Source organism: Oncorhynchus gorbuscha, linkage group LG02 (genome assembly GCF_021184085.1).
Source record: "Oncorhynchus gorbuscha isolate QuinsamMale2020 ecotype Even-year linkage group LG02, OgorEven_v1.0, whole genome shotgun sequence".
NCBI classification, from domain to species: domain Eukaryota; kingdom Metazoa; phylum Chordata; class Actinopteri; order Salmoniformes; family Salmonidae; genus Oncorhynchus; species Oncorhynchus gorbuscha.
In genome coordinates, this window is record NC_060174.1 from 14,915,243 (window position 1) to 15,055,242 (window position 140,000).

Sequence of the window (140,000 nt, forward strand, 5' to 3'; positions counted from 1 at the left end):
TAAGTCTAAGAGTGATGACAGCTGTGAGTGTTTCTGGGTAAGTCTAAGAGTGATGACAGCTGTGAGTGTTTCTGGGTAAGTCTAAGGGTGATTACAGCTGTGAGTGTTTCTGGGTAAGTCTCTAAGAGTGATTACAGCTGTGAGTGTTTCTGGGTAAGTCTCTAAGAGTGATTATAGCTGTGAGAGTTTCTGGGTAAGTCTAAGAGTGATTACAGCCTTGAGTGTTTCTGGGTAAGTCTCTAAGTGTGATTACAGCTGTGAGTGTTTCTGGGTAAGTCTAAGAGTGATTACAGCTGTGAGTGTTTCTGGGTAAGTCTCTAAGAGTGATTACAGCTGTGAGTGTTTCTGGGTAAGTCTAAGAGTGATTACAGCTGTGAGTGTTTCTGGGTAGGTCTCTAAGAGTGATTACAGCTGTGAGTGTTTCTGGGTAAGTCTCTAAGAGTGATTACAGCTGTGAGTGTTTCTGGGTAAGTCTCTAAGAGTGATTACAGCTGTGAGTGTTTCTGGGTAAGTCTCTAAGAGTGATTACAGCTGTGAGTGTTTCTGGGTAAGTCTAAGAGTGATTACAGCTGTGAGTGTTTCTGGGTAAGTCTCTAAGAGCGATTACAGCTGTGAGTGTTTCTGGGTAAGTCTAAGAGTGATTACAGCTGTGAGTGTTTCTGGGTAAGTCTCTAAGAGTGATTACAGCTGTGAGTGTTTCTGGGTAAGTCTCCAAGAGTGATTACAGCTGTGAGTGTTTCTGGGTAAGTCTAAGAGTGATTACAGCTGTGAGTGTTTCTGGGTAAGTCTCTAAGAGTGATTACAGCTGTGAGTGTTTCTGGGTAAGTCTAAGAGTGATTACAGCTGTGAGTGTTTCTGGGTAGGTCTCTAAGAGTGATTACAGCGTGAGTGTTTCTGGGTAAGTCTCTAAGAGTGATTACAGCTGTGAGTGTTTCTGGGTAAGTCTCTAAGAGTGATTACAGCTGTGAGTGTTTCTGGGTAAGTCTCTAAGAGTGATTACAGCTGTGAGTGTTTCTGGGTAAGTCTCTAAGAGTGATTACAGCTGTGAGTGTTTCTGGGTAAGTCTCTAAGAGTGATTACAGCTGTGAGTGTTTCTGGGTAAGTCTAAGAGTGATTACAGCTGTGAGTGTTTCTGGGTAAGTCTAAGAGTGATTACAGCTGTGAGTGTTTCTGGGTAAGTCTCTTAGAGTGATTACAGCTGTGAGTGTTTCTGGGTAAGTCTCTAAGAGTGATTACAGCTGTGAGTGTTTCTGGGTAAGTCTCCAAGTGTGATTACAGCTGTGAGTGTTTCTGGGTAAGTCTAAGAGTGATTACAGCTGTGAGTGTTTCTGGGTAAGTCTCTAAGAGTGATTAACAGCTGTGAGTGTTTCTGGGTAAGTCTAAGAGTGATTACAGCTGTGAGTGTTTCTGGGTAGGTCTCTAAGAGTGATTACAGCTGTGAGTGTTACTGGGTAAGAGTAAGAGTGATTACAGCTGTGAGTGTTTCTGGTTAGGTCTCTAAGAGTGATTACAGCTGTGAGTGTTTCTGGGTAAGTCTCTAAGAGTGATTACAGCTGTGAGTGTTTCTGAGTAAGTCTCTAAGAGTGATTACAGCTGTGAGTGTTTCTGGGTAAGTCTCTACGAGTGATTACAGCTGTGAGTGTTTCTGGGTAAGTCTCTAAGAGTGATTACAGCTGTGAGTGTTTCTGGGTAAGTCTCTAAGAGTGATTACAGCTGTGAGTGTTTCTGGGTAAGTCTAAGAGTGATTACAGCTGTGAGTGTTTCTGGGTAAGTCTAAGAGTGATTACAGCTGTGAGTGTTTCTGGGTAAGTCTCTTAGAGTGATTACAGCTGTGAGTGTTTCTGGGTAAGTCTCTAAGAGTGATTACAGCTGTGAGTGTTTCTGGGTAAGTCTCCAAGTGTGATTACAGCTGTGAGTGTTTCTGGGTGAGTCTAAGAGTGATTACAGCTGTGAGTGTTTCTGGGTAAGTCTAAGAGTGATTACAGCTGTGAGTGTTTCTGGATAAGTCTAAGAGTGATTACAGCTGTAAGTGTTTCTGGGTAAGTCTAAGAGAGATTACAGCTGTGAGTGTTTCTGGGTAAGTCTCCAAGAGTGATTACAGCTGTGAGTGTTTCTGGGTAAGTCTCTAAGAGTGATTACAGCTGTGAGTGTTTCTGGGTAAGTCTCTAAGAGTGTTTACAGCTTTGAGTGTTTCTGGGTAAGTCTCTAAGAGTGATTACAACTGTGAGTGTTTCTGGATAAGTCTCTAAGAGTGATTACAGCTGTGAGTGTTTCTGGGTAAGTCTCTAACAGTGATTACAGCTGTGATTGTTTCTGGGTAAGTCTCTAAGAGTGATTACAGCTGTGAGTGTTTATGGGTAAGTCTCTAAGAGTGATTACAACTGTGAGTGTTTCTGGGTAGGTCTCTAAGAGTGATTACAGCTGTGAGTGTTTCTGGGTAGGTCTCTAAGAGTGATTACAGCTGTGAGTGTTTCTGGGTAAGTCTAAGAGTGATTACAGCTGTGAGTGTTTCTGGGTAAGTCTAAGAGTGATTACAGCTGTGAGTGTTTCTGGGTAGGTCTCTAAGAGTGATTACAGCTGTGAGTGTTTCTGGGTAAGTCTCTAAGAGTGATTACAGCTGTGAGTGTTTCTGGGTAAGTCTCTAAGAGTGATTACAGCTGTGAGTGTTTCTGGGTAAGTCTCTAAGAGTGATTACAGCTGTGAGTGTTTCTGGGTAAGTCTCTAAGAGTGATTACAGCTGTGAGTGTTTCTGGGTAAGTCTAAGAGTGATTACAGCTGTGAGTGTTTCTGGGTAAGTCTAAGAGTGATTACAGCTGTGAGTGTTTCTGGGTAAGTCTCTTAGAGTGATTACAGCTGTGAGTGTTTCTGGGTAAGTCTCTAAGAGTGATTACAGCTGTGAGTGTTTCTGGGTAAGTCTCCAAGTGTGATTACAGCTGTGAGTGTTTCTGGGTAAGTCTAAGAGTGATTACAGCTGTGAGTGTTTCTGGGTAAGTCTCTAAGAGTGATTACAGCTGTGAGTGTTTCTGGGTAAGTCTCTAAGAGTGATTACAGCTGTGAGTGTTTCTGGGTAAGTCTCTAAGAGTGATTACAGCTGTGAGTGTTTCTGGGTAAGTCTCTAAGAGTGATTACAGCTGTGAGTGTTTCTGGGTAAGTCTCTAAGAGTGATTACAGCTGTGAGTGTTTCTGGGTAAGTCTAAGAGTGATTACAGCTGTGAGTGTTTCTGGGTAAGTCTAAGAGTGATTACAGCTGTGAGTGTTTCTGGGTAAGTCTCTTAGAGTGATTACAGCTGTGAGTGTTTCTGGGTAAGTCTCTAAGAGTGATTACAGCTGTGAGTGTTTCTGGGTAAGTCTCCAAGTGTGATTACAGCTGTGAGTGTTTCTGGGTAAGTCTAAGAGTGATTACAGCTGTGAGTGTTTCTGCGTAAGTCTAAGAGTGATTACAGCTGTGAGTGTTTCTGGGTAAGTCTAAGAGTGATTACAGCTGTGAGTGTTTCTGGGTAAGTCTAAGAGTGATTACAGCTGTGAGTGTTTCTGGGTAAGTCTCTAAGAGTGATTACAGCTGTGAGTGTTTCTGGGTAAGTCTAAGAGTGATTACAGCTGTGAGTGTTTCTGGGTAAGTCTAAGAGTGATTACAGCTGTGAGTGTTTCTGGTTAGGTCTCTAAGAGTGATTACAGCTGTGAGTGTTTCTGGGTAAGTCTCTAAGAGTGATTACAGCTGTGAGTGTTTCTGGGTAAGTCTCTAAGAGTGATTACAGCTGTGAGTGTTTCTGAGTAAGTCTCTAAGAGTGATTACAGCTGTGAGTGTTTCTGGGTAAGTCTAAGAGTGATTACAGCTGTGAGTGTTTCTGGTTAGGTCTCTAAGAGTGATTACAGCTGTGAGTGTTTCTGGGTAAGTCTCTAAGAGTGATTACAGCTGTGAGTGTTTCTGAGTAAGTCTCTAAGAGTGATTACAGCTGTGAGTGTTTCTGGGTAAGTCTCTAAGAGTGATTACAGCTGTGAGTGTTTCTGGGTAAGTCTCTAAGAGTGATTACCGCTGTGAGTGTTTCTGGGTAAGTCTCTAAGAGTGATTACAGCTGTGAGTGTTTCTGGGTAAGTCTAAGAGTGATTACAGCTGTGAGTGTTTCTGGGTAAGTCTCTAAGAGTGATTACAGCTGTGAGTGTTTCTGGGTAAGTCTCTAAGAGTGTTTACAGCTTTGAGTGTTTCTGGGTAAGTCTCTAAGAGTGATTACAACTGTGAGTGTTTCTGGATAAGTCTCTAAGAGTGATTACAGCTGTGAGTGTTTCTGGGTAAGTCTCTAACAGTGATTACAGCTGTGATTGTTTCTGGGTAAGTCTCTAAGAGTGATTACAGCTGTGAGTGTTTATGGGTAAGTCTCTAAGGGTGATTACAACTGTGAGTGTTTCTGGGTAGGTCTCTAAGAGTGATTACAGCTGTGAGTGTTTCTGGGTAGGTCTCTAAGAGTGATTACAGCTGTGAGTGTTTCTGGGTAAGTCTAAGAGTGATTACAGCTGTGAGTGTTTCTGGGTAAGTCTCTAAGAGTGATTACAGCTGTGAGTGTTTCTGGGTAAGTCTAAGAGTGATTACAGCTGTGAGTGTTTCTGGGTAGGTCTCTAAGAGTGATTACAGCTGTGAGTGTTTCTGGGTAAGTCTCTAAGAGTGATTACAGCTGTGAGTGTTTCTGGGTAAGTCTCTAAGAGTGATTACAGCTGTGAGTGTTTCTGGGTAAGTCTCTAAGAGTGATTACAGCTGTGAGTGTTTCTGGGTAAGTCTCTAAGAGTGATTACCGCTGTGAGTGTTTCTGGGTAAGTCTCTAAGAGTGATTACAGCTGTGAGTGTTTCTGGGTAAGTCTAAGAGTGATTACAGCTGTGAGTGTTTCTGGGTAAGTCTAAGAGTGATTACAGCTGTGAGTGTTTCTGGGTAAGTCTCTTAGAGTGATTACAGCTGTGAGTGTTTCTGGGTAAGTCTCTAAGAGTGATTACAGCTGTGAGTGTTTCTGGGTAAGTCTCCAAGTGTGATTACAGCTGTGAGTGTTTCTGGGTGAGTCTAAGAGTGATTACAGCTGTGAGTGTTTCTGGGTAAGTCTAAGAGTGATTACAGCTGTGAGTGTTTCTGGATAAGTCTAAGAGTGATTACAGCTGTAAGTGTTTCTGGGTAAGTCTAAGAGTGATTACAGCTGTGAGTGTTTCTGGGTAAGTCTCTAAGAGTGATTACAGCTGTGAGTGTTTCTGGGTAAGTCTCTAAGAGTGTTTACAGCTTTGAGTGTTTCTGGGTAAGTCTCTAAGAGTGATTACAACTGTGAGTGTTTCTGGATAAGTCTCTAAGAGTGATTACAGCTGTGAGTGTTTCTGGGTAAGTCTCTAACAGTGATTACAGCTGTGATTGTTTCTGGGTAAGTCTCTAAGAGTGATTACAGCTGTGAGTGTTTATGGGTAAGTCTCTAAGGGTGATTACAACTGTGAGTGTTTCTGGGTAGGTCTCTAAGAGTGATTACAGCTGTGAGTGTTTCTGGGTAGGTCTCTAAGAGTGATTACAGCTGTGAGTGTTTCTGGGTAAGTCTAAGAGTGATTACAGCTGTGAGTGTTTCTGGGTAAGTCTCTAAGAGTGATTACAGCTGTGAGTGTTTCTGGGTAAGTCTAAGAGTGATTACAGCTGTGAGTGTTTCTGGGTAGGTCTCTAAGAGTGATTACAGCTGTGAGTGTTTCTGGGTAAGTCTCTAAGAGTGATTACAGCTGTGAGTGTTTCTGGGTAAGTCTCTAAGAGTGATTACAGCTGTGAGTGTTTCTGGGTAAGTCTCTAAGAGTGATTACAGCTGTGAGTGTTTCTGGGTAAGTCTCTAAGAGTGATTACAGCTGTGAGTGTTTCTGGGTAAGTCTAAGAGTGATTACAGCTGTGAGTGTTTCTGGGTAAGTCTCTTAGAGTGATTACAGCTGTGAGTGTTTCTGGGTAAGTCTCTAAGAGTGATTACAGCTGTGAGTGTTTCTGGGTAAGTCTCCAAGTGTGATTACAGCTGTGAGTGTTTCTGGGTAAGTCTAAGAGTGATTACAGCTGTGAGTGTTTCTGGGTAAGTCTCTAAGAGTGATTACAGCTGTGAGTGTTTCTGGGTAAGTCTAAGAGTGATTACAGCTGTGAGTGTTTCTGGGTAGGTCTCTAAGAGTGATTACAGCTGTGAGTGTTTCTGGGTAAGTCTCTAAGAGTGATTACAGCTGTGAGTGTTTCTGGGTAAGTCTCTAAGAGTGATTACAGCTGTGAGTGTTTCTGGGTAAGTCTCTAAGAGTGATTACAGCTGTGAGTGTTTCTGGGTAAGTCTAAGAGTGATTACAGCTGTGAGTGTTTCTGGGTAAGTCTAAGAGTGATTACAGCTGTGAGTGTTTCTGGGTAAGTCTCTTAGAGTGATTACAGCTGTGAGTGTTTCTGGGTAAGTCTCTAAGAGTGATTACAGCTGTGAGTGTTTCTGGGTAAGTCTCTAAGAGTGTTTACAGCTGTGAGTGTTTCTGGGTAAGTCTCTAAGAGTGATTACAACTGTGAGTGTTTCTGGATAAGTCTCTAAGAGTGATTACAGCTGTGAGTGTTTCTGGGTAAGTCTCTAACAGTGATTACAGCTGTGATTGTTTCTGGGTAAGTCTCTAAGAGTGATTACATCTGTGAGTGTTTCTAGGTAAGTCTCTAAGAGTGATTACAGCTGTGAGTGTTTATGGGTAAGTCTCTAAGAGTGATTACAACTGTGAGTGTTTCTGGGTAGGTCTCTAAGAGTGATTACAGCTGTGAGTGTTTCTGGGTAGGTCTCTAAGAGTGATTACAGCTGTGAGTGTTTCTGGGTAAGTCTCTAAGAGTGATTACAGCTGTGAGTGTTTCTGGGTAAGTCTCTAAGAGTGATTACAGCTGTGAGTGTTTCTGCGTAAGTCTAAGACAGATTACAGCTGTGAGTGTTTCTGGGTAAGTCTCTAAGAGTGATTACAGCTGTGAGTGTTTCTGGGTAAGTCTCTAAGAGTGATTACAGCTGTGAGTGTTTCTGGGTAAGTCTCTAAGAGTGATTACAGCTGTGAGTGTTTCTGGGTAAGTCTCTAAGAGTGATTACAGCTGTGAGTGTTTCTGGGTAAGTCTCTAAGAGTGATTACAGCTGTGAGTGTTTCTGGGTAAGTCTCTAAGAGTGATTACAGCTGTGAGTGTTTCTGGGTAAGTCTAAGAGTGATTACAGCTGTGAGTGTTTCTGGGTAAGTCTAAGAGTGATTACAGCTGTGAGTGTTTCTGGGTAAGTCTCTTAGAGTGATTACAGCTGTGAGTGTTTCTGGGTAAGTCTCTAAGAGTGATTACAGCTGTGAGTGTTTCTGGGTAAGTCTCCAAGTGTGATTACAGCTGTGAGTGTTTCTGGGTAAGTCTAAGAGTGATTACAGCTGTGAGTGTTTCTGGGTAAGTCTAAGAGTGATTACAGCTGTGAGTGTTTCTGGGTAAGTCTAAGAGTGATTACAGCTGTAAGTGTTTCTGGGTAAGTCTAAGAGAGATTACAGCTGTGAGTGTTTCTGGGTAAGTCTCTAAGAGTGATTACAGCTGTGAGTGTTTCTGGGTAAGTCTCTAAGAGTGATTACAGCTGTGAGTGTTTCTGGGTAAGTCTCTAAGAGTGATTACAGCTGTGAGTGTTTCTGGGTAAGTCTCTAAGAGTGATTACAGTTGTGAGTGTTTCTGGGTAAGTCTCTAAGAGTGATTACAGCTGTGAGTGTTTCTGGGTAAGTCTCTAAGAGTGATTACAGCTGTGAGTGTTTCTGGGTAAGTCTAAGAGTGATTACAGCTGTAAGTGTTTCTGGGTAAGTCTAAGAGAGATTACAGCTGTGAGTGTTTCTGGGTAAGTCTCTAAGAGTGATTACAGCTGTGAGTGTTTCTGGGTAAGTCTCTAAGAGTGATTACAGCTGTGAGTGTTTCTGGGTAAGTCTCTAAGAGTGTTTACAGCTGTGAGTGTTTCTGGGTAAGTCTCTAAGAGTGATTACAACTGTGAGTGTTTCTGGATAAGTCTCTAAGAGTGATTACAGCTGTGAGTGTTTCTGGGTAAGTCTCTAAGAGTGATTACAGCTGTGAGTGTTTCTGGGTAAGTCTCTAAGAGTGATTACAGCTGTGAGTGTTTCTGGGTAAGTCTCTAAGAGTGATTACAGCTGTGAGTGTTTCTGGGTAAGTCTAAGAGTGATTACAGCTGTGAGTGTTTCTGGGTAAGTCTAAGAGTGATTACAGCTGTGAGTGTTTCTGGGTAAGTCTCTTAGAGTGATTACAGCTGTGAGTGTTTCTGGGTAAGTCTCTAAGAGTGATTACAGCTGTGAGTGTTTCTGGGTAAGTCTCCAAGTGTGATTACAGCTGTGAGTGTTTCTGGGTAAGTCTAAGAGTGATTACAGCTGTGAGTGTTTCTGGGTAAGTCTAAGAGTGATTACAGCTGTGAGTGTTTCTGGGTAAGTCTAAGAGTGATTACAGCTGTAAGTGTTTCTGGGTAAGTCTAAGAGAGATTACAGCTGTGAGTGTTTCTGGGTAAGTCTCTAAGAGTGATTACAGCTGTGAGTGTTTCTGGGTAAGTCTCTAAGAGTGATTACAGCTGTGAGTGTTTCTGGGTAAGTCTCTAAGAGTGATTACAGCTGTGAGTGTTTCTGGGTAAGTCTCTAAGAGTGATTACAGCTGTGAGTGTTTCTGGGTAAGTCTCTAAGAGTGATTACAGCTGTGAGTGTTTCTGGGTAAGTCTCTAAGAGTGATTACAGTTGTGAGTGTTTCTGGGTAAGTCTCTAAGAGTGATTACAGCTGTGAGTGTTTCTGGGTAAGTCTCTAAGAGTGATTACAGCTGTGAGTGTTTCTGGGTAAGTCTAAGAGTGATTACAGCTGTAAGTGTTTCTGGGTAAGTCTAAGAGAGATTACAGCTGTGAGTGTTTCTGGGTAAGTCTCTAAGAGTGATTACAGCTGTGAGTGTTTCTGGGTAAGTCTCTAAGAGTGATTACAGCTGTGAGTGTTTCTGGGTAAGTCTCTAAGAGTGTTTACAGCTGTGAGTGTTTCTGGGTAAGTCTCTAAGAGTGATTACAACTGTGAGTGTTTCTGGATAAGTCTCTAAGAGTGATTACAGCTGTGAGTGTTTCTGGGTAAGTCTCTAAGAGTGATTACAGCTGTGAGTGTTTCTGGGTAAGTCTCTAAGAGTGATTACAGCTGTGAGTGTTTCTGGGTAAGTCTCTAAGAGTGATTACAGCTGTGAGTGTTTCTGGGTAAGTCTAAGAGTGATTACAGCTGTGAGTGTTTCTGGGTAAGTCTAAGAGTGATTACAGCTGTGAGTGTTTCTGGGTAAGTCTCTTAGAGTGATTACAGCTGTGAGTGTTTCTGGGTAAGTCTCTAAGAGTGATTACAGCTGTGAGTGTTTCTGGGTAAGTCTCCAAGTGTGATTACAGCTGTGAGTGTTTCTGGGTAAGTCTAAGAGTGATTACAGCTGTGAGTGTTTCTGGGTAAGTCTAAGAGTGATTACAGCTGTGAGTGTTTCTGGGTAAGTCTAAGAGTGATTACAGCTGTAAGTGTTTCTGGGTAAGTCTAAGAGAGATTACAGCTGTGAGTGTTTCTGGGTAAGTCTCTAAGAGTGATTACAGCTGTGAGTGTTTCTGGGTAAGTCTCTAAGAGTGATTACAGCTGTGAGTGTTTCTGGGTAAGTCTCTAAGAGTGTTTACAGCTGTGAGTGTTTCTGGGTAAGTCTCTAAGAGTGATTACAACTGTGAGTGTTTCTGGATAAGTCTCTAAGAGTGATTACAGCTGTGAGTGTTTCTGGGTAAGTCTCTAACAGTGATTACAGCTGTGATTGTTTCTGGGTAAGTCTCTAAGAGTGATTACATCTGTGAGTGTTTCTAGGTAAGTCTCTAAGAGTGATTACAGCTGTGAGTGTTTATGGGTAAGTCTCTAAGAGTGATTACAACTGTGAGTGTTTCTGGGTAGGTCTCTAAGAGTGATTACAGCTGTGAGTGTTTCTGGGTAGGTCTCTAAGAGTGATTACAGCTGTGAGTGTTTCTGGGTAAGTCTCTAAGAGTGATTACAGCTGTGAGTGTTTCTGGGTAAGTCTCTAAGAGTGATTACAGCTGTGAGTGTTTCTGGGTAAGTCTCTAAGAGTGATTACAGCTGTGAGTGTTTCTGCGTAAGTCTAAGACAGATTACAGCTGTGAGTGTTTCTGGGTAAGTCTCTAAGAGTGATTACAGCTGTGAGTGTTTCTGGGTAAGTCTCTAAGAGTGATTACAGCTGTGAGTGTTTCTGGGTAAGTCTCTAAGAGTGATTACAGCTGTGAGTGTTTCTGGGTAAGTCTCTAAGAGTGATTACAGCTGTGAGTGTTTCTGGGTAAGTCTCTAAGAGTGATTACAGCTGTGATTGTTTCTGGGTAAGTCTCTAAGAGTGATTACAGCTGTGAGTGTTTCTGGGTAAGTCTCTAAGGGTGATTACAGCTGTGAGTGTTTCTGGGTAAGTCTCTAAGAGTGATTACAACTGTGAGTGTTTCTGGGTAGGTCTCTAAGAGTGATTACAGCTGTGAGTGTTTCTGGGTAGGTCTCTAAGAGTGATTACAGCTGTGAGTGTTTCTGGGTAAGTCTCTAAGAGTGATTACAGCTGTGAGTGTTTCTGGGTAAGTCTCTAAGAGTGATTACAGCTGTGAGTGTTTCTGGGTAAGTCTAAGAGTGATTACAGCCGTGAGTGTTTCTGGGTAATTCTCTAAGAGTGATTACAGCTGTGAGTGTTTCTGGGTAAGTCTCTAAGAGTGATTACAGCTGTGAGTGTTTCTGGGTAAGTATCTAAGAGTGATTACAGCTGTGGGTGTTTATGGGTAAGTCTCTAAGAGTGATTACAGCTGTGAGTGTTTCTGGGTAAGTCTAAGAGTGATTACAGCTGTGAGTGTTTCTGGGTAAGTCTAAGAGCTTTGCCCATTATTAGTTGTTTAATTCTTCCAGCTCTGTCAATTTGATTGTTGGTCATTGCTAGACAGCCATTTTAAAATCTTGCCATACATTTTCAAGTCAATTTAAGTCAAAACTGGAACTAGGACACTAGTCAGACATTGACTGTTCTGGAGTGTCATCTTGGTAAGCAACTCCAGTGTAGATTTGGCTTGTATTTTAGGTTATTGTCCTGCTGAAAGGTAAATTAGTCTCGCAGTGTCTGTTGGAAAGCAGACTGAACCAGGTTTTCCCTCTAGGATTTTATTCGTGCTTATAAACAAAACCCTAGGCCTAGGGTTTCCAACTGTTTCTAGCATGAGAGCTACTTTAAAATTAAACATGTTGCGAGTTACACATTTTTCTAGCTTTCAAATAGGCACATTATTTTATTTCCCCTGCAACTCTTCCCCGGGTCCTTAGTGTACAAGAGAAAGTAGTGCATTGTTCTCTGTCAATATACCTGGTCAAATAATGGTTCATAAACAACTAAGGAGGTCCCTATAAAATCTGTGATTTTCCCCTCAAAATTATTTCCCAAATTTGTTCTCAGTTATATTTTTTCCTGGTTTTAGATTCTAGTTTTTTTACTCTCAAAATTAGAATTGTTCATAGAGAAACAACAAAATGTGATATTCTGAGTCGATGTCAATGCTTCAATCACATCAGAAGACAATGTTTGTTTAGGTCTGACAGAAAATGAAACATTTGAGTGTAATTCCCCTTTAATTGCACATCTAGTGTGCCTTCTACTGTGCCGTCTTGCAATGGTTCAGTACTGTTGGTGCTCATTTCATGGCAAAGTTTGCAAATAACACATTTATACAAATAATATACTTACTCCTGACATACTTCTGCCAGGTAAGCCTAATTTGCATTTAACATTTAAATGAGAATGGTTTGGAGAAAGTATTTCTGTCAACCCACATCAACTGGCTGCACACAGAGTGATAGACACATGCCCGCACCACAGACAGAAAGAGGTAATATTGCTGGAAATGAATTGGCAGATACTGTGTTAGGTTTGGCTTGAGGTCAATAGTGGCTAACCAGGGGTGGGATAATGTCAATGTTGCATTGGTTAGATAAAGGCTGGGATCTTGTGGTGTTTCATACTTGCGATATTTGTTGGCCAGTTTGCGGTGGAACATGTGAAACTTGTTTGGTGAGCTACTCATAGGTGGGCAGCGAGATACTGGTAGCTCATGATCGACATGTTGGAGATGCCTGCCCTTGCTGATGACAAACATACCCATTACATGATGCAGCCACCACCATGCTTGAAAATATGGTACTCAGTGATGTGTTGTGTTGGATTTGCCCCAAACATAATGCTTGAATTCTGAACAAAAAGTGTTTCTTTGCCACACTTTTTGCAGTATTACCAGAGACTTTCTAAACCCAGAGGCACAACATCGCAAGACTTCCTGGAACGCTTGTGAAACAGACCAAACAGACCAGGCCGGGGTTTGAGAAGTAAATGAGAGAAGTGAACAATTCTTCCTTAGTTGTTAAATTTTCTTGAAATATAAAAGGCACAGCCTGTATTCAAGCCAATGTCTTTAGTATTTCAACATGTTATTACTCCAACCTTGTGAAAGGACAAACTTACACGTTTTCATTTTTGTCAAAAATAACTTTATATCAAAGGAGAGCAGTTCGACGCTAGACGACCGTTAGACCCGATGACTGTTTCAACACATGAGTTTAACTAGCTAATGTCGCCATGACATCGCCTACAAGTGTGTTCAGGGATTTCTTTTGGAGAAGCAGGTTTAGCAAATCTTCATACGGTACTGTCTTTGGTTTACTTAGGTGCCTTTTTGCAAACAGGATGCATGTTTTGGAATATGTGTATTCTGTAGAGGCATCCTTGTTTTCACTTTGTCATTTAGGTAGTTATTGTGGAGTAACTACAATGTTGTTGATACATCCTCAGTTTTCTATCACATCCATTAAACTCTGTAACTGTTTTACAGTTACCATGGGCCTCATGGTGAAATTACTGAGCAGTTTCTTTCCTCTCCGGCAACTGAGTTCAGAAGGAAGCCTGTCTCTTTGTAGTGACTGGGTGTTTTGCTACACCATCCAAAGCCTAATTAATCACCTAGTCCTCCTAGTACGGCAAACTGCTCCTCAAGGTGTACCCACTAACGGTACCCTGTTTCACCTAGACTGATAACAACCTGGAACTGGCTTACCAGCACTGCCAGGGCAGCCCGGACCAGATTTACAGGGTCAGCCGGCTGCCATCAGATGGTACTAATAGAGAATACATAGAGTACATCCTCATTAAGAAGCATTAAGGAACATTTGAATTTCAGTTTACATCCTGAATTGACTGAATTTAAATGGAATTAACCCCAACCCTGAAGCCTTTTTTCTGTAGCGTCAAGATCCAAATAGACTGAGGGAACATTAGGGTATATCCTTCATTTTCATGTGACACAAAAAAGTATCTAATGTACAAAACTATGGCTGCCACTTTCACCCCTCTAATCTCAGCTCTCTAACCCACTCTTCACAAACAGAAAACATTTTTTTCTAACAATTATTTCTAAAAATAATAACCTACAATTCATAAGTAATAATTTCAACATGAGGCATCTTTGTAATTGTAGTCACACAGAGAGAGAGAGAGAGACAGACACAGAGAGAGACAGAGACAGACACAGAGAGAGAGAGAGAGAGACAGACAGACAGACAGACAGACAGACAGACAGACAGACAGACAGACAGACAGACAGACAGACAGACAGACAGACAGACAGACAGACAGACAGACAGACAGACAGACAGACAGACAGACAGACAGACAGACAGACAGACAGACAGACAGACAGACAGACAGACAGACAGACAGACAGACAGACAGACAGACAGACAGACAGACAGACAGACAGACAGACAGACAGACAGACAGACAGACAGAGTCACAGACACAGAGAGAGACAAAGAGAGACAGAGAGCGTTATAACCCAGGCCTCCCTACAGTATTGCATGTTAACCTGTCAGGCTGTTGTGGCCAGGTGGATGGGCTGCTGCTGTGACACTGTGTACCTCGTCCCTCACCTCTCCTGTGGTGAGCCATGCACTCACATATTCTAGAGAGGTCAGCCAGGCGGAAAACCTGCTGGCCGGCACACCCTGGGCCTCTGAGAGTGTGTGTGGGTGGGGGGAGGTGGGGGGGGGGTGTATAAGTGTTTGTGCTTGTGTGTGTTCGTGCATGCAGGTGAAGCAGCCCAGCCAGAGTTCCCCGGCCTCGGCCTAGTGGAACTCCCCTCTCTGACACTTGGCTAGAGTTATGCTCTGCTACCGTGAGCCAAACAACGCAGCTCCTCTCAATGCTCAACCCCTTAAGACTGTATTCTGCATAAGGTACTGTCGCACCATGAATAATATCTATTACAGACCTCAGAAGGTATAGTACAGGTACACTCAGTGAATGACAAGAAACAGTACAAATCACTTTAATCCTTTAAATATGGTTAAGCTCTTGTTGGTCGCTCTATTGCGTTGTGTGAAATCAGAGATGACTATATTTGGGCCAAACATAATTTATTGAGTCTGATATTTTCCTAAAAGAATGTACCAGAATGTAATACAACATAATAAATATATTTTAAAATATGCATCTTTGATAATTCTACTCTAGAAGTTAACATACAAACGACCAACGGTTCTCCTCTCATGAGACATAATCAGAGTGCCCTCTTGTGGTGTTTTGATAGAAGTGCACATGCCTCTATATTTACTGTGGTCACTAACACTGATTCTGGAGAACCACAGGCCATGCAGGCTTTTGTTCTAGCACATCACTAACATACTTGGTTAATCTAATCACCGAGACATTCATTGTTTGAATTATGTGTGTTAGTGCTGGGCAGGAACAAAAAGCCTGCACACCATGTGGGTGTCCAGGACCAATGTTAATAAACCACAATACATAATTGTAGCCGACTGTCACTGTTCATTGAACATAGTGCACTTACACCATCTCACCAGAAGAGGCCACTTTCACTACCTGACTACAGAACACAACCGACATACACTGACTGTACAAAACATTAAAAACGATTTAATCTGTTAAATATGCGTATGTGACCAATAACAATTGATACTGAAGTAATGTATTTCCCTCAACAGAATGTTGTTTCTTACCAACCTGACTTGCCTAGTTAAATACATTTAAAAATGTTAAATCAAATTAAATACAAATCTTAACGTTCGATGAACTATGAGAACATTTCCAATGTCAAAACCAGTTGTTGAAAATTCCTACAACATAAATTAAATGTAGCCATCTTGACATTTTACAAAATACCAAGAAACTATTCATTTTTTTGTGAAGTTCCTTAAATGTGCTGAGAATGTTCACAAGCCAAGCAACGATTCTGCACCATTCCCAGAAAGTTGTGGGAAGGTTGTATGCAAAATCACCATAGGACAACCACGCTCTCACCAAGCTCGAAGAAACATATGGTTCTCAGAACGTTATGTACTAGCTGGGATACCTCTCAGAAAAAATGATCGGCAATGTGCAGTAAATGTGCCATTTTGTGGTGGGTGGGGATTGGGAAATTAAAAACTACAAATTAGATTTCAGTGCTTGAAAAGGTTGAGCTTGTTTTGTTTTGTTCATATTTACAGTTATTACCTTGAAGTTTTATTTTATTTATTTATTTAACCTTTATTTAACTTGGCAAGTCAGTTACGAACAAATTCTTATTTACAATGACGGACTACCAAAAGGCAAAAGGCCTCCTGCGTGGATTCTGGCTGGGATTTGAAAAAGTAATACAAATAAAATATAAATATAGGACAAAACTTTGCTCTGTATATTTGTCTCATGTATTACTTTTACTTGGGTTACACGCACGGATGAATTGGAGAATTCTCATATACGCTGTCCGTGCCATTGCTGTTGCATTCCAAGCTTGTTTTGATGCATTCCAAACTAATTTGGAAATGAATGCACATTTTATAGAAGACTGTTCCTTCTGTAGTGATTTTGGGACATTTGTGGATTGAATTAAAATTATTATATAGGCCTTTCTCATAATTGTAACTGACACATTACAGGTCCTCGGAACGAATTTTATGCTGACATTGTTTCTTTACGGCATGTTATTTATGTGCGACGACGGCGAAGGGGGAAAGATGGCGGCCGCCATGGTGCAAATGTCTTGTTTGTACCGTGGGATGCTAGCGGTCAGGGCAACTGGAATCCGACCGCTCATCCCTGGCCTGGTGCCGTCGCAGTTTAGAGCATTTTCTGTGAAGAAGGAGAAAGAGCCGGAACTGGAGGACAATCCATATTATAATAAATATCAGGAAAAGATCAGAAAGCTAAGGAGGTAACGTTATAAGCGAAAAAAAGTCACACGCTAGCAAATATTAATTTAACGTTAGCTTGCTAACTTACCTACATTACATGGCAATAACACTGGGTGCCAGCTAATCTTGGTGCGCAACTTTCACTGTTTGTCAAATTAATTTCCCATGTGTAGTCAGCTAGCCAAGTCTTGCCAACCGTTAACTAGCAGGGGTGAAATCATTAGTCAATAACTTTTTCCTACGAAAACGAGTTATTGGACAAATTCAGGTTAGTCCCGTTTCGTTTGGTTGCTAGTGAATACCCCCCTGGTCTCAAGGTTGTATTCATTACGTCTTCGAAAAAAAGTTTACCGTTTGACAACCAAACGTAACGGGGAGGAACCTACCTGATTTAGTTAAATAACTACTTTTCCAAAACTTTGTCCGTTTGGAGTAAACGATTTGTTGACGTTTTGCAACCGAGAACGTTTTGGAACAGAATCGGCATAATGAATACACCCCAGCTAGATAACGATATATTGGCTTTTGACATGAATGGTACAGCGTGAGATGAAGGGTTATAATGAACGTTGATTGCTGCAGATTTCTCATCCTTGCTAATGCTTGGTCAACTGAGTGTGGCGTGTATTGGCTTTTTGTTCCAGTGTAGTACTAGCTTGCTATCTGAACTAGAGGCCTTCACGGGTCCACCCCAACCCGATGACACAGGGTTCCATAAATCTGAAGTTGACACTTGGAGTCCTGTTTGGTGGCCACACACCTCAGGTCTGTGTGAAATACTGACCAGACCAAAATGAGTGTTTAGAGTTTTATTTCTAAATGACAAACACAAATTTATCATATTCGAGGCATCCCAATTCAGCTGACGCCTGCCTCAACATTCCAATGCTATCACAAAATGTATCAGGTGGTTGTTTATGAAGGTTTTTAGGTGACATTAGAATACGATAAAAAAAATATTTATTTCAAAGAATACAAAAGCACTTATTAATCTAAAAAATAACCATTAACACAATTCAAGTGTTTATTTATAAATAGGCTACATTTGTAACATACGCCATCACAAGGAAATCCATTATTTTTAATTTAGGGAACAATATGAAAATGTTTTGTTTTTTTGTAAACAAACATAATAGCATATGTTTTATTTAATTATGTTCGTGCTTTTGAGTGTCGTGAGTGCCCATGTGTGGAACGCATGGTATCACGGCAATTCTGACAAAAAAGGTATCATTTCAAGCATAGCTCGTCCACTCATTTTTATTTGCAAGTTGTTTGGCAACAATAGGTTATTTGGAAACATCAGAATCTGTTCTTTTTGATGAGTATTTAAATATCAAAACGTCTTACATGCATGTGACTGTAGTAGGATTTGGAAGAGTTGCCTTTTGGTGCTCGTCCTCCCTGGGCGCTGTGGCTTGGATGACTTTTCTTTCAAACCAAACGTAAGACTATATAGGTTAATTCTATAAAACGGATATATCCAGCTCTGGAAAAAAACAGTTTCTCTGGTTTTACTATTTATAGGTATGTGTTTGGGTTAAATTAACATTTTTGTTTTATTCTATAAACTACTGACATTTGGGAGAAATGTTGTCAGTAGTTTTTAGAATAAAACAAAAAGATGTCATTTTACCCAAACACATACCTATAAATAGTAAAGCCAGAGAAAGCGTTCATTTTACCCAAACACATACCTATAAATAGTAAAGCCAGAGAAAGCGTTCATTTTACCCAAACACATACCTATAAATAGTAAAGCCAGAGGAAGCGTTCATTTTACCCAAACACATACCTATAAATAGTAAAGCCAGAGAAAGCGTTCATTTTACCCAAACACATACCTATAAATAGTAAAGCCAGAGAAAGCGTTCATTTTACCCAAACACATACCTATAAATAGTAAAGCCAGAGAAAGCGTTCATTTTACCCAAACACATACCTATAAATAGTAAAGCCAGAGAAAGCCCCAAACACATACCTATAAATAGTAAAGCCAGAGAAAGCGTTCATTTTACCCAAACACATACCTATAAATAGTAAAGCCAGAGAAAGCGTTCCCAAACACATACCTTAAATAGTAAAGCCAGAGAAAGCGTTCCAAAACACATACCTATAAATAGTAAAGCCAGAGAAAGCGTTCGTTTTACCCAAACACATTCCTATAAATAGTAAAGCCAGAGAAAGCGTTCATTTTACCCAAACACATACCTATAAATAGTCAATAGATCATTTTGCAGTGGTCTCTTATTTTTATCCAGCGCTGTAGAAATACACGACCGTTCATAAATTTGGGGTCACTTAGAAATGTCCTTGTTTTCCATGAAAACGTACATGAAATGAGTTGCAAAATGAATTGGAAATATAGTCAAGATGTTGAAAAGGTTATAATTAATGATTTTAATTGAAATATTAATTCTGTCCTTCAAACTTAAATTTGTCAAATAATCCTCCATTTGCAGCAATTACAGTCTTGCAGATATTTGGCATTCTAGCTGTCAATTTGTTGAGGTAATCTGAAGAGTTTACACCCCATGCTTCCTGATGCACCTCCCACAAGTTGGATTGGCTTGATGGGCGTCAACCACTCCTCCAGCATCTCTTCTTTTTTTCTGCGTCTCACGTATGTTCTTCTTTGTGATCCGAACACCTCAAACTTATATTTGTCTGTCCATAACACTTTTTTCCAATCTTCCTTTGTGTTCTTTTGCCCATCTTTTGCAGATTTTTACCTTGTCAGCTTAGGGATTCGATCTTGCAACCTTCTGGTTACTGGTCCAACTCTCTAACCACTAGGTTACCTGCCTCCCCATTTGGATCCAATACAGACCCGACCCGGTCTCTCTAATCTATGACATGTTTGGGTCGGATCTGGTCGTATATTTATATATATTATATATATATATTTTTAAAATTATTTATAGGTTGGGTGGGGATTCTGCGGGTGTCATTTCTGAGACCCAAGAAGACTTCTAATCTGAAATTTCTACTACTCGGTACTTACCCTCCTGATTCAACTAACTTAATCAAGAGAATTCACTGCTTTTTTAAGTACTGGGCAGGAACAAAAGCCTGCACATACCAGGACAAGGATTGAGTGACTACTAATAACTACTAGCCAGAGCTAACTTTGATATTGTAGAGCTTCTAAGTCTTTTGTCCTGGTCTGGATAATTAAAGGCCTAACTGAAGTCATGACAGTCACTCTCCTCTGAGATGTTTCCTGCTACAAAATACACTGTTCTTTTTACCATTTTGTCTTTCATATCTAGGCTGAACTGTAGCTTAGTTTTGAACTTAGGGATTTCCTAACCAGCCTTTATTTTTTTCAGTGCCAAACCACAGGAGTTCAATGCTCGCCTCGAGAAGCGAAATGAAATGAAACGGGAGCCACTCGGACACTCTAAACAATCAGAGTTCGTCAAACTCATGGAGCAGGAGGTAGGTTACTAAGGTCGGAGGTTATATTGACCTTAGTCCCTTGGACCAGACGGGTGATGGCAAGCAAGTCTTCAATCTAATAGAACCCAGTGTTTTGATTTTGGAAATTGACCTCAAATGCCCTCTATAAGCTGGTTGTCTGGGTGGTTTGTCCTTATGATGCTAGGAAACTTTTTTTTATATTCTGGGTTCATGATTTCACCTGACTCATGCGCACAACCATGTAAGCACGAGCTGGGCTGGTATGTGTTAATGGCGTGTATTTAGATTGTGTGGTTATGCTTCAGGTTATAGTAATCTGAACCCAATACCAGCATTTTGAGAAGTTTAATAATCATTCCTAGCGTCATTTGGACCAACCACCCAGATAAACAGTAGAGAAAGTTCCAATGTAATTGGAGGGGTTGTGAGAGGACCGGACACAGCAATGTATCAGAGGGTACCTAGCTAGGGTTAGCATTAGCTAGCTATCACCGGCCAACGTATTAAGCTACAGTGTCTAAAGCAAGTGTTCACACCCCTTGACTTTTTCCACACTTCAGCCTGAATTTAAAATGGATATTAATTGAGGTTTTGTGCCACTGATCAACACACAATACTGTACAATGTGAAATTTTGTTTTTAGAAATTTGCTGAATCAATAAGTTGCATGGACTCACTCTGAGTGTAATAATAGTGGTTAACATGGTTTTTGAACGATTACCCCATCTCTGTACCCGACACATACAATTGTCTGTAAGGTCCCTCGGTCGAGTAGTGAATTTCAACCACAAAGACCAAGGAGGTTTACCAATGCCTCACAGAGAAGGGAACCTATTGGTAGAAGGGTAAAAGACATTGAATATCCCTTTGAGCATGGTGATGTTATTAATTACGCTTTGGATGGTGTAGCAATACACCCAATCACTACAAATATACAGGCTTCCTTCTGAACTCAGTTGCCGAAGAGGACAAAAACTGCTCAGTAATTTCACCATGAGGCCCATGGTGACTGTAAAACAGTTACAGAGTTTAATGGATGTGATAGAAAACTGAGGATGTATCAACAACATTGTAGTTACTCCACAATAATAACCTGATGGACAGAGTGAAAAGTAGGAAGCCTGTACAGAATACACATATTCCTAAACATGCATCCTGTTTGCAATAAGGCACCAAAGTAATGTACTTTTTGCCCAGAATACAAAACATTGTTTGTGGAAAATCCAACACATCACTGAGTACCAATCTTAATATTTCCAAGCATGGTGATGGCAGCATCATGTTACGGGAATGCTTGTCATCAGCAAGGACTAGGGAGTTATTCAGGATAAAAAGAAATGGAATAGAGCTAAGCACAGACAAAATCCTAGAGGTAAATCTGCTTTCCAACAGACACTGGGAGACAAATTCACCTTTCAGCAAGACAATAACCTAAAACACAAGGCCAAATATACACTGGAGTTGCTTACTATGATAACATTGAATGTTTCTGAGTGGCCTAATTAGTTTTGGCTTAAATTGGCTTGAACATTTATGGCAAGACTTGAAAATGGATGTCTGGCATACGCTCTGGATACGAGTGTCTGCTAAATTACTAAAATGTAAATGAGTTTTAAAATTATAATGGGCAAATATTGTACAATGCAGGTGTGCAAAGCTCATAGAGGCTTACTCAAAAAGACTCGCAGCTGTAATCGCTGCCAACGTTGATTCTAACATGTATTGACTCAGGGGGTTGAATACTTATCTATTCAAGATGTATTAGTAGATATCATTTTTCTTCCACTTTGATATTCAAGTATTTTGTGTAGATTGTAAAAAAGTTTTTAAAAAGTTTTAAAAAATAATAGAATTAAATAAATTTTAATCCCAATTGATAACATAACAAAATGTGGAAAAGTCAAGGGGTGTGGATACTTTCTGAAGGCTCTGTATATTGACCCTAGTGGTCTAAGGCACTGCATCACAGTGCAAGAGGCGTCACTACAGTCCCTGGTTCGATTCCAGGCTGTATCACATCCGGCCGTGATTGTGAATCCCATAGGGCGACGCACAATTGTCCCAGCGTGGTCCGGGTTTGGCTGGGGTAGGCCGTCATTGTAAATAAGAACTTGTTCTTAACTGACTTGCCTATGTACCACTTTTTGTTGGGTGTAATGGATTACCCTCTGCTGCTTAGGAGTGTGTCCCACGGTTGTACAATTCTTTACACTGAAACAATGTTTTTGCCAACCCCTAGATGCTCTGACAGCCTTTGTGCCAATATGTTTGATTGACATCCATTTATATGCAACTTATCTTATTTGCAGTTAGAGAAGCGTGACAACCAGGCTGATGGTTCAGGCAGATTCACCAAAGACAAGGTGAGAAGTCAAATCAATGTATTAATACAATTTGAATAATTCGGTTGAATTTTGTGTACTGATTTACACTAGGTTTTAAAGCCCATGGATTTGTATGAGGGTAAATCACCCTGTCCACCTGGATAATACCATTTAAAGTTTCTTGCACAGACCCTAGGATCTATCCTGAACTTGGACTTGATCCAGGATAAGTCAGGAGAAGAAATAGCAGAGGTACGTGTTTAAATGTTTAGAGTAATTCAAACATTGCATATCTATGTAAAGAACATTATTTTTCATGTTTTCATACGAGGAATAAAACCCATTTATGTAACTCTCATTTTGTTTTCAGCTTTGGAGGCAATATTATGCCACAAAAGACACCATAAGCGCCGTCATACCAGTAAGTTTGCCATTTTGTCAGATAACACTTTTGACAGTAGTTTAACAATTAGATAATTACAATTACATCATTACAATTACATAATTACAATTACATCATTCTTGCTCTATTTTAGGCCCACGTTTTTGAAGTGATTTTCAACAGAGCTAAGTGCAATCCTGTGGTAAGCATTTATAAGCTTTGTGCCTAGTAGAACTGTACTGTACTTTGTTCAAAGGTTGATGATAAAGCAGTGTGTTTACAATGACATTGCACACATTGTGTGGCATGGTGACAGAGCAAATGTGGTTGTTTGAGGAGTATCATGCATCAAAGGACACTTGATGGCAGTATTGTACAAGCAAAGAAAGAGAAGCTTTAATATTCAGTGCTTCCATAACATGTTGACCACAACCTGAATAATGTATGGACAACAGTGAATTGAGATGATTTAATACCCAGCATTTCATAATTTATTTTAAAGAAATGTTATACTCATGAGTCCACTATTGGAACTCATGTTGAATGGTTTTAATCTATCTGATAGTTGAATACAAAAACATTTACAGGTATCACTCACCGATATAACAATGTGTTACTCCCCGACATCCAGTTCCTGTATGCGTTACCCCAAAAGGAGGGCTATGAATTTTTCCTGGGGCAGTGGTCGGACCACGAACTGCATTTCACGTCCCTGATCAATGTCCAGGTAACTCCTATATCATTTATCTTATAGCTCCTCTTTTAATATTTTATTTAATTGAACCTTTATTTAACTAGGCAAGTCAGTTAAGAACAAATTCTTATTTACAACGACGGCCTACACCGGCCAAACCCGGACGATGCTGGGCCAAATGTGCGCCGCCCTATGGGACTCCCGATCACGGCCGGACATGCAGTGCCTTAGACCGCTGCACCACTCGGAGCCCCTCTTCCTAGCTCACCCAAACAACACCATAGGTTTCAGCACTGAACAAAAATACAAACAAGAAATGCTCACTAACAGGGATGTAAACAAATTTGTGTACCACATTTGAGAGAAAAAAAGATTTTTGTGCGTGTGGAAAATTTCTGTGATCTTTTTATTTTCGCTCATGAAACATGAGACCAACACTTTACATGTTGCGTTTTATATTTTTGTTCAGTATATGATGTATAGAAATACGATTATAGTCCTAGATAACTTGTATTATCTGTGGTGTAGATTCTATACTATATTGACTCTGGTGTTTCCCTGACCCCCTCCACAGACCATGGGAGAGCACGCCCCCAGTCAGTTGATCCTCTACCACTATTCTGACCTGCAGAAAGACAAGGGTGTAGTGCTCATGACTGCTGAGATGGACCCTAAGTTCATGGTAAGATGTTTCTAATAAGCCATTGTACATGATGCAATACCACTTTAAAAATCCATAAAAAATAATGATGTTGAGGTCAATGTTAGAAGGCAGCAGCCCAGTTATACTCCACATTCAACATAAGCTTTACTCATACAGGCTAATCACTACTGTATACACACGCCACATTTAATCAATTATATCAACAACTGTGCAATGTGAAATGGTAATTAGTCAAGTAGGTGTTCTGTAGATTACAGCAATGTCATTCACCTCTGGTATTTTTTGCACTGTAATTACCAGAGAACTTTTTCTAATTTATAGCTTGTTTTATTTTGTTTGGTCCAAGTGGGGGAAGGCTTTTAACCTAATACTCCTGTTTTGCAGACAGTACATCTGGCTCAGTGCTTGGCCAATCAGGTGCAGCTGTTCTACGGAACCCAGCGGGAGGAGATGTTTAGATTGGTGGAGACCTTCAACCACAAACCAGCTGACTTTAAACACATGGCAGTGATTGCTGAGTTGGAACAGAGTGGCGTCAATCCTGCTCTCACCTCTGGAAACTAGATCAAGAGTTGTCAGACAGTGAAATTTTGCTCCAATTTACAAAGGGATTGGCACATGGTCATTCATTTGGCGCCAATCTTGCGTTTGCGAGAATGACGTCTTTTGCTTGGCACTAATGACCTGGTTGACCAGATGCATCAGTCAAAATGTATGCTAAATTCCTGGGCATAGATGATGTAATGAATCAATGTTATTTAATCTTATCAAAGCCTTAAATGTTCTTTTTCATCTCTCCCCTGTCCATCTTACTGTTGTACTTGACAGTAGTCTCATATTCCTGTCAGAACCCAGCCTACAACCCATAAGGCACTCTATACTGTACATAGGCCTCTGGTCAAATGTAATGCACTGTGACCCCTTGTGGAAGGTAGTGCTCTATACACAGAATAGAGTGCCATTTCGTGTATGGTGTTCCCCTTCCAAATATTCTTGTTATTTTTAGATAGAATAACTGTAGGAATTTGGTTTTCAAAACAATGGAGTGTACAATGAGGTTTCGTACATAAGTATATTTGTACATATAAGTAAACTCAGCAAAAAAAGAAAAGTCCTCTCATTGTCAACTGTGTTTATTTTCAGCAAACTTAACATGTGTAAATATTTGTATTAACAGAAGATTCAACAACTGAGACAAACTGAACAAGTTCCACAGACATGTGACTAACAGAAATGGAATAATGTGTCCCTGAACATAAGGGGGGGGGGGTGTCAAAATCAAAAGTAACAGTCAGTATCTGGTGTGGCCACCAGCTGCATTAAGTACTGCAGTGCATCTCCTCCTCATGGACTGTACCAGATTTGCCAGTTCTTGCTATGAGATGTTACCCCACTATTCCACCAAGGCACCTGCAAGTTCCTGGACATTTCTGGTGGGAATGGCCCTAGCCCTCACCCTCCGATCCAACAGGTCCCAGACGTGCTCAATGGGATTGAGATCCGGGCTCTTCGCTGGCCATGGCAGAACACTCACATTCCTGTCTTGCAGGAAATCGCGCACAGAACGAGCAGTATGTCTGGTGGCATTGTCATGCTGGAGGGTCATGTCAGGATGAGCCTGCAGGAAGAGTACCACATGAGGGAGGAGGATGTCTTCCCTGTAATGCACAGTGTTGAGATTGCCTGCAATGACCACAAGCTCAGTCCGATGATGCTGTGACACACCGCCCCAGACCATGACAGACCCTCCAAATCGATCCCGCTCCAGAGTAAAGGTCTTGGTGTAACGCTCATTCCTTCAACGATAAATGCGAATCCGACCATCGCCCCTGGTGAGAGAAAACACCAACTCGTCAGTGAAGAGCACTTTTTTTGTTGCCAGTCCTGTCTGGTCCAGTGACTGTGGGTTTGTGCCCATAGGCAATGTTTTTGCCAGTGATGTCTGGTGAGGACCTGCCGTACAATAGGCTGAGAAAGTCCAGCCTCTCTCAGCCTATTGCGGACAGTCTGCGCACTGATGGAGGGATTGTGCGTTCCTAGTGTAACTTGGGCAGTTGTTGCCATCCTGTACCTGTCCCGCAGGTGTGATGTTCGGCTGTACCGATCCTGTGCAGGTGTTGTTACACGACCATGGCGAGGGCAGGCAGCTGTCCATCCTGTCTCCCTGTTGCGCTGTTTTAGGCGTCTCACAGTATGGACATTGCAATTTATTTCCCTGGCCACATCTGCAGTTCTCATGCCTCCTTGCAGCATGCCTAAGGCATGTTCAAGCAGATGAGCTATGATCCCGGGCATCTTTCTTTTGGTGTTTTTCAGAGTCAGTAGAAAGGCCTCTTTGGTGTCCTAGGTTTTCATGACTGTGACCTTAATTGCCTACCGTCTGTAAGTTGTTAGTGTCTTAACGACTGTTCCACAGCTGCATGTTCATTAATTGTTTATGGTTCATTGGACTAGCATGGGAAACAGTGTTTAAACCCTTTACAATGATCTGTGAAGTTATTTGGATTTTAACTAATTGTCTTTGAAAGACAGTGTCCTGAAAAGGGGACGCTTCTTTTTTTTCCTGAGTTTATATTGTAGAGTAACTGTAATACTGAAAGAATGGTTAGACAATTTCTGTGTTCACTTATTTTACATAGTTGCAACTTGAGCGGTATGACTGGCCACATACAGTATCGTTCACCTGTTGCACCCATTTATTTAGTGTCCTGATATATTGTTACAATAAATTCAAAAGGAACGTTCATAACCTGCAAAATAGCTATCCTGGTTTGTACGGTTATGAACAATGCATAGATGCTTTTCCGGTTGCATGTGTACTTTGCTCAATCAATGTAAACATGGCGCGGTGCTTTCGAGCTGCCTCTGGTACCACTGGCTATAAATAAATGTATAACTACATTTTTATTGGTATTTCATGAATGAGTCATGTCTCACCCGTGCAAATTCCTCTAATGCCGTCAGGTGATCTGATAGGCTACTGTTCCTACAGAGGTGTGTCTGTCTGGAAATTTGGTACATTCATTCACAGCGGAGTTAATGTTTTTAAGACTTTTGCTTTTCAGCACCTTTGTAAATTGCAGGATGTCTGTCGACAATGTTTATGGCCGCGTAGAGCAGTATAGGAACGCATGATAAACATTCATTATTTCGCTTCTGACATTTTTTTTCACCCAACACTCGCAATTCGACTCCCATTACCTTATAGGTTATCCAATCTCTTTTACAGATTAAGTCAGAAACCGATTCATATCGATAATCAAGAGGTCGCTTCGCCAACGAGTTGACTTCGTCAGGTGCATAGCCTACAGCTCAGTTCAGTGGGCGAGCCAACGAAGAACTGCGAGAAAACAGAACCACCCACAGAAGATTTATAGAGGTAATAAAACATTATGTATTGGCATTTTACCTGTTATCCGTATACATTTATAATTACAGAAGTAACTGTATCGGTCGTTGTCTCTGACAGCAGTACCATAATGTGGCCTAAGACCATTTCCCTTGTGTCAAATGATATATTTGCACAGTAGCTACACCTGTGCCTCAAGCATAACGATGGCATCAATTCGTCCATTGATGGTTTCACAAGCCTGCTGTATACAGACATGGATGTGTCTGGCTTATCTGAATGAAGATGTTATCTTATAAACGTTGCTCTTTGAGTTAGAGCTTTATTCTGCTGTTTTGAATAATGGAGCACACCTAGGCTTAAACCTGTTTTAATGCAGAATATTTGCACTGACAAACCATTTAGCCTACATACATAGCCGACAAAACACATTCAAAATAAACTAGCACATGACTGAAATAAATTCAACTAGGCTAATATATCCAGTTAACACCATTGTGTATTAAAAATCCCTTTTTGTTAATTATATATTATAGGCTAATAGGCAACATGCGTTTCTCCAAGTGTCATGACATTGCTGAGATCCCATCTAGAAGATGTTCAACGTATAACTCAAATGTGTTGATAATGGATTCGACATTCCACAACATCACATTATAGCCCTACTATACTTGTCCAGTAACCATGGTTTCCTGCAAATGACTGAAACATTTGATAGCGTCCTCCACTTCCTCCTTCTACCTTTTCTTGACTCATCCACCCGTCTGCCTGCTGCCCACATGATGAATGCTCCACAGATGGCGAAGGCAGACCAGCGCTTTGGGCAGAGAGATGGCTCCGACCAGAACTTTGACTACATGTTCAAGCTCCTCATCATTGGAAACAGCAGTGTGGGAAAAACCAGCTTTCTGTTCCGCTACGCAGACGACTCGTTCAGCAACTCTTTCGTCAGCACAGTGGGCATCGACTTCAAAGTCAAGACTGTCTACAGGAATGACAAGAGGGTTAAGCTCCAGATATGGGTGAGTTGTAGACCGTTTTCTCTAGTCAATTCAAACTGAATCTATTATCACCTTGTGGATTTTGAAGCTATTATGTTTCTATTGTGTTCTATTCTATATCTATGTCACCATAAATGTGCCATGTGATGCAGCTGAAGTTTTTGTCACCTGTTTTCAGTCAGTCTGAGCTTGATCAGACCAAACATAAGATGAGGATCATATTTCATTCAATTAGGCCTATATGGTCATTCTGCAGTTAGTTATACATGCTAAAAGTCCACTGAGCAAGATACAGGGCTTGAGTGCACTGTGCATAAGGATTATAATAATTACGCACAAGTAGGCTAAATACAGGATAGATAATCATGTTATTATGTGCATAATGATTATTATGTTCAGTCTCTTCTGGGTTTTGCTTTGTTGATCCATTTAGTATTTGTTTCTGGTTTGAGCTCCACATTCACAATTGCACCCAATCCTTGTAACTACAGCCAGGACGATGTCATGACTGTATTGTAGATAAATTACACACACACACACACACACACACACACACACACACACACACACACACACACACACACACACACACACACACACACACACACACACACACACACACACACACAGTATTTCCCCTGCAGGCCTAGGGAGACAGAAGCTTCTGGTGAGCTTGCATCATTGAGTAATGATTGTTGTCATGGCAGCAGCTCTTCACATTACTCCTCAACAGCGAGATTCTGTGAGGTAATAATTGAGTAAGGGGTAAGAACCCACAGAGGGTATACAGGGGGTGGTGGGGGTGTGGGGAGGAGCTATGCAGACTCGACTGCGAGAGTAAATTGCAATTTGTGATAAACCGAGAGTGGTAATCAGTGCAGATTGAGCCCGTCTTCAATGCCAGCCTGGGAGGTTTAAAAATAGAATGCGGTGTGGTCCCTCTCAAAACAGCTGCGGCGCGATTGATGTTGGCAGCAGCAGCGACAATCTTGAAAAAACATACAGTAATGCCATTACTGGCTCTGTGAGAGCAGACAGCAAGCTCCACTACAGCAAACTCTAAGCACAGTTAGGGTTTCTGCCTAGCCTATTTACCCAGTGCTTCTCTAGAACCAGTGGTGTAGAAAGCAGATCTGTGTTCAAATCATTTCAAATAGTTCATCTGTGCGGGATTGAGCATGCCTGGTTGGACCAATAGAATAGTAAAAAAAAATGCAAGCCCCGCCCATCTGGCACTCCAGGCAGGCTAAAGCAAATGATCAAAGTTGGTTGAGAGAAGCCAAGAGTGTACAAAGCTTTGTTTAACACTTTTTTGGTAACTACATGATTCTATGTGTTATTTAATAGTTTGTTGATGTCTTCACTATTATTCTACAATGTAGAAAATAGTACAAATAAAGAAAAACCCTTGAATGAGTAGGTGTGTCCAAACTTTTGACTGGTACTGTACATATACACACAGCAACAGCACAGCCTCCATTGTAAAACAATTCTTAAAGGCTCAGAGCAGTCAAAAACGTGTTTTTTAAATATATTTCCAAACTGAGGTTAAAACAACACTGTGAAAATGATGATGATGCCCTTTTAGTGTAGGAAAAGACCACCTAATATTTCTTTCTAGCTAGCCATTTCACACCGGGTACACTAGCAAAATTCTTGCTTGAGAAATTGCTTTTGCTAAGAAGCTATTTTTGTTTATTGTTTTCAATTAAATGGTCAAAAATCACAGTAAGGTACTTCATTCTTATCCAAAAATGATTTGATAATGAGATAAAAACGGCTGCATTGGGCCTTTAAAGTTTAAACTGCTTTTAAAAAAAAATGTTTAAAGGTGAAATATGCAGAAATCACTCCACGATTTCAGGGTAGCTAAAATTCTAATAGGTCACATAATTTATGTGACAAAACAAGTACTCAAGAGTGTATAGAATCAATGTACCATATAAACCGCTGTGAAATATATTTTCAATAACCAAAAATATTTGAAGCTGATGTACAAAACTGAAAGTAAAAGATGCTAATACGAAAGAACGGGAACCATAGAAATTGCGCACATAGAACAGGTCTACTGTTTCTTAGACTTGAGAATGACAGATCTATAACTCACATCTATGTGAATTTGATCAAGTTGCCCAAAAAGTTACATATTGTAGCTTTAAACACGAAGAAAAAATCTTAATTTCATGCGAATTTCCAATGTAGATATGGTCCTGCGTATGACCGCTAGGGGGCGATGCAGTTCAATCTACCGCAGTCATGGTAACCAGATGGCGCTCACCTTACTGCTGTCTCCCACTCACTCAGCAACGATGGTAATTAATGCAGTGTTCAGGTTCTCTGCTGTGTGCCTCTCCTGCATGTTCTCAGTGGTCAGTACATGGGACTTCATATCCCACTTCCCATCAATGGGAAGTTGTTGCAGTGATGTATGATTGCGTGTTCATACACACCCAACAATCTGTGGCATATGGGGTGTTTGAGAGCTTTCGCTTTGCACATATAGAGCAATCATTGTACAATATGTCCATCCGGGCCATCACGGTTTTCCGACATGGCATCGTGTAGATATGCCATCAGGGCATTGAAGCCGACATCCACTACCATTGACAATGGCTGCATATCAACTGCAATCATTTCTGTAATGAGCGCTCTGATTTTCTCACTCCGTCCCTTTATCGCACTGCTTTCGTCTGTTCGGGGCATACGCTGCTGCTAGCAATGGTTTGACTCATGGTGCCTCCCTTTCAGATGGTTAAACATGGCACCTGTACTGCCACTGTAGCTCACTTCCACCTCGCAAAGTGTGCATTTCACCACCTTTTCATTATACTTCTCAAAGTGTGCATTTCACCACCTTTTCATTATACTTCTCAAAGTGTGCATTTCACCACCTTTTCATTATACTTCTCAAAGTGTGCATTTCACCACCTTTTCATTATACTTTTCATTATACTTCTCAAAGTGTGCATTTCACCACCTTTTCATTATACTTCTCAAAGTGTGCATTTCACCACCTTTTCATTATACTTCTCAAAGTGTGCATTTCACCACCTTTTCATTATACTTCTCAAAGTGTGCATTTCACCACCTTTTCATTTAACTTCTCAAAGTGTTGCCAAACAGGACTTCGCTGCTGTCTCACTCTGCCATTTGTCCAACTGCGACAATGACGTGCGGAGCGTTTTATATCCATGGCAAATAACGTTACAGCATTGTTGCGTTAGGTATTTGTTTAATTAAAATGTTTACATTCATGATGATGACCGGGACCTGTTAGGGATAGCTTTGTGATAACGGCACTGTTATTTGTTTTAAATAAATGAAGAAACGTTTTTCAGTTTGTTAACGTTTAGAAAAAGAAACTATCACAATTTATTTTAAATGTTCACACCCCTTGCCTCCATATAACTCATTTAATAATAATAATAATGTAGTGTTCTTTACACACAGTACCCGCAAAAAATATGGACATACCTATTCATTCCAGGGTTTTTCTTAATTTTTACTATTTTCTACATTGTACAATAATAGTGAAAACATCAAAACTATGAAATAACACATATGGAATCATGTAGTAACCAATGAAGTGTTAAATAAATCAAAATATATTTAAGACTCTTCAAAGTTGCCATCCTTTACCTTGATGATGGCTTCGGGACATGTCTCTGAATGTCCTTGAGTGGCCCAGCCAGAACCCAAACCCATCTAACATCTCTGGAGAGACCTGAAAATAGCTGTGCAACGACGCTTCCCAAATAACCTGACAGAGCTTGAGAGGATCTGCAGAGAAGAATGGGAGAAACTCGCAAAATACAGGTGTGCCACGCTTGTAGTCATACCCAAGAAGACTTGAGGATGTAAAGTACTGAGTAAAGGGTCTGAATGCCTATTTAAATGGGATATTTCATTTTTTTTTTTTTATGAATTTGCAAAAATTTCTAAAACAGTTTTTGCATTGTCATTATGGGGTATTGCGTGTAGATTTAATTAGATTTTTTTCCCCATCCATTTTAGAGTAAGGCTGTAATGTAACAAAATGTGGAAAAAGTCAAGGGGTCTGAATACTTTCCGAATGCACTGTATAACTAACTAAAATACACTCCCATGCATTCAACCCAGGCATCCGACAATGGTACTTGAAACGAGCATCGGAAAATCCTGTCATTTACACTCAAATACGCAAACAAAAGCACCTGTTCTGTTTGAAATTAGTCAAATACACAGAAAAGCATTTCAAATACCAGATACTGAAATACATATGTATTTGAACCCTGTTCTGCACATAATTTAACTTGGTCGTCCCGCCCCGACCCCAGGGGTCCACTGACCCGCAAAGCTCCGACATGACACACCCCACTCAGCTGCAGAATCGTAGTGAAACATTTATTATTGGCTTTGTGTGGACTATGCCAGGGCCAGAGTGACATTCCACAGGAATAGCCCAAAACCTCTTTGGGCTAGGGGGCAGTATTTTGACTTCCCGATGAAAAGCAGCCCAAAGTAAACTGCCTGTTACTCAGGCCCAGAAGCTAGGATATGCATATAATTGGTAGATATGGATAGAAAACACTCTAATTAGTTTCTAAAACTGTTAAAAGTATGTCTGTGAGTATAACAGAACTGATATGGCAGGCGAAACCCCGAGGACAAACCACCCCCCCCCCAAAAAAAATATTCACCCTACCACTGTTTCCTATGGCTGTCATTTTTATTATGAGGCAAAATCCTCCCCGATTGCAGTTCCTAGGGCTTCCACTAGATGTCAACAGTCTTCAGAAAGAGTTTCAGGCTTGTTTTTGGACAAATGAGCTAGAATTTGTAGTTTTTCAAGGTGGCTCCCATTTTGGCTGTAGTGTTTTCATGTGCGTGGATGAGAGCACGTTTTTTGTTGTTTTTCTCCAGTAAAGACAATAACGATTCTCCATCTTTATCGATTATTTACGTATTAGGGTACCTGCGGTTTGATTATAAACGTTGTTTGATTTGTTTGGAGAAGTTTATTAGTAACGTTTGGGATTCATTTTGTATGCATTTTGATGGAGGGAAACTGGGTGGATTATTGACTGAAGCGCGCCAGCTAAACTGAGTTTTTGGGGATATAGAGAAGGACATTATCTAACGAAAGGACCATTTGTGATGATTCTGGGACCTTTTGGAGTGCCAACAACATTTATTATATCGCTATTTCTGACTTTCGTGGCGCACCTGCCTGGTTGAAATATGTTTTTCATGCTTTTGTATGCAGGGCGCTGTCCTCAGATAATCGCATGGTGTGCTTTCGCTGTAAAGCCTTTTTGAAATCTGACACAGCGGGTGGATTAACAAGACGTTAAGCTTTATTTTGACGAATAACACTTGTATTTTCATGAGTGTTAAATATTTATATTTCTGTCATTTTAATTTCACACTGCAATTTCAACGGATGTTGTTGAGGTGTGCCGCTAGCGGGACGTCTAGCCATAACAGGTTTTAATAAGATTACATATCCAGGTGGGGCTGATCCAGATGCTAAGATGCTTGATACATACGATGGCCCCAGAAACACTGCCTGCCTTGGGTTTACAGCCCATCACTACAGATCGCCGTTAGCAGCGAGACCGAGTATACTGTGATCTTAAATGATAAGTGGCAAGCCGAGAGCTTGGCCATGCAACTGCTATTGTTCTGATTGCCAATGTGACATTGCAACTTCCACACGTATCACGTGCCATGAGTTGAGGTGAGAAAAGCGTGAGTTTGACAATCCCGGTGGTTATTCTGGCATTTCACAGATGTAGCGTCTGTGTCTTGGGATTTTCCTTGGCAACAGCTCCTGTGTGGTTATAAGCCTAGATTTGGAAGATTCCAGATAAGGGTTTTGGCGTCACTTTCCATCCAAGCCTCCTTTAACCCCCCCAACTCCCAACTCCCAAAATCAGACGTGATTACTTTGTGGCTGTGCTATCTAGTGACCACTTTGCAGAGCTGCCTCCAGTACATGAGTCTTCTCAATAAATGCCAACTTGTATAATATTGTCCTGTACCATTGCAGTTTTATAACATGTTTTTTTACTCTTATACAGTGGTTCTTTCACACAGCACTGAAAGCTTCTTTATTATCATAAGATGCTATATGAACATTGAACAATATTAATATGCCTTTGTCTCTCCTAGGATACAGCAGGGCAGGAGAGGTACAGGACTATCACCACCGCTTACTACAGAGGAGCTATGGGCTTCATCCTCATGTACGACATCTGCAATGAAGAGTCCTTCAACGCTGTGCAGGACTGGTGGGTCTTCTGACTGAGACACCAGAGCTGTCTCTCAATACTCTCAAATGGCTTCCTTTGCTGCTTTCATTACTCACCACTGGAGAAGGCACTGAGTGTGTGTGTGTGTGTGTGTGTGTGTGTGTGTGTGTGTGTGTGTGTGTGTGTGTGTGTGTGTGTGTGTGTGTGTGTGTGTGTGTGTGTGTGTGTGTGTGTGTGTGTGTGTGTGTGTGTGTGTGTGTGTGTGTGTGTGTGTGTGTGTGTTTCAGGGCTACCCAGATAAAAACCTATTCGTGGGATAACGCTCAGGTCATCATGGTGGGCAACAAGTGTGATGTGGGCGAGGAGAGGGTGGTGCCCACAGAGAAGGGGAAGCACTTGGCTGACCAATTAGGTGAGTTAATTGCCTGGATTACCATATTGTCAAGACTGTCCTTCTGCTGAAATTCATGTTATTTCGCCTTATAGCAGTGCTGACCTGCATGGTATTTCTGGACAGGACAAGATTCAATGTTTGTGAGATTTGAATTGAAACCACACTGAGGAATTGTGGTGGTGAACAAAATGGTGTCTACTCTACTCTATTCTAGTATGAATGAAGAATAAATTGGTAAAACACAAAGATTTTATCCCCTGGGGCTATACAGTGCCCTTATTGGGACAGTGAAGTCATTTGTCTTTTGGCTTTATACTTGACAGGTTTGGATTTGAAATCAAACAATGACTATGAGGTTAAAGTGCAGACTGTCCGTTTTCATTTGAGGGCATTTTCATTCATATCGCGTGAAACATTTAGAAATTAAAACACTTTTTTTTTACATAGACCCCCCCCCATTTTAGGGGACCAAAAGTATTGGAACAAAATCACTTATGTGTATTAAAGTAGTAAAAACGTTTAGTATTTGGTCCCATATTCCTAGCACACAATGACCTCATTGTGTGCATTTGCTGTTTGTTTTGGTTGTGTTTCAGATTATTTTGTGCCCAATAATGTATTGTCATCTTGGAGTCACTTTTATTGTAAATAAGAATATAATATGTTTCTAAACACATCTACATTAATGTGGATGCTTCCAGGATAATGGATAGTCCTGAATGAATTGTGAAATATGATGAGTGAGAAAGTTACAGATGCACCGTTATTTACATTTAATTTCTACTAGGCGCAAAATAATCTGAGAAACAACCAACACATATAGCAAATGCATCCAACATTATTCACTGTCCCAGTAGTTACGGAGGGCACTGTATAAGCAAATCCACATCAGTTCTTCTCTATACGTGTTATTAGCATTACTCTAGTCTTGTCAAGAGTCTACACACGTCATCTCTATAGCTGTACGTCATTTCTATAGCTGTGCGGCATAACGTGCCATGTCTGTGCTTTGCGCCCCATGTTGTGGAGGCAAGCTAATCAGTGCTAGTTGTTTCATGTGGTCTGCTCTGATGTCACCTTTCTGAGACGACCTGTCACTCCTGGAGCTTTGTGTTAGCCTCTTGCTCTCAAATGTTGAACGGTTGGCTGAAGTGTGACCACTGTTGAGGGTATCTTATCGAATCCTGGAGCGTGTTCGTACTTGGTACACAGCATGGTATAACCTGTGTAATATTTAGTATCCCGTGTCCTCACCTAGCTCTGGTCCTAGGTGTTAGTGTGCATTCCACTACTAACTTATTAGAGGAACGCACACTAACGCCCTGGACCAGAGCTATGTACTCACCATACTGTATGTACTCCTTCTGTCTGTGTGCAGGGTTCGAGTACTACGAGGCCAGCGCCAAGGAGAACATTAATGTCCGCCAGGTGTTTGAGCGGCTGGTCGACATCATCTGCGTCAAGATGTCTGAGCGAGTGGACGTGGAGCCGCCCATGGTCCCCGGCGTCAAGACTACCAGACTCACCGACAAGCCCCCCCAGTTACCTCAGAAGTGCACCTGTGCCTGACTCACACTTATAGGGCTGAGCCAAGCCATGCCGAGCCAAGCCATGCCGAGCCGTATTTGGCTGGCCTGGTTACGCTTCTACTATAGTTGCTGGAAACATGCTGGAAAAGACCATTTGAATAGAAACTATCCGAGCCAGCACCGTGCGGTTGGGGTTGGCCCTATAGTATGAGTGAGCTACTACTGATTTGGCCCTTCAGTTCTCCACTACGATACTTGCCATTCAAATCAAAATCAAACCAAATTTATTTATATAGCCCGTTGTACATCAGCTGATATCTCAAAGTGCTGTACAGAAACCCAGCCTAAAACCCCCAGCAGCAAGCAATGCAGGTGTTTAAGCACGTTGGCTAGGAAAAACTCCCTAGAAAGGCCAAAACCTAGGAAGAAACCTAGAGAGGAACCAGGCTATGAGGGGTGGCCAGTCCTCTTCTGGCTGTGCAGGGTGGAGATTATAACAGCACATGGCCAAGATGTTCAAATGTTCATAAATTACCAGCATGGTCAAATAATAATAATCACAGTAGTTGTCGAGGGTGCAACAAGTCAGCACCTCAGGAGTAAATGTCAGTTGGCCTTTCATAGCCGATCATTACGAGTATCTCTACCACTCCTGCTGTCTCTAGAGAGTTGAAAACAGCAGGTCTGGGACAGGTAGCATTCCACTACTGTTCTTTCCCAACTCCCTGTAAAGCTATTACAAGTTCCACAAACTTCTTTCCAAAAACGTAGCCAACTATACAATGTAATTTATCAAGCTACCAATAACCACTACCACCAAAAACTACTACCATCAATAACTACTACTACCATTACCACCACTACTACTACTATTTACATATGTTTCCCCCCTGTAGCCTTGACCTCCAGCTGGTTCAGAGGTCAGGGAACACTAAGCAGGGTATACAGGTAAGCGCAGCATTGCCTCTATCCTCCAAAAAGTGGCTTCACCACAGCACAAAGAATCACAAGACCACATCAGTTCGCATTACAAGTTTACACGGGTTAGGAGACGAGCCTCGATAGCTGCATAGTCTTCAAGTTCAGAATAATTTGGTTTAGTGCTCTTGTTGACCGTCCTTTACAAGCACTAAAGTGAAGACAAACTAACCACTGGATACAGACCTCAGTTCAATCTAGTTTTGATTTACATTTGGTTGAGTTGTCAACTAACGTGAAATCAACAAATTCACCATGACATTGGATTTAGGTTCAAAGTTGGATAAAAAATAGATATAAATGCCCTTATGTTGATGACTTTTTGCATCAAATCAGTTTTCCACATTGATTCAACATCATCACATATATTTTTGGGGTTGAAATGATGTAGAAACAACATTGATTCAACCAGTTTTTGCCCAGTGGGTAACAATCTTCCCTGTAGATTTTTGAGTACCTTAACAATATGCAGTGCAACTGTCTCTTGAAGAGGTAATAACAATGGTACACTGTTAAAATGGCAAGATGTCCAATACGTCTTTCACCACCAACACTAAGCCAATGCCATGTACAGGCAGTTCTGACATTCTGAGGGACTATATAGAATATAGATGTTCATTGGAGAGCACACTCTTTATCCTTCAGCTAATATCATCTCCTAGCCGTTATGTAAGCCATGTTTATATACAGTGTTTATTTCATGAAAATGTGTGTGTTTTAGAGAGCAAAGCAGTCTATTGTTGTGTGTGACACATAACTGAGTTTTCAGTTGTAACGGTTTCATTTGTGTATCATGTAACTTGGGCAGAGGTCCTGTGTAGCTCAGTTGGTAGAGCATGGCGCTTGTAACGCCAGGGTAGTGGGTTCGATCCCCGGGACCACCCATATGTAGAATGTATGCACACATGACTGTAAGTCGCTTTGGATAAAAGCGTCTGCTAAATGGCATTTATTATTATTATTACATGTCAACATCAAAATACATTGTGAAATGGAAGAGACAGAAAATTATATTTTAAAATGTTCTGCTTAAAAAAAACAATGGCAAAATCTTAAACATATTCAGCAAAATCTTTGTATCGCAAAGTAGCACGTTTTTAAGTGTAGCTTCACACCATGTGTATTTTCAGTTTTATATTTAAATGTCTTAATATAATGATTTAATATGTGAATTTGTAAATCATAGTTCAAATCTATAATGGTGTTTGCTGAATTTATTTTGATGCCGTATTATGGGAAGAAATATAGACCATTAATGTGAACTTGTTGTTACAGTGAACTCCTAGACTAAGTGGGAGAAAAGCACAAAGTGATTGTACAACATTTTGTGGATGTTTGTATATTATAGATGCAATTTAGTATATTAAAAAGCACAACTCTACTTTAATTCATTGATTCCATTTATCATGAATGTGCTTTTGAATTCTGTACAATCAGTTAAACGACAACAAATCAAATGTTCTTATAGGCAGTTAGCATCGAAATCTTATTAAATGAAGTATTCTAATTCCTAATTATAAACTGGATGGTTCAAGCCCTGACTGCTGATTGGCTGAAGCCGTGGTTTATCAGACCGTATACCACGGGTATGACAAAACAAATTTTTACTCTTCTAATTACATTAGTTTATGATAGCAATAAGGCACCTCTGGGGTTTGTGGTATATGGCCAATATACCATGGCTAAGGGCTTTAACCAAGCACTCTGCATCATGCGCAAGAACAGCCCTTAGCCATGGTATATTGGCGATATGCCTTATTGTTTAATTCTATGGCAGCTACACTGTATTCATACAATAGCACAATTAGAACTACAGTACCTTTAGAAAGTATTCAGACCCCTTGACTTTTTCCACGTTTTGTTGCGTTACAGCCTTATTCTAAAATGGATTAAACTGCTTTCACCCCCCCTCATAAACTTTCTTTTCCCCTCATCTGTCGTCTTGGGTATGACGCTACAAGCTTGGCACACCTGTATTTGGGGAGTTTCTCCCATTCTTCTCTGCAGATCCTCTCAAGCTCTGTCAGGTTGGATGGGGAGCGTTGAGGCACAGCTATTTTCAGGTCTCTCGAGATGTTTGATTGGGTCGAAGTCCAGGCTCTGGCTGGGCCAATTAAGGACATTCAGAGACCTGTCCAAAAGCCACTCCTGCGTTGTCTTGGCTGTGTGCTTAGGGTCATGTACCTGTTAGAAGGTGAACCTTTGCTCCAGTCTGAGGTCCTGAGCACTCTGGAGTAGGTTTTCATCAATGATCTCTCTGTACTTTGCTCCGTTCATCTTTGTCATTATCCTGACAAGTCTCCCAGTCCCTGCCACTGAAAAACCCGTAGGGATGGTGCCAGGTTTCCTCCAAACGTGAACCTTGGTATTCAGGCCAAAAAGTTCCATCTTGGTTTCATCAAACCAGATAATCTTGTGTCTCATGGTCTGAGAGTCTTTACGACTTTTGGCAAACTCCAAGCGGGCTGTCATGTGCCTTTTACTGAGGATTAGCTTCCGTCTGGCCACTCTACCATAAAGGCCTGATTGGTGGAGTGCTGCAGAGGAGGTTGTTCTTTTGGAAGGTTCTCCCATCTCCACAGAGGAACTCTGGAGCTCTGTCAGAGTGACCATCGTGTTCTTGGTCACTCCCCTGACCAAGGCCCTTCTCCCTCGATTGCTCAGTTTATCTGGGCGGCCAGCTCTAGGAAAGGTCTTGGTGATTCCAAACTTCTTCCATTTATGAATGATGGAGGCCACTGTGTTCTTGGGGACATTCAATGCTGCAGAAATGTTTTGGTACCCTTCCCCAGATCTGTGCCTCGACACAATCCTGTTTTGGAGCTCTACGGACAATTCCTTCGACCTCCTGGCTTGGTTTTTGCTCTGACATGCACTGTCAACAGTGGGACCTTTATATAGACAGGTGTGTGCCTTTCCAAATCATGTCCAATCAATTGAATTTACCACAGGTGGACTCTAATCTCAAGGATGATCAATGGAAACAGGATGCACCTGAGCTCAATTTCGAGTCTCATAGTAAAGGGTCTGAATACTATGTATAAGTAAGGTTATTTCATTATTTTTTTTATACATTTGTAAAAATGATTGTTTTCACCTGTGTGTTAGTTAATTAGTATCTGTATATAATGTAGGTTGTCCCACCCTTCTTTTGTGTGGGATTGTTTGTTTTGTCATTTTCGTTTCGTCTGTCGGTGTTTTTGTGTTTATTTATTCTCCGGTTTGTCTGTTATCCTGTTTTGGATAATTTCACCCTGTTTTGTATTTTGGGTTGTCCGTGTTTATTTTTGTTCACCGGAGAATAAACTACTTATCACTATTTGCTCTCTGCGCCTGATTCCACCCACCTTGACTAGACGTGACAGTAACCTTTAGTTAGGTAGTATGTAACCTTTAGTTAGGTAGTATGTAACCTTTAGTTAGGTAGTATGTAACCTTTAGTTAGGTAGTATGTAACCTTTAGTTAGGTAGTATGTAACCTTTAGTTAGGTAGTATGTAACCTCTACTTAGTTAGTAGGTAACCTCTACTTAGTTAGTATGTAACCTCTACTTAGTTAGTATGTAACCTCTACTTAGTTAGTATGTAACCTCTACTTAGTTAGTATGTAACCTCTACTTAGTTAGTATGTAACCTCTACTTAGTTAGTATGTAACCTCTACTTAGGTAGTGCATATAACCTCTACTTAGGTAGTGCATATAACCTCTACTTAGGTAGTGTATAACCTCTACTTAGGTAGTGTATATAACGTCTACTTAGGTAGTGTATATAACCTCTACTTAGGTAGTGTATATAACCTCTACTTAGGTAGTGTATATAACCTCTACTTAGGTAGTATATAATCTCTACTTAGATAGTATATAATCTCTATTTAGGTAGTGTATATAACCTCTACTTAGGTAGTGTATATAACCTCTACTTAGGTAGTGTATATAACGTCTACTTAGGTAGTGTATATAACCTCTACTTAGGTAGTGTATATAACCTCTACTTAGGTAGTGTATATAACCTCTACTTAGGTAGTGTATATAACCTCTACTTAGGTAGTGTATATAACCTCTACTTAGGTAGTGTATATAACCTCTACTTAGGTAGTGTATATAACCTCTACTTAGGTAGTGTATATAACCTCTACTTAGGTAGTGTATATAACCTCTACTTAGGTAGTGTATATAACCTCTACTTAGGTAGTGTATATAACCTCTACTTAGGTAGTGTATATAACCTCTACTTAGGTAGTGTATATAACCTCTACTTAGGTAGTGTATAACCTCTACTTAGGTAGTGTATAAACTCTATTTATGTAGTATATAAACTCTACTTAGGTAGTATATAAACTCTACTTAGGTAGTATATAACCTCTACTTAGGTAGTATATAAACTCTATTTAGGTAGTATATAACCTCTACTTAGGTAGTATATAACCTCTACTTAGGTAGTATATAACCTCTACTTAGGTAGTATATAACGTCTACTTAGGTAGTATATAACCTCTACTTAGGTAGTATATAACCTCTACTTAGGTAGTATATAACCTCTACTTAGGTAGTATATAACCTCTACTTAGGTAGTATATAACCTCTACTTAGGTAGTATATAACCTCTATTTAGGTAGTATATATCCGCTACTTAGGTAGTGCATATAACGTCTACTTAGGTAATGTATGTAACCTCTACTTAGTATATAACGCCTACTTAGGCAGTGTATATAACCTCTACTTAGGTAGTATATAATGTCTACTTAGGTAGTGCATATAATGACTACTTAGGTAGTGTATATAACCTTAGGGAATTGCAGTGACACCTGGGATTTACTATTTCTCAATATGTGTAAGAGAAATGTTAGTAGCTAGTAGGCTGACACATTCCAAATGATATCCTGTTTTAGTTATTTAATACTTCCCTTAATTTTTCTTCTAGCTCATGTCCGTTTCAACCTTATCTCCCCGATGATTTAGAAATCTCCAGAGAAGTTAGTATTTTATCTGAATACAAAACCCTTACTGTTTGTAGATGTTGTCATTTTTTCTTTCACAGTCACTCTAAATGTGGCCCTCTACCCCGGTGCTGTTTGACATCTTTGTGAACATCTTGGCCCACAACCTGGCAGAGCTGGCCTACGAGGCTGACGTGGCCCAGCTGGAGTACAAACTGATCTCCGGGGAACATGGCCTGGTCATCAGGGTCAAGGGCTTCAACCTGTTGTATTTGTCACGTGACAATTAACATTGGATTTGAAGGAAAGATATGTTAAAAAATATTGCTAGGTAGCAGTGTACCTGGACCAAAACCCTGGTATTTTTTTTATCATATATCACATATTTTTATCATATAGCTTCTTCTCCATCTTCTTTTTAAATAGTGAGCCAACATGTTTTCATCACTTTTATTTCCATGACTGATAAACCCATTTTCTCATGCTCTTTCTAGTCTCTCTGCAGCAGACATGTCATCCTATAGCTACAGTAGCTTTGATTGGACTGATGTCAACATCTTACTTTCAATATCTTATCTAGCAGTCATCTACAGTTGTCATCAACTCGACAATCTACTGGCAAATCCTTTTTAATCCTTGGCGTATGAAGATAAATAATGAAGAGAAATTATAGATAAAACGAATCGGTGGTCATTGGCCATTTTATTTGGACTGTTGTACCTTGGAGAATGCTTTAAGTAATCTCAGCTATTTCGATTATTATTATCGCAAACTTTCTGTGTACTGTACATGAAATAGGCCTACCTGTAAAGCACTAGGATTAATACCAATGCACCACACCCTAGCTCGTGACCTACTTTTCAGGTTGCCATTGTAAAGATCTGGCTCAGCTCAAACGTCAGCCTCCTATGAGGATCATCTATGCCCAAATAGGGTAAACAATCATTTGATTGGTTCAGTGATCAAACTCTGACCAATCAAAAAAGCTGTCTCCTACCAAGACACAAGAAAGCACCTTGTTGTAAGGAAGTAGCCTACAAACAAGAAATGTAGAGGAGCAATGATGTGACTGTATCTCTATGCAGCTGGAATGGGTAAGTCCTATTCGTTGCTATAGATCAGTGCTTGACTTGGACTGAAATAGGTGCCATTACTCATTTTGGGTGTGGGTACTGTTAATATTTAAGTGCAGGAGCTCCATAAACTTTTGAGCAAAAATTCTATACGAGGAACATGAACTCAAACAATAGAAAATCTGAGGTGCCAGTACTCTGTTCAGGTGAGCTCCTGCCCAAGTCAAGCACTGCTATTGATTAATTGTATATTTTATTAATGTACAATTTGGAGTGGGCACATGAAGGCAATAATAATAATAATAATAATAATAAAAGTGATTTAAAATAAAGGTCATACATTATTTTAAATGTTTGAGTAAACCATCGATGTAGAACCGGAATAAACCGGAATAAACATTCTACCAACATAAACAAAAAATATACAACCATCTATTTATTTTACACTATGATGAGCTACTTTAATTCATTATTATGGGTATGCTACATGGATTCAGTGAAACGAAACTAAGGCAGCAATCAGGCTAGTGGATCAGGCTACACATTTAAGGTGACATAACAAATAAAGCACATTTGGGGCCAGTTCTGAATAAGTTAATTATAGCATTCTGAAATGGCTTCAACCTGACATGGAAAATAATAAACACTTAAAATAATCTCTTTACATTATGATTGATGAAATTAGCTTTGTGATTTAAAATAAAAGTCCTGAAAATAAAGTAATGTATGGAATGCATTTTGAACCAGCAGCTATCGTGTAATAACGCTCGTCAATTTATTTTTCAGTGTTCGTTTATTCAACTTGTGTACAAAACTGGATGAACATTCTATTCCTGTTTTGAAGTAAGTGTATTTTGACAAGCATGTTTTATATACATTTTGGTTTAATAATTTCAATTAATCACTTCAGCAGTGGTGTGTATTCATGGATCCTTCAATTCGCAAGAAGCTGAACATACAGTTGAAGTCGGAGGTTTACATACACCTTAGCCAAATACATTTAAGCTCAGTTTTTCACAATTCCTGACCTTTACTCACAGTAAAGATTCCCTGTCTTAGGTCAGTTAGGATCAACACTTTATTTTAAGAATGTGAAATGTCAGAATAATAGTAGGGATTTATTTCAGCTTTTATTTCTTTCATCACATTCCCAGTGGGTCAGAAGTTTACATACACTCAATTAGTATTTAGTAGCATTGCCTTTAAATTGTTTAAATTGGGTCAAACGTTTCGGATAGCCTTCCACAAGCTTCCCACAATAATTTGGATGAATTTAGGCCCATTCCTCCTGACAGAGCTGCAGTAACTGAGTCCGGTTTGTAGGCCTCCTTGCTCACACATTTTTCAGTTCTGTCCACACATTTTCTATGGGATTGAGGTCAGGGCCACTCTAATACCTTGACTTTGTTGTTCTTAAGCCATTTTGCCACAACTTGCTTGGGGTCATTGTCCTTTTGGAAGACCCATTTGCAACCAAGCTTTAACTTCCTGACTGATGTCTTGAGATGTTGCGTCAATATATCCACATAATTGTACTTCCTCATGATGCCATCCATTTTGTGAAGTGCACCAGTCCCTCTTGCAACAAAGGACCCCCACAACATGATGTTGCCACCCCCATGCTTCACGGTTGGGATGGTGTTATTCGGCTTGCAAGCCTCCCCCTTTTCCCTCCAAACATAACGATGGTCATTATGGCCAAACAGTTCTATTTTTGTTTCATCAGACCAGAGGACGTTTCTCCAAAAAGTACGATCTTTGTCCCCATGTGCAGTTGTAAACCGTAGTCTGTCTTTTTTATGGCGATTTTGGAGTAGTGGCTTCTTTCTTGCTGAGCGGCCTTTCAGGTTATGTCGATATAGGACTGGTTTTACTGTGGATATAGATACTTTTGTACTTGTTTCCTCCAGCATCTTCACAGGGTCTTTGCTGTTGTTCTGGGATTGATTTGCACTTCTCGCACCAAAGTATGTTCATTTCTAGGAGACAGAACGTGTCTCCTTCCTGGGCGGTATGACGGCTGCGTGGTCCCATGGTGTTTATACTTGCGTACTATTATTTGTACAGATGAACGTGGTACCTTGCCAAAACTATATTTTATTGACAAGAAATTTGTGGAGTGGTTGGAAAAACAAGTTTTAATGACTCCAACCTAAGTGTATGTAAACATCCGACTTCAACTGTATCTCATCATTAGAAAGCAAGCAAAACAGCGCCCCTCTGTCTCTGTATGTGTAGCCCATCTATCTGATGCTGTCTGGTCAAAAAGAGTATGACATTGTTGCCACCCGTAGCATTGAATGCAAGGTAAGTCGGTGAGCATTTGGCCTCCCTTGATAAAAAAAACTACAAGTATTAAATAATAGCCAATCAGTGTTGAGCTAAACCGTTAATGGTCCTGGCGCACTAAAAAAAGTGTCAAGGGAAGCCAGTTTGGATTTGGCTTCACTTCAATCACATCGAGAGCAATACTTCATTGACAGAAACTACTTGAATTGTTGCATCTCGTTGTGTTGTTGGATAACTAGCTAAAATTGTATTTTTCCTAAATTAGCCATGCATGGGGATTTGGACTTGTGGTTTTTCTTAATTCTCTGTACTGTCCAATGATTATAACGGCGATTCTGATCCATTCATACATTGATCCCTGGCCTGAGAGGATGGACGTTCAATATATAGCTAGATGTAATAGGCTAATATTAACTAGCCAACATTCTCCATAAAAGAAAGGCTAGCGAACAAGCATTTTAGCCAGGTAGCCTAGGACAACAACAAAAAAAGCATGTACTGTTGGACAGTCAGACTGTTTCATCAACATGAAAGTGTGGAGGATGGTATTGGCGTTTCTCTACAAGTAGGGTGAGTCAACGTGTTTTTTGTACTTGCGCACACCCACACACAAACACACAACAGAACCATGGACAGCCACATAATTTTTAGCTTACGTTGACTGGAATAAATAGTTTTTGAAATGTTTTAGTTGTCACAGTATTAGACTAAGCATAGGTGATTAGATTTTCCAAGATGGCATAGCAGTTCAGACGTCTTTTGTCCTCGTCTTGTCGTGTCCCGTATACAGTGCCTTGCGAAAGTATTCGGCCCCCTTGAACTTTGCGACGTTTTGCCACATTTCAGGCTTCAAACATAAAGATATAAAACTGTATTTTTTTTGTGAAGAATCAACAACAAGTGGGACACAATCATGAAGTGGAACGACATTTATTGGATATTTCAAACTTTTTTAACAAAACAAAAACTGAACAATTGTGCGTGCAAAATTATTCAGCCCCTTTACTTTCAGTGCAGCAAACTCTCTCCAGAAGTTCAGTGAGGATCTCTGAATGATCCAATGTTGACCTAAATGACTAATGATGATAAATACAATCCATCTGTGTGTAATCAAGTCTCCATATAAATGCACCGGTACTGTGATAGTCTCAGAGGTCCGTTAAAAGCGCAGAGAGCATCATTAAGTTCCTCGGCATACACATCACAGACAAACTGAATTGGTCCACTCACACTGACAGCGTCGTGAAGAAGGCGCAGCAGCGCCTCTTCAACCTCAGGAGGCTGAAGAAATTCGGCTTGTCACCAAAAGCACTCACAAACTTCTACAGATGCACAATCGAGAGCATCCTGGCGGGCTGTATCACCGCCTGGTACGGCAACTGCTCCGCCCTCAACCGTAAGGCTCTCCAGAGGGTAGTGAGGACTGCACAACGCATCACCGGGGGCAAACTACCTGCCCTCCAGGACACCTACACCACCCGTTGTTACAGGAAGGCCATAAAGATCATCAAGGACATCAACCACCCGAACCACTGCCTGTTCACCCCGCTATCATCCAGAAGGCGAGGTCAGTACAGGTGCATCAAAGCTGGGACCGAGAGACTGAAAAACAGCTTCTATCTCAAGGCCATCAGACTGTTAAACAGCCACCACTAACACTGAGTGGCTGCTGCCAACACACTGTCATTGACACTGACCCAACTCCAGCCATTTTAATAATGGGAATTGATGGGAAATGATGTAAATATATCACTAGCCACTTTAAACAATGCTACCTTATATAATGTTACTTACCCTACATTATTCATCTCATATGCATATGTATATACTGTACTCTACATCATCGACTGCATCCTTATGTAACACATGTATCACTAGCCACTTTAACTATGCCACTTTGTTTACTTTGTCTACACACTCATCTCATATGTATATACTGTACTCGATACCATCTACTGTATGCTGCTCTGTACCATCACTCATTCATATATCCTTATGTACATGTTCCTTATCCCCTTACACTGTGTATAAGACAGTAGTTTTGGAATTGTTAGTTAGATTACTTGTTGGTTATCACTGCATTGTCGGAACTAGAAGCACAAGCATTTCGCTACACTCGCATTAACATCTGCTAACCATGTGTATGTGACAAATAAAATTTGATTTGATTTGATGAAGAACAAGGAACACACAAGGCAGGTCCGAGATACTGTTGTGAAGAAGTTTAAAGCCGGATTTGAATACAAAAATATTTCCCAAGCTTTAAACATCCCAAGAAGCACTGTGCAAGCGATAATATTGAAATGGAAGGAGTATCAGACCACTGCAAATCTACCAAGACCTGGCCGTCCCTATAAACTTTCAGCTCATACAAGGAGAAGACTGATCAGAGATGCAGACAAGAGGCCCATGATCACTCTGGATGAACTGCAGAGATCTACAGCTGAGGTGGGACACTCTGTCCATAGGACAACAATCAGTCGTATATTGCACAAATCTGGCCTTTATGGAAAAGTGGCAAGAAGAAAGCCATTTCTTAAAGATATCCATAAAAAGTGTTGTTTAAAGTTTGCCACAAGCCACCTGGGCGACACACCAAACATGTGGAAGAAGGTGCCCTGGTCAGATGAAACCAAAATTGAACTTTTTGGCAACAATGCAAAACGTTATGTTTGGTGTAAAAGCAACACAGCTCATCACCCTGAACACACCATCCCCACTGTCAAACATGGTGGTGGCAGCATCATGGTTTGGGCCTGCTTTTCTTCAGCAGGGACAGGGAAGATGGTTAAAATTGATGGGAAGATGGATGGAGCCAAATACAGGACCATTCTGGAAGAAAACCTGATGGAGTCTGCAAAAGACTGGGATGGAGATTTGTCTTCCAACAAGACAATGATCCAAAACATAAAGCAAAATCTACAATGGAATGGTTCAAAAATAAACATATCCAGGTGTTAGAATGGCCAAGTCAAAGTCCAGACCTGAATCCAATCGAATCTGTGGAAAGAACTGAAAACTGCTGTTCACAAATGCTCTCCATCCAACCTCACTGAGCTCGAGCTGTTTTGCAAGGAGGAATGGGAAAAAAATTCAGTCTCTCGATGTGCAAAACTGATAGAGACATACCCCAAGTGACTTACAGCTGTAATCGCAGCAAAAGGTGGCGCTACAAAGTATTAACTTAAGGGGGCTGAATAATTTTGCACGCCCAATTTTTCAGTTTTTGATTTGTTAAAAAAAGTTTGAAATATCCAATAAATGTTGTTCCACTTCATGATTGTGTCCCACTTGTTGACGATTCTTCACAAAAAATACAGTTTTATATCTTTATGTTTGAAGCCTGAAATGTGGCAAAAGGTCGCAAAGCTCAAGGGGGCCGAATACTTTCGCAAGGCACTGTATATATATATATATTTACAACTTTTTTCACATACATTTTATTTTTTATTTTCCATCAACTCATCTTCAAAACACTCTCCTGCAACCCACCTCACCAATTTATATTTATAAAAAAGTATTATTTACCTCAAATCTGTAATCCTCCAAGAAGCTAGCCAGAAACTCCAAGAAGCTAGCCAGAAGCTAGCCAGGAGCTAGCCAGAAGCTAAACCAGAAGCTAGTTCAGAAGCTAGTTCAGAAGCTAGTTAGCTTCTTTACTGGCAAATCGTTAGTATTCAGCTAACCACGGTTTGTGGTCATCAGCTATCCTTTAGCTCGAAAATCTATCGCCAGTTTTGTACGGCGCAGCGCGGCTCGGAACGGAACATACCGGACCAACTTTTCTCTCCATGTCCCTGGATTTCAACTGCTCTCTGGACATTCATACCTGGATATCACAGCTAGCTAGCTGCTATCCGTGTGACTATTGGCTTTCGTCGATTCCGGAGCAAACATCAATTATTCCGGAGCTAGCCAGCTCCGTCAATCACTCCTGAGTTCCATCAATCACTCCTGGGCTGCAGTCACCTATCCGGTCCCGTTTTCCTGCCTACGCGGAGCCCCACCGGGCCTTCACAACTGGACTGCCAACGTTATCTACCCGAAGGAGTTATCCGGCTGGCTCCTCCGTCGCGACGTTACCTGAATGCCCATCTGCGGCCTGCTAACCGTTAGCTGTCTTACCGGATGCTATCTGAATAGACAATCGGACAATTTATTTATTTTTATTATTACTATGTTTTCTTCTTGGGCCTCTAACTATATCTATTGTTTTTATTTTTGTTGTTGTTGTGTGATTTGGATTAATCCCCTCTACCACACGGAACCCCACTAATCTACTGACGGAACGCAAGAGGTGGCTAATAACAGACCTCCATCCTATGCTAGCTTGCTACCGATGGCCTGGCTAGCTGTCTAAATCGCCGTAACCCCCAACCAACCTCTCCACTCACTGGACCCTTTTGATCACTCGACTAAGCATGCCTCTCCTTAATGTCAATATGTCTTGTCCATTGCTGTTCTGGTTAGTGTTTATTGGCTTATTTCACTGTAGAGCCTCTAGTCCTGCTCACTGTACCTTATCCAACCTATTAGTTCCACCACCCACACATGCAATGACATCTCCTGGTTTCAATGATGTTTCTAGAGACAATATCTCTCTCTTCATCACTCAATACCTAGGTTTACCTCCACTGTATTCACATCCTACCATACCTTTGTCTGTACATTATACCTTGATGCTATTTTATCGCCCCAGAAACCTCCTTTTACTCTCTGTTCCAGACGTTCTAGACGACCAATTCTTATTGCTTTTAGCCGCACCCTTATTCGACTCCTCCTATGTTCCTCTGGCGATGTAGAGGTGAATCCAGGCCCTGCAGTGCCTAGCTCCACTCCTATTCCCCAGGCGCTCTCTTTTGACAACTTCTGTAACCGTAATAGCCTTGGTTTCATGCATGTTAACATTAGAAGCCTCCTCCCTAAGTTTGTTCTATTCACTGCTTTAGCACACTCTGCCAACCCGGATGTTCTAGCTGTGTCTGAATCCTGGCTTAGGAAGACCACCAAAAATTCTGACATTTTAATTCCAAACTACAACATTTTCAGACAAGATAGAACTTCCAAAGGGGGAGGTGTTGCCATCTACTGCAAAGATAGCCTGCAGAGTTCTGTCCTACTATCCAGGTCTGTACCCAAACAATTTGAACTTCTACTTTTAAAAATCCACCTCTCTAAAAACAAGTCTCTCACCGTTGCCGCCTGCTATAGACCACCCTCTACCCCCAGCTGTGCTCTGGACACCATATGTGAACTGATTGCCCCCCATCTATCTTCAGAGCTCGTGCTGCTAGGCGACCTAAACTGGAACATGCTTAACACCCCAGCCATCCTACAATCTAAACTTGATGCCCTCAATCTCACACAAATTATCAATGAACCTACCAGGTACCTCCCCAAAGCCTTAAACACGGGCACCCTCATAGATATCATCCTAACCAACTTCCCCTCTAAATACACCTCTGCTGTCTTCAACCAAGATCTCAGCGATCACTGCCTCATTGCCTGCATCCGTAATGGGTCAGCGGTCAAACGACCTCCACTCATCACTGTAAAACGCTCCCTGAAACACTTCAGCGAGCAGGCCTTTCTAATCGACCTGGCCGGGGTATCCTGGAAGGATATTGATCTCATCCCGTCAGTAGAGGATGCCTGGATATTTTTTTAAATGCCTTCCTAACCATTTTAAATAAACACGCCCCATACAAGAAATTTCGAACCAGGAACAGATATAGACCTTGGTTCTCCCCAGACCTGACTGCCCTTAACCAACACAAAAACATCCTATGGCGTTCTGCATTAGCATCGAACAGCCCCCGTGATATGCAGCTGTTCAGGGAAGCTAGAAACCATTATACACAGGCAGTTAGAAAAGCCAAGGCTAGCTTTTTCAAGCAGAAATTTGCTTCCTGCAACACTAACTCAAAAACGTTCTGGGACACTGTAAAGTCCATGGAGAATAAGAACACCTCCTCCCAGCTGCCCACTGCACTGAAGATAGGAAACACTGTCACCACTGATAAATCCACCATAATTGAGAATTTCAAGAAGCATTTTTCTACAGCTGGCCATGCTTTCCACCTGGCTACTCCTACCCCGGTCAACAGCACTGCACCCCCAACAGCAACTCGCCCAAGCCTTCCCCATTTCTCCTTCTCCCAAATCCGTTCAGCTGATGTTCTGAAAGAGCTGCAAAATCTGGACCCCTACAAATCAGCCGGGCTAGACAATCTGGACCCTTTCTTTCTAAAATTATCTGCCAAAATTGTTGCCACCCCTATTACTAGCCTGTTCAACCTCTCTTTCGTGTCGTCTGAGATTCCCAAAGATTGGAAAGCAGCTGCGGTCATCCCCCTCTTCAAAGGGGGGGACACTCTTGACCCAAACTGCTACAGACATATCTATCCTACCATGCCTTTCTAAGGTCTTCGAAAGCCAAGTCAACAAACAGATTACCGACCATTTCGAATCTCACGATACCTTCTCTGCTATGCAATCTGGTTTCAGAGCTGGTCATGGGTGCAGCTCAGCCACGCTCAAGGTCCTAAACGATATCTTAACCGCCATCGATAAGAAACATTACTGTGCAGCCGTATTCATTGACCTGGCCAAGGCTTTTGACTCTGTCAATCACCCCATCCTCATCGGCAGACTCGATAGCCTTGGTTTCTCAAATTATTGCCTCGCCTGGTTCACCAACTACTTCTCTGATAGAGTTCAGTGTGTCAAATCGGAGGGTCTGCTGTCCGGACCTCTGGCAGTCTCTATGGGGGTGCCACAGGGTTCAATTCTTGGACCGACTCTCTTCTCTGTATACATCAATGAGGTCGCTCTTGCTGCTGGTGAGTCTCTGATCCACCTCTACGCAGACGACACCATTCTGTATACTTCTGGCCCTTCTTTGGACACTGTGTTAACAACCCTCCAGGCAAGCTTCAATGCCATACAACTCTCCTTCCATGGCCTCCAATTGCTCTTAAATACAAGTAAAACTAAATGCATGCTCTTCAACCGATCGCTACCTGCACCTACCCGCCTGTCCAACATCACTACTCTGGACGGCTCTGACTTAGAATACGTGGACAACTACAAATACTTAGGTGTCTGGTTAGACTGTAAACTCTCCTTCCAGACCCATATCAAACCTCTCCAATCCAAAGTTAAATCTAGAATTGGCTTCCTATTTCGCAACAACGCATCCTTCACTCATGCTGCCAAACATACCCTTGTAAAACTGACCATCCTACCAATCCGACTTTGGCGATGTCATTTACAAAATAGCCTCCAATACCCTACTCAACAAATTGGATGCAGTCTATCACAGTGCAATCCGTTTTGTCACCAAAGCCCCATATACTACCCACCGTTGTGACCTGTACGCTCTCGTTGGCTGGCCCTCGCTTCATACTCGTCGCCAAACCCACTGGCTCCATGTCATCTAAAAGACCCTGCTAGGTAAAGTCCCCCCTTATCTCAGCTCGCTGGTCACCATAGCATCTCCCACCTGTAGCACACGCTCCAGCAGGTATATCTCTCTAGTCACCCCCAAAACCAATTATTTCTTTGGCCGCCTCTCCTTGCAGTTCTCTGCTGCCAATGACTGGAACGAACTACAAAATCTCTGAAACTGGAAACACTTATCTCCCTCACTAGCTTTAAGCACCAACTGTCAGAGCAGCTCACAGATTACTGCACCTGTACATAGCCTACCTATAATTTAGCCCAAACAACTACCTCTTTCCCAACTGTATGTTATTTTATTTATTTATTTTGCTCCTTTGCACCCCATTATTTTTATTTCTACTTTGCACATTCTTCCATTTCAAAACTACCATTCCAGTGTTTTACTTGCTATATTGTATTTACTTTGCCACCATGGCCTTTTTTGCCTTTACCTCCCTTCTCACCTCATTTTCTCACATCGTATATAGACTTGTTTATACTGTATTATTGACTGTATGTTTGTTTTACTCCATGTGTAACTGTGTGTCGTTGTATCTGTCGAACTGCTTTGCTTTATCTTGGCCAGGTCGCAATTGTAAATGAGAACTTGTTCTCAACTTGCCTACCTGGTTAAATAAAGGTGAAATAAAAAAAAGTTTAAAAAAATTCAAAATGTTGAATTGGAGCCGGAATACTGGCGGTAGCTCCTATTTTCTTTGAGACTTGAGAAATGTCATTAACATTAACTTGCTTGACCATGCTGTAGGTCATATAACTGTTTGTTACATGTATTATGCTTTGTGGACTTCACCATACAGAGGTTGCTCTCCGGTTTTGTTTTAAAACTAAGGTGTGGTTTAATTTATTCTACCACGGTGTCTTCTTATTGTCTCAGCCTTAGGCCTATGCAGTACATTCAGAAAGTATTCAGACCCCTTGACTTTTTCCACATTTTGTTACGTTACAGCCTTTCCTAAAATTGATTAAATCGTTTTTCTCCCTCATCAACCTACACACAACCCCAAAATGACAAAGCAAAAACAGTTTTGCCATTTTTGCTAATTTATACAACAACTGCTATCACATTTACATAAGTATTCAGACCCTTTACTGAGTACTTTGATGAAGCACCTTTGGCAGCGATTACAGCCTCGAGTCATTGGCACACCTGACTCGCCACAAGCTTGGCACACCTGTATTTCAAATTGGAGCAAAGCACGTTAACAGTAGCATGGAGAAATCCAGTCTGTTGGTGTTAACATTCCAGTCCTTGCCATTCCAAACAATCATTAGTAATGACTCGGAATCAAATCACATTTTTTATTTGTCAAATGCTTGATAGACAACAGGTGTAGACTAACAGTGAAATGCTTACTTACGGGTCCAATAATGCAGTTAATACAAAATGTAATATAAAATATTGAAATAGTGACACGAATAAAAATAACATGAGTAGAAAATGACATGGCTATATATAGGGAGTACCAGTACCGATTCGATGTGCAGGGGTATGAGGTATTTGAGGTTGCTATGTACTGTACATCATAGGAGGCTATAGAGGAGCTATAGGAGGACGGGCTCATTGTAATGGCTGGAATGGAATTAATGGAATGGTACCAAACACACGGAAGCAACATGTTTGGCTCCATTCCAACCATTATAATGAGCCTGTCCTCCTATAGCTCCTCCCACCAGCCTCTGCTGTGCATATAAGTAGGGGTAACATGACTAGGCAACAGGATAGATAATAGACAGTGCATGTTATGTGTTTGTGGGCATCAGTGGCGGTCGGTGACATTTAAGATGATAACCATGCGCAATACCAAGCGTTGGCTGGAGTGGTGTAAAGTTCGCTGCCATTGGACTCTGGAGCAGTGGAAAACGTTCTCTGGAGTGATGAATCCCGCTTCACCATCTGGCAGTCCGACGGAAGAATCTGGGTCTGGGATGCCAGGAGAACGCTACCTGTCCCAATGCATAGTGCCAACTGTAAAGTTTGGTGGAGGAGGAATAATGGTCTGGGGCTGTTTTTCATGGTTTGGGCTAGGCCCCTTAGTTCCAGTGAAGGGAAATCTTAACGCTACAGCATACAATGACATTCGAGACGATTCTGTGCATCCAATTTTGTGGCAACAGTTTGGGGAAGGCCCTTTCCTGTTTCAGCATGAAAATACCCCATGCACAAAGAGAGGTCCATACAGAAATGGTTTGTTGACATCAGTGTGGAAGAACTTGTATGGCTTGCATAGAGCCCTGACCACAACCCCATCGAACATGTTTGGGATGAATTGGAACGCAGACTGCGAGCCAGGCCTAATCGCCCAACATCAGTGCCCGACGTCACTAATGCTCTTGTGGCTGAATGGAAGTCCCCGCAACAATGTTCCAACATCTAATGGAAAGCTTTCCCAGAAGAGTGGAAGGCTGTTATAGCCAACTCAATATTAATGCCCATGATTTTGGAATGAGATGTTTGACAAGCAGGTGTCCACATATTTTTGGTCCTGTAGTGTATTTAACAGTCTTGTTTACAAGTCTTATGGCTTTGGGGTTCAGGGTCCTGTTGGTTCCAGACTTGGTGCAATGGTACTGCTTGCCATATGGCAGCAGAGGGAACAGTATGTGGCTTGGGTGGCTGGAGACTATGACCATTTTTTGGGGCCTTCCTCTGACACCGCCTGGTATAGAGGTCTTGGATGGAAGGGAGGTGATGTACTGGGCCGTACGCACTACCCTCCGTAGTGCCTTGCAATTGCTATATGAAATGGTGATGCAGACAGTCAAGATGTTCTCGGTGGTGAAGCTGTACGGTTGGTGTGTGTGGACCATGATAGATCCTTAGTGATGTGGACACAGAGGAACTTGAAGATCTCGACCCACTCCACTACAGCCCTGTCGGTGTGAATGGGGGTATGCTCGGCCCTCCATTTCCTTTAGTCCACGATCAGCTCCTTTTATCTTACTGATGTTGAGGGAGAGGTTGTTGTCCTTGCATTACACTGTCGGGACCACCTCCATACAGGCTGTCTCTTCGGTGATCAGGCCTACCACCGTTGTGTCGTCTGCAAACTTAATGATGGTATTGGAGTCGTGGGTGAACAGGGAGTACAGGAGGGGACTAAGCACGCCCTCCTGAGGGGTCAGTGTGGTGGATGTGTTGTGCTGGTGCTCTCGTGCATGGTTCAGTGTTGCTTGGCTTAGAGCGAACATGGAGTGCATTTAGGTCGTCTGGTAAGCTTGTGTCACTGGGCAGCTTGTGGTTGCGTTTCCCTTTGTGATCCGTGATAGTTTCCCAGCCCTGCCACACCCAACGAGCATCAGAGCCGGTGTAGTAGGATTCGATCTTAGTCTTGTATGAACTCTTTGCCTGTTTGATGATTCGTTAGTGTGTAACGGGATTTCTTATAAGCATCTGGGTTAGTGTTCCGCTCTTTTGAAAGAGGCAGCTCTAGCCTTTTGCTCAAGGCTGCTGTTTCCTGTAATCCATGGCATCTGGTTGGGATATGTACGTACGGTCACTGTGGGGATGACATCGTCAATGCACTTATTAATGAAGCCAGTTGCCTCTTGGCACTTGGAGACTGCAGCATAAGCTAACTTGGAGCCGAGGTGGCAGTGGAGAGCAAGTGTTCTGGAAATGCCTCCCGGGTGGCGCAGTGGTTAAGGGTGCTGTACGGCAGCGCCAGCTGTGCCATCAGAGACTCTGGGTTCGCGCCCAGGCTCTGTCGTAACCGGCCACGACCGGGAGGTCCATGGGGCGACGCACAATTGGCCTAGCGTCGTCTGGGTTAGGGAGGGCTTGGTCGGTAGGGATGTCCTTGTCTCATCGCGCACCAGCGACTCCTGTGGCGGGCCGGGCGCAGTGCGCGCTAGCCAAGGTTGCCAGGTGCACAGTGTTTCCTCCGAAACATTGGTGCGGCTGGCTTCCGGGTTGGATGCGCGCTGTGTTAAGAAGCAGTGCGGCTAGGTTGGGTTGTGTATCGGAGGACGCATGACTTTCAACCTTCGTCTCTCCCGAGCCCGTACGGGAGTTGTAGCGATGAGACAAGATAGTAGCTACTACAACCATTTGGACACCACGAAATTGGGGAGAAAAGGGGGTAAAAATTCAACATACAAAAAAATGTCCTGTAAATATAAAGTTCATAATATTTTATTGATCAAACATTCCAATTGCAAAATTATGCATAAACTATGAGGTGGACTCCAGTTACATACCTGTGGTGTGTCATCTTCATCACCGCATATTCTGCCAGAGACGCGGCATGGTATCCACGAAGATGCCATAATGTTGACTCATCGAGTTCCTGTGTCTTCACCATGGCCGTGAATCTCAAGTTCTGCCATCTGTAATACATTCGCCACTATATGATAGAGTTTGAACATCTTCATTCAGACCCTTGATTCAGAACCTGGAACACACATGTAAGTCTAAGCTGTTGGGGCGGGGGTTCTAAGCTGACATGTGGATTTGTTATAAGATGGTCATACTATGGATCATTTAGCTATTTGATTTGGAGTTTTAGGACCTCTTTAGGTTTAAAATATAAAATTGTTTGTAAACTTTTGAATTTGGCCTTTCATTACTATAGCACATAGAAACGCATTGAATAACACATTCATAAATGGCAAAAATGACAGTCCAAGAAATAAGTGTCTGTCCTATATCTAGGAGATATAAGAAAGCTAAGAACAGAAAATATATAAATATATATAAATATTTTTTATACATATTTAAACATTTTTTTGGGAGTAGGCACAAAACTAAGCTCCATACTTCCATTTTTTTGATCCAGTACTGGTTACCTTCAGACAAGTCACTAGCATAAACTGATGGATTTTGATGGGAATGATTTTATTTATATTTAAGCACCGGTGCATCAATAGACTCTAGGGGGTTTTAATGCATGTTTGAACAAGAAAAATGAACTGACTCACTTGGTCTGTATACAGTGTTCAAGAGGAGGAATGAGATCAGTGTCCACACCTTGGCAGCCAGCAGATATTCCTGAGGTACCTACAACTGGACATAAATACAAGAACACAAACTCTTCATGAGGAACACTAACTTGATATTAACTTATGATTAGTGCTGTAAGTCATTCATTTTTCAAGTGAAATACATACGAGTGATACGTGAGATGAATGAATAGAGCCTGATCATTTCACATCAATAACAGAATTACCCAAATAGTTACAGTACATAGGAAAGGGATGCATCTGTGTCTAGTTCTCTAGCAGATCATCATCAGTGATCCATACGTACAGACAGTTAGGCAGATTTCCTCCTTCTGATTGGCTAGGCCGTCGTAGTAGTACAGGTCAAACTCCCCGATCACACACTGGTCACTCAGCAGCCCCTGCACACCAAAGAGCATGCTGAAATGGTTCTCACTGCACACCACCCAGATAGGAAGGAACTTGGGAGTCTTCAGGTTGGAGCCAACATTCAAAATGTATCAAACCATACATGATCATTAGAATCAAAAGGCCTCTGGAAATGGAACGTCTTGGTTGAGAAGTGTAGACATTAATACTGTGTCATGTAACCATGTGTTTTTACCTTGCATATATTATAATGTTCAAATAAGGACAGCAGTCCAATGTCACTGCGACATCTTATTCCCTTGAGAAGGGTCAGGTTTCCATTGCCTGAATCCAGCTCCATATTGTTGTTGAAGACATTGGACACAGCCTGTCCACACAGCAATAAATTGACAAGCTCCTATGGAATAATAATAAACCAAAATAAATGTCAGGGTGGATTATGTTTAAATTCATACAGTAAACATATAACGTAATACAGTACATCTTCAAAAGTTGATATTTGGTTGCTTTGACAATCAAACACAATCCAATGTCACTTTTGCAATACGGTAAATAGCCTATTAACTTGTCGACAACTTAACAAATTAAATGTTGGGTTCACGCTGTCATCAAGGCAAAGGGTGGCTACTCTGAATAATCTCAAATATAAAATATATTTTGATTTGTTTAACACTTCTTTTGTTACTACATGATTCCATGTGTTATTTCATAGTTTTGATGTCTTCACTTCTATTCACAATTTAGAAAATAGTAAAACTAAAGAAAAACCTTTCAATGTGTAGATGTGTCCAAAACTTTGACTGGTACTGTGTGTGTGTGTGTGTGTGTGTGTGTGTGTGTGTGTGTGTGTGTGTGTGTGTGTGTGTGTGTGTGTGTGTGTGTGTGTGTGTGTGTGTGTGTGTGTGTGTTTTTTTTTTTTTTACACATATAACTCATTTTTTGGGTAGGCACACAGTGGGAACCACATGTGGAGATGATCCGTTCATCTACTCTGCGTCTCACAAAGACACAGCGGTTGGAACCAAAAACTGTACTGAACTTCCATTAAAAAATGTTTAACCGGTACCGGTTACCTGCAGACGGGTCCCGTGACACTTGTGGGGGTCATAGAACCAAACAGAGAGAACCATTGTGAGAGTCTCCCCCTTCCATAGAGTGTTCGGACACTACAGACGCTTTCGTGAGAGAACTGATTTTCGGGATGTCTCACACACCATCTAGCTCTGCCACCTTTCACTGTTGATGCGAAAGTGCGACATCGGCGGATATGTCTAGATTAAATTGACGGATTTTGATGGAGATTTTACTTAGATTGACGCACCGCTGCATCAATTGACTTTTGTGAAGGAAAATAACTGTGGCACACATCTGAATGCACTCACAATGATTCCTTTCGATGATTCCTCACAACGATATGTTTTCCTGAATTGCATTGTGAAAGCCTCACACCCTAATATCGTATTTTATAACACGCTTTCAAATGATGCCCACAGATTGCAATTTATAATGGAACGTTTCTAGTTTGCGTGAACAGTAATTGTGTGATGGTAAGGATGTAGGGTTGTGTTCCAAACAACTACAACTGTGCTTGCTCTAGTTCCTCAACGACACAGCTAGAAGAGCTCAAAAAAGCTCCCTATAGTCCTAGACTCTTCTTTGAGTCATAAAAGTGCATTGAAATTACTGAGGAACTATGCATACTTTGGAGAGGTTTGTCCACTTGGAGACACCAGTTAGTCAGCTCCCTCAAACCCTCAAACTCAAAATGTTTTTGTCTTATGTTGCACCTACCCCATATTTGCCAGGAATATTATTCTCGTGTTACTGATTGTATCCAGAGTATATTCAGATTTCGTTAATATTTATGTTTCTGCTATTGTTGTCCTCACCTATTTGGTTGAATAATTTTCCCATAATCTCAAAACAATTGCTACCATGGTTATGCATTTCATATTTCTTCTGTGAGAAACATTTCAGTTTAGCCCTAAATTTCTTGTTAACAAACTATAGTTTTGGCAAGTCGGTTAGGACATCTACTTTGTGCATGACAAATCATTTTTCCAACAATTGTTCACAGACAGATTATTTCACTTTTAATTCACTGTATCACCATTCCATGGTGATACTGTGACCTTTAAACAGCTTGAAAAATTCCAGACAATTATGTCATGGCTTTAGAAGCTTAGGCTAATTGACATCATTTGAGTCAATTGGAGGTGTACCTGTGGATGTATTTCAAGGCCTACCGTAAAACGCAATGCCTCTTTTGCTTGACATCATGGGAAAATCAAAAGAAATCAACCAAAACATTGTAGACCTCCACAAATCTGGTTCATCCTTGGGAGCAATTTCCAACCGCTTGAATCTACCACGTTCATCTGTACAAACAATAGTATGCGAGTATAAACACCATGGGACCACGCAGCAGTCATACCGCTCAGGAAGGAGACGCATTCTGTCTCCTAGAGATGAACATACTTTGGTGCAAAAAGTGCAAATCAATCCCAGAACAACAGCAAAGGACCACAGTAAAAACAGTCCTATATCGACATAATCTGAAAGGCTGCTCAGCAAGGAAGAAGCCACTGCTCCAAAACCACCATAAAAAAGCCAGACTACAGTTTGCAATTGCACATGGGGACAAAGATAATGCTTTTTGGAGAAATGTTCTTTGATCTGAGGAAACAAAAATAGAACTGTTCGGCCATAATGACCATCGTTATGTTTGTAGGAAAAAGGGAGGAAAAAGGGGAAGCATCACCTCAAGACATCAGTCAAGAAGTTAAAGCTTAGTCGCAAATGGTCTTCCAAATGGACAACCGTAAACAACCCCAAGCATACTTCCAGAGTTGTGGCAAAATGGGTTAAGGACAACAAAGTCAAGGTACTGGAGTTGCCATCACAAAGCCCTAACCTCAATCCCATAGAAAATGTGTGGGCAGAACTGAAAAAGCGTGTGCGAGCAAGGATGCCTACAAACCGGACTCAGTTACTGCAGCTCTGTCAGGAGGAATGGGCCCAAATTCACACAACTTAGTGTGGGAAGCTTGTGGAAGGCTATCCCAAACGTTTGACCCAAGTTAAACAATTTAAAGGTGATGCTACCAAATACTAATGGAGTGTATGTAAACTACTGACCCACTGGGAATGTGATGAAAAAAATAAAAGCTGAAATAAATCACTATTATTCTGACATTTCACATTCTTAAAATAAAGTGTTGATCCTAACTGACCTAAGACAGGGAATTTTTTACTAGGATTACATGTCAGGAATTGTGAAATACTGAGTTTAAATGTATTTGGCTAAGGTGTATGTAAACTTCTGACTTCAACTGTAGGCCAAATCCCACAGGGTTAATATACCACATCCATGATTAAACAGAATGAACATTACACAGGTGCACCTTGTGCTGGGGACAAAAGGCAATTCTAAAATGTGCAGTTTTGTCACAGAACACAATGCCACAGATGTGTCAAGTTTTGAAGGTGTGTGCAATTGGCATCCTGACTGCCAGAATGTCCACCAGAATTGTTGCCAGAGAATTGAATGTTAATTTATCTACCACAAGCCGCCTCCAACATTGTTTTAGAGAACTTGGCAGAACGTCCAACCGGCCTCACAACCACAGATCACATGTAACTAAGCCACCCCAGAACCTCCACATCCGGCTTCTTCACCTGCTTGATCATCTGAGACCAGCCACCAAGACAGCTGATGAAACTGAGTTTGCACAACCACTGAATTTCTGCGCAAACTGTCAGAAACCGTCTCAGGAAAGCTCGCCATCCTCAGCAGGGTCTTGACACGGTGAGCAAATGCTTACCTCCGATGGCCACTGGTACACTGGAGAAGTGTGCTCTTCACGGATGAATCCCGGTTTCAACTTTACTGGACAGATGGCAATATGGCGTCGTGTAGACGAGCGGTTTGCTTATGTCAACGTTGTGAATAGAGTGCCCCATGGTGGCGGTGGGTTTATGGTATGGGAAGGCATACGTTACGGACAATGAACACAATTGCATTTTATTGATGGCAATTTGAACGCACAGAGATACCGTGACAAGATCCTGAGGCCCATTGTCGTGCCATTCATTCTCTGTCTTCACCTCATGTTTCGGCATGATAATGCACGGCCTCAAGGATCTGTACACAACTCCTGTAAGATGAAAATGTCCCAGTTCTTCCATGGCCTGCATACTGTACTCACCAGAATTTCCCTGTCATCTTGAATTTCCCTGTTAAAAAGTAAAGTAAGCAGTTGCGAGAGCAAATTGGTCATTGGGGAGCAAACTGGAAAATTGGTGTGATGGGAGAGAGAAGACATCCCTGTGGGGAGTTGGGATGTGGCGTATTTATGAAAGTGCAGTAAAGTCTTGACATAAAGTAAGTATTTCTTCAGGTGAACAAAAATCTATACTCTCTAATTAATTGTGGAAATGCAGTTCTCTCGCTCAGTCACACTAGCAAGATCTCAAGATAATTTTCACGCACCACATTTCTTCTCTAGACTCAAGTGTTTGCTCGAGCAATTATGTTTCATCTTCCTCGCGTGTGCCATCTCACGCCAGTTAGACTTTTGAGTCATAGAAAAGTGCCTGATATTCTAACAGGCTGACCACACCGCTCGTGTCGCGTGCGCCAGCGTTGCAAAATAAATGTAAAAATCCATGTTATTCAATTATTGCACCGACACTGCTCGCGCGCCAACGAGCGTCTGCATTGCCAAGGGATAAAATAGATCAAATCAGTTCTATTTCTGATGCAGATCGCGCTGCAAGTCCTGCCTCTCCCATCTCCTCATTGGTTTAGAGAAGCAGGTACCCACGTGCCATCTCCTCATTGGTTATACCCATGTGGGTGATGGAAAGACGATCTGTTTTGCAGGTCGTTGTGGTAATACTATGACAGTTTAGATGGCAATCACAATATAAATTCAAAGATGAAAAAACCTGGAAGGAGGAGAGATGACTGGAAACGGTTGACGGTTTTGTGTGTGTGGATTAATTGTTGGAGTAGAGGGCCTTGTGCGTTTCAGGTAAAATAACAACTCAATGTTTATATCCCAGGACAAATTAGCTAGCAACAGCAAGCTAGCTAAATAGGACAAATTAGCTAGCAACAGCAAGCTAGCTAAATAGGACAAATTAGCTAGCAAGTGCAAGCTAACTAGCTAAATTGCCATACATGTTTAATGCTTTTCGACCTGTCCCCAAGTTAATGTAATTGGTTCAGATTTTGTTGTGATATTTTAAGCTGTGTGTCATGATCGCGTTTGGTGTAGGGGGACAAAATATATTTATGCACAATGGCACACAATGGCTTACAATGGCACAGGCGGTTAGGGTTCTGTGTAAGAATTGATTTGTGTTGATTCAGCTGCGGGATCGGGGCACCACCAGTACAGAGCTTGCTCAGGAATGGCAGCAGGCAGGTGTGAGTGCATCAGCATGCACAGTGAGGCGAAGACTTTTGGAAGACGGCCTGGTGTCAAGAAGGGCAGCAAAGAAGCCACTTCTCTCCAGGAAAACATCAGGGACAGACTGATATTCTGCAAAAGGTACAGGGATTGGACTGCTGAGGACTAGGGTAAAGTCATTTTCTCTGATGAATCCCCTTTCCAATTGTTTGGGGCATCTGGAAAAAAGCTTGCCCGGAGAAGACAAGGTGAGCTCTACCATCAGTCCTGTGTCATGCCAACAGTAAAGCATCCTGAGACCATTCATGTGTGGGGTTGCTTCTCAGCCAAGGGAGTGGGCTCACTCACAATTTTGCCTAAGAACACAGCCATGAATAAAGAATGGTACCAACACATCCTCCGAGAGCAACTTCTCCCAACCATCCAGGAACAGTTTGGTGACAAACACTGCCTTTTCCAGCATGATGGAGCACCTTGTCATAAGGCAAAGGTGATAACTAAATGGCTCGGGGAACAAAACATTGATATTTTGGGTCCATGGCCAGGAAACTCCCCAGACCTTAATCCCATTGAGTACTTGTGGTCAATCCTCAAGAGGCGGGTGGACAAACAAAAACTCACAAATTCTGACAAACTTCAAGCATTGATTTTACAAGAATGGTCTGCCATCAGTCAGGATGTGGCCCAGAAGTTAATTGACAGCATGCCAGGGTGGATTGCAGAGGTCTTAAAAAAGAAGGGTCAACACTGCAAATATTGACTCTTTGCATCAACTTCATGTAATTGTCAATTGCTGTGGATTGTGTAGCCCAAACACAAGGCATGTCTACATGCAGCCAAAACAGGCCTTAAAATACAATCACAGGTTGGAAAGTAAATGGATTCTGATGAAAAGAGAAGACTAATCTGTCTGTAGGCTACCAAATACAGTGATTCAGAAAGTATTCACACACCGTGACTTGTTCCACAGCCTAAATTTAAAATGGATACAATTTTGATTGTGTCACTGGCCTACACACAATATCCATAATGTCAAAGTGGAATGGATGTTTTTAGAAATGTTTTCTGAAAAGCATGGTGAAGTTATTAATTACACTTTGGATGGGTTAAAAATACACCTAGTCACTAAAAAGATACAGTCGTCCTTCCTCACTCACTAGCCGGAGAGGAAGGAAATCGCTCAGGGATTTCATCATGAGGCCAACTGTGATTTTAAAACAGTCACAGAGTTTAATGGTTATAAAATAATAAAATTGAAGATGGATCAACAACATTGTAGTTATTACTCCACAATACTAACCTAAGTGACAGAGTGAAAAGAAGGAAGTCTACAGAATAAAAATATTCCAAAACATTCATCCTGTTTGCAACAAGGCACTAAAGTACAAATTGTCATACTTGAGTAAAAGTAAAGATATTTTCTATTAAGGTGACTCAAGTAAAAGTGAAAGTCACCCAGTACTACTTGAGTATAATTTTAAAGGTATTTGGTTTTAAATATAATTAAGTATCAAAAGTAAAAGTATAAATAATTTCACATTTCTTATATTATTAAGCAAATGACAGTTTTACTTTTTTTAAATTTTATTTTTAATTTAAGGATAGCTAGGGGCACACAACAGCACTCAGACATAATTTACAAATGAAGCATTTGTGTTTAGTGAGTCTGCCAGATCAGAAACAGTAGGGATGACAAGGGATGTTCTCTTGATAAGTGTGTGTGAATTGGACATTTTTTTTCTTTAGGAATGTAGTGGAGTAAAAGTAGTCAAACATATAAATAAGTAAAGTACAGATACCCCCCAAAAAACGACTTAAGTAAAAATGAACATCTGTTGTTCTGTCCCTGAACAAGGCAGTTAACCTACTGTTTCTAGGTCGCCATTGAAAAGAAGAATTTGATCTTAACTGACTTGCCTAGTTAAAAAAAAAAAAGTAAAATACTACTTAAGTACTTTACACCACTGAGAAAGTTACCCAGAAAGCCTCACAGCTGTTATCGCCGCCAAAGGTTATCCGAACATGTATTGATTCAGGGGTGTGAATACTTATGTAAAAGAGATATTTCTGTATTTAATTTTCAATACATTTGCAACAATTTAAAAAAAAACTGTTTTCAATGTTTTATTTTGGAGTATTGTGTGTAGATGGGCATGAAATAAAATCAATTTAATGCATTTTGAATTCAGGCTGTAACACAACAAAATGTGGAATAAGTCAAATGTGTATGAATACTTTCTGAATGCACTATATATATTTTAGATATAGGCTACCTTAATTTAAATGACCACATTTTCATGAATTTGATTATATAATCTTGAAGTATAGGGGGAAAAACTACCAGGGAAGCATACAGCAAAAACTAAACAATTTGGTTTGTCTCTCTTTTCTATTTCAGTCATATTTTATTCACAATGAGCCATTCAATTGAGTCTGCAACTCAGATCAAAAAGTGGACGAAGGAAGAAGTTCATCAGTGGTTGACGACGCAGGTTAACATTCACCATATATATGCAGACAAGTTGCTAGAAGAGGAGGTATCAGGGGAATACCTAGAATACTTCCAAAAGAAGGATCTTCTGGATCTGAACATAAAACATGGTCCGGCTGTGAAAATTGTGTCAATGCTTGAGGATTTGAAGAGTGGATTACAGCATAAATCACAATTTCCTGCATACATCAAGAAATGGACACCAGAACAAGTTTGTCAGTGGTTAAGGGAAGAGGCAAAGTTATACCACCAATATGTAGGGCGGATTTTGGAAGAGGAAGTGTCAGGCGATTGCCTGTTTTGCTTCAAAAAGAATGATCTTGTGGAACTAGGCATTAAACATGGTCCTGCTGTTAAAATAATTGGCATGCTAGAACAGTTAAACAATGGACCAGAGCCTATATTACAACCCCCCACACACATCAACAGTGACCAAGAAAATCTACAGAAACCACCTGAGAATCAAGAAGAACTATGTCAAACTCTACCGGTTCAGACTGTATCCCCCATGAAGACAGAACCAAACACGGAAGAGCCCAGAATAGTGGAACCACCAGGGAAAACTGTTACAAGAAAGAAAGAACCAAAACCACAGGCCATGGGTGCAGAAATGTTACCGTCCAAGGTAGGGGTTGTTTAGCATCTCGCTTATTTAATTGGGTGTACTTCACACACAACATGTGCTTGCTTAGTAAAGCAGGCGATATTTGTCAATTAAACACAACAATACGTGTGTGGTAGTAAATACAATTGCAATTTTGATTGTCTTCTAGGACTAAATAAAATATTAAAACGAACCTTATTTCATTTCCACAGATGACAAGTTCACTTACCTTGCTCCAGAATACCCTTGACGACTTACAGCAGGACGAGTTTAAACGGTTTAAGTCTTGTCTGAAAGACTTCAAACTGAATGGATGTAGATCGATTGCACGGTGTCACTTGGAAGACAACAAGAGCCGCACAGATGTAGCGGACTCAATGACAAAGCACTATGAGGAAGAGACATTAAATGTCACACTTCAGATTCTAGAGAGAATCAGACACAATGAACTTGCTGGCCAACTGAAAAGTGCTATGGGTAAGTGAAACAATGTTTATTTTATAGATTAACTTTATTTGTCAGGGGACAATGTACAACAACTTCAGTCTCAGAATTTGAGAAGTGATGCGTTGCACCAGATTTAGCTTACAGCTGCCTCTCGAGTGGTGCAGTGGTCTAAGGCACTGTATCACAGTGCTAGCTGTGCCACTAGAGATCCTGGTTCGAGTCCAGGCTCTGTCGCAGCCGGCCGTGACCGGGAGACCCATGGGGCGGCTCACAATTGGCCCAACGTCATCCAGGTTTGGATGGCAGGGATATTCTTGTCCCATCGTGCTATAGCAACTCCTGTGGCAGGCCGTTTGCACTGCTGACACGGTCACCAGGTGTTTCCTCCGACACATTGGTGCGGCTGGCTTACGGGTTAAGCGGGCATTGTGTCAATGTTTGGCTGGGTTGTGTTTCGGAGGATGCACGGCTCTCGACTTTCGCTTCTCCCGAGTCCGTACGGGAGTTGCAGCGATGAGACAAGACTGTAACTACCAATTGGATACCACGAAAATGGGGTAAAATTAAAATAAAACAACTTTAAAGATTTAGCTGACAGCTAATTTACATCTGCTGTACCCGGGCAGGTGAACATACAGTATAAACATGAAAAGATTATGTACAAACATTTTGATTTCAGTCACATTAGTCTATGAATCTCAAGTCACAACCAATGTAACTGCATTGTTTTTAAAAGTCATTCATTATCAAATTGTCACAAACAAGATCACCAGTAATTGATTTTGTTTTGCAATTATTTCTTCAGGTCTACAAATGATGAAAGCACAAGACGGCAAAAACAATTTGAGAAGAGAGACCAATCAGGGTGATAAATTGAAGAACTTGTTAACTTATGGAGGAAATATGATGGACTACTATGATCGATTCGTTATTGTTATGAACAAGAGTCGCACTGAGCAACTAGAATATCTTCCATTTCTGAGCAAGTTGAAATTGTTCTGTGTCCTGGACTTTGATCCTGACTCTGCAGCTCCTGGTGGCGTATGCAGTTCATACAGAGAATCAAGAGTGGCAAATCTCCATCTCCCAGCCCAATTCCAAGGCGAACCAAATGTTGTGATAAAAAATCTCAACCTGTATAACCAGACCAGCTGGGTTTTTTGTAATGGGAGGCATGACCTTGAAAGTAAATCTGTTAGACAGCTGGACTACAAAGTCTGGTTCAAGGAGAAACGCAAAGAGATCGAGCATATGGTTTCATTCATTTGCAAACCTGAAGTTCTTCCAAATGGAAGAACTCTTGTCATATTTCTTCTACTGTCACCTGTATCTGATAGAGATCCTGTCTTTGATACTTTCCTGGCATTCTACTCACATGCCGAGGAAAGCATTGTGAGTATTTGTGAATCTAGGAGCACATTTGAGAAATGGAAAGACTTGATACAGGAGAAATGTGAGTCTGACATCAGCACGCAATCAATATATGAGTTGACACTCAGTGAAGTCAATGGTACTATAATGTCACTTGGACCACACAATCAGCCATCAGGAAGACTCCTTCCATCTTCTGACTCCAGCACTGTTGTTCTCCAACAAAAGGATGAAGACCGATTGACAGCTCTAGACATTTTGTGTCAGAATGAATGTGAGAAAGTCTATGAAGAAAATAGCACAGAGTTTAAAGCCTTCAAAATCAAAGTAGAAAAGGAATTCTACAGAGGGGGTAAAGTCAACTGGTGGAACTTCTATTTTTGTGAGAAACGCAAAGCAAAACCTTTCATTAGAAGAGACAAATATGACAATCTCATGAAAATTGTGAAATGTCAGACAAAAGATCCCAAAACCACATGTGTTTTGCTGAATTTGTTCCACCACCCAGGTTGCGGAGGCACCACCTTAGCAATGCATGTGATGTGGGATTTACGTAGAGAATTCAGATGTGCTGTGTTGAAGGACAATACATTACCAAAAGCTGAAGTGGCTGTTCAAGTCAAAAAGCTGATGAGGCTTGGGAAAAGTGACAAATCTCAGAATACACCAGTTCTGTTGTTAGTAGATGATTCAAAGGAAGCAGAAAACACACAAACTCTGCAGAACTGCATACGCAAAACTGTTGAAGAGGACTACACAGGCAGAACTGTGGAAGATTCATCAAATTCACAAGTCATCATCCTGAGTTGTGTTCGATCCCATAACCCCAAGGTCCAGTACAAACACTGTGCAACAGAAAGTCAGTACATCACCGCTATACTAACGAAAAAGGAACAAGATGATTTTGAGGAAAAACTTAAAGAACTTAAAGAAAGTCATGAAAAACCGGAAAACTTCTACAGCTTCATGATCATGAAGAGCAACTTTGACAAGAAATACATCGCTGATGTCGTCAGCCACACTCTGAAGGACTTAGACACGAGCACCAAAAAAGCTCAACTACTTTTCTACTTTGCACTGTTGAACTCATATGTGGCTGAATCAGACATATCTGTGTCTCTCTGTGAGGACTTTTTTGGAATGAAAATGGCTTACTGGGGAGAAGACAATGTACTTGAACGAATGGAATCTTATTCAAATTTGCTGAAAATAGTTAAAGTCGATGACCGCGGAGGATACAAAGCAATTAGCATCCTTCATCGTGATATAGCTTCTGCATGTCTGGAAGAATTGCACAAAAGCCACGGGATTAATGAGAGTCAAATAACCATAAACATGCTACACTGTGATTTGTTTTTCAAAATTGGTGTAGTAAAAGACACCCTGATGCTATCAATCGAACGCTTGCTGATTAAAAGGCAGCGCAGGAAAGATGGAGATGAAAAAGATACTCAGTTCTCTCCCTTGATAGAGAAAATTCACCTTCAAGAGGGGAGACACAAAATCCAAGACATCTTTGTGAAAGCATCATCCCGTTTTTTTACAAGTGCATCCATTCCTCAAGCCCTTGCAAGGTATCTCTACCTCAATCAGCAAGATTTTCCGCAGGCATTGAATTGGGCAGAAAACGCCAAGAGAATCACAGAAAACCCATACACTGTCGATACGATTGGACAAGTTTACAAAAGTTATCTTAAACATAACATCCAGAATGAAAAGAAAAAAACACCACGCAATCCAGGGGATTTGGATACAAACCTAAAGCTGGCAAAAAATGCTATAAAGGCTTTTCAAAGAGCTCAAGAACTGGCCATGAATGAGGATCAACCTGATGAGGAAGCTGATGACAATCTGTCAAAATCCTCATACAACATCTTTGGATATGTGGGGGAAATTGAGACGGTACTGACAGTCTTTGAAATCCTAAGCAAGCTGCCATTCTTTGAAGAAGCTGATCCAGTAACACAGAAGTACATGCAAAGCTTTCTGAATGGAAAAATGCCCATCAACAGCGTACCCAAGAACGATAATGAAATCAACAGAAAATATGTTGACATTATCCAAGAACACAAGTCTTTTCTCCTTAATTTGAAATCCCAAGTCAAAAAAGTTTTTGAATTCTTAAACGATTACTACACTTACATGAAAGGAAATGATGCAGGAGACTTCGAGACAAGGAATCGGACAAAAATATCAGGACACTTCAAGACATATATAACACTTTTTTGCTCTTCACCAGAGGAAATATCGAAGGAACAAACAAGCAAGCCGAAACTTAGACTAAACATGGACATTGAAAAGTGTAGGAAGTTACTTGAAGAGAAGAACGCAGACACATTTGCAGGGGTACTTCACCATCTCGACAAGACTGCAGAGGAAATGGAGGAAATCATTGAGTGCTACAAATTTTTACGGCAAAATTGTGAGCGAATTACAAAAGAAAAAGACAAAAACAATTTCATTTTGGCAAACATAATTCTCAGCATACTAAAGCCAAATTCGAGAAACGTGAAGAGTCACAAGGAACTCACTGATCTTCTCATGCTAACATTGCAAGATATAGGAGTGCAACATCCCTTCCCAGAGCCATACTATCTGGCTTTGTTGTTGCTTTGGCCAAGTTCAAATGCAGAAGATGCAGATATAAGAATATATGTGAACTCACTTCGGAACTCCTTCAGACGGAAATTGTCCAAGTTTATGAGGATGAGGAACACCATTGCCCACTTCTACTTGGGCCAGAGAAATGGATTAGAAAGACTTGTTCCTAAAGCCAAACTTGATGAGTGTTTTGCACACGTGGCACGCAAGGCACGCACAAATTTGGCCCAACTTTGGCGGAGTGGAGACATTTTTAAGGATAAGAAAATAATTGACCGTCTCTGTAGGGTCAATGGAACCATGGAGGAAGGAGAACTTTATGCTAATTATGGCCAACTTAAAATCCCAGTACGCCCGGCATATCTGGGTGGAATAAGCAGTGGTTTCAGCACTGAAAAGGTGTCGTTCTTCGTAGGATTTGCCATAGATGGACCACTTGCATACGATATCAAGTATGAATAGGCTATGAGAAGCCCATGTTATAAAGGCCTCAATGATGAACTGCATGCTTTGGTCCAAGAGTGTGGACCATGGGGGAAGTATGGATTACCACAACCTGACAATCGAAAACAAGATCACAATCTACAAAACACATGCTCTTAATGGAGGCATTGATAATCAATGCTATGAAAGGAAACAAACATCTTCAAACTGGTTACCTTTTGACTTGACGTTAAAACAACATTTTAGGAGACAAAACACCCTTGTTGTTGTGAGGTCTGATCTATCTGGAATGTATTAGTTACACACAGCATCATTAACTGGGTGTTACTAACTAACAGTAAATGCTAATATGACAAACCTAGCAACGAGTACTAGCAGATAGTAGCTCTGTGGACTGCATGTTAAGGTACAAATCTAATGAGTTATTAAAAATAACTAAACTGGATCACTGCCTGCCTGATGTCCATCATGACATGGTGTCAGTATTAAAACATTCCCAAAACTGAAGATTGGTGAAGATGTCCCACTCAAATTCAACCCAGCAGAGCCGTTTGATTGGCTGATAGCCATGGCTGATCTGGAGACAATGTTTTGGCATCAAAACTGGACAAAGAGAGCAGTGTGGTGCGGATAAATTCAGTACTTTATGCAATTGGGAAAAATGCAGAGATGATCAACCATGACCTTTACCTTTGACTACAATCAATGATGGTTTCGACTTTGATGTGGTGACTGAAAAGCTGAATGGACATTTTGTGCCACGGCACATTGTGATTCACCATTGAACCATGAACAGATTTAGAAAGGGGGAGAGACAAATGATTAAACTTTGAGGAATCTAGCTGAATACTGAGCACTACAAAGGATGAACAAATACGGGTTAGGATTGTAATTATTATTACAACTAGAGCATATCAACAATAATTGTGATAATCACGCTAGCTTTGCCCTCGTTGGTCCTAGCAAGCATACTAGGTAGTGTATCAACAGCTAATCCAGTAGGAGCTGGAAGCTACAGTGAGCTTCGATTGGTCAAACATGACATCGCAGAGAATTTGCATAAAGTTCAAGTTTCCCCAACTTAGGTCCCGCCCTGTTCACGCTCCTTCGCCTATGCTCGCATTGCCCAACGGTCCCCCCCCACCCATTTCGCTTCTGTTCATTCTTTTCAGGGTCAGTTACAAAGCAGTCTAATTCTGATGACGAGTGGCATGAGCTCCCAGTGAATAGCACACATTTAAGATTGACACTGGTGCAGATATCACAGTGATGTCTCAGAGCACTTAGCAGTGCTTGCGTCAGTGTCCCCATCTGGTCAACACTGCAACTATTGTTCACGTCCCAAGTGGCAGGATTGATTGCATGGGTACATTCCTAGCCACATGTGAGTGAAAAAGGAGAAAAGTACAAATTCTGGACCACATGCAAATGTCCAAGTTAGTAGAACTGTTGCATGCAAGATGGGTTTGGCCCTAAAAGCAGACGAGATCAGTATTGATGTGTTTGGAGAGAGGGCTACTGAACTGTGAACCAGTCAAGATTGAGCTTAAGCCTGTCACAGTCCCCTACTCTGGCTACGCCACACAGAATCCCTTTTACACTCCTCCATAAAGCAGAAAAATAACTGATCAGAGTGGAAACAGATGACATCGTTGAGGAAGTCATTGAGCGTAATGACTGGTGTGCTCCCATGGTGCTGGTGATGAAGAAAAATGGCAAAGTGCAAACGTGGACTTAAAACATATCAAATGAAGCAGGTTCATCTTGCCCATCTTGGAGGAAAGAGCGTCACAGCTATCCGGGGCGAGAGTAATTTACACACTCAACTCATCTAGCGTTTTTTGGCAGGTACCACTTGACCCCAGCAACAGAACTGACGACTTGTAGGAAGGTAACTTACTCCTGTAGGAAGATTCTGCTTCAAGCACCTTCCTTTGGGAATAACAAGCGCACCGGAAATCTTCCAGAGGGAGATGAGCAAGCTCCTGAGCGGACACGAGGGCGCAGTCATCCCAATGGATGACATATTGTTCTACAGTGCAAACAAGAAAGAACATGACAGGAATCTGAGCAAAGTGCTACAAACCTTTTTAAAGAGTCGGGAATAAAGCAGAACAAAAACAACTGCCATATTGGGAAGTCCGAGATCCAGTACTTTGGTCATGTGATTGGAGCCGATGGGATGAACCCAGATAACAGCAAAGTGAAAGACGTCACTGAGGTGTCCAGTCCAACAAATGCTGGGACTGCTGAACTACTTGGGCAAGTTCTTGCCCAGCCTGTCATCGGTGCTCCACCATATCAGTGATGTAGGGAGACCCCCAGGAGCAGGCCTTCCGCAAGGTCAAGGCTATGTTAGTTTCAACACAGGCATTAGCATACAACAATGGCAGAAAACCAACCGTGGTCAGTGCGGACATGAGCAGCTACGGTCTTGGAGCTACACTCTTACAGGAACAAGAAAGGTGGTGCATTTTGTTCACGCACACTATCAAAGAATGGCAGGGTCATGGGTATGTGAACAATTTCCCTCTACCGGCACGGCATGGACAGCTTTATTCTACAGACAGACCATAAGCCACTCGTTCCAATGATCAACACGTACAACCTGGACAAAGCACCACTCTGGTGTCAGCGACTGCTCATGCACTTCAAAGTGAAAGCTGTGCATGTTCCTGGAAAACAGTAAGTGGTGGCTGACACACTGGAGAGAAACCCACTGAAAGAAAACACATCAGACTCAGAAAAAGAAGTTCAAGCATATGGTGGAAAGCAGACCAGTGTCTACAGTCTACACACAGGCTGGAAAACATCAGAGAGGTGACATGGAGGGACCGAGACCTCCAAATGGTTATCAGCCACATCCGAAAGGCTGGCCTCAGAGAGTAGCGCAGCTAACCTACTCGCTACAGGGATACCACACAGCGAGAACTGGATGGACTAGTGCTGTATCAAGACGGGATCGTCATCCCAGCTTCACAAGAAGAAGATGTTCTACAACCGATACACAAAGGTCACATGGGGCTGACAAAGTGCCCGAGAAAGACCCGAGATGTCAATGTGGTTGCCGGGCATCAGCGCCTACAAAGCAAGAAAAGTGACATCATGCAAGTTCTGCACAGAGAGAAAACCAACTCGACTTGTCACAATACCTTTATTTAAAGGGTCTGTGGCAGAAGATCACGGTTGACCTGTGTGGAGCTCGAAGGCAATAAATACCTTGTAGTGGTGGACTACTTCTCCAGAGACCTAGACCATTTACCAACTACCACAAGCCTCAAAAGCATGGTTGTGTGATGGGGGATTCCTACCAAGCTCGTTAGCGACAACACTACGCAGTTTGTCTGTACTGAGTTAGACGAGTTATATACCACCTCCAGTCTCTATTACCCGCAGGAAAACTGCAGAAAAAGCTGTTCAAACAGTTAAATGAATTCTCAAACATCCAAACCCACATATTGCCCTGATGTGCTACCGCGCCACGCCTATCAGTGGAACCGGAGAAAACCAGCGCAATGACAAGACGTCAAATCCGGACAACCGTCCTCACACTGGAAAAACTACAACCAAACACATCAGCCACGATAATGTGAAACATAAGTACCAGAAAGTCAAACAAGCGTACCCGTTCTTCTACAACAGGAGGCATTCAGTGCACCCTTTACCTGAACTATACCCTTGACAGAGTGTAAAAGTCAAGCTGGACGGAGAGAAGGGATGGAAAACAGAAGCAGTGGTCATCAGCAAATCTCCAGAGCTGAGATCCTAAGCTGTTGAAACTGAACATGGCACTGTCGCTCATAGAAACAGGCGACACCTTCAGGCTGTACCAGAGTCACCTACTCCAGACAGACAGCAACAGAACAACAAAGGAGTCACCCAGTCTACCAGTGAGGACATCGCACAGGCCCAGCATTACCACAGCCGGTGAGAATGACCTCCAAAGGTTGATATGTAAAACTACCCCTGAGGTTTAGAGACACTTGAGAAAACAACAACATTGAGACAAAATACTATTTTAGTTCCGAAAAGAGCAAGAAAATACTTTTGATTAAAAAAACTAAAAAGACAAGAGACAGCAGCTGTTGCAGGGCAGAATAGTCCCTTTGTGGCTGCGGACAAACGTCTGTCTACCGCAGTGTCCTAGTTGACACAGTTATTAGAATTGTTCAGGTGAAGAACAAAACAAGGGGGGAAAAATATGTGCTTCTCTGAAATACTAATTGTTTGAACTGAAACAGTCCACGATCGTTAGTATTTGTACTAGGAAAGGAGAATGTTATTGACTTTTATATATATATATCTCAGAAACCGTAGCGATGTCTGATCTATCTGGGATTCATTAGTTAGGCACAGCATCATTAACTGGGTGTTACTAACTAGCAGTGTCTGCTAATATGACAAACCTAGCCATGAGTACTAGCAGATAGTAGCTCTGTGGACTGCATTTTAAGTTACCTGCCTTCTGAGTTATTAAACCTAACTAAACTGGATTGCTGCCTGCATGGTTTCCATTAGGATACTTGTAGTATAGGCTACTTTTTTCTGTTAAACAGCCACCAGACTACCATGAAGGCAGATGTTTTACTCTTCCAATCCTCTGGGTTATATTTGGTAGACACTGCGATTTAGTAATACAGTTCAATACTTCTCTCTTACTCATTGAGACAAGAATGAGAATGATGTGTTTTACTCAGTGTGCATAGGCGCCAGCACCAAACAACAAGTGTTCTTACTGGGGAGAGTGACGACTAATGAGGTTACTGCCAGAGTTCGACCTCAGAGCTGTATATACTTTGAGTCTCTAGTGTTTGGAGAAACATCCAGCGATATTGGAAATGCTGATGCAATGAGGAGTTTAAATTATATATATATATATAGTCCTTTCACTCTGGATGTTGAAGAATGTAAAATATCTGTGAAGTTTACATCCTGCCATCCTGGGAGAAACATTCTACGTGCTCCTGGATGCAATATCCAGAAATGCAGGAAAATGCATGTGATGTCTAACAAGTAGATTTGAGAATGGAGAATAATGAAGCATTGTGTGTGTGTGCATTGTTAGTTTTGGCATATCAACCTGAAAAAAATGAATATGAAACATTTTGTATCAAGGTGACACTTATCTTTATGTTGCAGCAGGACTGTGAATACACATTTCTAATAAATAGTAAATATCTCAATTTCACAGATATTGTACATGTAACATTGTGGTAATCAATGTCAATAACTGTAGGACCAACCGTACAATTATGTAATGAGCATATTGTATTACGAGAAACTCATACGAACAACAAGTACAGTTGTACAGGTAGAGAGAGATTCTGCAGATACGAAGGCCTGAATATTGAAATGTATTGTACGGTACGTGTTATTCTCTAATATTGTTGAGTTACGTTCTTGTTTATTTTGATGGATTATAAACTAGAATTGCTCCTGAGTAGAATGGACTCCCTTTTGCTGCGACACAACGTACAGGCAATTATGTACTGTGCAATATGCATGTCCCAAAATGAAAAATGTACTGGACACCGTGCAATACGAATGGGCTAAATAACAATGTGTTTAAAATGTGTTTCCTAAAGTTTATAATTGTAATATTATTAATAATATTGTTAATACTATTAAGAATAGCATTGTTTTATTTGTATTACTGTTACTATAATCACTACTTGTAATGCTGTTAACAATATTGTCAATGCTATAATATGATTTGTGCTATTAAAGGGGCAATCAGCAGTTGTTACATCCATTTTTGGACTTATAAAAAATATGTATTCATTGATTCTTGAAGAATTTAACTTATAAATGCCTCATGAGCTTTGTTCAACTGTCGTACCCCATCAGAACCCAAAATATAAGCTTGATTTGCTCCAATGTTTGTAAACATAGAACACGTGAACAATATAGCCTCAAAACATGGTTCAAACTATAATTTTGATATCATAGATGGTCAGTCATACATAGTTCTGTCTATGAATTTGAGAGGGGTTACATATCCCCTGCCTCATCCCTCAGATTTTTACTGAATCAAGGACAGTCCGCTTTGTTATCATTTCTACTGCTGATGGCCGCTTTTTCGTATTGTTAAACAAAATGGTAAGTCTTACAAATTTCGTTAAACAAAATGGTAAGTCTTACAAATTTCGACCATTTGTAATAAAAACCCATTTAAAAAAAAATAGCCTTCATTTGCAAGGAAATCGCAGAGGTCACGGCCTTATTCTTCAAATTGTTTACTTCACAAAAACATACATTTTCAAGAGCAATTCTGAAAAACGTTTATTGCACCTTTCATATAATCCATTCATTTTGTTACAAAACTAGTCCTCAACTGTAAATGTCAAATAGCCCACTAAAGACAAAACGAGTTCAGTCAAAAATGTTAAAATGCTGAATTATTCATGACTAATCGTGTTCACGGTATACTCGGTGACATCACATCTCCAGCACTTGAGCAACCAGAATGGTTTCTCTCTAGGTGAATTCTAAGGTTGTCTTTCGCAGCAAACCTCTCCCCACACTGTATGCAGATGAAGGGTCTTTCTCCTGTGTGAACACTCTTGTGTCTGATGAGATTACTAGAGTCCGCAAACCGCTTTCCACACAGTGGGCAAACAAATGGTTTCTCTCCCGTGTGGACATTCTGATGTTTCTTCAGATAACCGGCTTGGCCAAACCTCTTCCCACACTGAGAGCAGCTGAAGGGTTTCTCTCCTGTGTGAACCCGCTGGTGAGACTGAAGATACTTTGGACAAGTGAAACTTTTTCTACAGAAGCCACAAACAAACCGTTTTTCTCGCTTGCCAACCCTGTGCTGAATTGTATGTCCTGCCATGTAGCGTTGGACTATGCCCACCTTTGACCTTGCGGTGTTCTCTCTCATATTTTCTTGACTGTTAGAGAAAATATTTCCAAAGTTTTCACTAGCCTCGGAAGAGATGCTGTTTTGCGGATGCAAATCATTACTGCTATCATTATCATAATAATTATCATTACTGCTAGATTGATATTTTTCTTCATAGGGTCCAGAATCAAGCATTACAGCCTCTGGTTTCACATTGTGAGATTCAACAGCGAACAACGTTTCCTCAGCTACGGAAGTCTGTCGTTGTTGCTTTGTGTGAGCTGTGACACGAGTGGGGCTCATTTCTGCAGCATAAGAGCAAGCTGGATCCTCAGAATCTGTTTCAGTGCTTCTTGGTGTCCACAAGCCTGAGTATCCCTGCCTCTGTACGTGGTGTCCAACGTTCGTATGCTGAAGCTTCTGGAACGTGCTCTCGCTTTCTTGGTCTGCGTTGATGTGAGAATCATAGTCCTCAAAGAGACTGTCGGTCTGAGTGTGCCCAATCACATCTCTTTTGTCTTCATCAGCACCTGATTCAACACTGCCTATAGAGAGGAAATAATTTATTAAATATAACTGAACAGTGAATCATAGTGTATAATTGCCTTTCCTTTCCTAAGATGGGGTTGGTATTTTCTATTATAGATAATTCCATATGACTGGCATTTTACAATTTATTATTGGGGCGGCAGGGTAGCTAGCCTAGTGGTTAGTGTTGGACTAGTAACCGAAAGGTTGCAAGTTCGAATCCCCAAGCTGACAAGGTACAAATCTGTCGGCAGTTAACCCACTGTTCCTAGGCCGTCATTGAAAATAAGAATTTGTTCTTAACTGACTTGCCTGGTTAAATAAAGGTAAAAATAAATAGGCTTCCATTGCACTTACTCTCCCCTTTTATCATTGGGTAATTCTGTAGGCTTATGGTGCCCTCCAGTCCTTCCTCTTTGATTTGGATGCACCCAGGCTTACACATCTCCTTCACCATAGACTGTAAGGGAACCAGATTCATCCTTTAAAAGTTTTCAATAATATGACGTCTCATAGATCATTATATAAGTATGGTCTGTATTGTTGTATGTATTGAATATGCACTTTTTTATGACCAATGGCAGTAAAAAATTGTCAATAACATATCAAGAAGAACATGTCACTCCAATTATGTAAAGAAAGTAATAATGTAATAGTCCATTGAGAAGGACTCCTAGACCCCCCATATTCAACTGGCAGACTGCGGACCCGATCTAGACCCAGAACTCGGTCAATTTGGACTGCGCGTTCCAAAAAAATGTAATAGAAAGTTGGGGCTTTTTTACTCAATCGGGGCTTCGACCCCTGGTATCATATAAACACACATAAGACATGGGAGAATGCGTAGAAAATGTCTGGAAATTCACTTTAGAACAGTAACAAAAAAATCTCTACCCCATGCAAAATGTGCAGAATTGTGTGAAATCTGCTTTAAAAAATGCAACATTTTCTCTCCGCAAATAAGAGGGTGTGAACAAATTGGGGTTGCATGGGTTGCGACGTGACGGTTTGTTACTACGCCGATAAATTGCATTATCCAATCCGATCTTAACCACCTAAGAAATTTGTGTGACCAGACCTTCTCAAATAGTACTTGAGTATCCCTGTCCTAGAGTATCATACCAGTACTACATTTTTAACTAGGGTGCCTGAAACCGTAGTTAACATTTTCCACATTATTAGTCATCTACCTTCATGACAGCACAAGACTGTTTTATAGAAACTTCATTTTCGTTGTTTGGATGCTCCTCGTCGCTGCAACGGTGGTTCAACTCTTTCCCCTTGGGACTCCCGTTATATCGATTTTCACCCGCCTCTAAATACACAAAAAAAAAAGAATTAAAAACGGACCTGGCACAACAGAAATTAGGAGAAAACCCATGCAAACTATAGAATTGACTACGGTGGATAGTAAACTAGTGGTGGTATCAAAAACATTGGTTAAATCCCTGCAATTGTAAACAAAAGTTACCCAAGTTGAGGACTGGTCTCACTGGGAGATGATTTCTGATGGAGCGCTCGTGAACTAGGCCAACTGACTTCTTTCCATGTCCATGCGCATTACGTGTCTCCATTATATGTAACTTCTCCCTCAAAACGTCATTTTCTTTTTGACTTCGAGATATTTCCAAGTGTAAAACGGCGTATCCATCGTCCACAAGTTCGCATATTTCTGACACGGCCGCGTTCATCAAGACCTCCATAATGGAGGTGAGCTGTGTGTGAAAAGGAACGGAAGACGACATTGTGTACCACAAATGGACTGACAATCTTGTTACAGCAAGGTACCTCCAAATATGTTGTACCCTAATCCACACAGACACGCGGCATTTGTCTATGAGTCAATTGATGTTGTTAGAGGATTTATAACGTTACAGTTGTAACAGAGACTCCAACCTACCGTAAAGGAAGAAGCATTCCGCACTACAAGACTGCGTGAGAGTACTTACGCCAATCACGTTTCCAAATTCTTACCCAATGGGGTTGCTTGTTGGAAATCATTGCACACAATGCGCACGCGCTTGTCCAGCGTGGACTACAGACATAAACCAGAGATGAAGGCGGTTTTTCGAATCTTTACATAATCCATTTAGAAACCAATTAAAAATATAGTACATTTAGTCCCTACAATTGTCGGATATGTCTGAGTGTCATAGAAATGTGAGAATAGAGGATATAGATAGAGGACACAGATATGAAGACAATTAATTAACTCTAAAACTAAAAAATCTTGGACCCAAAAAACGACATTGTGTTACAAAAATATATTATTTTAAGTCAATAAAGAAACATTACAATACTGTTCTATATATAACTATGTGGATGGACCTACACATAAACATAGCATAGGCCTACGTTTGAATCATTTTAACATGTTTTAAACTCAAAACCACTGGTGGAAAAAGTACCCAATTTTCATATTTGAGTAAAAGTAAAAGATACCTTAAAATAAAATGACTCGAGTAAAAGTCACCCAGTAAAATACTACTTGAGTAAAAGCCTAAAAGTATTTGGTTTTAAATGTACTTAAGCATCAAAAGTATAAATAATTTAAAATGTCTTATATTAAGCAAACCAGACAACACGATTTTCTTGTTTTTTAAATTTACGGATAGCCAGGGTCACAGTTCAGCACGCAGACTTAATTTACAAACGAAGCATTTGTATTTAGTGAGTCTGCCAGATCAGCGGCAGTAGGGATGACCAGGGATGTTCGCTTGATAAGTACTCGAATTAGACAATTTTCCTGTCCTGCTAAGCATTCAAAATGTAACGAGTACCTTTGGGTGTCAGGGAAAATGTAAGGAGTAACAAGTACATTATCTTCTTTAGGAATGTAGTTGAGTAAAAGTTGTCAAAAATATAAATAGTAAAGTGAAGTACAGATACCGTAGTACTTAAAATAATTTTTACTTAGGTACTTTACACCACTGCTCAAAACGTTACAAAATATGCTTAAACCTAAGATCGGTGTGGCTAAATGGGCAAAACAACACTGAAGTGATAACAAGCATTGACACTCCCCAGGAAACATTCCCATGCCTTGCCACCTGATTAACTATTGTAATATAATAATAATAATAATATATGCCATTTAGCAGACGCTTTTATCCAAAGCGACTTACAGTCATGTGTGCATACATTCTACGTATGGGTGGTCCCGGGAATCGAACCCACTACCCTGGCGTTACAAGCGCCATGCTCTACCAACTGAGCTACAGAAGGACCTACTAACATTGATTTACTTGCTATTGTGATTAGTCGCATGTTTTTTTTATTCATAAATTGTTTGTATTTGATTATACAGCAAATAGTTAGAATAGTCAGCATTAGACAATAACAATTTCATTGTGTACAAAACATTAGGAACACCTGCTCTTTCCAGGACATAGATTAACCAGGTGAATCCAGGTGAAAACTATGATCCCTTATTGATGTCACTTGTTTAATCCGCTTCAATATAACGCGAATGTCTAGCTACCCAAAGGTTGCGAGTTCAAATTTGAGCTAATTAGTAACTTTTCAACTACTTACAACTTTTTTTAGCTAACCCTTCCCCTTATCCTTTTAGCTAACCCTCTCATCGCCTAACCCTAACATGAACTCTCTTTTAGCTAACCCTCTCATCGCCTAACCCTAACATGAACTCTCTTTTAGCTAACCCTCTCATCGCCTAACCCTAACATGAACTCTCTCTTTTAGCTAACCCTTTCGCCAACCTTTTAACTTAACTCCTAAAAGTATCCATAACCTTAGGCCTAAACCCTAGTTTAGCTAACGTTTTGCCGTGCAGTAGCAGAGAGAACAGTCTATGATTTAGGTGACTGGAGTTTGTGACAATTTTTTGGGGCTGTCATCTGACACCTCCTAGTATATAGGTCCTGGATGCAGGAAGCTTGGCCCCAGTGATGTACTGGGCCGTACGCACTACCCTCTGTAGCACCATACGGTCAGATGCAGAGCAGTTGCCATACCAGGCTGTGATGCAACCGGTCAGGATGCTCTCGATGTATTTGATACCATTCCAGCCATTACCACGAGCCCGTCCTCCCCAATTAAGGTGCCACCAACCTCCTGGGACTGGGTTTATGAAATTTGACTCTCCATGGGAACGAGTCTCCATGGGAACGAGGGCTTTCCTCCGACCCTCCTCGTCTACAGACACGCCCATTTGCTGCAGTTGAGCGTCCATAGCAACAACTCCATGGGGGGGAAGTGACTGACAGGAGTTTTGAAATAGTTCCAGTGACACTAAAGTTCTTCAGTGAGGTTTTAGCTAGCTACTTTGCTCTTTAATGGACGCTAATATTTATAACAACGCTATGCAGAACAAAGTTGCTTGGAAGTGGCGAGTTATCGACTACATGCGAACATGCTAACGTTAATTGTGCTATTTTTGGCTAACGTTAGATAGCTCGCTATAATTAGTATTATTGTTTACATTTTGTAGTTAGCTAATGTTAGTTGAGGATGTCTGCATCCATAAAATCAAGCCCGTCACCTCCTGTCTTACCGAAACCAGAGGGCCGAAGGATAAAGTCAAGTCATTCTCTTGTATCGCCTGTGGAAGATCATGACAGAGGTAAACTATGGACAGACAGGTGTATGTATGCGTGTTGTTTCTATCCTGCTTGTTAAGCTAGCTATTAGCTACACGGTTTATGCTATCCGGGATCCTTCGGACGTCCGTGGAGTTGACATTTAAAATGGTTAAGGTTGGGGGGACGCCCCAAGGATCTTACATAGCACTGACCCTAGTTACACATAGCTTGCAACAGTAGCTGTGGCATAACATGTGCTCTCTCTCTATCATGTACCTATGAATTCCAATATTTCAGCTTCCAGACATTTTCCCTTACAATACAATACTTTGCAGAACACCTTTATAAATACATTTGATTGATTGACTCAATTGAGCATTATGTTGTATGTCTGTGTTCAGAACTCCCTGAGCTGAAAGAGAAACAGGTGCCAGTGACAGATCGATCAAAGATGCAGCTTGTCCCGATGCAGAATGACTTGATCCCAGATGAGCTCCTGGCCACCCTCACCTCAACCATCTGTCCCCATGATAGGCTGGGACCCCCAAAGCTAACCAAGACCCCCAAAGACTTCAAGGTATGGTTTATGTATGGTAACTCTGATCCAGGGCTTTAGTGCGGTTTGGTCCAGCATAGATGTCAAATGCCAGAGTCAAATCTAACCAGATTCCTGTCACATGCCACACTACAAATAATTTTTGTTTGTTTGTCTATGGTTATTTATTCTTGGTTTAACTGCATCCCTTAGGTCTATGGAATACGACACACGGACGCGGTTTGGCATCACCCAGTTGGACGCAAGAAATACAAATACTTTCTCGACCAACCAACATCATTGACTGGAGCGGGCAGGTTTGACCAATAAGAATCCTTGTTGGGAATTTGCAATGCAAGGGGGGACATAAGCTGCCATATCAGTGTATCTAAATGTTTATAGAAAAATGCATTACTCATTTTCTGTCTGTAATTGTTTTGTGTTGTGTACTGTGTGTTGGCTCAGGGACATCTCCTTTTTGTGTGATTCCATGGCCTCTCAGAGGGAGAGGATTCCCCTGCCACCCATGGCTGACAGGGGCACCACCCACACACATGGCATTCAAAAGGCAAGCAGAGCCCGGACATGCATATAAAACCACAAATGGACGCTTATATTTTGCAATGTCCGGTGCCCTAGATTGGCGTAGGCTGCTCATTTTAGACCATTCCATTGGTCCTAAAGTGAAATCTCCACGCACCGGGGAAGCGTTTCGCTACACTCGCATTAACATCTGCTAAACATGTGTATGTGACAAATCAAATTTGATTTGATTTAGATGCAAACGAGTGCACCCAAATGCCATTGCCTTTAAATGTGTGGCCATCGTCAATGAATTGATCTGATTCCAGACACGGTTATTACCAGACACAGTCTGTTCTGTGTTGTTTAACAGGCCTTTGTGTTGTTCTCCCCAGGACATGAGCCTTATGGAGAGCCTCATCCCGGAGGAATATCACATTGTGAAAAACAAAGGGGTTCAAGGACTGGAGTGCTATGACGAGTGAGTGAGGAGGATTCTACTGTGTGTTGTATTTTCCCCCTCCGCTTAATGATAATGTCCTCACCTTCTGACTTCTATTCCTCTCTCCTGTTTTAGTAAATTCACAGTACTGTTGGAGGACGACGAAAGGATGCTCAAAGTCTTTCCATCAATGTGAGTGAAAAAGTGATCATGTCAACATGCAGTGTTCTGAATGACTGGATCATGATGGGTGTAACAACATGGCAAATGTCTATAGTAGTAATCAGAGTTACAGGGAGTGCAGACTTTTGTTCTATCCCAGCACTAACACCTAATTCAGCTGATCAGATTCTTGATCTGTACACACACTGTAGCTCTCACGACCAGGGTTGGTGACCGCTGTTATGTGTGTGTTTCTGTGCGTGTGTTTGTGTACGTGCGTGTGTGTTTGTACGTGTGTGTGTGTGTGTGTTTGTACGTGTGTGTGTATACGTGTGTCTGTGTGTGTATGCCACAGGAGGCCCAGTGGGCGGCTGGAGGCAGTGCAGCTGATGAAGGTGATGGATGAGATGTTGGACAGAGCAGGGGTCAACCAGGAGTACAGAGCACTGACTGGACTGTCACAGGTAAACCAGGACACAGGGTCAATCCCAAATAGCACCCTATTCCCTAGGTAGTGCACTACTTTTGACCAGGGCATATAAATAATGCACTATATAGGGAATAGGGTGCTATTTGGGATGCAAAAAGTATCATGTTTATTCTATAGCTTTCTGTCTCTGACATTTTATCACATTTGTTGTCATGTTTATGACAAGATTATGACACTGTAATGACCTACAGTTCAAATCAAGTGTGACCGAATTGGCATAGGTAACATATGTAAGTTTCCTGAAGTGACATAATGTAGGTAACTGAACTGGATTGGACAGGACATTACCGTTGACTTAATTCAAATATCTTAGCTCATTTTTTTCTCTGTGCCTTGTCCACTAAATATGTTTGATGATATCGTTTGCGTTCCAAATGGCACCCTATTCCCTATAGTGTAATACTTTTGACCAGAGCCCTATGGGTCCCGGGTCAAAGTATTATCCTATGTAGTGAATAGTGTGTCATTTGAGACACACATCATCTCTGTGACCCCCTACCTAGATGCAAGGCCTTCTAGAACTGGTGCGTGTGGAACAGAACATCTACAACATAGTGTTCCATGAGCTGATCAGACAGGTCAGTGTGGAGTGTGCAGAGAGAGGACAGCTCCTGGCAAAGCTCAGGTAAGTACAGGGGGAAGGGGACTCCATGAACCTTTTTCTCCAGTGTGCCCTTATGAATGCGATCCAGGATCCAGTTCATACAATGAGTGGACAAAACATTAAGAACACCTGTTCTTTCCGTGACATAGACTGACCAGGTGAATTCAGGTGAAAGCTATGATCCCTTTTTGATGTCACTTGTTAAATCCACTTCAATCTGTGTAGATGTAGGCGAGGTGACAGGTTAAAGAAGGATTTTGAAGCCTTGAGAAAATTGAGACATGGATTGTGTATGTGTGCCATTCAGAGGGTGAATGGGCAAGACAAAATATTTAAGTGCCTTTGAACGGAGTACGGTATTAGGTGCCAGGCGCACTGGTTTGTGTCAAGAACTGCAATGCTGCTGGGTTTTTCACACTCAACAGTTTCCCGTGTGTATTAAAAATGGCCTCCCGGGTGGCGCAGTGGTCTAAGCTGTGCCACCAGAGACTCTGGGTTCGAGCCCAGGCTCTGTCGCAGCCTGCCGCGACCGGGAGGTCCATGGGGCGACGCACAATTGGCCTTGCGTCATTCGGGTTAGGGAGGGTTTGGCCGGTAGGGATATCCTTGTCACATCGCGCCCGGCGGGCCGCAGTGCACGCTAACCAAGCTCACCAGGTGCACGGTGTTTCCTCCGACACATTGGTGTGGCTGGCTTCCGGATTGGATGCGCATGTTTCGGAAGACGCATGGCTCTTCTCTCCCGAGCCCGTACGGGAGTTGTAGCGATAAGACAAGATAATAACTCAATTCAATTAAATGTTGTTTTTTTAAATGGTCAACCACCCAAAGGACATCAAACCAACTTGACAAAACTGTGGGAAGCATTGGAGTCAACATGGGCCAACATCCCTGTGGAACACTTTCAACACCTTGTAGAGTCCATGCCCGGATGAATTGAGGCTGCTCTGAGTGCAAAAAAAGGAAGGAGGGGGAGGGGGGGTGTAACTCAATATTAGGAAGGTATACTCAGTGTAGGTCTAACTGTGTCCCTCCCTGTGTGCTCCTGTGGTCCAGACAGAGGTATGTGGCTCTGTTGGACCGTATCCCCAGGCAGCTGAAGGGTCTCCACACAGAGACACTTGCCCAGAGAGCTCTGGACCGCAGGCTCACAGAGGAGATCATCTGCTTCAGGAGCTCCATCTCTAAGCTTAACACGTGAGCCTGGGACTGTGTGTGTGTGTGGGGGGGTGGGGGGGGGTTGTGTGTGTCTGCAATTACAGAATCTATATTGATATATAAAGTACATCATTTATACGATTTTTTTCCCTTTAGCTATGTATATGATTTTTGTCTGTGTATTATTGTGCGTGTGCACTTCAGAGAGCTGTGTAAGATGAGGGAGCATGACGAGTATGTGTCCAAGCAGGCTGAGAGAGCACAGGAGGAGCTGGCCAAGGCTCTGGAACAATCACAGAAGAACTCTGAGTAAGTGACTGATTGGCCATCATACCTGCTGCTGTGCATACTGTACACGGACACTATTTACTAAGTTTAATGATTTAAGCTTTGCTCCTTGTCTTCTATCTGAATATGCTTTATGTCTCCTATCCTTCTACCCCCTATCTAAATTGTGCAAACTTTGCAAAGATGAAATCTCTCAAAATAATCTGGGATAATATGTACACAAATGGCTAAATATGAACAAGTAGGAACAACTCTTATCTACTGTACTGTAAACTGTACTTGGATGTATGACCTATGACCTCTATGTACCTGTGTCCTCAGTGTGGTGGGAGAGTACCATGGCCTGTATGAGATGCAGAGGAGGAGATTGGAGGGACAGGTGGCCAGACTGACGGACGAGAGGGACCTGTGGAGCAGAGTCACTTACAACCTGGCCCTCAAGGTTGGTCTCTGTCTGTCTGTCCGCCCGTCCGTTCATCTGTCCTTCTCTCTTTGTTCCTCTGTCTGTCTGTCCGCCCGTCCGTTCATCTGTCCTTCTTTCTTTGTTCCTCTGTCTGTCTGTCTGTCCGTCAGTCCGTCCGTCCGTCCGTCTGTCTGTGTCAGTCTGTCCGCCGGTCCGTTCCTACCACTTGTCACTCAAGGTCTGTCTGCCTATCTTGTCTTGTCTGTCGGCCTGCAGTCCTTCTGTCAGTATTTCTGTCTGTCTTTCCGTCTATCTTTCCATCTATCTTGTCTGTCTGTCAGTCCTTGTCAGCCATCTTGTCGTAGCATTAGCAACATTAGGACATGTTGAAATACAATAGAATGCATAGCTAGGTTAGGACATACAGTACCAGTCAAAAAGTGGACACACCTACTCCTTTACTTGAATAATAGTGAAGATATCAAAACTATGAAATAACACAAGGAATCATGTAGTAACCAAAAAAGTGTTAAACAAATCAAAATATATTTTAGATTCTTCAAAGTAGTCACCCTTTGCCTTGATGACAGCTTTGCACACTCTTGGCATTCTCTCAACCAGCTTCATGAGGAATGCTTTTCCAACATTATTGTAGGAGTTCCCACATATGCTGAGCACTTGTTGGCTGCTTTTCCTTCACTATGCGGTCCATCTCATCCCCAACCATCTCAATTGGGTTGAGGTCAGGTGATTGTGGAGGCCAGGTCATCTGATGCAGCACCATCACTCTCCTTCTTGGTCAAATAGCCCTTACACAGCCTGGAGGTGTGTTTTGGGTCATTGTCCTGTTGGAAAAAAAAGAGTCCCACTAAGCGCAAACCAGATGGTATGGCGTATCGCTGCAGAATGCTGTGGTAGCCTTGCTGGTTAAGTGTGCCTTGAATTATAAATAAATCACTGACAGTGTCCCCAGCAAAGCACCATCACACCTCCTCCTCCATGCTTCACAGTGGGAACCACACTTGCGGAGTTCATCACAAAAACACGTCGGTTGGAACCAAAAATCTCATATTTGGACTGATCAGACCAAAGGACAGATTTCCACTGGTCTAATGTCCATTGCTCGTGTTTCTTGGCCCAAGCAAGTCTCTTATTTTTATTAGTGTCCTTTAGTAGTGGTTTCTTTGCAGCAATTTGACCATAAAGGACCTGATTGATGCAATCTCCTCTGAACAGTTGATGTTGAGATGTGTCTGTTACTTGAACTCTGTGAGGCATTTATATGGGCTGCAATCTGAGGTGCTCTAATGAAATTATCCTCTGCAACAGAGGTAACTCAGGGTCTGCCTTTCCTGTGGCGGTCCTCATGAGAGCCAGTTTCTTCATAGCGCTTGAAGAAACTTTCAAAGTTCTTGAAATTTTCCGCATTGACTGACCTTTGTCTTAAAGTAATGATGGACTGTCGTTTCTCTTTGCCTATTTGAACTGTTCTTGCCATAATATGTACTTGGTATTTTACCAAATAGGGCTGTCTTCTGTATACCACCCCTACCTTGTCACAACACAACTGATTGGCTCAAACATTAAGAAGGAAATCAATTCCCAAAATTAACTTTTAAGAAGGCACACCTGTTAATTGAAATGCATTCCAGGTGACCACCTCATGCAGCTGGTCGAGAGAATGCCAGGAGTGTGCAAAGCTGTCATCAAGGCAAAGGGTTGCTACTGTGTCGAATTTAAAATGTAAAATATATTTTGATTTGTTTAACACTTTTTTTGGTTACTACATGATTCCATATTTGTTATTTCATAGTTTTGATGTCTTCACTGTTATTCTACAATGTAGAAAATAGTCCAAATAAAGAAAAACGCTTGAATGACTAGGTGTGTCCAAACTTTTGACTGGTATTGTAGATTTCAAAGTGAAGACGAGGAGAGAAGGGAGCAGAACCGCAGACTTCTCTCGTCCTGATCCTAGTGTTAACTGGGGTTTATTCTTTTGGCACCAAATGGAAGAAACAGGCAGGAGCTACCAGGACATTTGAGTTTTGCTACGAAGTACCGTTATGAATACAACCCTATTTGCCTATGTGTCAGAGTTGTTCATATTGATTTGTTTCCTCCCAGGTGATCAAGTTGAACAACCTCCAGCTGGCCAGCAGGCTTCATGTCAGTGAGCAGACCTGGACCAAGACTGCTGAGCACTTTACACTCTTCCTAACCTCCAAGGTAAACTCCACACTGTCATAGGCCATTCACCGGGATGGGAATTCCTGCTTTTCTGAAATCATCTATTATTGATACGGTATTCTATTTTTCTATGTTGTCCTGGTCTCGTCCCTCATATACTGACAAATTGACTGAATTGGAATAAAACAACTTCATACAGATGAAAATAATAATGAAACATAAACCTTATATCTCGTAGGACACAGAAGACCTGAACCATATCATGCAGCTGACAGAGCAGTGGAAGGAGCAGCTGACGTCCTTTGTGCAGAGTCTGAGAGAGGCTGAGCATGGTCACTGTGAGGGGATAAGTAGCATACAGGCTGACATCGTCAAATGGCACACGTTCGTTGGTGCCAACATCAGGTAGCGTAGACATGCCCACTGGCACCTACTCATAGAAATGACTGTCAGCCTGTCACGAGAGCAGTTGTCATTGTTTTGTCTTCATATCATTGTGATGTTTGTTTGTTTTGTAGGAGCCCGGATCCGAAATTTGAGAAAGTTTCAGAAGAACAGCTTTATTCAGATTTGAAACAGTGGTCCAATGTAAGAATTGTTCTTCTGTTCCTGTTTTAATGTTGAGGTTTTTAACACTTTCATATGTGTATCACCGGATATATTTTAGTACTAGACTGGAACAAAACCCTGCACACTCTGTGAGTCCTCAGGACCAGGATTGAAGAATACTGCTCAACTGTATGTCACTAGTGTAGCACCACTGTAATACCCTTTTCACACTACTGAGTGAAACCGTGCTGAGCCAAGTTTAGCTGTACTGAGCTGGCCTGTTTATTTTATTGAACCTTTATTAAACTAGGCAAATCAGTTCTTCTTAATCCCAGATGGCATAGTAGTCAGATGTCTTTGTCCTCGTCTTTGTCGTGTCGCATGTGGATATATATCTTTTATATATTTTTTCATTGCATATTTTTCTAAACCTTAACTTCAAAATACTCTCTTGCAACCCGCCTCACCCAATGTGGTATGGATCTGCTTTTTTCTAAAGTATTTTTCCTTACTTCTGAATCGGAACCCCCAACAGAAGCTAGCCAGCTAATTAGCTACTAGCTAGTAGTCAGCTAACCACTGCTCGCGGTCATCAGCTATCCTTTAGCTCGGAAAACTCTCGCCTGTTTGCACAACGCGATTCAAACCAGAGCATACCGGACCTATTTTTCTCTCCATATCCCCGGATTCCCACCGCAAGCTCTGAACCTTTTCACCTGGATCATCGCAGCTAGCTAGCTGCAATCCTAGTGGCTACTCCTGGCTAATGTCCCTGTCCCGACGAAATCACCAATTAGCCTGGAGCTAGCCAATGCTAAGCCCATCTCCCGGCTAACTGAAGAGGTCCATCAGCCATTCCTGGGCTACAATACATATACCTGGACCCCTTTTACTGCCGGTACGAAGCCCTGCCAATCCTTCACGAAAGGACTACCGACGTAATCTGCCCCAGGAGGTTATTCAACTGGCCCCTCCATCGCGACGTCCCCTGAATGCCCATCTGCTAGCCTGCTTGCCACGGCCCGCTAGCGGTCTAGCATATCGGACTGTTAGCTGAATTTCTTTGGCCACTATACCTATTTTGCCAATTGGTCTGGACCCCTTTACCACATGGAACTGGACCCCTTTACCACACTGAACCCTACTAATCCATCACAACTGACGAGGAGTCTCCGCACGAGGAGGCTATAACAGACTTCCTCCGTTGCGATGTCCCTCTAAGGGCCTCTTGATAGTTTGCTAGCCCCGGCCAGCTAGCTGTCTGAATCGCCGTGTCTCCAGCCAGCCTCACTACTCACTGGACTCCTGTGATCACTCGGCTATGCATCGTCACTCAATGCATAGGTTTACCTCCACTGAATCAACATCCTACCATACCTTTGTCTGTACATTATGCCTTGAATCTATTCTATAGCCTCCAGAAACATACCCCTTTTACTCTCTGTTTCAAACATACTAGACGACCAGTTCTTATAGCCTTTGAATCCTGGCTTAGGAAGACCACCAAAAACCCTGAAATTTCCATCCCTAACTATAACATTTTCTGACAAGATAGAACTGCCAAAGGGGGCGGTGTTGCAATCTAAAATCTTAATACTTTAAAAAATCCACCTTTCCAGAAACCAGTCTCTCACCTCACCGTTGCAGCTTGCTATAGACCACCCTCTGCCCCCAGCTGTGCTCTGGACACCATATGTGAATTGATTGCCCCCCATCTATCTTCAGAGCTTGTGCTGCTAGGTGACCTAAACTGGGACATGCTTAACACGTCGGCCATCCTGCAATCTAAGCTTGATCAAATCAAATCAAATCCAATCAAATCAAATTTATTTATATAGCCCTTCGTACATCAGCTGATATCTCAAAGTGCTGTACAGAAACCTTGATGCCCTCAATCTCACACAAATTATCATTGAACCCACCAGGTACAACCCCAAATCCGTAAACATGGGCACCCTCATAGATATCATCCTAACCAACTTGCCCTCCAAATACACCTCTGCTGTCTTCAACCAAGATCTCAGCAATCACTGCCTCATTGCCTGCATCTGTAACGGGCCTGCGGTCAAATGACCACCCCTCATCACTGTCAAACGCTCCCTAAAACACTTCAGCTTGCAGGCCTTTCTAATCGACCTGGCCCTGGTATCCTGGAAGGATATTGACCTCATCCCGTCCGTAGAGGATGCCTGGTTATTCTTTAAAAGTGCCTTCCTCACCATATTAAACAAGTATGCCCCTTTAAAAAAGTGTAGAACCAGGAACAGATATAGCCCATGGTTATCTCCAGACCTGACTGCCCTTGACCAGCACAAAAACATCCTGTGGCGTTCTGCATTAGCATCGAATAGCCCCCGTGATATGCAACTTTTCAGAGAAGTTAGGAACCAATATACACAGGCAGTTAGGAAAGCTAAGACTAGCTTTTTCAAGCAGAATTTTGCATCCTGTAGCACAAACTCAAAAAAGTTCTGGGACACTTTAAAGTCCATGGAGAATAAGAACACCTCCTCCAAGCTGCCCACTGCACTGAGGCTAGGAAACACTGTCACCACCGATCCACCACCAATCCACTATAATTGATCCACCACCAATCCACTATAATTGAGAATTTCAATTAGCATTTTTCTACGGATGGCCATGCTTTCCACCTGGCTAACTCTAGCCCGGTCAATAGCCCTGCACCCCCCACAGCAACTTGCCCAAGCCTCCCCCATTTCTCCTTCGCCCAAATCCAGATAGCTGATGTTCTTAAAGAACTGTAAAACCTGGACCCCTACAAATCAGGCGGCTAGACAATCTGGACCCTCTCTTTGTAAAATTATCTGCCAAAATTGTTGCAACCCCTTCAATGGGGGAGACACTCTAGACCCAAACTGCTACAGACCTATATCTATCCTACCCTGCCTTTCTAAGGTCTTCGAAAACCAAGTTAACAAACAGATTACCGACAATTACGAACCCCACCGTACCTTCTCCGCTATGCAATCTGGTTTCCGAGCTGGTCATGGGTGCACCTCAGCCACGCTCAAGGTCCTAGATGATATCATAACCGCCATCGATAAGAGACATTAATATAATAATAATAATATATGCCATTTAGCAGACGCTTTTATCCAAAGCGACTTACAGTCATGTGTGCATACATTCTACATTCTACTATGGGGGTGCCACAGGGTTCTAATCTCGGGCCGACTCTCTTCTCTGTATACATCAATGACGTCACTCTTGCTGCTGGTGATTCTCTGATCCACGTCTACGCAGACGACACCATTCTGTATACTTCTGGCCCTTCTTTGGACACTGTTAACTCACCTCCAGATGAGCTTCAATGCCATACAACTCTCCTTCCGTGGCCTCCAACTGCTCTTCAATGCAAGTAAAACTAAATGCATGCTCTTCAACCGATCGCTGCCCGCACCTGCCCGCCCGTCCACCATCACTACTCTGGACGGTTCTGACTGAATATGTGGACAACTACAAATACCTTGGTGTCTGGTTAGACTGTAAACTCTCCTTCCAGACTCACTTCAAGCAACTCCAATCCAAAATGAAATTTCGGCTTCCTATTCCGCAACAAAGCATCCTTCACTCATGCTGTCAAACATACCCTTGTAAACCTGACCATCCTACCGATCCTCGACTTCGGCGATGTCATTTACAGAATAGCCTCCAACACTTTACTCAACAAATTGGATGCAGTCTATCACAGTGCCATCTGTTTTGTCACCATATACTACCCACCACTGCAACCTGTACGCTCTCGTTGGCTGGTCCTCGCTTCATACTCGTCGCCAAACCCACTGGCTCCAGGTCATCTACAAGTCTTTGCTAGGTAAAGCCCCTCCTTATCTCAGCTCACTGGTCACCATAGCAGCTCCCACCCGTAGCATGTGCTCCAGCAGGTATATCTCACTGGTCACACCCAAGCCAATACCTACGTTGACCGCCTTTCCTTCCAGTTCTTTGCTGCCAATGACTGGAACGAGCTACAAAAATCGCTGAAGCTCGACACTCATATCTCCCTCACTAGCTTTAAGCACCAGCAGTCAGAGCAGCTCACAGATCACTGCACCTGTATATAGCCCATCTGTAAATAGCCTGTCCAACTACCTCAACTACAAATGTTGGTCCATACTGAAGAACCCCATACTGTATTTATTTATCTTGCTCCTTTGCACCCCAGTATCTCTACTTGTACATTCAACTTCTGCACATCTACCATTCCAGTGTTTAATTGCTTTATTGTAATTATTGACCTCATCCCGTCCGTAGAGGATGCCTGGTTATTCTTTAAAAGTGCCTTCCTCACCATATTAAACAAGTATGCCCCTTTAAAAAAGTGTAGAACCAGGAACAGATATAGCCCATGGTTATCTCCAGACCTGACTGCCCTTGACCAGCACAAAAACATCCTGTGGCGTTCTGCATTAGCATCGAATAGCCCCCGTGATATGCAACTTTTCAGAGAAGTTAGGAACCAATATACACAGGCAGTTAGGAAAGCTAAGACTAGCTTTTTCAAGCAGAATTTTGCATCCTGTAGCACAAACTCAAAAAAGTTCTGGGACACTTTAAAGTCCATGGAGAATAAGAACACCTCCTCCAAGCTGCCCACTGCACTGAGGCTAGGAAACACTGTCACCACCGATCCACCACCAATCCACTATAATTGATCCACCACCAATCCACTATAATTGAGAATTTCAATTAGCATTTTTCTACGGATGGCCATGCTTTCCACCTGGCTAACTCTAGCCCGGTCAATAGCCCTGCACCCCCCACAGCAACTTGCCCAAGCCTCCCCCATTTCTCCTTCGCCCAAATCCAGATAGCTGATGTTCTTAAAGAACTGCAAAACCTGGACCCCTACAAATCAGGCGGCTAGACAATCTGGACCCTCTCTTTGTAAAATTATCTGCCAAAATTGTTGCAACCCCTTCAATGGGGGAGACACTCTAGACCCAAACTGCTACAGACCTATATCTATCCTACCCTGCCTTTCTAAGGTCTTCGAAAACCATGTTAACAAACAGATTACCGACAATTACGAACCCCACCGTACCTTCTCCGCTATGCAATCTGGTTTCCGAGCTGGTCATGGGTGCACCTCAGCCACGCTCAAGGTCCTAGATGATATCATAACCGCCATCGATAAGAGACATTAATATAATAATAATAATATATACCATTTAGCAGACGCTTTTATCCAAAGCGACTTACAGTCATGTGTGCATACATTCTACGTATGGGTGGTCCCGGGAATCGACACTGTGCAGCCATATTCATCGACCTGGCCAAGGCTTTTGACTCTGTCAATCACCACATTCTTATTGGCAGATTCAACAGCCTTGGTTTCTCAAATGATTTTCTCGCCTGGTTCACCAACTACTTCTCAGACAGAGTTCAGTGTGTCAAATCGGAGGGCCTGTTGTACGGACTTCTTGCAGTCTCTATGGGGGTGCCACAGGGTTCTAATCTCGGGCCGACTCTCTTCTCTGTATACATCAATGACGTCACTCTTGCTGCTGGTGATTCTCTGATCCACGTCTACGCAGACGACACCATTCTGTATACTTCTGGCCCTTCTTTGGACACTGTTAACTCACCTCCAGATGAGCTTCAATGCCATACAACTCTCCTTCCGTGGCCTCCAACTGCTCTTCAATGCAAGTAAAACTAAATGCATGCTCTTCAACCGATCGCTGCCCGCACCTGCCCGCCCGTCCACCATCACTACTCTGGACGGTTCTGACTGAATATGTGGACAACTACAAATACCTTGGTGTCTGGTTAGACTGTAAACTCTCCTTCCAGACTCACTTCAAGCAACTCCAATCCAAAATGAAATTTCGGCTTCCTATTCCGCAACAAAGCATCCTTCACTCATGCTGTCAAACATACCCTTGTAAACCTGACCATCCTACCGATCCTCGACTTCGGCGATGTCATTTACAGAATAGCCTCCAACACTTTACTCAACAAATTGGATGCAGTCTATCACAGTGCCATCTGTTTTGTCACCATATACTACCCACCACTGCAACCTGTACGCTCTCGTTGGCTGGTCCTCGCTTCATACTCGTCGCCAAACCCACTGGCTCCAGGTCATCTACAAGTCTTTGCTAGGTAAAGCCCCTCCTTATCTCAGCTCACTGGTCACCATAGCAGCTCCCACCCGTAGCATGTGCTCCAGCAGGTATATCTCACTGGTCACACCCAAGCCAATACCTATGTTGACCGCCTTTCCTTCCAGTTCTTTGCTGCCAATGACTGGAACGAGCTACAAAAATCGCTGAAGCTCGACACTCATATCTCCCTCACTAGCTTTAAGCACCAGCAGTCAGAGCAGCTCACAGATCACTGCACCTGTATATAGCCCATCTGTAAATAGCCTGTCCAACTACCTCAACTACAAATGTTGGTCCATACTGAAGAACCCCATACTGTATTTATTTATCTTGCTCCTTTGCACCCCAGTATCTCTACTTGTACATTCAACTTCTGCACATCTACCATTCCAGTGTTTAATTGCTTTATTGTAATTACTTCGCCTCCATGGTCTATTTATTGCCTTACCTATTTATTGCCTTATCTTACCTCATTTGCACACACTGTATATATATATACTTTTTTTCTACTGTATTATTGACTGTATGTTTGTTTATTCCACGTGTAACTGTGTTGTTGAATGTGTCGAACTGCTTTGCTTAATCTTGGCCATGTCGCAGTTGTAAATGTGAACTTGTTCTCAACTAGCCTACCTGGTTATATAAAGGTGAAATAAAATAAATACACATTTAAAAAAAGTTAAGAACAGATATTTACATTGACTGCCTACCCAGGCCAAACTCAAACCTGAACCACACTAGGCCAATTGTGCGCCTCCCTATGAGACTCTCAATCACGGCCGGTTGTGATACAGCCTGGAATCGAACCAGGGTCTATAATGATGCCTCTAGCACTGAGATGCAATGCCTTAGCCTCTGCACCACTCGGGAGCTGCTGCTGTGAGTCAGGTATAATGGACAGTCCCACTGACATCTCCATCCTCTCCCCCATCCTCCAGGCGTTGACCATTCAGTGTGAGCGCTACGGGGGTGAAGACCTCCTCTCCTGCCAGGAGACCCTCAACATGCTGGGCCAGCTGCAGGAGGCCTGGGAGGAGGTGGGCCTCCGGCTCTTCAGGAGACACCCGGCCCTAGACGGCAAGCCCCCCAGGGGCCAGGAGGCCATGAGGGAGCTGGGCCTGGCCGTGTCAGAGCTCCACAAGCAGCTGGGCACGCGCATCAACGGCGAGAGTGGTGAGCTTAGAAATGGAATGACCCTTCGTCACAGAAAAGTTTATTAGAATTGGGCTGCATGTTCTATAGATTGTATTTCTATGGAGGTGAGAGAGTGTGAGAGACGGACGCAGTCTGGAGGGAATATACAGCAGATCCCAGGAAACCGGAGCACGAAGGTAGAATTCTGGAGAACTACGTACTGGGTGTGCAGGGTTTTTTTCATCCCATCACGAACCCCCCCTGATTCAACAAATGTTGGTCCATACTGAAGAACCCTGATAATCCCATACATACCTGAATGTATCCCTTACTTACTGGTCTGTGTGGCCCTTTCAGGAATCCACAAGCAACTGATGAGTCTGGTCGGGGTGATGGAATTCTGGGCCACCCGACTGAAGGCCCTTGTTGGCCGCACCGAGAGGCTGCCCCACTGTGATTGGCTGAAGCTGGAGAAGGCCCTGTGTAGCTGGATGTTGCTGGCGGAGGAGTCCTTGAAGCACGTCCACAGCACCCAGCCTGAGAATGAGAGGGTCAAGCACAAACCACACGTCCAGTGAGTTCTCCTGGCTCCTCTTTGTATGCTATATGTTTGTCCCAAATGGCACAATATTCCCTGTATAGTACACTACTTTTGACCAGAGCCCGTTTGTTGCAAAGCTTCTTATTTTTTTGTCAAACAATTTGTGTATTCTAGGATCGAGATCAATGATGTCTTCAACACTCTCCGGGAGTTCATCTTGACCCAAGCCAACTTCTTTGACTGTGAGAACCGAAGGCTATGTGAGGAGGTACTGGAGACGGGCATAGCTGTCCCTGGATAGCAATTCCTTTACCTGCTATTGGAATGTGTGTACATTTGATTTTATGGATGCATTCCAAATTGCACTCTATTCCCTTTATAGTGCACTGGTTTTGACCAGAGACCTTCTGGGAAGATATTAGATGCGTCCCAAATGACTCCCTATTCCCTATATAGTGCACTACTGTGAGGGAATAGGGTCACTATAAAAGGAGTAGAGACCCCTCCAACCCCTACGTATATATGCCATTTAGCAGACGCTTTTATCCAAAGCGACTTACAGTCATGTGTGCATATTGTCTCTGGCCTGTGTTTCCAGGTGAACTCCATCCACACGGCTCTGACTCGCTGGATGGTGGACATGCTCCTCCAGATGGTCCCAGACCACTGTGGCGACCAGGAGCAAGATGCCCTGCCGGGGATCAACACCACCGCCATCATGGAGGTCTCCCTGGAGCAACTAGAGGAAGACGCCAAGAACCTCTCAGAGAAACTGGACTACTTCTCCAAATATATCACCAGGTAAATATCAAATCAATCTTTATTTGTCACATGCGCCGAATAAGTGTAGACCTTACCGTGAAATGCTTCCTCACAAGCCCTTAACCAACAGCGGAGTTCAAGAAGAGTTAAGAAAATATTTACCAATTAAACTAAAGTAAAAAATAATAATAATAATACATTTTTTAAAGTAATAATAATAATTGAAAATAAGTAACACAATAACACAACAATAACGAGGCTATATCCAGGGGTACTGGCACCGAGTCAGTGTGCGGGGGTACAGGTTAGTTGAGGTAATTTGTACATGTAGGTAGGGGTAAAGTGACTATGCCTAGATAATAAACAGCAAGTCGTAGCAGTGTACAAACAAATGGAGGGGGTACCGGTGGCCATTTGTTTAATTGTTCAGCGGTCTAATGGCTTGGGGGTGGAAGCTGTTAAGGTGCCTTTTGGTTCTAGACTTAGCGCTCTGGTACCGCTTGCTGTGCAGTAGCAGAGAAAACAGTCTAACTTTGATGACTGGAGTCTCTGACAATTTTATGGGCTTTCCTCTGACACCGCCTGTTACCATACCAGGCGGTGATGCAACCGATCAGGATGCTCTCGATGGTGTAGCTGTAGAACATTTTGAGAATCTGAGGATCCATGCCAAATCTTTTCAGTCTGCTGAGGGGGGGAAAGGTTTTGTCGTGCCCTCTTCACAACTGTCTTGGTGTGTTTGGACAATGATAGTTCGTTGGTGATTTGGACACCAAGAAACTTGAACATCTGGACCCGTTCCACAACAGCCCTGTTGATGTTAATGGGGGCCTGTTCGGACTGCCTTTTCCTGTAGTCCACAATCAGCTTGTCTTGCTCACATTGAGGGAGAGGTTGTTGTCCTGGCACCACATTAACAGTTCTTTGACCTCCTTCCTATAGGCCGTCTCATCATTGTTGGTGATCAGGCCTACCACTGTTGTGTCGTCAGCAAATTTAATGATGGTGTTGGAGTCGTGTTTGGCCACGCAGTTGTGGGTGAACAGGGAATACAGGAGGGGATTAAGTACACACCCCTGAGGGGCCCCTGTGTTTAGGATCAGCATGGCAGACGTGTTGTTGCCAACCCTTACCAACTGGGGGCGGCCCGTCAGGAAGTCCAGGATCCAGTTGCAGAGGGAAGTGTTTAGTCTCAGGGTCCTTAGCCCAGCTTTGAAGATCAGCGTGGCAGACATGTTGTTGCCTACCCTTACCAACTGGGGGCGGCCCGTCAGGAAGTCCAGGATCCAGTTGCAGAGGGAAGTGTTTAGTCTCAGGGTCCTTAGCTTAGTGATGAGCTTTGTGGGCACTATGGTGTTGAACGTTTTTTTTTTTCACGTGTTCCTTTTGTACAGGTGGGAAAGGGAAGTGTTGAGTGCGATATCTGTGGATCTGTTGGGGCGGTATGCGAATTGGAGTGGGTCTAGAGAGTGGGTCTAGAGGATGCTGTTGATGTGAGCCATGACCAGCCTTTCAAAGTACTACATGGCTACTGACGTGAGTGCTACGGGGCGGTAATCATTTAGGCAGGTTACCTTCGCTTCCTTGGGCACAGGGACTATGGTGGTCTGCTTGAAACATTTAGGTATTACAGACTCGGTCAGGGAGAGGTTGAAAATGTCAGCGAAGACACTTGCCAGTTGGTCCGGACATGCTTTGAGGACACGTCCTGGTAATCCATCAGGCCCGCGGCTTTGTGAATGTTGACCTGTTTAAAGGTCTTGCTCACATCGGCTACCGAGAGCGTTATCACACAGTCATCCAGAACAGCTGGTGCTTTCGTGCATGCTTCAGTGTTGCTTGCCTTGAAGCGAGCATAAAAGGCATTTAGCTCATCTGGTAGGCTCTCGCCTGGGTTTCCCTTTGTAGTCCGTAATAGGGCATAGCGGGGTGAGATATTGCATGGAGCCCCAGATCGAGGGAGATTATCAGTGGTATTGTATGTCTTCCATTTCATAATAGTTGCTCCCACAGTTGATTTCTTCAAACCAATCTGCTTACCTATTGCAGATTCAGTCTTCCCAGCCTGGTGCAGGTCTACAATTTTGTTTCTGGTGTCCTTTTACAGCTCTTTGGTCTTGGCCATAGTGGAGTTTGGAGTGTGACTGTTTGAGGTTGTGGACAGGTGTCTTTTATATTGATAACAAGTTCAAACAGTTGCCATTAATACAGGTAACGAGTGAAGGACAGTGGAGCCTCTTAAAGAAGAAGTTACAGGTCTGTGAGAGCCAGAAATCTTGCATGTTTGTAGGTGACCAAATACTTATTTTCCACCATAATTTCAAATAAATTCATCAAAAATCCTACAATGTGATTTTTTTCTCTCAATTTGTCTGTCATAGTTGAAGTGTGCCTATGATTAAAATTACAGGCCTCTCATCTTTTTAAGTGGGAGAACTTGCACAATTGGTGGCTGACTAAATACTTTTTTGCCCCACTGTATGTACATACGCTGACTGTGGGGACGACGTCGTCGATGCACTTATTGATGAAGCCGATGACTGAGGTGGTATACTCCTCAATACCATTTATCAGAAGCTTTTTTCCGACTTACAGTAGTGCGTGAATACATTTTCGTGTGGGTGGCCGCAGAGGGAATCGAACTCACAATCATGACATTGCAAGCGCCATGCTCTACCAACTGAGCCACACTGGATCGTACATTTTGTAAGCATAACGATGAGTGGATCATGGGGATTTCGGGTGTAAGAAGATGGTTCCCACTAACTCAGAGCTTTTTTCTCTCTCTCTGTGCAGCTCTTGTCGGGCCATTGTGGAGGAGGAGATTCAGAGGAGCATGGCTCGGGATGACTCAGAGAATGAGCTTTCTGAGCTGAGTAAACTGCAGGTACTCACTGACCCACACAAAGGCTTGCTGTGTAGAGCCTGCTAACATTCTCATTGTTTTGCACTCAAGGATGTGAATGCTAAGCTTGTGTGTTTGTGCTCGTGTGTGCATGCATGTATGTGTTTGTGCTCGTGTGTGCATGCATGTATGTGTTTGTGTGTGTGCGCGTTCATGCTGCTCAGAGGGAATGTGGCGAGTGGATGGAGTCCTGTCGGATCCTGCTGTCCGACAAGAAGGGTAGTCCCGTGGAGCTGCTAGTCACACTGAATTTGGTCCATCGTTCTTTCACGGAACCCCTTCCCTCTGTGATGCCCAGCATGGAATCTCTGGTGAGCCTGTCATAATCCTTTACTGGGATCCCTCGCTACCTTGCAGTTAGCCACCTGATGTGTGAATACCATCCCACTGGGCACTGACATCAGTTTAATGTTTAGTTTTGATTTACATTTGATTGAGATGTCAACTAACGTAAATTCAAAGTGAATTAATTTTTTTGCCATATAATTGTAGGTTAAATATATAGATCTAGGTAAAAAATTCAATAATAATAAAAAAAAATATCCCAAATTCCTTCACGTTGATGACTTCTTTGAAACCAAATCAGTTTTCCGTTGTCATTTGTGAACATCAGTAGAAAAATATAGCCTAAATTGTTGTTGGTGAAATGACGTGGAAACAACGTTGATTCAACTAGCTTGATGGCTGTTTTGATGTCATTTTAAACATTTTTAAATGTGTCTTCTTACTGTCAACTGCATTTATTTTCAGCAAATTTAACAAGTGTAAAAATGTGTATGAACATAACAAGATTCAACAACTGAGTCATAAATTTAACAAGTTCCACAGACATGTCACTAACAGAAATGGAATAATGTGTCCCTGAACAAAGGGGGGGTCAAAATCAAAAGTAACAGTAAGTATCTGGTGTGGCCACCAGCTGCATTAAGTACTGCAGTTCATCTCCTCCTCATTGGACTGCACCAGATTTGCCAGTTCTTGCTGTGAGATGTTACCCCACTCTTCCACCAAGGTACCTGCAAATTCCCGGACATTTCTGGGGGGAATGGCCCGAGCCCTCACCCTCCGATCCAACAGGTCCTAGACGTGCTCAATGGGATTGAGATCCGGGCTCTTCGCTGGCCATGGCAGAACACTGACATTCCTGTCTTGCAGGAAATCACTCACAGAACGAGCAGTGTGGCTGGTGGCATGGTCATGCTGGAGGGTCATGTCAGGATGAGCCTGCAGGAAGGGTACCACATATGAGGGAGGAGGATGTCTTCCCTGTAACGCACAGTGTTGAGATTGCCTGCAATGACCACAAGCTCATTCCGATGATGCTGTGACACACCGCCCCAGACCATGATGGACCCTCCACCTCCAAATTGATCCTGCTCCAGGCCTCGGTGTAAAGCTCATTCCTTCGATGATAAATGCAAATCCGACCATCACCCCAAGAACACTTTTTGCCAGTCCTGTCTGGTTTGTGCCCATAGGCGACGTTGTTGTCGGTGATGTCTGGTGAGGACCTGCCTTACAACAGGCTTACAAGCCCTCAGTCCAGCCTCTCTCAGCCTATTGCACACATTCTGAGCACTGATGGAGGGATTGTGCGTTCCTGGTGTAACTCGGGCAGTTGTTGTTGCCATCCTGTACCTGTCCCGCAGGTGTGATGTTCGGATGTACCAATCCTGTGCAGGTGTTGTTACACGTGGTCTGCCACTGCGAGGACGATCAGCTGTCGTCTCACAGTACGGACATTGCAATTTATTGCCCTGTACACATTTGCAGTCCTCATGTCTCCTTGCAACATGCCTAAGAGACGGAACCCAAACCGGCTGCGTGCGTGCGCCATCGTGCATAAATGTATTTTGTCCCCCCGCACCAAACGCGATCACGACACGCAGGTTAAAATATCAAAACAAACCAATTATATTAATTTGGGGACAGGTTGAAAAGCATGAAACATTTATGGAAATTTAGCTAGGTAGCTTGCAATTGCTAGCTAATTTGTCCTGGGATACAAACATTGAGTTGTTATTTTACCTGAAATGCACAAGGTCCTCTACTCCACCAATTAATCCACACATAAAACGGTCAACCGAATCATTTCTAGTCATCACTCATCCTTCCAGGCTTTTTCTTCTCTTGACTTTATATTGCGATTGGCAACTTTCATAAATTAGGTGCATTACCGCCACTGACCTCGTTTGTCTTCAGTCACCCACGTGGGTATTACCAATGAGGAGATGCCACGTGGGTACCTGCTTCTATAAACCAATGAGGAGATGGGAGAGGCAGGACTTGCAGCGCGATCTGCGTCAGAAATAGAACTGACTTCTATTTTAGCCCATGGCAACTCAGATGCTCGTTGGCGCTAGCAAGCAGTGTGGGTGCAATAGTTTAATAATATAGATTTCTACATTTATTTTGCAATGATCGTGCACGCGACGCGAGCGATGTAGTCAGCCTGTAAGGCACGTTCACGCAGATGAGCAGGGACCCTGGGCATCTTTCTTTTGGTGTTTTTCAGTGTCGGTAGAAAGGCCTCTTTAGTGTCCTAAGTTTTCATAACTGTGACCTTAATTGCCTACCGTCTGTAAGCTGTTAGTGTCTTAACGACTGTTCCACAGGTGCATCTTCATCCATTGTTTATGGTTCATTGAACAAGCATAGGAAACAGTGTATAAACCCTTCACAATGAAGATCTGTGAAGTTATTTGGATCTTTACTTATTATCTTTGAAAGACAGGGTCCTAAAAAAGGCAGTTTATTTTATTGCTGAGTTTATAATTACATCACCTGCTTTCCTCAGATGAACCTACCGGCAGTTGTTCCACTAGAAGCAGCTTTGGATGAAGAAGAGGAGCCGAACAAGAAGAGTCCAATGGAATTCATTGAGGTCGTACACATGGTGAGCTTACACCTGCAGTAGCTACACCAAAGAATACTACTAAAACCCATTTTGAAACAAAACTGGCCATGTCCTATTCCAGTACCTGAGAGGTGTGCAACAAGGACTCCTAATCCAAATCATTGAAATTACCTGACTTGGTACCAGTATCCCCTGTATATAGCCTCGTTATTGTTACTTTTTATTAGATTTTTTAAAACTTTAGTTTATTTAGTAAATATTTTCTTAACTTTACTTCTTGAACTGCATTGTTGGTTAAGGGCTTATAAGTAAGCATTTCACGTTAAGGTCTACACCTGTTATATTTGGCTATGTGACAAATAACTTTTGATTTGACTTGCAAGTGACTTGTTTTTATACAGCTCCGGGGTGAGATCTAGAATGAGCTTCCCATCCCCCAATCCTAATCTTTACCATTAATGGGGAAATGCTAAACGGACCCTAGTTCTATTAGCAACTTCACCCTTCACATATTTTCACTCGCGATGTAATATTGTCCAGAGAGCCAGAGGTTGGATGTCTCATCGACTGCAGTTTTGGAATTGTTCTGCAATACCTATTTTTGACCTGTAGGTGGAGGCAGAGTACCCAGAAGAGGCCCTGGAGTGCTCACTGGCCGGCTCTATTATGAAGCTGATAGGCCATGATGGTAACATCATTGAGCGAACCCTGGGGGAGGATACTATTCAGCTGGATGGGGTCAGTACATGGTGCTGTGTGTTTTACCAGTATATAATTTCATTATGAAAACATTGTTGTAAAAAGACAGACATTCAGATCCAATGTCCAAATCTTCTTTGTTTGGCCCTCGGCAGACTGAAGACATGGTTGCCCGTCCACACACACCTAACGGTCAGAGAGCCTTTGATGCCCTGGCCACAGTAGGGGTTCTGCAGCACGAGTTACTGTAAGTTATTTGTCATTCATGAGCGGCCACACTATCTAAAGTGCTTCACTTTATTTTTCTGTCTGACAAGGGCCATCTTGCCTGTGTGCTTTTTTGATTTTGTGTGTCTGTCTGTCTGTCTGTCTGTCTGTCTCTGTCTGTCTGTCAGTGGGGTTGAGGCTCGTGTCCAGCGAGCAGAGGAACGGGCCCTAAAGGCAGAGGAGGCCCTCCAGGCTGCGCTGGAGAAGATCCAAGATCTGGAGAGACAGCTACAGGGCAGGCCCAGTCTGGAGGCCAAACGTAGGTCAACACCGTAACACACCTCTGTGATATGTCAACACACCTCTGTGATAGGTCAACACCGTAACACACCTCTGTGATAGGTCAACACCGTAACGCACCTCTGTGATAGGTCAACACACCTCTGTGATAGGTCAACACCGTAACACACCTCTGTGATAGGTCAACACCGTAACACACCTCTGTGATAGGTCAACACCGTAACACCTCTGTGATAGGTCAACACCGAAACACACCTGTGATAGGTCAACACACCTCTGTGATAGATCAACACTGTAACACACCTCTGTGATAGGTCAATACCGTAACACGCCTGTGATAGGTCAACACACCTCTGTGATAGGTCAACACCGTAACACACCTCTGTGATAGGTCAACACCATAACACACCTCTGTGATAGGTCAACACCATAACACACCTCTGTGATAGGTCAACACCATAACACACCTCTGTGATAGGTCAACACCATAACACACCTCTGTGATAGGTCAACACACCGCTGTGATAGGTCAACACCGTAACACCCCTTCAGTGATAGGTCAAAACTGTTGAATTTGTGTTTTGGACACTCATCCATACAATTTGCATTGCAGTGAGCAAGCAGTCTGTGGCAGCGTCTCCCAAGTCAAAGGTGTCCAGCCCTGAACCCAAACCAGTGAGTCAGAAGCCTGAGCCTAGCCCCAGACAAACCAAGCCCAAGAAACGCTGAACCCTGAAAACAGTACTGTAGCTTCAGATGTAATGTGAAACTGTGCTCCTCTGAGGATCCAACGTCTTTGTATTTGACAAACGAATAAACGCAAAGTGATGTCTAAGTATTGTATGACTTGGCGTTCAACAATGTTTAATCAGTTGCCTTTTTTGGGGTTGTTCTGTAATTTGCATGCTATTTGTTAAGCAATCATGTCCTTATAACAAGGTTATGTGACATTTTGTTCCCTCTATTGTCATGTTTATACTATATGGTTCCCTCTATAGTCATGTTTATACTATATGGTTCCCTCTCTATAGTCATGTTTATACTATATGGTTCCCTCTATAGTCATGTTTATACTATATGGTTCCCTCTCTATAGTCATGTTTATACTATATGGTTCCCTCTCTATAGTCATGTTTATACTATATGGTTCCCTCTATAGTCATGTTTATACTATATGGTTCCCTCTCTATAGTCATGTTTATACTATATGGTTCCCTCTATAGTCATGTGTATACTATATGGTTCCCTCTCTATAGTCATGTTTATACTATATGGTTCCCTCTATAGTCATGTGTATACTATATGGTTCCCTCTCTATAGTCATGTTTATACTATATGGTTCCCTCTCTATAGTCATGTTTATACTATATGGTTCCCTCTCTATAGTCATGTTTATACTATATGGTTCCCTCTCTATAGTCATGTTTATACTATATGGTTCCCTCTATAGTCATGTTTATACTATATGGTTCCCTCTCTATAGTCATGTTTATACTATATGGTTCCCTCTATAGTCATGTGTATACTATATGGTTCCCTCTCTATAGTCATGTTTATACTATATGGTTCCCTCTATAGTCATGTGTATACTATATGGTTCCCTCTATAGTCATGTTTATACTATATGGTTCCCTCTCTATAGTCATGTTTATACTATATGGTTCCCTCTATAGTCATGTTTATACATTACATTACATTTAAGTCATTTAGCAGACGCTCTTATCCAGAGCGACTTACAAATTGGATACTATATGGTTCCCTCTATTGTCATGTTTATACTATATGGTTATTTTTCAATAATTATAATAATAATAATTATTATTATTTATTATGGACCCTATTTACCCTCATATTACCCTGTCTAATTCAGCTGGTTTGCAGTGTGTCGTCATCAGTATGTTGAATGAATCATACAATTAAAACCTATTTCTACTGAGTTATATAAAACAGAGTTATATTTTCACACTTCTTCAATCTGATATGAAGGGTGTATCTCAATCTTAAATGGTGTCCTCTCCTTGCTTCCTTCCCTTCATCAGCACTGATATGAAACAACTGGAGTGGCAAAATCAGGTTCCCTGGGACCCAACATGCAGCTCTTGCATCTGAATTAAGACGCTTCCCTTTGTCTGTCTACTTACTACATCATGGGCCATCGGTCTTTCTCTTTGGTCTCTCCTGTCAGAGTGGGATTGGCTGGAGCTGGGGTGGTTAAGCATCAGGGGGCAGGTCAGAGGGGATGGTGAGGGTGTGTAGCAGGAGGTGGACGGTGGCGGCGGCGGGGGGGAACCAGAGAGGGAGTCCAGGGAAAACTTCAGAGTCTCACAGGCTGCAACAATCACCTACAGGACAGGGAGGAGGGGAGGCTAGGGTTGGCAATGCTTGCTGTTTGGCTTTTTATGTTTATCATTCCTCCATTCTGACATACGTTGATGCCTGGACACACACCTCTTTCATTCCGTACTTTTATTTGAGCTTGTCTCAGCCTCTACAGCTAGACTATGCTGCAGCTCTTTGGGAGACGAAGGTCCTCTCTGAATTGAACACGGTGTAGCGGTGGGGGGCTGGCCAGCAAGTGACTAGAGTGTGAAGTAACACAAGCGTAGACCAAAATTGACCTTTCTCCTGGAAAACGCCATAGCGCCGGAAAACAATAAAACCAAAACCTAGCTCTTCTTTGAGCCTTTCTACACAGGTCTTCCGGTCCCTCTCTGCTACCGGACAGCTAAGCTGTTTACCGGCATATCCAACAAAAGAAAACAGAAATCCAACAGGCTTAATCTTACTGGGGTCAGGTCTAGGGCCAAATAACATCCGGTAGGTTCCTGTCCAGTTGGGTTCGAGATCCCTCCCAGCATTGGAGGGCTTTGTATGTCAGCTCTTGCTGCTCCAGGCCAAAAACAGATCTGGCTAAAGCCAGGTAAAAAATAATTAATAACACCACCCAACCTCCAAGCTAAGCTTTATTCTGGTGTGTGTCATTAGGCTCTTACTCTTCCAGGCCTACCTCTCTTCTGGCCAGCAGATGTCGCCAACGAGCAGGAATAGAACGGCCACACACCCACCCTTTCAGTCCATCACTATGGTGAAATGCGCACACAGTGGACACATGTTTTGGGAAATTCCAACATGTACCTGCTCCATTCACATAATGTTTTACGACACCAGCCTTTGAAAATTAACCAGCCTTTGAAAAGTTGTTGCGTTGTTTTGTTCAGGAAATGTTACAAATGCCCATTTGTAATCTGTCATTGATGATAGTCTTACATTTCTGCTCTGTCCATCTTGATCCCACATTGGCAAGCTACAGAATCAATAGCCACATGTAGATACAAAAGGCAGCATGATTCACTCTAGTGTTGAGAATATATACCACCACCCATTCACTCAAGTCCTTGGACACTCCATGTGATTCACACATCAGTGAGACTGCTCACAACCACATTCCATGAACAACCAAGGTCAATATCAAATGTCAATATCACACATAGGTTTAAGTACTATTTGAAATCATTTAAAATACATTATCTGTGCATGATGGAGCTTGCCTGGCTTAATGGACCAATTAATGGACCAATTAGATAGTTCAAACTGTAAACCCCACCTATATGGCACTCTAGTTCGGTTCGACTGAGCAAACAGTATTTGAACAATTTTAAATAGTATCTGATCCCAGGTCTGGAAAATATACAGACCTGTATCAAAGAGTGAACTGTAGGTTAGGTACCTGGATCTCCTGGGCAGTCCTCTTCCTGTCCAGAAGGATGTGGGTGAAGTTGTGGTGGGCTAAAATGAGGTGGCAGGTAGCCTAGCGGTTAAAAGTTAGGCCATTAACCGATAGGTCGCTGGTTTGAATCCCTGAGCCGACTAGGTGATGGTGCCTTTGAGCAAGGCACTTAAATGTAAACATCTCTGTCTGTCACCTGCAGCACGGCATTGACACTTGACAGGGCAGTCCAGCATAGAGCCATGTTCTCCTTTCAGTAAATATAACATTCCCTGCTCATCAGATCCTTGGTTACCACCTGGAAAAGATTCATGCTCAGAGAAAATTATATTTGAATATTTGATGTAGTTTGTGTTTCTCTGTAGAGTTGTCAGAGGAGTTACCGTACTGTGACCAATTGGATAACAATTGAGCATTTTTGGAAGGATTTCCACTTTCTAAAAGTGGGAGATATAAAAGTAGGCCTTGGTCCCTGAAGCAGTAGATAGGGATTGGTGAGGTACTGACTTACTGTGTAGTGTACAGTATAATGAACATATGGACAATGGAGGTTGTTCACAAGACTTGTGCTGTGGTAAATCTTACCAGTTACCTTTTCAAATCCATTTTAAACCCATTTGAGAAATTCAGAGAGATTTGTTTGATGCATGTCTCATCTCGCCTAAGACAATTCTTCCATGTTCTCATTTTCTTTTTGTCATTGTGTTTTCCTGTGTCACCATTTTACGAGTAACCCGCAAGGTGTGTCCCCAAGACAATCCAATTATTCGTAGAAACTATGAATGACTCGTTCAATGAGTCATCAAATAATATTATAATAACAAGTCCTCTGGGTCTCACTCGCAGTAAGTGAAGATCACAGCTCTCTCATACTCCCTCACAACCTGTCAATCAACACAGTGGCTATATGTCAATCAATTCTTGCCGTATCGGAATGACACAGAGAAGGACAGCCCACTGTGTTTGTCAATGAAATATACAAAGAACCAAACACCTTCTTACTCTAAAGTTTATATTATTCTTAAAAAATACATGGGCTTCTGAATCCTTGTAAATGTAGTCATTCACAAAATATTACATTTCAATGATGTGTGCCTACATAATACAATGATATGCTTACATAATACAATGATATGATTACATAATACAATGATATGCTTACATAATACAATGATATGTGCCTACATAATACAATTATATGCTTACACAATACAATTATATGCTTACATAATACAATGATATGCTTACATAATACAATTATATGCTTACATAATACAATGATATGCTTACATAATACAATTATATGCTTACACAATACAATTATATGCTTACATAATACAATGATATGCTTACATAATACAATTATATGATTACACAATACAATTATATGCTTACATAATACAATGATATGTGCCTACATAATACAATTATATGCTTACACAATACAATTATATGCTTACATAATACAATGATATGCTTACATAATACAATTATATGCCTACATAATACAATGATATGCTTACATAATACAATGATATGCTTACATAATACAATGATATGCTTACATAATGTAATGATATGATTACATAATACAATAAGGAAATCTACCATTTGATGAGTGCTGTTCAACTCAATGTGGAAAATAGTCAAACCCAGAAATACTTTAAGCAGAACTATTGCCTGAAACATTTTTACACAGTCAACGTCAAGGTTTATACTATACTATACATCCTGTGTGTAATACGCGTCGTCTGTCTACAGTGAGGGAAGGTGGAAAAAGCTTACCTTCACACAGACCCAGTTGGAGATGACATCATGAGTAGTGACTCACACACTCCAAGACTCCACGACTTCAAGATTGGTGGAGACAAATAACAACATTCAGACTTACAGTACATTAACTTACTGCTCAGTACATTCAGACCTACTGCAGAGTACATTCAGACCTACTGCACAGTACATTCAGACCTACTACAGAGTACATTCAGACCGACTGCAGCGTACATTCAGACATACTGCAGAGTACATTCAGACCTTCTGCAGAGTACATTCAGACCTACTGCAGAGTACATTCAGACCTACTGCAGAGTACATTCAGACCTACTGCAGAGTACATTCAGACATACTGCACAGTACATTCAGACCTACTGCACAGTACATTCAGATTTACTGCACAGTACATTCAGACCTACTGCAGAGTACATTCAGACATACTGCAGAGTACATTCAGACCTACTGCAGAGTACATTCAGACCTACTGCAGAGTACATTCAGATTTACTGCACAGTACATTGACTTACAGTACACTGCATTCAGATGTACTGTACAGTAACAGTAAACTAAGGTCCTTTCAAATAAATTATAATTGAAAATAAAAAAAATAGGGCCCGTATTCACAAAGTGTCTCAGAGTAGGAGTGCTCATTTAGGATCAGCTCCTCCCTCTTATTCATTATGTTTTCTAAACTCTGTCAATCACCACATCCTCATCGGCAGACTCGATAGCCTTGGTTTCTCAAATGATTGCCTCGCCTGGTTCACCAACTACTTCTCTGATAGAGTTCAGTGTGTCAAATCGGGGGGCCTGTTGTTCGGGCCTCTGGCAGTCTCTATGGGGGTGCCACCGGGTTCAATTCTTGGGCCGACTCTCTTCTCTGTATACATCAATGATGTCGCTCTTGCTGCTGGAGAGTCTCTGATCCACCTCTACGCAGACGACACCATTCTGTATACTTCTGGCCCTTCTTTGGACACTGTGTTAACAACCCTCCAGATGAGCTTCAATGCCATACAACTCTCCTTCCGTGGCCTCCAACTGCTCTTAAATACAAGTAAAACTAAATGCATGCTCTTCAACCGATCGCTGCCCGCACCTGCCCGCCCGTCCAGCATCTCTAGTCTTGACGGTTCTGACTTAGAATATGTGGACAACTACAAATACCTAGGTGTCTGGTTAGACTGTAAACTCTCCTTCCAGACTCACATCAAACATCTCCAATCCAAAATTAAATCTAGAATCAGCTTCCTATTTCGCAACAAAGCATCCTTCACTCATGCTGTTAAACATACCCTCGTAAAACTGACCATCCTACCGATCCTTGACTTCGGCGACGTCATTTACAAAATAGCCTCCAATACCCTACTCAATAAATTGGATGCAGTCTATCACAGTGTAATCCGTTTTGTCACCAAAGCCCCATGTACTACCCACCACTGCGACCTGTACGCTCTCGTTGGCTGGCCCTCGCTTCATACTCATTGCCAAACCCACTGACTCCAGGTCATCTACAAGTCTCTGCTAGGTAAAGTCCCCCCTTATCTCAGCTCACTGGTCACCATAGCAGCACCCACCTGTAGCACGCGCTCCAGCAGGTATATCTCTCTGGTCACCCCCAAAACCAATTCCTCCTTTGGCTGATCTTTGTGCTTGGGTCTGGGAGTCACTGTTGGGAATGTGCAGACTCAGATGTTTGTGCTTGGGTCCGGGAGTCACTGTTGGGAAGGTGCAGACTCAGATGTTTGTGCTTGGGTCCGGGAGTCACTGTTGGGAAGGTGCAGACTCAGATGTTTGTGCTTGGGTCCGGGAGTCACTGTTGGGAATGTGCAGACTCAGATGTTTGTGCTTGGGTCTGGGAGTCACTGTTGGGAATGTGCAGACTCAGATGTTTGTGCTTGGGTCGACTCAGATGTTTGTGCTTGGGTCCGGGAGTCACTGTTGGGAATGTGCAGACTCAGATGTTTGTGCTTGGGTCTGGGAGTCACTGTTGGGAAGGTGCAGACTCAGATGTTTGTCTTTTCCAAAAAGGTGTTGGTTTTTAGTACAGGAAAGACACACATCCTCCCAGACATAATTTAATTAAACTGTAAATTAAGTATTTGACCTACATTTCCCCTTCTGTAATGAATTCTCATCAAGGCCCTCACCTAGGCCAAGAAACAAAGTATTTTAGTTTATTATAAATTATTAGATTTGATAAACAAATGATTGAATAGTCTGTCATTCATATGTCTTATTATTGTTCATTAATATTAGGCTATTAATTATGGCTCCGTTGTTTCAGCTTTTGAAATAATTAATTGTTTTAATATAATAATTGTATTGTAATCATAGTTGTAGTAACTTTTGTAGATGTATGTAATAACTTTTGATAACGTTAAGCAACTTGCCATGGCAATAACAAGGTTAATCGTGATTTTGGAAGTGATTTTGTCTGTATTTGCTCGCCATACTTGCACGTACACGTGAGTGTTCGTGATTCGAGAAAATGTGTCTTAAGTGAGTAAACCATTCAATTTTCCTATTTTCCTTCCTTTGGAAGAAAACATGTGTTCTGAGACTACTAGGTGTGAATAAGCCAAATGCATTGAAAAAAATCGAAATTAATCTTTAAGTAGTAGTAGTTATCTTCTAACTGTATGGCTCGTGACGTGCTCTGATTTTGTCTCGCTAGTGTGGTGGAATGTATCTCTGGTCCAGCACGTTACTAACGCCCTGCACCAGAGCTAAGTGGAATGTATCTCTGGTCCAGCACGTTACTAACGCCCTGCACCAGAGCTAAGTGGAATGTATCTCTGGTCCAGCACGTTACTAACGCCCTGCACCAGAGCTAAATGTGGTCCAGCACGTTACTAACGCCCTATCTCTGGTCCAGCACGTTACTAACGCCCTGCACCAGAGCTAAGTGGAATGTATCTCTGGTCCAGCACGTTACTAACGCCCTGCACCAGAGCTAAGTGGAATGTATCTCTGGTCCAGCACGTTACTAACGCCCTGCACCAGAGCTAAGTGGAATGGAACACCGCTAACCACCTGTTTCAGCTGTGCTAATTGATGCTATTTGGACAATGTTGGCTACATGCTGTTAACGAATTGAATCCATGAATTTATCTGCACCTGCAGACTTCAGACGAGTACCGTGGAATAAATTGACAGGCTGATTGACATGTAGGAAAGGTTGGTCTTGACGAGTTGTTAGTGTAAGTTAGCTAAAATATGGAAACTGAATGCTTGTTGAAATAGGCTAGCTTTTTTTTGTGAGGAACCTACAGTACTTTGATGAAATACGTTTCACATTGTGACGGCTTGTAACAGTCGTTAGCCTAATTAGCTAGTTGGTCCAATGGGGGGTGGATTATTTGCACATTTCAGTGTTTATTTTTCAGAAAATGCATTAGTTAGCTAAACTGTAGCCTCTGTCAAGTCTCGCAGAATGACCCAGGAGCAGTTGCTTTCGAGCCTGAAGAAGGATGTGCGCTCCCTGCTCATCTCAGCCAAGCAGGGCCTGACCCCAGATCAGTTGAAGAGAGACTACATCAACATGCTGGGCCACCCCGTGCCCCTGAGGATCCTTGGCTTCCGCAACGTGCTGGACATGATCCGCGAGATGCCCGACGTGGTGCATATCCTCTATCTGGGAGATGGCAGCATAGTGCTGAAGGGTAAGTACTGAGTACTCGTCCCACTGTTGATTTGCTGACTGTTATGTCAAAGCAAGTTTGTTTTGTCTTTAACACGTGACATTACAGGCAGAATTGTTTTGGTACACAGCATGCTATAGTTTTCATATTTGTTGACAAGAGGTACATTTTGCCTCATGCTTGGGTATAGTATGCACAGTGTCAGGAGAGGAAGAATATACCAGAACACAGATATCAATTCAACTCCAGCATATCAACCCATCACTCCAGTGGCATACCGTATTTTGAAGGTAGTTTTCCGCAAGGTCTGAGCAAGGCTTTTTTGCAGGCTGAGAGAAAATATTTTACAGCAAATGTTCTGTAATTCTAAACATTTTTGCCAAGACTTATGACCAGTTCTGTACATATGCTATCTGGGAAGGAGGGGGGGGTGACCTCCAGGGGGCCCCAACCAACATTATTTGTTGATTTTTTTTTTTGGGGGGCGGGGGTCCCCAGAGCCTGTGGGCCCTCCTGCCTTGCAGGGGGGGGTCGGGGGGTCCCCAGAGCCTGTGGGCCCTCCTGCCTTGCAGGGGGGGGGGGGTCCCCAGAGCCTGTGGGCCCTCCTGCCTTGCAGGGGGGGGGGGGTCGGGGCGGGGGTCCCCAGAGCCTGTGGGCCCTCCTGCCTTGCAGGGGGGAGCGGGAGGTCCCCAGAGCCTGTGGGCCCTCCTGCCTTGCAGGGGGGGGTCTATTTTTTTCCACCAGTGCATCTTTTTTCCCCCATTCTGCAGCAGTGGCTGATGACGCCACCAGAGGCATAGTGGAGTTGGTGGCCAAGCAGCGCAGTGCCAAGAAGACCCCTGCTCAGCGTGGCTTCTTCTCGCCACGCTACCAGCATCACAACCCCATGGTCCTGCCGCGGCGTGGTCGTGCACCCCCGGCCCTGCCGGCTCAACTCCGGGCCCAGCTCCACCAGCTGCTCTCCCATGGGGCCGTGGGTTTATCGGAGCTGGAGACAGCCTTCGTCCGCCGCTTCGGCTTCCCTTTACGTGTCAACAACTACGGTTTCTATTCCATCGCCGAGATGCTGGCGGCGGCCGCCGACCTGGTGGCAGTCACACAAAGCAGGATGGGCTCCCAGCTGTCCCTCAGGGGGGCAGTGGTGGCATCACGGAGGACCGGACCTATAAAGCCGTTATTCCCATTGAAGCAGACGTTCCAAACTGTTCCTATCGTAAGGCAGATGACCCAGGCAAACTCAGGTTGGTTGGTCCCACAGTGAAAGCTATAACTCCATTTCAAGCATATAGTGTTGAATTTAATTGATTGCTGCTCATCTGTTTTATATATCCAGTCCCAGTAGAAAGACACACCATGGAGTCCAGTACTCCGAATCCAGTGTCCAATACTCAGAATCTTGTGGTACCAGCGCCACTCCCTGAGGCTGCAGTCCTTAACAGCCCAGAGGGGGACCAGGGCTCTCTGCCAATGGATTACACAACACCACAGCCTGAACCTGAACCCACGCAGGACGGACAACTGTTTCAGAAGTGTGTCATCAAGGTGTGTATAGTGCTGTCTGTAGCTCTGTGGTGTGTGTTCAGCCACGTAAAAATAGTTTCCCCCGTGATCTGGTTTTTGATTGGGTGGAAAGCCTGCCAACGTAACATTCAGATCTGCCAACATCAGGCTTACAACCAAGTTACTGTGCTGTATATTGGGTCTGTGCTTTTGCTGAAGCTTTAGAGGGCAAAAGTCCTGATTTTTAGAGAAGGGAATCTAATGTGCTTCTGAATAGCAGTAGTGAAAAGTAGAACAAATGCCTTGTAGCCCCTCCCCTTTGTCATGTTTTGCTTGTGTTGATTGGCAGCTGGAGGAGGAGCTTAGGCAGCGTATTCTGGAGAACGGGGAAGCGGGCACTGTCAGTCCAGAACTAAAGGCCAAGCTTCGGCAGGTCAGTCCACTGGTTGCATCCCAATGAGCACCCTATTCCCTTTATAGTACACTACTATTGACCAGGGCACATATAGTACACTACTATTGACCAGGGCACATATAGTACACTACTATTGACCAGGGCCAATTTTTACCAGGGTTCATATAGTACACTACTATTGACCAGGGCCCATTTTACCAGGGTTCATATAGTACACTACTATTGACCAGGGCCAATTTTTTACCAGGGTTCATATAGTACACTACTATTGACCAGGGCACATATAGTACACTACTATTGACCAGGGCCAATTTTTACCAGGGTTCATATAGTACACTACTATTGACCAGGGCACATATAGTACAATACTATTGACCAGGGCACATATAGTACACTACTATTGACCAGGGCCAATTTTTACCAGGGTTCATATAGTACACTACTATTGACCAGGGCCAATTTTTACCAGGGTTCATATAGTACACTACTATTGACCAGGGCCAATTTTTACCAGGGGTCATATAATACACTACTATTGACCAGGGCCAATTTTTACCAGGGTTCATATAGTACACTACTATTGACCAGGGCCAATTTTTACCAGGGGTCATATAATACACTACTATTGACCAGGGACAATTTTACCAGGGTTCATATAGTACACTACTATTGACCAGGGTCAATTTTACCAGGGTTCATATAATACACTACTATTGACCAGGGCACCATATAAGAAATAGGGTGCCATTTGGGACACATGCTGTCTTCACCTAAATACCAAATCCATCTAATGACAGTAGAGATTCTAACACGACGAACCTTCCATATAGGTTGTAGCCCAAAGCAGTGAGGGACTGTCCGTCCACGATCTCCCTGCAGAATTCAAGGTATTTTATACTGACAAATCAAATACATTTCCTTTGGAATGCCTACATACTAGCCAATGCCGAATGAAGACTAATCATTTTTGATTTTTTTTAAATCACCAAGTATTACTTCTTGTTAGTGTCTTGTATGTTGCTGTGACCTTTGTTGCCCTTATGACCCACGGTTGACCCCAGAGGGTGTTTGGGGAGGAGCTGCCGGTGGTCCAGAGTGGCTTCCTGAGTACCACGGAGATGGTGGGTGCCCTGAGCGACACGCTCTACCTGCGGCCCATGGCGGGTGACGAGGGCAACCACTGGGTGGTCATGGACATCCAGAATGCCCCTGGACACACAACGCCTCAACAACCAGGTCTGCTACACTCCTCTGGCTTTAACCTAGGATCAGATTACACCATTACCAATCCTCAAATGAACCATCAGGGGGGTAAACAAATATCAGACCTTAGATCATTGGTTAGAGGGAAATATCTGGTTCACACACACACCTATCCACTTTATTCCTAGCCATATGATAGTTCAGGACAATCACATTTTGATTACTAACTCATTGTTATAACCAAAAAGTAACTTTTGCTGCCCATTTAAGATTCAACAAAACAGGTATTTTTGGGTCTAAGTGTGTCATGACTGATCTCATTCAATATGTCACTTTGGTATTATTTGTGTGGTAGGAACGGCGGAGCCCGAAGGCCCCGTTGAGGGTGTCAAGGCTCTGAACCCGTCAGGTACGGGCTACTATTTCAGCTGTGAGGAGTCTCCCTGGGAGGGAGAGGGAGGCGAGACCAAGCCCAACTTGGAGGAAGACCTGGAGCTCCGCATCACCAAGACCTTCTACCAGGTGAGCTGGAGCCTGGGGAAAGGAAGGTCACAACGCTCAAAGTCCTGATAAAATACATTTAGTGTGTACGTGCTGGGCACAAATGAAAGCCTGCACCCATTGCTGCAGTTTAACAGACAGGAAAATCTGTCTCGCTATGGTCCATTATCTGTAGAATGTGTTTATGTATACTTGTTCACATGCATAAGAGTGTACACACATATTCTGTTTATGGCTGCTTCCCTCAGATGGTGGATATGTACGGCTCGTTGCCGGTGCGTTGTCGGCGTGGGGCGGTGATTCCCCCGGACGCCATGCGGGGCCAGAGGCTGAGGGCCCCCACGTGCAAGGGCCCTCGGGAGCTGGTGGCCGTGCTGGTGGAGCATGTGGAGTCTCCCTCGAACTTCTACATCCGCTTTGATGAGAGCCAAGAGGCCCGCGCCCTGGAGAACATGATGATTGAGATGAGGTGAACAACAGCCCTCTGCTGGACTGGAAGGATAGGGAGGAGAGGCTTCCCTGCCTCAGTGGCTGGGATTTGACATGTAGTCCAATTGGCTTATTTGGTATGAATGTGTAGTAACTGTTCATATCTAGTAGTCGTCCACTGTGTTACCCTCAACTAGCTCATGTGTTTTTAGGTCAATGCACATGAAAGAGTAGAGACTAGGGGTGTAAGCAACTGAATGCTATGTGGTGGTGCTCTCTTGTCCTCCCTCTATCCCACTTTCTCTTTCCCCTCCCTCCCTCCAGGAGCTGCTACACCTGTCCCGAGGTGTTGGAGCGTTACCGTCTGCCGGAGCGCTACGTGCGTACAGGCCAGGTGTGCTGCGTGGCGCCCCAGGGCATCTGGTTCTACCGCGTGGTGGTTCACCGTGTCGTCAACAACACCCATGCAGAGGTCTACTACGTGGACTTTGGAGACCTCACCACTGTCCAGAGGAGCAGCCTCAACTTCCTCAAGTAGGACTGTGATCAAATGACACCATATTTCCGATATACAGGGTTTGTAAGGTCATGAAAATCCTGGAAAAGTCATACAATTTTAAAATGATGTTTTCCAATCCTGGAAAAGTTTTGGGAATTAATCAAATCTGAAACGTTTTGGAAAAGTAATGGTAATTAATTTCAAAATGTCTGTTAATGTAATTTATTTAGGCACATTATCATATCAGCCAGGATCTTTAGTGTGTCTATGTTAGAGGGACAGTTGGACATTGCAGCAGCAGGTAGGCCTTTAGAATATGATGGAGAACAGACTAATAACTTGGTAGCCAATTCAAAACATATCTTGTACCCGCTCGGTAACTGTTAACCTATTATTAGCGTGTATTCATTTTTTCCTCATGTTCCAAAACACTTTCCAACGACAATTGCGAACAAGGACATAGAAAGTTAACCTTTTTGACGAAACAAACAATTCACGCTGTTGGATTAGTTGGGATTCGGGTCAATTGCGGTGAATCGAATCATGTGAATCGCAAACAGTCATTTTAGAAAAAAATATATCTAGCCTTTCTTTTGGATTATGTGGCTTCAAAACTAGTTTTGTAGATTCTTCCAGTTGATTTGGACATCCAATGTAGGGGACATTGCAACTCAATAGATGCTTGTCAGCCTGCTAAGTAAACACTTATTCTAAGTTAGCTAAGATGCATAGTGAAGTTACATTTCCTCAAGTCCATTTTTGGTCTGGTTGAATATAAAGATTTATAGCCTACCATTGCCATTTAATCTTTGATATATTGAATCAGCGAATGATTTCAAAAGGCATAATACGTATTTGATTGTTTGGTCAAAAGTCATTAAATTCCATCTGTCAAAATGTGTTTGAACCCTGTATATCGTGCACTACTATTGACCAGCCATTGGGGACAAATCCCCTGTCCACAACCAACCCCTTTCCCCTTGCCCGTGTCATAGATCTGAAAGGACTGGATCAAAATCAAATCTAGAGCCGGCTTTCTATTCCGCAACAAAGCCTTCTTCAGTCACGCCGCCAAGCTTACCCTAGTAAAACTGACTATCCTACCGATCATCGACTTCGGCGATGTCATCTACAAAATTGCTTCCAACACTCTACTCAGCAAACTGGATGCAGTTTATCACAGTGCCATCCGTTTTGTTACTAAAGCACCTTATACCACCCACCACTGCGACCTGTATGCTCTAGTTGGCTGGCCCTTGCTACATACTCGTCGCCAGACCCACTGGCTCCAGGTCATCTACAAGTCCATGCTAGGTAAAGCTCCGCCTTATCTCAGTTCACTGGTCACGATGGCAACACCCACCCGTAGCACGCGCTCCAGCAGGTGTATCTCACTGATCATCCCTAAAGCCAACACCTCATTTGGCCGCCTTTCGTTCCAGTTCTCTGCTGCCTGTGACTGGAACGAATTGCAAAAATCGCTGAAGTTGGAGACTTATCTCCCTCACCAACTTCAAACATCTGCTATCTGAGCAGCTAACCGATCGCTGCAGCTGTACATAGTCTATCGGTAAATAGCCCACCCATTTTCACCTACCTCATCACCATACTGTTTTTATTTATTTACTTTTCTTCTCTTTTGCACACCAATATCTCTACCTGTACATGACCATCTGATCATTTATCACTCCAGTGTTAATCTGCTAAATTGTAATTATTCGCCTACCTCATGCCTTTTGCACACAATTTTTTTTCTACTGCGTTATTGACTTGTTAATTGTTTACTCCATGTGTAACTCTGTCTGTTCACACTGCTATGCTTTATCTTGGCCAGGTCGCAGTTGCAAATGAGAACTTGTTCTCAACTAGCCTACCTGGTTAAATAAAGGTGAAATAAAAATAAATGTAAAAAACTGGATAGATCGTGTGTAATTTGGGACGTAGCCTGTGGTCATGTCCAGAACCCTAGACCCCTACTCCTTAGGCACTTGTCTAAGATCTTGTCTAGATCTGAGAGGACTGGCTAGGTAGTGCACTGAAAAGGGAATAGGGTGTCATTTGGGATGAAGACAATGTTTTCCTTTCTTTTGCCCACTAATCATCAGCTGTAGAACTGAGAAGGAAAGATATTGGAAGTGACTGTTTGTATCCCTAGTATCTGATGTCACCATGTGTTGATCAATGCGTTACTCTGTGCAAGGTGGTAACAGAGAGAGTTTTGTCTATCCCCCTCAGGTCTTGTTACTCAGAGCTCCCAGCACAAGCAGTCCCGTCATCGCTGGCTGGAATCAAGCCTTTCGGTGTAAGACCTTCTACGCGACTGTTTACACAATCTACCTTCTGTGGACACAGATTTATGAATTAAGTGTCTCGAGTATGATTACTGATTTAGGATCAGATCCCCCCCCACCCCGCTGTCCATATAATATCAAAGAAATCCTATATCAGTACTACTTCTCTGAGAGGCTTAATACATACAGTCTCTGGTCTGAGAAGTACTGAAACTCGCCCTCTTAATACATAGTCTCTGGTCTGAGAAGAACTGAAACTCGCCCTCTTAATACATACAGTCTCTGGTCTGAGAAGAACTGAAACCTGCCCTCTTAATACATAGTCTCTGGTCTGAGAAGAACTGAAACCCACCGTGTGTTTCTCCTCCCAGGGCAGCTGGAGTGCCAACGCCAAGACCTCCTTCCAGAAGCTATGTTGTGACCGTACCCTGGTGGCAGCCCTGCATGGCTACCACGCCGACTTCCTGCAGCTCTTTCTGTGCGACACACACACCGAGGAGGACGTGTACATCCACAGCGCCCTGCAGGCCCAGGGCCATGGGCTCTGCTGCGCACCCACAGTCAGCGCAGCGGTCAGTCACGTGCTGAACATACAAACCTATCAAATGTCAAGGCATTTCCCATTTAGTTATTCAATGATCCAATGCAATCTCCCATAACCTTCTCTTCATCCCATATGTCCTCTCAGTTGTGTAACCAGTTCAACCCAGTGAGCCTCTATCTGGGCGAAGGCGTGTTCGGCGAGGGAATGGAAATAGAGGACGAGGACCCCACCCTGGAGCCTTGCCACGAAGCCACCACCATCACTTTCCAGCACAACACCACCCAACCCCTGTCCAAGAGCTCCCCTTGCCCCACTCACACGGTACAGAGAGAGAGAGAGAGAAATATATATCAACAGAGAGAGAGTAGCAGCAGCCCCAGCGTTAGTATCAGCAGTAGTAGCAGTAGCCCCAGCGTTAGTAGTAGCAGCAGTAGTAGCAGTAGCCCCAGCGTTAGTAGTAGCAGCAGTAGTAGCAGTAGCCCCAGCGTTAGTAGTAGCAGCAGTAGTAGCAGTAGCCCCAGCGTTAGTAGTAGCAGCAGTAGTAGCAGCAGCCCCAGCGTTAGTAGCAGCAGTAGTAGCAGCAGCCCCAGCGTTAGTAGCAGCAGTAGTAGCAGCAGCCCCAGCGTTAGTAGCAGCAGTAGTAGCAGCAGCCCCAGCGTTAGTAGCAGCAGTAGTAGCAGCAGCCCCAGCGTTAGTAGCAGCAGTAGTAGCAGCAGCCCCAGCGTTAGTAGCAGCAGTAGTAGCAGCAGCCCCAGCGTTAGTAGCAGCAGTAGCAGCAGCCCCAGCGTTAGTAGCAGTAGTAGCAGCAGCCCCAGCGTTAGTAGCAGTAGTAGCAGCAGCCCCAGCGTTAGTAGCAGTAGTAGTAGCAGCCCCAGCGTTAGTAGTAGTAGCAGCAGCACCAGCGTTAGTAGTAGTAGTAGTTAGTAGTAGAAGTAGTAGTAGCAGCCCCAGCGTTAGTAGCAGCAGTAGTAGCAGCAGCCCCAGCGTTAGTAGCAGCAGTAGTAGCAGCAGCCCCAGCGTTAGTAGCAGCAGTAGTAGTAGCAGCCCCAGCGTTAGTAGCAGCAGTAGTAGTAGCAGCCCCAGCGTTAGTAGCAGCAGTAGTAGTAGCAGCCCCAGCTTTAGTAGCAGCAGTAGTAATAGTAGTAGTAGTAGCAGCCCCAGCTTTAGTAGCAGCAGTAGTAATAGTAGTAGTAGTAGCAGCCCCAGCGTTAGTAGCAGCAGTAGTAGTAGTAGCAGTAGTAGTAGCAGCCTCAGCGTTAGTAGTAGTAGCAGCAGTAGTAGTAGCAGCCCCAGCTTTAGTAGCAGCAGTGGTAGTAGCAGCCCCAGCTTTAGTAGCAGCAGTGGTAGTAGCAGCCCCAGCTTTAGTAGCAGCAGTGGTAGTAGCAGCCCCAGCTTTAGTAGCAGCAGTGGTAGTAGCAGCCCCAGCTTTAGTAGCAGCAGTAGTAGTAGCAGCCCCAGCTTTAGTAGCAGCAGTAGTAGCAGTAGTAGTAGCAGCCTCAGCGTTAGTAGTAGCAGCAGTAGTAGCAGTAGCAGTAGTAGTAGCAGCCCCAGCTTTAGTAGCAGCAGTGGTAGTAGCAGCCCCAGCTTTAGTAGCAGCAGTGGTAGTAGCAGCCCCAGCTTTAGTAGCAGCAGTGGTAGTAGCAGCCCCAGCGTTAGTAGCAGCAGTAGTAGTAGCAGCCCCAGCGTTAGTAGCAGCAGTAGTAGTAGCAGCCCCAGCTTTAGTAGCAGCAGTAGTAGTAGCAGCCCCAGCGTTAGTAGCAGCAGTGGTAGTAGCAGCCCCAGCTTTAGTAGCAGCAGTGGTAGTAGCAGCCCCAGCTTTAGTAGCAGCAGTGGTAGTAGCAGCCCCAGCTTTAGTAGCAGCAGTGGTAGTAGCAGCCCCAGCTTTAGTAGCAGCAGTGGTAGTAGCAGCCCCAGCTTTAGTAGCAGCAGTTTTAGTAGCAGCCCCAGCTTTAGTAGCAGCAGTAGTAGCAGCAGCCCCAGCGTTAGTAGTAGCAGCCCCAGCTTTAGTAGTAGTAGTAGCAGCCCCAGCTTTAGTAGTAGTAGTAGCAGCCCCAGCTTTAGTAGTAGTAGTAGCAGCCCCATCTTTAGTAGTAGTAGTAGTAGCAGCCCCAGCTTTAGTAGTAGTAGTAGTAGCAGCCCCAGCTTTAGTAGTAGTAGTAGTAGCAGCCCCAGCTTTAGTAGTAGTAGTAGTAGCAGCCCCAGCTTTAGTAGTAGTAGTAGTAGCAGCCCCAGCTTTAGTAGTAGTAGCAGCCCCAGCTTTAGTAGTAGTAGCAGCCCCAGCTTTAGTAGTAGTAGCAGCCCCAGCTTTAGTAGTAGTAGCAGCCCCAGCTTTAGTAGTAGTAGCAGCCCCAGCTTTAGTAGTAGTAGTAGTAGCAGCCCCAGCTTTAGTAGTAGTAGTAGTAGCAGCCCCAGCTTTAGTAGTAGTAGTAGTAGCAGCCCCAGCTTTAGTAGTAGTAGTAGTAGCAGCCCCAGCTTTAGTAGTAGTAGTAGTAGCAGCCCCAGCTTTAGTAGTAGTAGTAGTAGCAGCCCCAGCTTTAGTAGTAGTAGTAGTAGTAGCAGCCCCAGCTTTAGTAGTAGTAGTAGTAGTAGCAGCCCCAGCTTTAGTAGTAGTAGTAGTAGTAGCAGCCCCAGCTTTAGTAGTAGTAGTAGTAGTAGCAGCCCCAGCTTTAGTAGTAGTAGTAGTAGTAGTAGCCCCAGCTTTAGTAGTAGTAGTAGTAGCAGCCCCAGCTTTAGTAGTAGTAGTAGCAGCCCCAGCTTTAGTAGTAGTAGTAGCAGCCCCAGCTGTAGTAGTAGTAGCAGCCCCAGCTGTAGTAGTAGTAGTAGTAGCAGCCCCAGCTTTAGTTTAGTAGTAGTAGTAGTAGCAGCCCCAGCTTTAGTAGTAGTAGTAGTAGCAGCCCCAGCTTTAGTAGTAGTAGTAGTAGCAGCCCCAGCTTTAGTAGTAGTAGTAGTAGTAGTAGCCCCAGCTTTAGTAGTAGTAGTAGTAGTAGCAGCCCCAGCTTTAGTAGTAGTAGTAGTAGTAGCAGCCCCAGCTTTAGTAGTAGTAGCAGCCCCAGCTTTAGTAGTAGTAGTAGTAGCAGCCCCAGCTTTAGTAGTAGTAGTAGTCGCAGCCCCAGCTTTAGTAGTAGTAGTAGTCGCAGCCCCAGCTTTAGTAGTAGTAGTAGTAGCAGCCCCAGCTTTAGTAGTAGTAGTAGTAGCAGCCCCAGCTTTAGTAGTAGTAGTAGTAGTAGCAGCCCCAGCTTTAGTAGTAGTAGTAGTAGCAGCCCCAGCTTTAGTAGTAGTAGTAGTAGCAGCCCCAGCTTTAGTAGTAGTAGTAGTAGCAGCCCCAGCTTTAGTAGTAGTAGTAGTAGCAGCCCCAGCTTTAGTAGTAGTAGTAGTAGCAGCCCCAGCTTTAGTAGTAGTAGCAGCCCCAGCTTTAGTAGTAGTAGTAGTAGTAGTAGTAGTAGTAGCAGCCCCAGCTTTAGTAGTAGTAGCAGCCCCAGCTTTAGTAGTAGTAGTAGTAGTAGTAGTAGTAGTAGTAGCAGCCCCAGCTTTAGTAGTAGTAGTAGTAGTAGCAGCCTCAGCTTTAGTAGTAGTAGTAGCAGCCCCAGCTTTAGTAGCAGCAGTAGTAGTAGTAGCAGCCCCAGCTTTAGTAGTAGTAGTAGTAGCCCCAGCTTTAGTAGTAGTAGTAGCAGCCCCAGCTTTAGTAGCAGCAGTAGCAGCCCCAGCTTTAGTAGCAACAGTAGTAGTAGTAGTAGCCCCAGCTTTAGTAGCAGCAGTAGTAGTAGTAGTAGCCCCAGCTTTAGTAGCAGCAGTAGTAGTAGTAGCAGCCCCAGCTTTAGTAGCAGCAGTAGTAGCAGCCCCAGCTTTAGTAGCAGCAGTAGTAGCAGCCCCAGCTTTAGTAGTAGCAGTAAGTAGCAGCCCCAGCTTTAGTAGTAGCAGTAAGTAGCAGCCCCAGCTTTAGTAGTAGCAGTAAGTAGCAGCCCCAGCTTTAGTAGCAGCAGTAAGTAGCAGCCCCAGCTTTAGTAGCAGCAGTAAGTAGCAGCCCCAGCTTTAGTAGCAGCAGTAAGTAGCAGCCCCAGCTTTAGTAGCAGCAGTAAGTAGCAGCCCCAGCTTTAGTAGCAGCAGTAAGTAGCAGCCCCAGCTTTAGTAGCAGCAGTAAGTAGCAGCCCCAGCTTTAGTAGCAGCAGTAAGTAGCAGCCCCAGCTTTAGTAGCAGCAGTAAGTAGCAGCCCCAGCTTTAGTAGCAGCAGTAGTAGTAGTAGTAGCAGCCCCAGCTTTAGTAGCAGCAGTAGTAGTAGTAGTAGCAGCCCCAGCTTTAGTAGCAGCAGTAGTAGTAGTAGTAGCAGCCCCAGCTTTAGTAGCAGTAGTAGTAGCAGCAGTAGTAGTAGTAGCAGCCCCGGTTTAGTAGCTTTAGTTAGTAGCAGTAGTGGCAGCAGCCCCAGCGTTAGTAGCAGCAGCCCCAGCGTTAGTAGCAGCAGTAGTAGCAGCAGCCCCAGCGTTAGCAGCAGCAGTAGTAGTAGAAGCCCCAGCGTTAGCAGCAGCAGTAGTAGCAGCAGCCCCAGCGTTAGCAGCAGCAGCAGTAGTAGCAGCAGCCCCAGCGTTAGTAGTAGTAGCAGCAGCAGCAGTAGTAGCAGCAGCCCCAGCGTTAGTAGCAGCAGCCCCAGCGTTAGTAGCAGCAGTAGTAGCAGCAGCCCCAGCGTTAGTAGCAGCAGTAGTAGCAGCAGCCCCAGCGTTAGTAGCAGCAGTAGTAGCAGCAGCCCCAGCGTTAGTAGCAGCAGTAGTAGCAGCAGCCCCAGCGTTAGTAGCAGCAGTAGTAGCAGCAGCCCCAGCGTTAGTAGCAGCAGTAGTAGCAGCAGCCCCAGCGTTAGTAGCAGCAGTAGTAGCAGCAGCCCCAGCGTTAGTAGCAGCAGCCCCAGCGTTAGTAGCAGCAGTAGTAGCAGCAGCCCCAGCGTTAGTAGCAGCAGTAGTAGCAGCAGCCCCAGCGTTAGTAGCAGCAGTAGTAGCAGCAGCCCCAGCGTTAGTAGCAGCAGTAGTAGCAGCAGCCCCAGCGTTAGTAGCAGCAGTAGTAGCAGCAGCCCCAGCGTTAGTAGCAGCAGTAGTAGCAGTAGCCCCAGCAGTAGTAGCAGTAGCCCCAGCAGTAGTAGCAGTAGCCCCAGCAGTAGTAGCAGTAGCCCCAGCAGTAGTAGCAGTAGCCCCAGCGTAGTAGCAGTAGCCCCAGCAGTAGTAGCAGTAGCCCCAGCAGTAGTAGCAGTAGGCCCAGCAGTAGTAGCAGTAGCCCCAGCAGTAGTAGCAGTAGCCCCAGCGTTAGTAGCAGCAGTAGTAGCAACAGCCCCAGCATTAGTAGCAGCAGTAGTAGCAGTAATAGCAGCAGCCCCAGCGTTAGTAGCAGCAGTAGTAGCAGTAATAGCAGCAGCCCCAGCGTTAGTAGCAGCAGTAATAGCAGCAGCCCCAGCGTTAGTAGCAGCAGTAGTAGCAGCAGCCCCAGCGTTAGTAGCAGCAGTAGTAGCAGTAATAGCAGCAGCCCCAGCGTTAGTAGCAGCAGTAATAGCAGCAGCCCCAGCGTTAGTAGCAGCAGTAGTAGCAGCAGCCCCAGCATTAGTAGCAGCAGTAGTAGCAGCAGCCCCAGCATTAGTAGCAGCAGTAGTAGCAGCAGCCCCAGCGTTAGTAGCAGCAGTACTAGTAGCAGCAGCCCCAGCGTTAGTAGCAGCAGCAGCAGTAGCAGTAGCAGTAGTAGCCCCAGCAGTAGTAGCAGTAGCCCCAGCAGTAGTAGCAGTAGCCCCAGCAGTAGTAGCAGTAGCCCCAGCAGTAGTAGCAGCAGTCCCAGCATTAGTAGCAGCAGTAGTAGCAGCAGCCCCAGCATTAGTAGCAGCAGTAGTAGCAGTAATAGCAGCAGCCCCAGCGTTAGTAGCAGCAGCCCCAGCGTTAGTAGCAGCAGCAGTAGCAGTAGTAGCCCCAGCAGTAGTAGCAGTAGCCCCAGCAGTAGTAGCAGTAGCCCCAGCAGTAGTAGCAGTAGCCCCAGCAGTAGTAGCAGCAGTCCCAGCATTAGTAGCAGCAGTAGTAGCAGCAGCCCCAGCATTAGTAGCAGCAGTAGTAGCAGTAATAGCAGCAGCCCCAGCGTTAGTAGCAGCAGTAGTAGCAGTAATAGCAGCAGCCCCAGCGTTAGTAGCAGTAGTAGTAGCAGCAGCCCCAGCAGTAGTAGCAGCAGTAGTAGCAGCAGCCCCAGCGTTAGTAGCAGCAGTAGTAGCAGTAATAGCAGCAGCCCCAGCGTTAGTATCAGCAATAGTAGCAGTAATAGCAGCAGCCCCAGCGTTAGTAGCAGTAGCAGCAGCCCCAGCAGTAGTAGCAGCAGCCCCAGCAGTAGTAGCAGCAGCCCCAGCAGTAGTAGCAGCAGTAGTAGCAGCAGCCCCAGCGTTAGTAGCAGCAGTAGTAGCAGCAGCCCCAGCGTTAGTAGCAGCAGTAGTAGTAGCAGCCCCAGCGTTAGTAGCAGCAGTAGTAGCAGCAGCCCCAGCGTTAGTAGCAGCAGTAGTAGTAGCAGCCCCAGCGTTAGTAGCAGCAGTAGTAGCAGCAGCCCCAGCGTTAGTAGCAGCAGTAGTAGCAGCAGCCCCAGCGTTAGTAGCAGCAGTAGTAGTAGCAGCCCCAGCGTTAGTAGTAGTAGCAGCCCCAGCGTTAGTAGCAGCAGTAGTAGCAGCAGCCCCAGCGTTAGTAGCAGCAGTAGTAGCAGCAGCCCCAGCGTTAGTAGCAGCAGTAGTAGCAGCAGCCCCAGCGTTAGTAGCAGCAGTAGTAGCAGCAGCCCCAGCGTTAGTAGCAGCAGTAGTAGCAGCAGCCCCAGCGTTAGTAGCAGCAGTAGTAGCAGCAGCCCCAGCGTTAGTAGCAGCAGTAGTAGCAGCAGCCCCAGCGTTAGTAGCAGCAGTAGTAGTAGCAGCCCCAGCGTTAGTAGCAGCAGTAGTAGTAGCAGCCCCAGCGTTAGTAGCAGCAGTAGTAGCAGCAGCCCCAGCGTTAGTAGCAGCAGTAGTAGCAGCAGCCCCAGCGTTAGTAGCAGCAGTAGTAGCAGCAGCCCCAGCGTTAGTAGCAGCAGTAGTAGTAGCAGCCCCAGCGTTAGTAGCAGCAGTAGTAGTAGCAGCCCCAGCGTTAGTAGCAGCAGTAGTAGCAGCAGCCCCAGCGTTAGTAGCAGCAGTAGTAGTAGCAGCCCCAGCGTTAGTAGCAGCAGTAGTAGTAGCAGCCCCAGCGTTAGTAGCAGCAGTAGTAGCAGCAGCCCCAGCGTTAGTAGCAGCAGTAGTAGCAGCAGCCCCAGCGTTAGTAGCAGCAGTAGTAGCAGCAGCCCCAGCGTTAGTAGCAGCAGTAGTAGTAGCAGCCCCAGCGTTAGTAGCAGCAGTAGTAGCAGCAGTAGTAGCAGCAGCCCCAGCGTTAGTAGCAGCAGTAGTAGCAGCAGCCCCAGCGTTAGTAGTCAGTAGCGGCGGCCCCAGCGTTAGGAGCGGGGGAGGGAGAGAGAACCAAGGAGGCCCTTGAATCAGTTATAGAACCCATTGCCCTTTATGGTTGTCACCAACTAAGAATACACAAAATGGGACAAACACCAAATTGAGATTATGCAGAAATATCCTCTGTGTACAACGTAAAACACCAAATAATGAATGCAGAGCAGAATTAGGCCGATACCCGCTAATTATCGAAATCCAGAAAAGAGCCGTTCAATTCTACAACCACCTAAAAGGAAGCGATTCCCAAACCGTCCATAACAAAGCCATCACCTACAGAGAAATTACCCTGGAGAAGAGTCCCCTAAGCAAGCTGGTCCTGGGGCTCTATTCACAAACACAAACAGACCACACAGAGCCCCAGGACAGCAATGTACAGACCCAGTGAGCATAGCTTTGCTATTGAGAAAGGCCGCCGTAGGCAGACCCTCTGAAGGCTGTGTGCACACTGCCCACAAAATGAGTTGGAAACTGAGCTGCACTTCCTAACCTCCGGCCAAAATAATGACCATATTGGAGACACACATTTCCCTCAGATTACACAGACTGTAATGCGTCTGTGTGTAGCTGAGATGAGTCAGGCAGATATGAGTAATGAAAGCAATTTTACTCAAATACACTGCTCAAAAAAAATAAAGGGAACACTTAAACAACCCAATGTAACTCCAAGTCAATCACACTTCTGTGAAATCAAACTGTCCACTTAGGAAGCAACACTGATTGACAATACATTTCACATGCTGTTGTGCAAATGGAATAGACAACAGATGGAAATTATAGGCAATTAGCAAGACACCCCCAATAAAGGAGTGGTTCTGCAGGTGGGGACCACAGACCACTTCTCAGTTCCTATGCTTCCTGGCTGATGTTTTGGTTACTTTTGAATGCTGGCGGTGCTTTCACTCTAGTGGTAGCATGAGACGGAGTCTACAACCCACACACAAGTGGCTCAGGTAGTGCAGCTCATCCAGGATGGCACATCAATGCGAGCTGTGGCAAGAAGGTTTGCTCTGTCTGTCAGCGTAGTGTCCAGAGCATGGAGGCGCTACCAGGAGACAGGCCAGTACATCAGGAGATGTGGAGGAGGCCGTAGGAGGGCAACAACCCAGCAGAAGGACCGCTACCTCCACCTTTGTGCAAGGAGAAGCAGGAGGAGCACTGCCAGAGTTCTGAAAAATGACCTCCAGCAGGCCACAAATGTGCATGTGTTTGCTCAAACGGTCAGAAACAGACTCCGTGAGGGTGATATGAGGGCCTGATGTCCACAGGTGGGGGTTGTGCTTACAGCCCAACACCGTGCAGGACGTTTTTCATTTGCCAAAGAACACCAAGATTGTCAAATTCGCCACTGGCGCCCTGTGCTCTTCACAGATGAAAGCAGGTTCACACTGAGCACATGTGACAGACGTGACAGTCTGGAGATGCCGTGGAGAACGTTTATGCTGCCTGCAACATCCTCCAGAATGACCTGTTTGGCGGTGGGTCAGTCATGGTGTGGGGTGGGGTGGCATTTCTTTGGGGGGGCTGCACAGCCCTCCATGTGCTCGCGAGAGGTAGCCTGACTGCCATTAGGTACTGAGATGAGATCCTCAGACCCCTTGTGAGACCATATGCTGGTGCGGTTGGCCCTGGGTTCCTCCTAATGCAAGACAATGCTAGACCTCATGTGGCTGGAGTGTGTTAGCAGTTCCTGCAAGAGGAAGGCATTGATGCTATGGACTGTCCCGCCCGTTCCCCATACCTGAATCCAATTGAGCACATCTGGGACATCATGTCTCGCTCCATCCACCAATGCCACGTTGCACCACAGACTGTCCAGGAGTTGGTGGATGCTTTAGTCCAGGTCTGGGAGGAGATCCCTCAGGAGACCAACCGCCACCTCATCAGGAGCATGCCCAGGCGTTGTAGGGAGGTTATACAGGCACATGGAGGCCACACACACTACTGAGCTTCATTTTGACTTGTTTTATGGAATTTACATTAAAGTTGAATCAGCCTGTAGTGTGGTTTTCCACTTTAATTTTGAGTGTGACTCCAAATTTATCAACCCATGGAGGTCTGGATTTGATTTCCATTGATAATTTTTGTGATTTTGTTGTCAGCACATTCAACTATGTAAAGAAAAAAGGTATTTAATAAGAATATTTCATTCATTCAGATCTAGGATGTGTTATTTTAGTGTTCCCTTTATTTTTTTGAGCAGTGTATATCACAACACACGTTGTGTATTGCCACAAAGGCCACAAGCCCACAAATACGGACCACAATACAATAAACAATTACTCACAAACAAACATGGGGGAACAGAGGGTGAAATAATGATCAAGTAATTTCGGGATTGAAACCAGGTGTGTAAGACAAAGGCGAAACAAATGGAAAATTAAACGTGGATCAGCGATGGCTAAAAGGCCGGTAATGTTGACCGCCGAACGCCGCCCGAACAAGGAGCGGGACCGACTTCGGTGGAAGTCGTGACAGTACCCCCCCCGACTCCAGCAACGCACCGACACAGACTTAGGGACTTAGGGACGAGACGGTGGAACTCACGCAGCAACGAAAGGTCCAAGACGTCCTCCACCGGCACTCAGCATCTCCTCTGGACCGTACCCCTCCACGAGGTAATGAAGGCCCCTCACCCGACGCCTCGAGCCCAGGATGGCTCTAACAGCATACGCCGGGGCCTCCTCGATGTCCAGAGTGGGTGGAGGGACCTCCCGCACCTCAGACTCCTGGAGTGGACCTGCCACCACCGGCCTGAGGAGAGAAACATGGTGCAAGGGATTAATACGGTAATCTAAGGGAAGCTGTAACCTGTAACATACCTTGTTCAGTCTCCTTAGGACTTTGAATGGCCCCACAAACCGCGGACCCAGCTTCCGGCAGGGCAGGCGAAGAACGCCGCCCACTCCCCCGGCCGGTCCTGGCAGTTTGACCGCAGAAACCTTCCCACATCCTGGTTTACTCTCTCCACCTGCCCATTACTCTCGGGGTGAAAAACTGAGGTGAGGCTGCCCGAGAGCCCCAGACGTTCCATGAACACTCTCCAGACCCTGGACGTGAACTGGGGACCCTGATCACAGACTCTGTCCTCAGGCACCCCGTAGTTCCGGAAGACGTGAGTGAACAGTGCCTCCGCAGTCTGTAGGGCCGTAGGGAGACCGGGCAAAGGGAGGAGACGGCAGGACTTAGAAAGCCGATCCACAACGACCAGGATCGTGTTGTTGCCCTGTGAGGGAGGAAGATCCGTCAAGAAGTCCACCGTCAGGTGGAGCATGGCTCCTATCCCAGCCTTTGACGCGTCCACCTCCACTATACACGCCAAAGAGGGATCCGGATGAGCCAGCACGGGAGCCAAGGTAAACAGAGCCTTCAGGTGACCAAAAGCCCTGTCCGCCTCAGCCGACCACTGCAGTCGCACCGGTCCCCCCTTCAGCACTGAGGTAATGAGAGCCGCTACCTGACCAAAACCCCGGATAAACCTCCGGTAGTAGTTGGCAAACCCTAGAAACTGCTGCACTTCCTTAACAGTGGTGGGAGTCAGCCAATTACGCATGGCCTGAAGTGGAAATGCGGTACCCTAGGAAGGAGACGGACTGTAGGAAGAACCTTGACGTACAGGTCATGCTCCAACAGTCCACCAAGCACCCTGCGCAGCATGGACACATGCTCGGCGCGTATAGCAGAGTATATCAGAATGTTGTCGATATACACCACTACACCCTGCAGGTTCCTGTGCAGGTCCCAGAAAATCTCTTCAACAAAGGAATGTAAGACTGATGGAGCATTCATCAACCCGTACGGCATGACTGGGTACTCATAGTGCCCTGAGGTGGTACTAAATGCCGTCTTCCACTCGTCCCCCTCCAGGATACGCACCAGGTTGTATGCGCTCCTGAGATCCAAGTTTATGAAGAAGCCCGTCCCGTGCATTGACTTGATCGCACTGGCGATGAGAGGCAGTGGGTAGCTGTACCTCACTGTGATCTGATTGATCCCTCGATAGTTAATACACGGGCGCAGACCTCCATCCTTCTTCACAAAAAAAGAAACTCGAGGAGGCAGGTGAAGTGGAGGGCCAACTGTATCCCTGCCCCAGGGATTCGGAGACATATGTTTCCATAGCCGCCATCTCCTCCTGTGACAGAGGATACACATGACTCCTGGGAAGTGCTGCGTCTACCAGGAGATTTATCGCACAATCCCCCCGGCGATGGGGTGGTAATTTAGTCACCACCTTCTTGTAGAATGCGAGAGCCAAATCGGCATATTCTGAGGGGAAGCGCAGGGTGAAGACCTGGTCTGGACTTTCCACCATAGTTGCACCGACTGAAACTCCTATACACCTCCCTTATCACTCTCGTGGCCACCCCTTGAGAGCCCTATGTTTTCACAAAATAGTGGGATCATGACAGTCCAACCAGGGTAGGCCCAGCACCATGGGAAACGCAGAAGAATCAATAAGGAAGAGACTGATTCTCTCCTTGTGACCCTCCTGCGTAACCATGCTTAGTGGAGCGGTGGCCTCCCTAATCAGCCCTGACCCTAATGGTCGACTATCTAGGGCATGCACAGGGAAGGGTATATCCACAGGAACAAGGGGGATCCCTAAACTATGAGCAAATGAACGGTCAATAAAATTCCCAGCTGAGCCTGAATCTACGAGCGCCTTATGCTCGGAATGCAGGGAAAACTCAGGAAATTTAATAAACACATACATGTGAGCAACAGGGGCTCTGGGTGAGCCTGGTGCCGACTCACCTGGGGTGACACGATAGTGCCCTGCCTGCTGCCTCGACTCCCTGAGGAACCTCCCCAGCACCGACCAGCAGTGTGCCCTCTGTGGCCACAGATGGTGCAGGGAATGGCCCCTCCGGTCACCCTAAGCGCAGCACCTCCCAGCTTCATGGGCGTCGTAGCGGAGGAGCTGGGGGATGGAACTGACAGGCCCTGATCCGGACGTCCGCGGGCAGCCAGCAGGTTTTCCAGCCGGATGGACAGATCCACCAGCTGGTCCAACATGAGGGTGGTGTCTCGGCTGGCCAACAACCGACGAACGTCCTCGCGCAGACTGCACCGGTAGTGATTGATCAGGGCCCTGTCGTTCCATCCCACGCTGGTGGCCAGGGTCCGGAAGTCCCAAGCGAAATCCTGTGCGCTCCTCGTCCCCTGCTTCAGGTGGAACAGACGTTCACCCGCCGCTCGACCCTCAGGCTGGTGGTCGAAAACTGCCCGAAGCAGCGGGTGAACTTAGCGTAATTGTCCAACGCCGTTTCTCCTTCACTCCATACGGTGTTGGCCCACTCCAGGGCTTTGCCTGAGAGGCAGGTGATGAGGGCGGACACGCTCTTACGTCCCGAAGGAGCCGGGTGGATGGTCGCCAGGTAGCGCTGGAGTAGGAACCCCTGGCATCCGGCAGCCGTCCCATCATACTCCCTCGGGAGAGCGAGCCGAATCCCACTGGGACCGGGTGAAGGAGGGGTGGACAGTGTGGCCTGCTGTAGTGGGGCTGGTGGAGGTGCTGGACGACCTCCTCCTCTCTCGCAACGATCCATCGTCTGCAGCACCCGATCCATGGCATTGCCCAGACATTGCAATATGGTCGTGTGCTGCTGGACGCGCTCCTCTAGCACTCATACGTCTATTTCCCAAAGACAACCTCTGGATATGACGCTGAGCACGTGCACTCAACGGTCGACCATGGCGAGGCCTGTTCTGAGTGGAACCTGTTAAGTTAAACCACTGTACTCACTTTTGTTGCTAGCAGTTTAGACATTAATGGCTGTGTTGAGTTATTTTGAGGGGACAGCACATTTACATTGTTATACAAGCTGTACACTCACTAATTTACATTGTAGCAAAGTGTCATTTCATGAAAAGATATACTCAAATATTTACAAAAATGTGAGGGGTGTATTCACTTTTGATGTACTGTGTGTATATATCTCATCGTGTTGTATTAGCGACTTCTTCAAGGATGGGAGGGAAGAAGGATGCATTGTTAAGTAATGGGGTGGCAAGGTAGCCTAGTGGTTAGAGTGTTGGACTAGTAACCGAAAGGTTGCGAGTTCAAATCCCAGAGCTGACAAGGTACAAATCTGTTGTTCTGCCCCTGAACAGGCAGTTAACCCACTGTTCCTAGGCCGTCATTGAAAATAAGAATTTGTTCTTAACGGACTTGCTGAGTTAAATAAAGGTGTAAAAAAAAAAAAATCATCTTTAATTGGATGTGTGTTTTAGACCCCTAACCTCGTGGGTGGGAACAAAACCAAGGAAGATGAAGTTCTTCCTGACCTCCCAGCACTGGAGTTCATCGAGGTCAACTCTACAGCTCAGGTATGACCTTTGACCCCACAATTATCAGAACATAATTCTAGCATAGCCGAAAGAGGAAGCGAGACACCCCACTCACTCTTTTTTTTCCTGGTTCAATGAACTAAGTAGACCAGACCCAGCTGCTATCTCATTGATCACTATTGGAGACTCACCCAGTTAAGTAGACCGGAACTGACCATTTTTTTATCAATGTAAATGGCCTGAGTGAACTATCTTTGGTTCTAGAACATGGTGACGTTATAAGACCTTGTTATAATGTGTGTAATTAGAGTGGTCCTATATATGTGTGCTGTCTCTCCAACTCCTATGGTCAATCGTGATGAAACTGCTCTAACAGACCTGGAACGAGGCTAATGTAGAATGGAACTGGGATTACAAAAGGAATGATTTAAGGTTGTGTGTTTGTTTCTCCAGGGGGGCCTGAATGCCAACCCATTTGCAGCTCTGCAGAGTAAGGACCCGCTGCTTCTGTGCTGTAGTGACTGGGACCAGGGCTGGACACCCAACCCCTGCCCCAGAGGTGGTACAGCCCAAGGCAAACCTGGGTAACCATGGAGACACAGCTATGGTAAGGACAGAGGTCAGACTTTTGGCCTCAGAAAATACTGCATACTTTGTTTTAGGTTGTCAGACTGAAAAGAACAGTCCCAACTAGACTGTATTATATTCTACCTGAGGTCCAGTTGTTTGCGTCGTTATCTGGCAACCTGCCTAACACCACTAAGCAGCTGGTAAGAACTCATTTCTGACCTCCTGTTGTCGTGTTTGTTAGGCATTAGACCTCTGCCCCTGCACATCCTCCCCAGACGCACCGCCTCAATGCATATTTAATTGTTTGTTAATTGGAAGAAAATGAGAACAATTCCTCTCCCCAATGTTCTCATAAAAAGCCCTGTTTGTGCCAAATTCCTGCATGAAGAACAAAATAAAACACAAATTAAGAACTTTGAGAGAAGGCCGGGCGATATCGAGTGTTTTCGATATATTCAAGATTGTTTTACCGCGATGTGGAAAATGCCTGTATCGCAGGAATGGAGGTTCTGTTATAATGTAACTTTTTACAAATGCAGCATCTCACTGTTTCTTCTGTCAGCCCAACACGTGCACAGAGGTTATCCACCAATCAAAACCTTTCACAAGTTGTAACCACGCTGGAGAGGTGTAGTGGTGGTAAGAGTTCCACCAACATGGAAAGAGAGGAAGCCAGCTCAGCCTCTCGTGATGTTTTTTCAGTAATATGGAAGTGGTTCGGGTTAAGAGGTCTGATGTTCAGCAAACGAATGTCCTGTGCAAAATGTGTCGACAGACAATTGCTACGAAAAGCAGTAGTACAACCAACCTCTTCCATCGCCTGCAACTGAATCACAAGGTGGAATGGGAGGAAAGCGTGAGACTACGCAATGCCGATTCCAGTCGCCCAATTCCCAAAACGTCTGCTAAAAGACAAACTACCATACCTGCAACTTTTTCAAACGTAATCCCTTATGACAAGAGAAGTTTGAGGTGGAAGTTCGATCTATGGTCGAGCAGAATGTTAGAGCCATACCTAAGACAGTCCACTACATAAATCAACCCTGGATATGGCAACATGTCTGCCTCCAGACGTCTTACTTCCCTGATGATCATACGGGTGAAGTAATATCCCAGGGTCTCAGAGACTCTCTGGCATCGTGGAAGATGAGTGAAGACCGACAGGTGTACATGACAACTGACATCGGAGGCAACATGATAAAAGCATTGCACTTGAATATATAGACCCGCCTGCAGTGCTTTGGGCACAGGCTTCACCTCTCCATCGGTAAGTGTGATGTTGGATAATTAAAGTGCATTCAAAACAGTGATGTTCAGGCTAATGTGTTAGTAGTTGTCATTGTGCCAATCCAATAACAAACAGTGATGTTCAGGCCAGCTGTAGGCTAACGTGTTAGTAGTTGTGTCATTCTGCCAATCCAATAGCAAATAAACACAGGCTGTTTTAATTATATCAACAAATGAACTAAATTGATACATTTTCAATCAAAATGATTATATAAATTACATATTGAAATAGCTAGTGGTCAAACATTCATAAACAATAGAATAGACGTGTGGGTGTGTTTATTTGTGGTGTTCATTTATTTTGCACAAATATGCCTTGAAAATTATGTCTTGGCCTTTTTAAAATTTGTTTAGAGAGAAACAGGAAATGGAGAGATGTATCATCCAAACCTCTAAAGAAAAGTGATATTACTATTAGCCTGTATTCCCCAGCTCCTCCCTGTATTCCCCAGCTCCTCCCTGTATTCCCCAGCTCCTCCCTGTATTCCCCAGCTCCTCCCTGTTTTCCCCCAGCTCCTCCCTGTATTCCCCAGCTCCTCCCTGTATTCCCCAGCTCCTCCCTGTATTCCCCAGCTCCTCCCTGTATTCCCCAGCTCCTCCCTGTATTCCCCAGCTCCTCCCTGTTTCCCCAGCTCCTCCCTGTTTCCCCAGCTCCTCCCTGTATTCCCCAGCTCCTCCCTGTATTCCCCAGCTCCTCCCTGTATTCCCCAGCTCCTCCCTGTATTCCCCAGCTCCTCCCTGTATTCCCCAGCTCCTCTCTGTATTCCCCAGCTCCTCTCTGTATTCCCCAGCTCCTCTCTGTATTCCCCAGCTCCTCCCTGTATTCCCCCAGCTCCTCCCTGTATTCCCCCAGCTCCTCCCTGTATTCCCCAGCTCCTCCCTGTATTCCCCCAGCTCCTCCCTGTATTCTCCCAGCTCCTCCCTGTATTCTCCCAGCTCCTCCCTGTATTCTCCCAGCTCCTGCCTGTATTCCCCCAGCTCCTGCCTGTATTCCCCCAGCTCCTGCCTGTATTCCCCCAGCTCCTGCCTGTATTCCCCCAGCTCCTGCCTGTATTCCCCCAGCTCCTGCCTGTATTCCCCCAGCTCCTGCCTGTATTCCCCCAGCTCCTGCCTGTATTCCCCCAGCTCCTGCCTGTATTCCCCAGCTCCTCCTGTATTCCCCAGCTCCTGCCTGTATTCCCCCAGCTCCTGCCTGTATTCCCCCAGCTCCTGCCTGTATTTCCCCCAGCTCCTGCCTGTATTTCCCCCAGCTCCTCCCTGTTTTCCCCCAGCTCCTCCCTGTTTTCCCCCAGCTCCTCCCTGTTTTTGCCCCCAGCTCCTCCCTGTTTTCCCCCAGCTCCTCCCTGTTTTCCCCCAGCTCCTCCCTGTTTTCCCCCAGCTCCTCCCTGTTTTCCCCCAGCTCCTCCC

The 140,000-nt window shown here is 43.5% G+C and overlaps 6 protein-coding genes and 1 long non-coding RNA gene across 13 annotated transcripts in view; 5 read left to right on the forward strand and 2 right to left on the reverse strand.

Moving 5' to 3' along the window:
• Window positions 1-16,048: 16,048 nt before the first annotated feature.
• On the forward strand, window positions 16,049-24,854 carry LOC123997618 (ATP synthase mitochondrial F1 complex assembly factor 1-like). 2 transcript variants are annotated; one of them, XM_046302029.1, is made up of 9 exons: window positions 16,049-16,273; window positions 19,586-19,694; window positions 21,986-22,039; window positions 22,178-22,252; window positions 22,371-22,421; window positions 22,537-22,584; window positions 23,014-23,109; window positions 23,651-23,758; window positions 24,125-24,854. In XM_046302029.1, exons 1-9 carry the CDS (start codon window positions 16,050-16,052, stop codon window positions 24,302-24,304), a joined length of 945 nt encoding a protein of 314 aa, XP_046157985.1. In that variant the 5' UTR covers window position 16,049; the 3' UTR covers window positions 24,305-24,854. The 2 variants fall into 2 exon arrangements, with proteins under 2 accessions (XP_046157985.1, XP_046157996.1); XM_046302040.1 differs by having other exon boundaries at window positions 22,190-22,252.
• A 1,321-nt stretch (window positions 24,855-26,175) lies between these two features.
• On the forward strand, window positions 26,176-36,628 carry LOC123991261 (ras-related protein Rab-3B-like). Its single transcript, XM_046292686.1, has 5 exons — window positions 26,176-27,119; window positions 27,887-28,111; window positions 34,244-34,362; window positions 34,611-34,735; window positions 36,096-36,628. The coding sequence occupies exons 2-5, from the start codon at window positions 27,887-27,889 to the stop codon at window positions 36,284-36,286; spliced, it is 660 nt and encodes a 219-aa protein (XP_046148642.1). The 5' UTR covers window positions 26,176-27,119; the 3' UTR covers window positions 36,287-36,628.
• Window positions 36,629-43,224: 6,596 nt separating this feature from the next.
• Window positions 43,225-77,420, forward strand: LOC123997623 (sterile alpha motif domain-containing protein 9-like). The gene is made up of 4 exons (XM_046302051.1): window positions 43,225-43,254; window positions 66,109-66,826; window positions 67,018-67,282; window positions 68,058-77,420. Exons 2-4 carry the CDS (start codon window positions 66,125-66,127, stop codon window positions 71,684-71,686), a joined length of 4,596 nt encoding a protein of 1,531 aa, XP_046158007.1. The 5' UTR covers window positions 43,225-43,254; window positions 66,109-66,124; the 3' UTR covers window positions 71,687-77,420.
• Window positions 57,234-58,285, reverse strand: LOC123997629. The gene is made up of 3 exons (XR_006832152.1): window positions 58,232-58,285; window positions 57,904-57,988; window positions 57,234-57,312 (listed from the first exon to the last, which is right to left on the reverse strand). It is a non-coding gene; the product is annotated as an uncharacterized LOC123997629 (long non-coding RNA).
• Window positions 77,421-77,560: 140 nt separating the features above from the next.
• LOC123991267 (zinc finger protein 287-like) lies at window positions 77,561-80,977 on the reverse strand. Its single transcript, XM_046292699.1, has 4 exons — window positions 80,515-80,977; window positions 80,234-80,358; window positions 79,401-79,503; window positions 77,561-79,060 (listed from the first exon to the last, which is right to left on the reverse strand). Exons 1-4 carry the CDS (start codon window positions 80,786-80,788, stop codon window positions 78,087-78,089), a joined length of 1,476 nt encoding a protein of 491 aa, XP_046148655.1. The 5' UTR covers window positions 80,789-80,977; the 3' UTR covers window positions 77,561-78,086.
• Window positions 80,978-83,235: 2,258 nt separating this feature from the next.
• axdnd1 (axonemal dynein light chain domain containing 1) lies at window positions 83,236-108,390 on the forward strand. Its single transcript, XM_046292712.1, has 25 exons — window positions 83,236-83,625; window positions 83,986-84,161; window positions 84,333-84,436; window positions 84,585-84,687; window positions 85,037-85,122; window positions 85,219-85,275; window positions 85,601-85,709; window positions 86,239-86,360; window positions 87,396-87,536; window positions 87,702-87,806; window positions 88,107-88,227; window positions 90,316-90,417; window positions 90,617-90,783; window positions 90,897-90,966; window positions 97,997-98,231; window positions 98,550-98,766; window positions 98,908-99,001; window positions 99,332-99,534; window positions 102,292-102,382; window positions 102,565-102,711; window positions 105,198-105,296; window positions 105,870-105,995; window positions 106,112-106,203; window positions 106,352-106,482; window positions 107,077-108,390. The coding sequence occupies exons 1-25, from the start codon at window positions 83,514-83,516 to the stop codon at window positions 107,190-107,192; spliced, it is 3,126 nt and encodes a 1,041-aa protein (XP_046148668.1). The 5' UTR covers window positions 83,236-83,513; the 3' UTR covers window positions 107,193-108,390.
• A 5,995-nt stretch (window positions 108,391-114,385) lies between these two features.
• Window positions 114,386-140,000, forward strand: part of tdrd5 (tudor domain containing 5) — a 34,687-nt gene continuing 9,072 nt past the window's right edge. The window contains exons 1-16 of one of the 6 annotated variants that reach the window (XM_046292731.1): window positions 114,425-114,465; window positions 115,090-115,143; window positions 115,391-115,628; window positions 116,378-116,848; window positions 116,941-117,149; window positions 117,457-117,540; window positions 118,353-118,409; window positions 118,584-118,758; window positions 119,081-119,247; window positions 119,475-119,695; window positions 119,980-120,189; window positions 122,390-122,456; window positions 122,817-123,017; window positions 123,134-123,310; window positions 136,680-136,775; window positions 137,190-137,343. In XM_046292731.1, coding sequence (XP_046148687.1) covers window positions 115,400-115,628; window positions 116,378-116,848; window positions 116,941-117,149; window positions 117,457-117,540; window positions 118,353-118,409; window positions 118,584-118,758; window positions 119,081-119,247; window positions 119,475-119,695; window positions 119,980-120,189; window positions 122,390-122,456; window positions 122,817-123,017; window positions 123,134-123,310; window positions 136,680-136,775; window positions 137,190-137,324 — 2,499 coding nt within the window. In that variant the 5' untranslated portion in view covers window positions 114,425-114,465; window positions 115,090-115,143; window positions 115,391-115,399 and the 3' untranslated portion in view covers window positions 137,325-137,343. Of the gene's footprint in view, window positions 114,466-114,516; window positions 114,534-114,870; window positions 115,167-115,390; window positions 115,629-116,377; window positions 116,849-116,940; window positions 117,150-117,456; window positions 117,541-118,352; window positions 118,410-118,583; window positions 118,759-119,080; window positions 119,248-119,474; window positions 119,696-119,979; window positions 120,190-122,389; window positions 122,457-122,816; window positions 123,018-123,133; window positions 123,311-136,679; window positions 136,776-137,189; window positions 137,344-140,000 lie in introns of those variants that run through there. The other 5 variants (XM_046292748.1, XM_046292758.1, XM_046292739.1 and 2 more) reach the window with 5 other exon arrangements.

What these genes read in the sequence shown, in the direction of transcription:
- LOC123997618 (XM_046302029.1), top strand. Translation starts at nt 16,050, where the DNA reads ATGTGCGACGACGGCGAAGGGGGAAAGATGGCGGCCGCCATGGTGCAA. An exon ending in AAGATCAGAAAGCTAAGGAG is followed by an intron (nt 16,274 to 19,585) that starts GTAACGTTATAA and finishes TATTTTTTTCAG; the next exon opens with TGCCAAACCACAGGAGTTCA. An exon ending in CAGGAGAAGAAATAGCAGAG is followed by an intron (nt 22,253 to 22,370) that starts GTACGTGTTTAA and finishes TTTTGTTTTCAG; the next exon opens with CTTTGGAGGCAATATTATGC.
- LOC123991261 (XM_046292686.1), top strand. Translation starts at nt 27,887, where the DNA reads ATGGCGAAGGCAGACCAGCGCTTTGGGCAGAGAGATGGCTCCGACCAG. An exon ending in TTCAACGCTGTGCAGGACTG is followed by an intron (nt 34,363 to 34,610) that starts GTGGGTCTTCTG and finishes TGTGTGTTTCAG; the next exon opens with GGCTACCCAGATAAAAACCT. An exon ending in GCACTTGGCTGACCAATTAG is followed by an intron (nt 34,736 to 36,095) that starts GTGAGTTAATTG and finishes GTCTGTGTGCAG; the next exon opens with GGTTCGAGTACTACGAGGCC.
- LOC123997623 (XM_046302051.1), top strand. Translation starts at nt 66,125, where the DNA reads ATGAGCCATTCAATTGAGTCTGCAACTCAGATCAAAAAGTGGACGAAG. An exon ending in CAGAAATGTTACCGTCCAAG is followed by an intron (nt 66,827 to 67,017) that starts GTAGGGGTTGTT and finishes TCATTTCCACAG; the next exon opens with ATGACAAGTTCACTTACCTT. An exon ending in CCAACTGAAAAGTGCTATGG is followed by an intron (nt 67,283 to 68,057) that starts GTAAGTGAAACA and finishes TTATTTCTTCAG; the next exon opens with GTCTACAAATGATGAAAGCA.
- LOC123991267 (XM_046292699.1), bottom strand. Translation starts at nt 80,788, where the DNA reads ATGTCGTCTTCCGTTCCTTTTCACACACAGCTCACCTCCATTATGGAG. An exon ending in AGTCTTGTGCTGTCATGAAG is followed by an intron (nt 79,504 to 80,233) that starts GTAGATGACTAA and finishes GTTCCCTTACAG; the next exon opens with TCTATGGTGAAGGAGATGTG. An exon ending in CCCAATGATAAAAGGGGAGA is followed by an intron (nt 79,061 to 79,400) that starts GTAAGTGCAATG and finishes TCCTCTCTATAG; the next exon opens with GCAGTGTTGAATCAGGTGCT.
- axdnd1 (XM_046292712.1), top strand. Translation starts at nt 83,514, where the DNA reads ATGTCTGCATCCATAAAATCAAGCCCGTCACCTCCTGTCTTACCGAAA. An exon ending in CTGAGCTGAGTAAACTGCAG is followed by an intron (nt 102,383 to 102,564) that starts GTACTCACTGAC and finishes CATGCTGCTCAG; the next exon opens with AGGGAATGTGGCGAGTGGAT. An exon ending in GTTCTGCAGCACGAGTTACT is followed by an intron (nt 106,204 to 106,351) that starts GTAAGTTATTTG and finishes TCTGTCTGTCAG; the next exon opens with TGGGGTTGAGGCTCGTGTCC.